The sequence below is a fragment of the Muscardinus avellanarius genome, assembly GCF_963383645.1.
Source record: "Muscardinus avellanarius genome assembly, chromosome: 6".
Lineage (NCBI taxonomy): Eukaryota > Metazoa > Chordata > Mammalia > Rodentia > Gliridae > Muscardinus > Muscardinus avellanarius.
In genome coordinates, this window is record NC_137791.1 from 82186515 (window position 1) to 82330693 (window position 144179).

Consider the following 144179-nt stretch of genomic DNA (forward strand, 5'->3'; position numbering starts at 1 on the left):
GCTCTGTCCCAGGAAATTTTCTTCTAAGAAACTTCTTAGGGGGTAGAAGGCAATTTTCTAGGTAATATTGATAATTTTATCCTTTTAGGCAAGCCATATCCAAATAATAGGCCAAAATGCCTTTAAAATAGTAAAAATAACAATAAAATTCAGCTGTATTCTAAGCAAGGCAATATAGAAATATCTACTTTACAAAATAATTTACACTATTTAATCAAGATATCAATACACCATGTTGTGAATAATTCTACAATGACATGAAAAATAAGCATGTTAGTAGTAGCATATACTGGTAGAATCACTTATACGGAACTAATAAAAAATGAAACATTTAGTGTTTAATTTGCATAAGATAAGATGGTATTTACTGAAGTGTCCTCTGTAGATCCTGCAGATTACGAACCGGTGATGGGGCATTCTAGCCCCACTCTTTATTTCTGGATGCTCCATCCCAGAGTGACAAATTCTTTCCTTCCTTCCTTCCTTCCTTGTGGTTCTGGGTATTGAACTCAGAGGCATTTTACCCCTGATCTATTTATTCCCCCAGACCTATTTTTTTTAATTTGAAAATAAGTTGCTGAGGCTGGCTTCAAACTTGCAATCCTTCTGTCTTCGCCTTCTAAGCACTGTGATTACAGGTGTGACCACCACGCTTGGCCATTCCTTACTTTTCTAAGCCTTTTCCTTAGACTTCTAGTTTGGTAATAAGCCTATCTCCCTGTCCCCTGGAATGTGTTCCTCTAACTGAGCTGTTTATCTGGTAGGGATCATGAGAAAATTAAAAATAAAAGTAGATCATCAGTGTTTACTGAGGTTTGGTTGGGCCAAGAAACATTAGCATAGAATTAAGAGAGTAGATACAAAAAGTGGGAAAGTGAGATGTAGTCTTAAGATATGAAAAAGATATAGCAGGCAAAAAAGAAATTGAAGGGGAGAAGGGGGGATGATAGAACAGAAAAGTGAAAAGAAAGAACAGATAGAACAGAAAAGTGAAAAGAAAAGAAGGCATAATGGAGGAGGTGAATATAAAGGGAAAACCAGTGATGGCTAGAGATAGCCTGCTTAGTATGTGAGAAGTGATTGAAAATGTTGAAGAAGAAATAACTAAAAATAGAATGTTAGTGAAAGGAGGAGGAGGGTAGGAAAAGAAATGATAAAGATAAAGAAAAAGGCATTAGAATAAAAAAAAATGCCAGAACAGAATATTAACTAGGAAAAACCTGACATAAACACAAGGAAAAATACACAGTACATCAGGACTAACCTGATGTATAGATGTCCATATATAAAATAGATCATTTGCCTTTCAGACAGGCAAAAATAGACAATTTTGCAAGTAGGGACCTTTGAGAGAAAAAGAGGGAATTAGTAAGTAAAATGAAACTAATCGAGATAACTGACTTCCAAGTTTCAAGGCAGAGGGGTTATGGCCTTCATGCTTTTCCTTAGATCTTCACTAGTTTGTGACAGTACTGGGTCCAGCCACCCCCAGAGGCCCAATCTCACTACTCCCCTGGGCCATTTAGTCCTACTGCAGTGATGGGGGAAAAAAATCTAAGGATCACCAAGAAGGTCTGATAATTAGTCTGGAGCAAAAAAGTTGAGGAGTCATTGGTGGAGAATATTATTTTCCTCCCCCTAAGAGTGTTTGGTTGAAGTTATCCCTAGGCCTGAAGTAGTAAGCAGTCTTGCATCTGATCCTGTAGATCGGTCCCTTCTTGAAAGGATTCAAATAGAGTGTGTTCATCTGCATTAAGTTGGTCTACATTTATATTCTTAAATGGCTCCCCAGTAGCTAACCCAGCTAATGTGTTAGGATTCTCAGTAGGCAGAGTTAGATCTCTATCAAATGGGTCTTGTCTTCTATTGCTAGATGGAGTTCCAGTGCTGGAAGAGTGAAGCTTTGCTAACTTGGAGCCAAAGCATGGCAACTTCAGGATGCGTGGTGGTCTTTGTTGCTGCTTTTCACCCTCATTTCCTTGGACATCATTTTGAATGCCTTCTGGCTTGAGGCCTTCATCAGCTGTACCAATAATAAGCCGCTCTGGGGTAAGGTCCACAGCTCTTTCATTGAGTTGGTTGTCTTCAAAAATCTGATCCAGAACATTGTTTCCATCTCCTCCAAGATCCCTTTTGAGACAAGGTATATTTTTTGGTTGAGGAGAGCTGGCTTCAGGAAAGGACATAACTCCCACTTGGCCCAGCTGCTTCCTTAAAGAACATGGTGTGTTCCTTCTCAGAGTGGACACATCATCTCTAAAAGCACTTGGGTTTGGGATTTCCCCAGTCAGTTTCTTTTCTGAACTGTTTCTTTGGCCGGGTAGGATGCTTGTCGGGGAGACAATAGGTTGTGTATGTGTGGTATGACTATTTTCTGTATACATAGGGCTGGTGTCTTGGTTGTCACCTGGTGCAAGACCATAGGTTGGAGTGTAGTCTTGTAGAGCCAGTGGATTGTCCTTGTACCCTGTGGAGGTGCCAACACAGCAGGAACCTCTCTGGTTTTCGTAAAATAAATGTGCTTCATTTTGATCTGATGGGTAACTTTGAGAAATTAAGTCTGGGAAAGCCAAGTGTTCTCTCTCTGGTGAATTTAACCTAGTAACTTGCATGTCATAGTTCAGACTCTCACCTTCATGCCATGTTGGATTTTTCTGAAGGCCAGCTGGGGAGTTACTGGAATAGGGATGGTTCACTTTTTGGTGTCGCAGATTCTCTTTGTGTGAATTTGTTGCCTGATCCCAGACATTTCTGTTAAAATATGGGTCTCTTTCTTTCTGTCCTTGGAGTTGAATCCTGTGGTCCCAGGAGTTCCATGAAGGAAAGAGGGTGTTTTCTTCTTCTCCAACAGCATTATTAGTATAATATCCCCTGCTGTCCACAGGTGGTGATATAGTGGGACCTGGATTATATGGTGGGAAAGTCTCATCTGGGCTCCAGGGATAAAATTCATTGTAAGGAAAATCTTCCCTGGGTTTTGATGGATTACCTATGGAATAGGGAAGATATTCTTTTGGTTGATTTGAGGCATATTGCTCACCATCATAGTGCCTAACTGTTGGGCTTCCTTTAAAGCTCACCTCATCCTCACCCTCACCCCATCTGTTTTGTCCTGGAAAAGATTCATCTCCAGTTGGATCAGCTGGGTCCTCCTGATTATAATGGAACATCTCTTTTGGGTCTGGAGTATTCAGGGAGTACCTCGGATTTTCTGGTTGCTGTATAGGATTGGGAGAATCAATTCTTTCATCCCACACATTGTTTCTAATGTATGGTGACTTTTCTCTGGGATAATAAGGGTTATATTCATTATAAAAAACATTGCTTCTAGAGCCATGGGAAGGATTAGGTAAATGTTCTTCCTGCCTCCCAGGATCTTCCTTAAAGGTTGAAAGGCTTTCTTGATTGTTCCAAGTAGTTCTTCCAGCAGGAAAATGTTGTCTTGTAGTAGAAGGGATTTCCTCTGGGTATATAGGCTGATGTGTACTTGCCTTTAATTCAGGTCGATTAGTTTCTGATTCAAATGGGGTTCTTCTTGGCTCTGAAGCAATTCCTTTGGGCAAATTCTGGCTTTGGGTTTGTATGTCAGAACTTGGTGCTTTTTTGGAATCTCCTCTTGGGTAATATAAATTTTCACGTTGATTAATAGAATTAAGATTTGGACTCAGCATGTTCCCCTCAGGGCGAGACACTTTGTAATTTGGTTTATTAACTCCATGATAATTTGGTTTATTAACTCCATGATAATTTGGTTTATTAACCCCTGGAGAAACTCCTGGAGAAACATGAGAGTTTCTCCAGGGGTCAGCTGTAGCCTTTGTAGGACTGACTACTCTTTCTTTTTGACCTGGTGGCTTTTCTTTTGGAGTTTGTATTTTTTCACTGCGGCCAGTAGTACTCTGTTTGGGACTCAGTGGGGCAACATTGGATCCCGGGGCAACATTGGATCCCGGGGCAACATTGGATCCCGGGGCAACACTGGATCCCGGGGCAACATTGGATCCCACGACAACATTGGATCCCACGACAACATTGGACCCCACGGGGTGTTTATTTGGCCCCTGAGGCTTTCTTCTGAAATTCGCTGGATTTCCTGCATAATTTGGGTAATTGACTCTTGAAGTAGGAGGGTAAGCTCTGCGATAAGTTGGGTTTCCTGGACGAGCTGCTGGTTTGCCTTCCGACGCATAGGTGTTCCATCGAGGACCCCTTTGAATTTGTTGATTTCGGTAGAAGGGCCCATACTGTCTCTGCCCTGTGACAGTACCAGTGGGATTCCATTGTCTTCCTGAAGGGAAATTTCGGGTGTTAGGATTTGGATACCTTTCGTAAATATTTGGCTGATTTGGTTTCCATGGGATTTGACTTCTGGATACTCCCTGACCTGAAACATTAACTGTAGGGGGTGGGAGAGCCCCATTTTGAACTGTAGGATTGCTGCTTCCAATGTTTGGCCCAGGGGGAATGTTTCCTGTTGGGCTGGTATCATTTCCACCTTGACTTCTACCAGAATTTGGCTGGGTAGAGTTAGTTTCAGTAGCCGTTGAATTAGCTGAAGGTTCCGTGGGTGTATTCTCTGCTTTAGGAGGATCTTCTTCTTTGGGTTTTTCATAGTCTTCAAACATCTCTTCTGAATAATAAGGACGGCCTCCAAAGCCATGATACCCAAAAAATCCAAAATAAGGATTCTGTAGGAAAGAAGATGGAAATTAATTATTATTCTTTGTTTTCTGCCATGGTGCTGCTTAGACTTTTTTTTTAATATACTAGGGAAACCACTTGTTTTATACTTTTATTGGTACATTGTAATTGTACAGCAGAGTGAAATTCAAAGTAATACATTCATATATGCACACATCGCTTGTTGCATAATAGGGAAATCTTATCAGCTCCATGCTTCTTTTAACACCATGGGCTATGTTTTCTTTCTTGAAATTTGATTTCTTGCTACTACCTTTTTGTTTTTCTCTTCTGGTACTCTTTCTGACCACTGGGTCTAGATCTTAAATTTGTGGTTTAATTTTTTTTTTTACTTCATCCTCTATCTTCCTCATTTTCAGTTTTCACTTTATACACATACCTTTAGCAATCTATTGCATGTCAATGCTTGCAATATGGAAACATGTTGAGAACTCCCAAAGGCATATAGCTCTGTTCCCTGACACTCTCTCCTCAGACTGAAGCAGAAAGGCTGCTTCACCAAACATATTAGGATGAACTCCAACTGAATGCTCATCACCCCCAAAACTTCCTTCCCTAAAATTCTATATCTATTCTGTATCACCACTCTCAACTCATTTTCCCAGATTTCTACTCTTTCCCTTATTTTTCCAGACAAGTTTGGACCAAGTCCTAGAAAATCTAGTTTCACTCTGGCTTTCTCTTCCTTTATTCCCATTACTCCTGAGTTGTCGCATTGGTTTTCTTATGGGCTGCTCTGTATGTAATTTTACTTTTCTCTAATCTTGCCTCTCCATTGTCATCAGAGTAATATAGGCTGGGCTTGGATATGTGGGAATTCTATCACTTTCCTTTTTTAGTATGTATTTGAAGTTCTTTTTGTCTTACAGAATGAACTCTTCAGCTTATTATAATAAGTAGCACAGTTTGGTGCTGAACAGTGGAGCTCTAGGCAGATCTGAGTTAAAAATCCCTGTTACACTAGTATAATACTATGCCTTTTGGCTAGTCTCAGTTTATTCATTTATAATATGGAGATAATAATAAATTAAACTCAATTTTATAGCTTGTCATAAAGGTCAAATAATACAACATATGTAAGGCTCTATGCCTGGAATAGGTACTTACTAATACTTGTTATACGTTATACATTATATAATAACAATACTTTCTATGATCACCTGCACCATAACTATTACATTCAGCCTTGTTTCTCTCCTTCGTACTTTATGCAGTTTCAAGTCAGAACTACTATTAGTTCTCTGAGTGCTCAATTTTCTTTATGTTTCAGTGTCATTGCACACACCTTCTTGCTTCTTTGCATCCAACCTTTTCTCGCCAACACATTTATCCTTTCTGGCACACTTGATACCGTCAGGACTCAGCTTGATGGCTACCTCTCTGTGCTGACTTCCCTGGTCGGAGTCAAGCTCTACTCCCACGTGTACACAACAATATAGACTTTTGTTAAAATGATCATCCCATTGAATTTAAGCTGTGCATCTTTCCCTCCCACTTGATTTTCCCATGGAGATTTTTCATTTAATGAATGATTCAATCATAAGCTCTCAATTTTGTAGATATTTGTGAGGTATTCAAGTCATTTACTTTTTCTCATAAAGAAATAAAATCTAAGGAAAAAGTATTTTTTTTAATCTCTAGTTGTGGGGAGAGCTGATGAAACACAGATGAAGAGGTATCTTCAACATCATGCAAGCAATCTGGCAGTGTCCTAGAGCAGTAGACTGCAGACTACATCAATTGCCTGGGTTATTCTGTCTCATATTACGTTGGTGAAAATTTGAAGTGCTAATTTCTAGGTTAGGTTGCATATAGTTATTTGAATCATTTTAATTTGAAGTTACTTTATAATGATCTATCTACCTATAATTTTTAAGCAGGGCCCCAGCCCCCCACCCCCATTTTTAATACTAGGGTGTGAACCCAGGAACATTCTACCTCCAGGCTACACCTCTAACCCTTTTCAGTTTTTATTCTGAAATAGGATCTTGCTAAATTGCTGAGGCTGTCCTTGAACCTGTAATCTTCTTGTCTTAGCCTGCCAAGTACTGGGATTATAGGCATGTACCACCATGTCTGGCCGTCGATAGTGTGTGCATGTATGTGTGTGTGTGTGTGTGTGTGTGTGTGTGTGTGTGTGTGTGTATTTTTGTGGTACTAGGGATTGAACCCAGTGGCATTCTACCTCTGAACTATACTCCTAGCCCGATTTTATTTTTTTATTTTAAAAGAGAGTCTCATTAATTTGAAGAAAGCCTTGCTAGGTTCCTGAGGCTGGCTGTGAACTTGTGATCCTTCTGTCTCAGCCTCTCAAGTACTGGGATTACAAGCATGCACCACCATACCCAGTTCCATAATGATACATTTTTAAAAACACCTTATATTATTATTGACATAGTAATCTTCTATATCATTATTTTAAGGACACTCTGGTTCCCTCTACCACTCACAAAGCTATTAGTTTCTGTATTTCACTGAGCACATATCACATATTCAGGGAATAAGAGGACATAAGTTCCAGGTGTGGGGTGGCAAGTCATAACTGCTAAAATGGCTTATTTGATGACACAGTGCTAGAATATTTTAAGACCTATCACCTTGTATCATTCAGAGTGTGTTGTAGTAAAAGTTATAAAAAGACTTAGGTTCTGTGTCTAGTTTATCCACTAACTCAGTAGGTTAAGTTGAATAGTAATTTATCATCTTTTGGCTTTAATTTATTTGTACGGTGAGGGCTTTAGATGATTTAATTCTGCTCTGAAGATAACATTGTAAGATGTTAACTTTTTTATTTATCACTGTCTAGGGTCCAGCATCAACCTTGAAAAAAACCCTTTTTAATTTTCCTAGTAAGTGTATGAGAGAGATCTTCCAATACATGTAGAGGAGAAATGATATATCACATTTTCTTTAGGTCAGTGCCTTGATTTTCTTTTCTTTTCTTTTTAAGTATTGGGAGCTTCAACTACAGAAGGTTCATATATAGGATTTTTTTTTTTTTGCGGTACTAGAGATTGAACCCAGGAGCATGCTACTTCTGATCTACGCCCCCAGTTTATTTTATTTTTTTATTATTTATTTTGAAACAGGATCTCACTAAGTTGCAAGGTGTCTCACCAAATAGCTGAGGCTGGCTGGGAACCTGTGATCCTCCGTCTCAGCCTTCCAAATACTGGGATTATAAACATGATCCACCAAGCCTGGCTTCGTATGTAGGATTTTTGACTTTATTAGATGTGGATCAAAAAGTAGAAAGTGTGGCATATACACACAATGAAATTTTCTCAGCCATAAAGAACAAAATATGCAGGAAAATGGATGGAACTTGATAACATTATGCTAAGTGATATTAGCCAGTCTGAGTGAATAGTTGTATATTTTCTATCATAAATGAGAGCTGGAGATAAATTATGTAAATAAAAAGAGACCTTAGGTAAAGGAGTAGAAACTCTAATGGAGTAACGGAGGGATTTAGGGGAGGGAGAAGGGAGGATAGAGATGTAATGAAGGTAACAATTTAAATACTGCTATAAAGGTGTATAAAATTATCAATGCCAATATCAATGACATATACAGGGAAGGGGAGAGAGCAGGATGGGATCTGGGGGGACACACCAAGTGTTGTGTGCATATATATTCCTATATTTCTATACCTTGGTATGATGTATAATTATAATGCACCAATAAAAGTATAAATAAAAAAAGGAAAGAAGGAAGGAAGAAAGGATGAGCGTGTGCATGAGAGAAGGCAAGCAACTAAAGTCGGAAAAATATAAATGCCAATGGTGAAAGTATATGTATATTGCCAAATCTCAATTTTTCTTCCCAAATATTCTTCACTAAAAGAAAGCAGGATTTCTTACAGAAATGGATGATTTCAGAGCCAGGCAAAGAAAATACAAAAGTACAAGATGAGCCCAAAGTACCATATTCTGCGTGAAAATAAATAAATGCTCCAACAATTCCAAGAATATAGCAAACAAATATTGGAGCCAACTCAAAAGAGATTTTATCAGTCAAATGTGGGACAATTTGAGCATCAAAATAAATAACGCTGACAACAAATTATAACCAGTTGAATAAAATAGTAGTTCACGAGTTTATACTGATGTGAAATAGATACATAAATAAAATGGGGAGCAGAGAAATCTCTTCCTTGGAGCATAATGCCAACTAATAAATGTGAATTTAATAATGAAATAGGCAGGACACTATTCAGAAACTATTGAAATAATAATTGATTCTAAAGAGATGTTTTTATGTTCCGCACATACACACAAAATGCTTGTTGAAAAAAAAAGGAAAGAAAGGAAGTGTAGTAGGAACACACAGGAGGCATTACTCAGCACATAATTGGAATGAACGCCCCTGTAACGGGGCCATGCTAGATTTTGTGTCACAGGCGTGCAAACGGAAGAACATTACCTGGCTTCTGTGTTATCCCAAAGAAGTGCACAGCTTGAATCTACTCAGGAGAAAACACTGGAAAGATGCATATTGGAAGCCATTCTGCAAAGTGTCTGGTCTTTGAATGTGTCAAGGACAGGAAAGTCAAGAAAAAGTGAAGAAATATTCTACATGCAGAGAATGGAGACAAGCAGTTGGAAACACGTGATCACAAGGTTTAAAGAATGACCCTGAGATGCAATCCTCTGCAATTAAGTATGGCTAGGAAATGAAAAGACTTGAAAGAGATTTACACTGGTGGTGGTAAAATGTTTTTTCCTAGTTCAGTGGCAGTGTGGGAGAGTGTCATTTGTGTGATATAAGCACTATGTAAGAGTTCCACACTGGGTCTACACCCTGACCTTGAACAACTCAGGAAATAATTATTTAACTTCTCATTGCAAAAAAAAGTAGAGGCTACTAGATTGTAATTTCTAATAGGGAATGTAGCTTTACTTGTACTTACTCCGTCTTCATTACTGAGTGCTGGACGTCCATAAGCTTGGGGCGGTACCCTCTGAAAGGTAAAAAATACAATGAACACAGGAGGAATCCATTTTATATGCTGCTATTTGTTGCTAATACTGAAGGTGTGTTAAATTAGCTCAAGTCATCTGGGCATGATGGCACATGCCTGTAATCCCAGGATTTGGGAAGCTGAGACAGGAGGATTGCAGTTTCCAGGCCAGCCTCAGCAACTTAAGATTCCCTCAGCAACTTAGTGAGACCGTGTTTCAAAAACAAAACAAAACAAACAAAACAAAACAAAACAAAACAAAAAAACAGGATGGGGATGTAGCTCAGAGATAAAATGCCCCTGGGTTCAATCACCAGTACTCAAATCATTGTCATCATCACCATCATCATCATCATCTCAAGTCAGTAATTGGGAATTAGTACTTAGAGTGGTTAGCTTCTGGGTCATTCGCTCTCATTATCTATTCAGAATTGCCCTACTCAATTGTCCCACATCTCTTAGCCATCACCCTACCCTCCTAACCCTAACGCTCATAACCTCTACCTCTTCATCACACTCTGCCATGGGAGGGGGAGAGGAAGAGAGGAGAGGAGGGAGCAGGAAGGAAGAAGGGAGGGGGGGGAGAAAGAGAGAGAGAGAGAGATTGATTCAAACCCAAACATTCATATTAGAATATCTAATGGTAGGTAAAGTTATGATATTATTTTTAGAAAGCTTGCTTCACATTTAGGGCTAATTTTCTTAATCAGTTTTGGCTTCGAATAGCAGTTTGGTTCTCATAGACTTTTAAGAAATTCTGAGTAGTTAGATCAATAGTTATTTAAGTATGAGAATCATGTTGCTGTAAAAATATTTACCTAGAACTGTTTTAGTTTCCTTAGTTCAGTATAGTCAATAAAAGGAAGGCACTTTTAAATAAAAAGAAAGTAAGTATCTTTTACTCCTTGAAATAAACTGTTCCTTATCTTTGATAAGAAGCCCTTTTGGTTATAGAGTTGCAGATAAGAAAAACTATGCCATAGCTGAACGAAGAGTCATAAAGTATTTCTTAATGTCATTTTAGTTTTTTTCTAAACACCTGAATATATACTGAATATATATATATTACTGGGAACTGAATCTAGGGGCATCCTACCTTTGAGCTACACCCCAACCCTTAAAAAAATTTTTTTTTTTCATTTTTAAACAGGGTTTTGCTAAGTTGCTGAGGTTGGGCTTGAACCTGCTATTCTCCTGTATCAGCCTTCCAAGTACTGGGATTTTAGGTGTGAGACACCATGCTGGGATAACTGGCCTTTGCTATTAATTTAACTCATATAGTTTATTTCACCATTTATATTTTAATGGCTATGCTTCATTTTAAGTATTGCTTTATTAAAATAACTCAAAATTTAAAACCTTTTTAAGATTTTTATATTATTTTGTAATATTCTTTATTATGATGTATTTGTGGCTAGAAATAAGATATGATAGAAAGATTTTAGCCTAGTTGTAACTTACCTTCTGCTTTTTTTTTTTTTTTTTTTTTTTTTTTTTTTTGCTATACTAGGGATTGAACCCAGGGAAATCCACCTCTGAGCTATACCCCGAGCCCTAATTTTTTTTTTTTTTTTTTGTGGTACTGGGGAAGGAATCCAGGGGCATTCAACCTCCAAGTTACACCTCCAGCCCTATTTTTTTTTTATTCTTTAGTTTGAAACAGGGTCTTACTGCCGGGTGTGGTGGCACAGGCTTGTAATCCCAGCATTCGGGAGGCTGAGATGGGAGGATCGCGTTTGTGGACAGCCTCAGTTACTTAGTGAGGTCTTTTGCAATTCAGTGAGACCCTGTTTCAAAATAAAGAATAAAAAATAGGGCAGGAATTGTAGCTGAGAGGTCAAATGCCCCTGGGTTCCATCCCCAGATCCGCAAAAAAAAAAAAAAAGAAAGAAACCAGGGTCTTGCTGAGTTGCAAAGGGCCTCACTGAGTAGCTGAGGCTGTCCGTGATCCGTGATCCTCCTGTCTCGGCCTCCCAAATGCTGGGATTACAAGTGTGTGCCACCATGTCCGGCTCTATTTTTTAGTCATTTTTTTGAAACAGGGTCTTACTAAGTTGCAGAGAGCCTCACTAAGTAGCTGAGGCTGGCCTTGAACCTGTGACCCTCCTGTCTCAGCCTCCAAATTATTGCAATTACAAGCATGTACCACAACACCTGGTTTTACCTTCTGCTTTTCAAACTCCATTTTGTCCCAATTTCCCCATTACATTAAGTGGGGATGATCATTGTGATATTTAATTTCATAGGGAAGGAGGAAAATAGTTTTAAAATGTTAAAACTCTCTAAAATTAATTTTTAGTTAAGTTAATAGTTGCTGTTTGGTGATTTTGGCTGTGTTTATGTCACCATTTAGTCTGAGTAAATGATTCCTTAAATTTTTTAAAATCATTTTCCTGCATGATTACTCATGGATGATTTTATTTCATATTTTCTACCTATTGTTATATGGCATCCCATTAGAGTGTGTGAACTTGTATTAATTTAAGATATACCATGATAATATTATTTTTTATTTGTAGTGTAAAGATAGAACATTCCTACCTGTGGAATTGGCCATGGTGGCTGGCCATAGGGAAAAAGTCCATTGCCATATGGTGGGAATGCCTAGAGAAAAAGAAAGAATCGAAGTCATGTGGAACTAGAACAACTGAAAAATGAAATAAATTAACTGAGTATTGTTATTTGAAGCATGGAGGCCTATTTTTTTTGTATTAAACTCTGTATATGTATGTATTCTTGTTGTATTGTTGAGATAATAACAATTGGTATTATTGAACATTTATGTTCCAAGTACTTGCTGAACATTTAATATTGTTAAGCTCCTTTAGTGCTCAGATGACCATGGAAGAGTAGCACTGTTACTAACATTCCCAACTTACTTACGAATCTAAGATTCAGAGAAGTTACGTCATTTGCCCCAAAGAATTCAAACCCATTCAATTTTGCATTCCCTATAAATATAAGTATGTGATAATAAAATGACCCAGAGTCGGTATTTTTAAAGCTCTACACAGGATGAGATCTTGAGGAACCATTGCACATCTTCTTACATCAGGACTACACTCATGACATATTGGAGTACTGTAAGCAGTGTTAATTTTAGAGCCATATTTTAGATTAAGCATAGATCTGGAAAGGACTTTGTTTACTCATGAGGAGACAGTTTACTAGAAATGTGAAGTGACTTGTTCATGATCATACAAATAAACAGAGCAGGGGTAGAACTTGAGTCTCTTTCCCTCCCTCCTCCCTCCCTTCCTTTTCTTGGAACTAGGTGCTGAACCCAGAGGCATTCTACCTTTGACCACCCCCAGCCCTATTTTTATTTTTTGAAACAGGATCTCATTAAGTTGACATTATGTTGAGATTGCTAAATTGCTGAGGCTGGCCTCAAATCTGCTATCATCCTGTCTCAGCCTCCCAAATACTAGGATTACAGGCCTGTGCCACTATGCCCAGCTGAGCTTTTGTTTCTTGACTCTTATATTAGCAGTCATTTTGTTGTACCATGTTGACTTTGTTTTTTTTTTAAAAGGTTCTCCAAAAGGTAGAAATATTTTAAATAAGACTGGAATTGGCTCATCAGGCAGTTTTGGATAAATGTCAAAACTAAATTTCATATTACTACGTAACAGAACCTGTAGTTTTGAAGGAAGTATGAAGCAGAAATGGTATGCCCCTCCAAATCCCTTTAGAGCATTTTATAACCCAGATTTGATAATTTTCTCACCGGATGAGGTGGAGCTCCCTCTTTTTCCTTAGGTGGGGCCTGTGATGGCTCCTTTAAAGGCTGCTTTTGTGTTGATTTTTGTGGCGGAGTCTGGGTGGGTTTCTGGGTCTCTTGGGTTTGATCAATCCTGCTCTGGTGTTTGGGTGCTGGGGGATTTTGCCATGCAATGGGTGGTGGCTGAGGCCACATGGGCATCTGGTACTGTGGGAACTGAGGAGGGATTTGGAAACCATTTCCATAAGGATTCATAGGTGCCATCTGAAAGAGCAGAAGGAACAGCGACAAAACATTAGGGTTGACATTCAGACTCTCTCTGTCTTCTGATGTCAGCCTCCAAAGCCCAGAGAAGGAACTAAAAAATCCTATTTAATTTGACTCAACAACGAAAGCTTCAAGATCTTTAGTAGGAACTTCTTTACACGTTGCCTTACCGAAATAAACTTCAGTCTTCTAGAAAACCACACTAACAATAAGGTAGGATTCAATGAGAAATTTTAAGAGTTTGATGATTTTCTAACTTTAAAATTCTGACTCAGCTATGTTACAAGTTAGTGTACAACGAATTTGATTTCAAATTCAAAATCCATGTGAAGCTGGTCGTGGTGGCACACACTTGTAATCTGATACTCAGTACTTGGAAGGCTGAGACAGGAGGATTACAGGTTTGGAGACAGCCTCAGCGAGTAGTATGCTTCTCATCAACCTAATGAGACCCTGTTTCAAAATAAAAATAAGATAGGGTTGGAGGTGTAGCTTGGAGGTAGAATATCCCTGGGTTTAATCCCCAGTACCACACAAAACAAAAACACAAACAAACAAACAAACAAACAAACAAACACCATGTGAGTTATTATAAGGCTGGATAAAGAGAGGAAAAAAGCAAAATTAAGATGTAGGAAGTGAGACTGTAAAGCAAAGTAGAAAAACAATAAACAAAAAACAACAAAAACAGAAAGAATAAAAGTTCTGTTTGTATAAATACCTTAATATAGTGCCTATGCTTCTTGGCTTCAGATGAATACTAATTAACTCTGTTTTTATTATTAGAATCTCCACAATTAAAAGGATGGACAGGGAAGCAAAAGTACTTATAATCTGAAAATGCTAATTTATGAATTCTTTTACATCAGTTCCTATTCAAACATTTCCTCCATGATTTAATTCCAGTCTCTATCTCCAGCCTTTATTAATTTGTATCTTACCTAGCATTGGATGATTACCCATAGTGCAGTGCAAAGATGATGAAAATTGGTGGAAGACAAAATTGTAAATCTGTGTTAAGATGCAAGATTTTATAACGAATAAGTTGGTGAAAATTTCAACTCAGGCAAAGGTGCTAAAACCAAGAATGAGGGTGTATAAAAGCTGGGCCAACAAAATGTTGAAGAAAAAGAATATTGAAAATAATGATTTTAGTTAAAGGGCTTCAAGAGAGAATGACTTAAAAGGATGGAAAGAAAATTGATGAAGTCTTTGATTCCTTCCCCTTGCAAATGGCCATAATGATTATGCCATAAAAGACAGAGGTGGCATGCTGTATTATTGGGCTTTTATATACTTTTGGTAGAAAAATGACACCAAAACATACAATTAACAATTGATTCATGTAAACTACATTGATTTCATAGAATACAAGTCCCATTTCACATTTTAATATTAACTCTCAAGATAATTCAAATAATATTTACTTTCCTGATAGTATTTACTATACTATTTTTTTTTTTTTTTTGGTGGCACTGGGGTTGCTGGAAACTCTTCTACCTCCAGGCTACACTGCCAGACCTATTTTATACTTTTTATTTGGAACAGGGTCTTCTAAACCAGCGTGGCTGGCTTCGAACCTTTGCGATCCTCCTGTCTCTGCCTCTCAAGTGCGGGGATTACAAGCGTGTGCCACCATGCCTGGCTTTACTATACTATTTTTATTGTTGTTAATTGTAAATATGTTCTGTGATCTTTTCCTAAAACCAATTTTTGATATAAAAATACTTGTAATTAATAAATTTGGAGGAAAGAATAATAATAATATTATTAAGGAGAAAATTTGACATGATGGACAAGATAAATGCTTTCTCTCTTTGTAACTTCTACAGTGATTATGTTTAAAGCATAAAGATGTATATTAGTGTCTCAATTAGCTAAGAAAATAATCTAGCTTATAATGTAGCTATCTGGATATAAATAAGAAATCCTCAGAGATAATACAAAGAATAACTTACATGTGGGGAGTTCATAAAGTTGAATTGACCAAAGCGCATCATCTGCAAGGGAAGGAATCCATTAATGTGGCAGAGTGAAAACTTTTTATTCAGTCAATTCATAAATCATAAGAAATAAGTTGAATTTTTTATTTTAAGGCACAAAAACAATAATGTATTTTACTAGTTATCCATGAATTTTAAATAAGTATTCATTAACAAAAAAATTTTAGGGTATTTTAATTTTTAAGTCAGAATTTTATTTTTGGAAGACTCAGTATAGAATAATAGAAAATAAACGTCTGGTCTACTTTAGAGTTTTTGAATGCTCTTTTCTACTCATTTGGAGTTACGGATTTGAGAACAAGATCATTCTATGATAAAATGATTCTTCTTTCTGATGTGTATTGAATTTGGATAATGACTCTAGTATGTGTTATGTAAAAGATACTTATTTGCTAACAATCCTTGATACAATAGCTTTCTTTGCTAACTAAGAAAGTTATCTAAGAAGTTATCAACTAAACATCAACTAAATAATGTAAAACCACAGCTTACCTTGAAAAGGAACATTAAAACACACAGGTAGAATCATTTTTGGGAAACTGCTACTTTGCCTTGATTTAAGAGTTTAAGGCTTTCAGCTCTCTCGCTTTGCCTCTTTATAATAAATCAGAAAATTTGCTAGTATTCTAATTTTTAAAAAATGAACTTATACAATAGGACTGTGGAAAACTCCCCTGACACTGGGCATACATACCTCTTCACTTTTACTGCTAAACCCAGGCATTCGAGGCATAGGCATCTGGAACTGAGAGAATATCCATGTCAAATACAGAACCTCACTTGAAAACAAGCCTGACAATCGTTTCCAAGACATGCAATGACAGAACACAAAGAAAAGCCCGATATTTAAAAAATACTCACTGGCATGGCAGCAGAATTGCCAAGAACACTCAGAAAGACCAAGAGAATCTTCATTTTTCCATCTGGTACCTAGGATATACAACTGAATATTATTTTTGGACTGTGAAATGACAGGGCAATCTACAGTTATTTAGGTGCTATTCTACATCTGTGAAGGAAAGTACAGAGATACAAGGAATCAATGCTGTTTTTTTATGTTAAAAACTTTTAGCTACTACCTGAGACTCTTCCAAGCTGTCTAAAGAGTCAGATTAAAAAAGTAAGATGGTGGGGGGGGGGGAGCGTTCAATGTATGAGAAGATGGTTTGTAAGACTAAAATATGTTAACTTGAAACTAGAAAATTACCTGAAAAATAGGAATATTTATGACTTTGAGTTTCTAGTTGCCAAATTGGTTTAGAAATGCACAGTAACTATGTTTACTATGTGGAATAATCCAGCTTTAATAAGTTCACACTTTAAAATCAGGACTTTGCATTATTTTCTAAGTTATAGACAGCATTCCATTATATGGAAGTTAATTCTAATTAAATAAACTGGAAAATTTCATTTTTCCCTTTTTTTTGTCTGTTGCTTTTTCTTCTGCTTCTTCTATTGTTATTATACATTTAAAAATCACCTCTGCACAAAGGCTAGTCAGGAAAAAGAAATACGCAGAAATGAAAACTTATGTCTTTATTAAATAAGTAAAATCTATAAGAAGTGTGTTTGGTATAGGTTACAATACAAGGAAACTATAAAAAAGAATGTTGGTGGAGATTTTTCTTTTTAAATGATTCTAGGATTATGTATCAAAATTTTTGGAAACTTTTTTTTATGGTACTGGAGATTGAACCCAGGGGCATTCTACCTCCAAGCTACACCCCCAGCCCATTTTTTGTTGTTTGTTTTGAAGCAGGGTCTCATTAGGTTACTGAGAGTCTTACTATATAGCTTAGGGAGTCCTTGAATTTGTGATCCTCTTGTTTCAGCCTCCCAAGTACTGGGATTACAGGTGTGTGTTACCCTGTCTGGCTCTTGGGGAACTTTTAAATTTTTAATTTCTTTCTTGCTAAATCATCAATTTCATCTCTATAGTAGCTGGAACAGTGATTCTTCATAATTTTTCACATTCATGAAGGAATATGTGGCCTTTTACATTAGTAATATAAAATGCCATTTATTTTCTCTTTTGTAAAGATAGTATATTATTATTATTATTATTATTATTATTATTATTATTATTATTAATTATTCTGCGGATGGAACTCAGGGACATTATACCTCCAAGCTATACCCCCAGCCCTGTTTTTCTTCCTTCCTTCCTTCCTTTCTTTCTTTCTTTCTTTCTTTCTTTCTTTCTTTCTTTCTTTCTTCTCTCCTCCTTTCTTCCTTTCTTCTTTCTTTCCTTTTTGTTGGTACTGGGGTTCCTGGAAACCCTTCTACTTTTGGGCTACACTCCCAGAATTCATATTTTTATTCGGAAACAGAGTCTCTTAAGCCAGCGAGGCTGGCTTCGAACCTGTGCTATCCTCCTGTCTCCGCCTCCCAAGTGCAGGGATTACAAGCGTGAGCCCCCACGCCTGGCTTTATTATTTATTTTGAAACAGGGTCTCACTGAGTTGCAAAGGGTCTTACAAAGTAGCTGAGGCTGCCTGTGAACTGTAATCCTCCTGTCTCAGTTTCCCAAATGCTGGGATTACAAGTGGGCGCCACCATGCCCGACAAGATAGTATGTTGGATTGCTTTTAATAGCCCATCTACCTTTAAAAGTACTTGATTGGATAAAAGTCTAACAATTAATTATTTTTTGAACTGAAAATAATACTCAATGATTGCTATGAAGTAAAATGACTAAGTTCTTAATTCTCCCATTTAATATGTGAGCATAGATGCTCTTTGGTTCTTCTGATATACTTAAATATATTTTATCTTCTCAATTATATTTCTGACACATGTATAGTTTGATAGAGTAGATATTGAAAACAATAAATGAAAATACTCACCAAGTTATATAGTTTAGGAAAAGAGGCTCCTTTCCTGCACTGAAGCAGCCACATCTTTCCACCAGAATTTTCATAAGCCTTTGGAAAAAATTTAAGATTTAGCATGAGAAGAAACTTAAATATAGGAGTGAAGGAAATAAATTCAATGAATAGCAAAGCTTCACCTTGAAGGTAGCACAGGCCATGCCAATGATTTTTATCTGCTGATACCCTTATTAGCAGGTCCTTAAAATCAAGTTTAATCTTCTATTGCTTTAAGATTAGGATGAAAGCTAAATCAGAGAGAGAATGACAGAGGCATTGTACTTTGAGATACCTCTAGTGCAATGTTGATAAAATTTAACTTCTTTATGAGAAAATGTACGAAGGTACAATATTAAAGAAGGTTTAAGTAGTTTGGAAGAACACCTACAAGAAAAACAAACATACCAAATAAACCAAGGAGTTTAAACCTTTAAATGATTACACAACCAGGATCAAGAAATACAATAAAGAAATCAGTCAACATCTATGAACTAAGTTCATTATTTGGTTGATAATGTCCAATACTCACCCAATGCCAGTTAGAAGCTGCAATATTTAAAAAAATAAACTTGAGCTTTGTGAGCCTGTCTTTCAAATATAGTCATAATGATCTACAGTGAAAATGACTACGGGTAGCTGAAGCCAGGGGAAGCCAAGAAGCAAGACACATTTATTTTTAATAACAAAACAAAAATTCTTCATGAAGCTGTCATGTTCAGTACCGAAAAACTTAAAATAAAGAGTCCTCCTTGTCAGAAACCTAGGCTTAGCAAGATCACATTTAAGCACTGTTGCAGACATGCACAGCCAATCAGCTTTGAGGAAAAGGGTTTTGCCATCACAAGAGTTTAAGGTAAAAAAAATCCAATGTAAATTTATAATGTGTTATTATAGGAGCTGTCAAATCAAGTCTCTTATTATGTGTAATAACAGTTCAGTGAAATGAGCTTACAGCAGTAAGATTTAGAAGATGCTTTCCTTGTGAATTTGGGTTTTGAAGTATAGAAACTTCATTTATATGAATATATTTTGGGAACAAAGGGGAATATTAACTATATGCTATTGTCATGCTATTGTCATAAATCATTGCAATCACAGAAAGACAGAACAATATACTTACTTAATATATTTAATATGTAATTAAAACGAACTACAGTGTTATATTCATGACCTACTGAATGTCTTGATTTGATTTTTATTACAGAAGACAACTAGGACATAGTTTCTGTTTAAAGTCAAATTATGGTTTAGTCCTTGGAGATTTCAAAGTTTTGAAGAGCTGGTCAAAAGTCAAAAGGATAAGTGAATCCTCAGCTTCATGATAATATGACTCCAGGAAAACAGGAATTGATAAATTTATTGAAGGAGTTATATTATGGATTTTCTTTGCAATTTGACTTTTTATAATAGAGATTTTACTTGTAAATAAATCCAACTATACTTTTCTTTTTCTTTATTTTTTTGTGGTACTAGGGATTGAACCCAGGGGAATTCTGCCTCTGAGATATACCCCCTGCCCTGCTTTTTATTCTTTATTTTGAAACAGGGTTTCACTAAGTTGTGGAGGGCCTCACCAAACTGGGGCTGGCTGTGAATTGTTATTCTCCTGTTTCAGATTCCCAAGTACTGGATTACAAGCATGTACCACTATGCCTGGCTCCAACTATACTTTTCATTGATAAGAGAAAGTTTGCTGTATTGCTGAACATGTATTCTCCTATTCTCTTATAGTGCCACAAGATAAAATATTTGTTGGGATGATATTTACTTAGTTTAAGCTGACATTTAAAAACTGAGAATGATAAAAATTAAATGCCAAAAGCTGATTTCTACTGGGTTTGATTGAGTACATGAGCTCATCCAATGGTTGTACATGTACTATTCTTCCAAAGCATGAGAAGTACTAAGTCTTTCATCTTAGGCCAAATAACACTGCATTTCTTAGCACTCTGATCCCCAAATTTAGTGCCACAAAGTATAAAACTGCTAAACTATGTTTAATCAAGCTAGAAATATTTCTTAAGTCTGTATGTATCCAAGATATGCAAAGTTATATCTTTTTTTTAAAGTGATAGTTTGTATTGAGGCCAATATGTGCTGTGCTCTGGGTAGAACCCAAGGGGCATAAGATGACTAGTTGAGACAAGCGTGTCTTTAGGTTCACTAAACATAGAAGCAAATGTCTGTCTGGATGGACTTTCTCCATCAGTTTAAATTTGGCTGAGGGTAACCCCCTAAGAATGGTTGTTTACGTATTTCATTGTCTTTTAGAAAGAAGTATAACATTTTTCTTCTTACAAAAGAAAAACTAGAAGACAAGGACAAAATTAGCCCAGACATCATATAACCAGATAATAGTTAGCACTCTAAAAGTCTCTCAGCGTGAGGTACATAAAGTAGAAATGAAGTTGCTCTGTACATACTATTTTGTATCGATCCTTTTCTAGTTTTCGGTATATAATGATTATCCTTTTCCATCAAAAATAGTTTTCTATGTCATTTCTAATGGTGATATGACAAGGTATATTTGCTTCAAGTGTCTGGCTGCCTTTGTATGATCTTGTAGAAATAAGTAGCAATTATAATATGATGTGTTTATTGAGAAGAATTTGCAAGTGTTAGGACCCTTTTTCCTGTAGTTGTATTATCATGAAGCTGAGGGTTCACTTATCCGTTTGACTTTTGACCAGCTTTTCTAATTTCTTGGGTTGATAGATTCCAGGGGGACAGTGTATTCTTGGAGGGGATGTGGAACTTGTGGTATTGGATGGTCCAGGTCTAGCTGTGCCATTCACACAGAAGCTGGGGTTTTTAATTCTGGTGTTAGCGGTCACAGGTTGTTAGGAATTGCTACTAAGCCTCACTGTTGATTGCTTTCTGTTTACTGTTGCTCCCTCTGCTATAAGGGAGGTTGGTGGTGATGAAGGGATCCACATTTATGAAATCTAGTCATGCTACTGAGTGAGTAAACTTTTAGTATTGTTGAATTGGTTTGAGAGAACAACCAACCTATTTTTTCTTTATAAATAAAAAAAGCGCATGTACGTAAAATGTTTTGAAACCAATTCATTGAGAATCTTCCCTACTTATTCCAATCATCAATTTTTATTTATTTATATATTTTTTATTTTTTGGTGGTACTGGGGTTCCTGGAAACCCTTCTATCTCCGGGCTACACTCCCAGACCTATTTTTATACTTTTTAATTTATAAACAGGGTCTCTTAAGCCAGGGCGGCTGGCTTTGAACCCGCGCGATCCTCCTGTCTCCGCCTCCCAAGCGCGGGGATTACAAGCGTTCGCCACCACGCCTGGCTCAATTTTTATTTTAAAACTATTTTTTCCTCTCCAGACAATTACAGCTGTTTGTGAACATGTTTTATTTTTCAGCTTTATATATTTGTTAAAGTGTATTTCTTTGTTGTTTTTTCTTCTATATTTATCTTATCTATAAAACAAGGCTTTTCAACCTGGAACCTATCAACCCAAAAATTTTATATAGGAATTTGTGCGTTTGTGTGTAAATGTTCATTTCTTTCCTCCCTGAAGGAGAACACACATCTTCAGCTATTAAACTTAAGTTCTGTGAATTATTATTAACAGAGCACTCTATTACTGTAGGACCACTGAATGAAGCATGGAGACAAAATAGTGTTTCAGGGCTCCATTTCTGGTGGGAAATAGTGCCTGTGCATCCATGACCTTGATTTTCCTCTGAAATCATCCATATACCACATTTCCAGGCCCTACATGTGTGAAACTCTTCTAAAAAAAAAGAAGAGGAAGGGTAGTCTAATCTCTTACACATTAAATGTTTACTAGTTGAATGACACAGTTCCTGAGTGTCTTCTTGATGCAAAGCCTTGGCTTAGGAGCCCCTCTCATCTTGCTAATTAGGATGGTAGGATAAGACATTTTCTGAGTTAGGACTCAGTAGGGCCTCCGAATCTGGCTTCCACAACTTTTTTTTTTTTTTTTTTTTGGTGGTACTGGGGTTCCTGGAAACTCTTCTACTTCTGGGCTACACTCCCAGACCTCTTTTTTATACTTTTTAAATTTGGAAACAGTGTCTCTTACCCAGCGCGGCTGGCTTCGAACCTGCGTGATCCTCCTGTCTCCGCCTACCAAGCACGGGGATTACAAGCGTGAGCCACCACGCCTGTTTTACAATTTATTTTAAAATCAATTTCCTTATATATAAAATAGGGAGGGTAATAATTGTATTACTTTTTTGGTTTTTTTTGAGAATATAATGAGATGATTCATTTATATATTTAGTACATAAAGGCAAATAAATGTTATAGGTAAATAGATAATAAATGTTTCTTATCATTAGAACTTTCTTAGGCCGGGCGTGGTGGCGCACGCTTGTAATCCCGCGCTTGGGAGGCGGAGACAGGAGGATCGCGCAGGTTGGAAGCCAGCCACGCTGGAGTAAGAGACCCTGTTTCAAAAATATAAAATAGGTCTGGGAGTGTAGCCCGGAGGTAGAAGGGTTACCAGGAACCCCAGTACCACACACACACAAAAAAAAAGCTATCATGAAGTTGATCAGATTTTATCCAGTGAGTCAGAGAGTAACTACTGGTGGGTAGCTATTTATTTGGACCACCCTCTGAGGGGACATTTACTTTAATTCTCTTACATATGTTCAAGATCAGCTTTAAGATTTTTCAGAATCAAAGAAGACTGTCTTCTCCTCACCTTGAGGAGAAAATGTTGGTTAAGAACACAGGCCTTAGCCCTCAGTTTGGAAATACTGAGTGTTTACAATAGCACTTCATTCATAGTAAGGGTTTCATCTGAGTCGGACGTTTCTTTTCTTCTTAATACTTCATATGAGCTGGTTTTGATGTCATCTCATCATAGAATATTATCTTACATTCGATCACTTTTTCCCTAACTTTATTATAGTTTATTTCCTCCTTTTCTATAAAAGCCACTGTGTGATAGTCTGTGTTCTCCCATTACTATGCTTACTAGGAAACTCAGAGCTGAATTTGATGTTTAATTAATGGTAGAGGAAAGGTATATGAGTCCTAAACTAATAAAATTAAAAAAATACAAAATTAAATAAGAAATTAAGCTTTATTTATTTATTTATTTATTTATTAATTTATGGTACTGGGGTTCCTGGAAACCCTTCTACCTCTGGGCTACACTCCCAGACACTTATTTTTCATATTTTTTTTTGGAAACAGGGTGTCTTAAGCCAGAGAGGCTGGCTTTGAACTTGTGTGATCCTCCTTTCTCTGCCTCTGAAGTGTGGGGATTACAAGCGAGCACCACCACACCCAGCTTGCTACCTTTTTTAAAGTCTGAAATTTGTTGCAATTTCTTTTCTTATCAAAAATAAATACTTAGGGCATGGCGTGGTGGTACACGCTTGTAATCCCCACGCTTGGGAGGTGGAGACAGGAGGACCTCGCAGGTTTGAAGCCAGCCATGCTGGCTTAAGAGACCCTGTTTCCAAATAAAATATAAAAATAGATCTGGGAGTAGCCTGGAGGTAAAAGCGTTTCATCCCCAGTACCACCAAAGGAAAAAAAAAAACAGCTCAATATTCTAGCTGCCCAATGTACCTCTCTAATAGCACCTGGCTTCTATGTTTCAGGCCTCATTGCACCTCTAATACCTGTGTAGTTTGAGTGCCAGCTGCCAAAGACACATTCAGATCACAATACGACCTCTGTTCCTGCACCTTTGGGTCACATGCTGAATAATTAGGTATTGAAAGTTGAGCAGGAGAGGTAGAAGTAACATTTTTTTTTTTGGTTTGTTTGTTTATTTATTTATTTTTTCAGTACTGAGAATCAAAGCTCCATCTCTAGCCTTTTTGGCCCTTTTAAAATTTTTTTTTTTAATTTTTGAGACAGGTTCTTGATAAGTTGCCTAGGCTGGCCTTGAACTTGTGATCTTCCTGCTTCAGTCTCCTGAGTATCTGGGATTGCAGGTGTGTGCCACTGAGCCCTGCACAATGTTTTAACTATATACAGAAGTTGACCAAGAATCACATAACATATTCCATTAAACCTAAACTACATGTCTTCTTATCCCAGCTTCCTAAAAAGGCTAATGGCTATTCTAATACCATATGACTTTGGGGCAGTGAGATGAAATAAATTTGTAAAATTTTAATTCCAAATACTGACATAAGTAAAGGTTTTTAAGAAGTCTAATTGCAAAGTAAAAAAAAAATTGAAAGTTTGCTTTTCTTAAAAACAGAATTCTTGGTATTGGAAATGTAGCACATGCTAGGCAGGATGAATCAACTTTTAAATAAACAGTTAGAGCAGACTAGATAATTGAGTAAGTTGACGCTTACTGAGTCTTACATCATTTCTTACCAGACACAATCTAATCACTTTCCCCAGAAGTGTTAGTACATACACTGACATGTCTATATTCAAGTGATATATACGTTTCAAGCCTTTTCCTGAGCAGGCCCGTGTTCATGGGGAGCAGCCTTCTGTAGATGGCTTGGTATCATATGGGTTCTCTTTCCTACTGGTCACAGCCCACGTTCATCCATCTATTCACAGGGAATGGCTCTCAGAAGCCTACGCTCGGGATAATGTGTCGCTAGACTCCTCTGTTTCTTACTTGAGCTATACTGCCCTTTCCTCACAACTCTGAACAGTAGGTGTATAACACCCGTGCAAACTGAGGCGTTGGATGATTAGGCACCAAACATGGAGCTCAGGATACACAGAGCAAGTGTTTGCACCAAGATCGGTCTGCCTCCACTTCCTTCTTTATCGCCAGCTCGGCAAACTCCACAAGGTGCACAGCCTGGCCAGGGCCACCAGAATTTGTAACTTAATAGTGTCACCAGCAGAGTTTCTTTGTTTCTGGCTTGAGCTCAGCTGGGCTTTTCTGCCTTCCTCTGATGATGGGATTATTCTGAGCCTGCCAGCAACTCAATCAACTGCCTTGTTTATAAGAAACACAGGACCACAGTACAATCAGCATTTAAAAGACGAGCGACTGGAAAATAATGGATTTTTAAACAATGGGCACTTTTATTTCAGTGTTTTTTTTTTTGTATTTGTATCTTTAAAAAATTTTCTTCTATTGGTGCATTGTAGTCATATGTCTTAATGGAGTACAAGATGGTGGAGACAGACATGCACACATCAGCCAATTAGCCCTTACCCAACTCTTGCCCATTTCCTCCCCCTCCCTCCTTCTCATGTTTGGCTTAGTGGTTGACTTTGATATGTATGTTACAGTACATCATGTACAAAGGATTTTGTCGTAGGCTTTCCTTTAGTGTAAAGCTTTCTGAAGAGAGAAAATAATGTAAACTATAGAATAAACTTTTAGTTTTTAAATATTCATTTCTAAATAAGCAAAAGGCTCCACCATGAAGAAAGAGAGAACTGCTGCAAGTCACAGAAACTCAGAGTCAGATGAGACCTTAAGAGTCATATAAAGAGATGTGTCTCTTTTTTGTAGTTCCTCAGACCTAAAGCTTTGGGGTCATCTTTGACCTTGGGGCCATCTCTTCTTTATTCTTAGGCAAATCCTGCCAGCCTTAGCTTCAAACAGATCCAGGAGACCACTTTACAAATCTCCATCCACTGTGCTCCAATCTTACTACCTTTTTGGCATCTCTGTCCCTCTGTAGTTTATTATCAAATCAGTAGTTAATGATACTTTACAGATACGGGTCAGACCCTCACCCTCGTCCAGTGGCTCCTTATGGAGCCTGCGATAAAGACAGTTTTCACAGTTCCCACAGGTCCTGTGTGAACTCATCCCACCTGTTTGATGTCCAGCTCTTGCAACTTTCTACCCCTCCTCTGCTCCAGGCATCTGGTTCTCATTATTTTATCTGGACCACTCCAGGCATGCCTCTGCCTCAGGACCTTTACACTGGCTGTGATTTGTATGGGATACTTTTTATCACAGTCTGCTGGCTTGGTTTCTTTGTCTTCTTTAGGTCTTCTGTCATTTGCTATCATCTTAGTGAAGCCTTACCTAATTAAAATGGCAACGTCATCATCGTGTTTTTTTCTTCTCCATTGCAAACATCACCAATTCACACATATGTCCTAGCTTAAATTTCATTTTCTGTTTTCCTCCACTACAATATAAATCCACAAAGTCAGGGGGGATTTTTCCATTACTTTATCCCTAGATCCTGGGACATAGTAGGTCTCAGGATGTATTTGTGGAACTAAATAAAATCTAGTCATTCAAGCCGAGTGTGGTGGTGCACACTTGTAATCCCAGCATTCGGGAGGCTGAGCCTGGAGGATTGAGGTTCGCGGACAGCCTCAGCTACATAGTGAGGCTCTCCGCAACTTAGTGAGACCCTGTCTCAAAATAAAGAATAAAAAATAGGGCAGGAGGTGTAGCTCGGAGGTCAAATGCCCCTGGGTTCCATCCCCAGACCCGCAAAAAAAAAAAAAAAAAAAAAATGTAGTCATTCAATTCCTTTGTTGTATAAATTAAGGGACATTAAGGTGTAGAGAGATTATTTGATTTTTCCAAGGTATCTACTACTAGTGATAAATAGTCCCAGCTGGGGGCACTGACTTTTAATTTAATATGCACAACATAATATCTTATTTTGAGCAATTCTTAATGATTAATGTCACATTTCATGTTGGAGACTCAGTGTACCAAATACCACAGCCTGACAGTGGAAGAAACAGTGAGAGCTAGAAAAGGAGAGTGAGAAGGGGAACGAGAGCCCCACAGCCATGTCACACAGTCAGGCAGATAGGATGGAGAGAAGAAAAAAGACAGACAGCCCTCAGGGGCTTCATGCCTCAACTATTCCTCTCCCATGGACAACCTCCAGTCCTTCATGTTACTGTCAGGGCGAATTTCCTCTAGTCCAGTTACGATTCTGTACCACTCTTGGGTCTCTTGAGAGGCACAGAACAAATATACACTTCTCAGCTTGGCGGGCAAAGCTTCTCTGCCTCCTCCTGTCTCCCTCAACACGACAGCACATAATTTTCCCTCACATCCTGACACTCGTGGTGTGTGTCCTCATATTCTATTCCCTTTTCCGGGTTCTCCATATTTTTCTTCCTATCTGTCGGTCTGTGATTTTCTGAGCCTAGAATTCTTTTCTCATTTCTTCTACTTGGAAAACTCCTCCACATCTTTTAAGAGCCAGCTCAAAAAAAAAAAAGTTCCCTCTTCTGTGAAACTTTTACCTTTTCTCCTGGCAGAGTCAACTTTTCTGTCCTGTCTGTTCACAGCCACTGAGTCCTTTTCTTGGTGCTTACCGCAAGGGCCACGTTTCTTACTCATTATGGCTAGCACAGTGCTGGGGCCCACCATGTTCCCAAAATGTGTTAGCTGAATGTATTAAGACCAATCACAGCAGCTTAAATGAATCTGGTCCTTAGAATAAGTGGTTATAAACAGTAAGAAAAAGATCACATACATTCAGTTGGTTGTATAAAATTAATTTTTGTGATTTGTACTTCTAATCAAGTTTTGTATTTTCTGTTTTGTGATAATACCAAGTTCTTCATTAGAGCCTTAGTCAATGTCCATTGTTAATCCTTCTTGGCAAAATTCTCAACAGTTTGTTTTTCTTTATAATGAATTATGCATTTTAAAATCAATCAGTTAACTTGGTAAATATTTATTGAGCACACATTCTGTGTCAGGTGCTATTCTAGGGCCTGGGAACACCAAGGTAAGCATGACAAGCAATATCTCTGTCACCAAAGAGCTTATGGAGTCAGGTGTGGTCATGTATGCCTATGATCTCATTTCTTGGGAAGCTGAGACAGGAGAACCACAGGTTGGAAGCCAGCCTCAGCAACTTAGCAAGGCCTTCACCAACTTTGTGAGACTTGTTTCAAAATAAAAAATAAAATAGAGCTTTAAGTGTAGCCCAGAGGTAGAATGGCCCTGAGTTCAATCCCAAATACAAAAAAAAAAAAAAAAAAGAAGGAAGGAAGAAAGAAAGAAAGATCATATGGGTTAAGTGTGGCAAATCAGCAAATTTAAAATATTACACAAATAAAAATTTGAACAATTATAACAGGTGATAATATATGTATCAGCAGTTACTTTTTATATTCTTCCAGTTATTTTATTTATTTTTTATTGGTGCATTGCAGTCATACATCTTAATGGAGTGTAAGATGGTAGAGGCATACATGCACACCTCACTCATTTAGCCCTTCCTCAGTTCTCACCCCATTCCCTTCCCCCTCCCTCCTTCTCATGTTTTGCTTAGCGACTGACTTTGATATGTTTGTGAATGTAAATCATGTACATTTGGACATTTTCCTCTTTCCTCTTCAATCACCCTCAGTTAGGTCGCCTTATTTGCTCATCTAGAGTGTCTCCTCCTTTGTCTAGAGTTCCTTCTAGGACCCTTTTTCTCCGTAGATTCCACACATTAGGGAGAGCGTCCAACTTATTATTTTTTTGTGACTGACTAATCTTAGCATAATGTTCTCCAGTTCCATCCATTTCCCTGTAAACACAGTTGTGTTCTTCTTTATGGCTGAGTAAAATTCCTTTGTGTACATATCCCATGGTTTTGTAATTCATTCATCTGTTGATGGACATCTTGGCTGGTTCCATAGTTTGGCAATTGTAAATTGTGAGGCTGTGAACATAGATATGCAATGCATCAGTAGTTCTAAAAAGCATAGCAGTACTTACTATTTGTTAAATTGTTAAATTTTATTATTTTTCATAGTCCTGAGTATTGGGATCTATTACTATTCTCTTGTTTTGGCACAGAAAAATTAAGTAACAGGGTCATAAACCAGGAGAGACTGAATTGGGATTTATTAGAAAAGAGGCTTTCTACCTCTGGGCTATACTCTCAGACCTATTTTATACTTAACTTGGAAACAGGGTCTCACTAAGTTGCTGAGAGCCTCACTCAGTAGCTGAGGCTGGCTTCGAACCTGTGCGATCCTCCTGTCTCAGCCTCCCAAGCGCGGGGATTACAAGCGTGCGCCACCATGCCCGGCCTGAATTGGTATTTAAACTACAATGCCACATTGCTGTTTAGTGTTTGTATAAGAAAGAATATTTTAAAGTTTTAATAAAATCAGGCATGGAGTCCATGTTAATTTGCTTGTTTTTTTCCCCCTCACCAGTACAGTCTCACACCATGACTAAGAAGGTTCTTCACAATGTGGTAGTATTTAGCACAAAAACTAGACTGGTAATGCTTTAGTCTGGAGAAGTCAGACTGGCTTTTAATTGAGGGTACTATATTACTCTCTGTGAAATTGTGAGTTATTTAGCTTATTCAGCATACAGCTTTTAAAAAATGTGTGTGTTTGACTAACTGTTCTCTAAGGATTTTTAATTTATGAAATCTTTGCATTCAAATATCATTTCTTCAGGGAACTCTCCCTAACCTTGCCAACCTCCCTTTTTCTCTCTTTGTTCACTCTCCTTTAGTTTTCTTCATAGAGCTGATCATAACTTGAAATTATATCATAGACTTGATGTTTTGTTTACTGCTGTTTTTCTAGTGCCTAGAACAGTGCTGAAAACATGATGTTGACTTGAATCTTTGTTGAACAAATGTGTTCTCTAGGAGAGTGAGACGGGTAACAAGTCTCTCAGAACCAGTATGGGCTCTTTGACAGAAACAGATGCTTGGCACCAACAATCCCAAAACTGCAAAAGAAAGAAAGAAAGCTCCTAGAATCTGCCATCGAAGGGAAAACTATATTTCATAAACTTGACCTGAAAGTAGATGATTTGGCACATTTGGGCACTGGGCAGATCTGAACGAAAGCTGTACAGAGCCAAAGCAGAGTCAGTCTCTACCAGGATCCCTTTCTTTCTTCCATTTTTTCCCCCTATGTGAGGATGAATCACACTAGCCTGCCACACATATAAGGGCCATAGTGTCTGCCTTTGGGGAATCTGTCCTTGTTTTATGGAAGTTGCATAGCCTAGACAATTCTATTGAAATGATGTTTAAAGTGTGCTAGACACATAACTCCAGGGTTGACCTCTTTTTAATGGCAGTTTTTTCCAAAACACATCTTTTAACACCCGTACATTTCTAGTTTGTGAATAAATTAGAATGTAAATCCTCATCCTCTCTGGAAAACCCACAGTCATTTCTTCGGTAGTGCTCACTACAGCTTATCTTTAAGTCATTATCAAACCGGTTGTTAGATGAGCCTCTGGGTAGAAAGCTGCTGAACCCTGAGGAAAGATGAAAGTTAAGGTGGAGAGCTGAAGGCATCAGCAAAAGATGTTATGACAGACGGGCTTGATAATGGTCATTTCTCAAAGCTGGAAATTTTTGTTTCTTTATGTCTGGCTTCTGTGGAGTGCGGTTGCTGCTGTTTCTACTTCCCTCCGTCTCTAATGTTTATGGGAGAAAGGAATTGTCTGAATTCCTGGCTTGTTCTCCCTCTTTGCAAGATGCAACACTGTCAGTCTGTTGTGTCATTTGACGGATGCTGTCTGCAGGACTCAACCTTTCAGTGCTGAGCAGTTGGGATGGAGGAGGAATGCACTTAGAAGATCAAAGCTTTAAGGGTTTTGAGACTTATTTTCTTGAGGAGACTATATTGAGTTCCAGTAAAATTTAGACAGTGAGTCCAGCTCATTTTGAATATTTGCCTCATCTCATATATAATGTCATACACTGGTGAGTATTTAAATAATTAGGTTAGGGCTTCTTAACCTTAGATCCAAGGAAAGACTTTATATGCCGAGTAATAATTGAAATTATAGGCATAATTTTGAGTGTTCTTTCCATTTAGTTTTTGGGAAAGATGATTCACAATTTTCATTAGATTATTTAATAGTCTTGAGTGCTGTGCATAGCCTATGAGAAAGAGGCTTGGGTTCTTCAGCCTCCAAAAGCAACTGGAACTTGGTAAAATAGATTATTTTTCTGGAAATTAGTCTTCTAACACATAAATTAGAAGATTGATTAAATCAGTGTTTCCTCCAAGATTATTTAGGTACCCAGTCATTTTTAGATTATATTTTTGTTTTTGTTTGTTTTGTTTTGGTTTGGGTTTGGTACTAGGGATTGAACCCTTGGGACATTCCACCTCTAAGCTACACCTCCAGCCCTATTAAATTTTAAAACAGGGTCTAAGTTGCTGAGTGTCTTGGTAAGTTGCTGAGGCTAGTCTTGAACCTTCTACCTTCTTGTCTCAGCCTCGTAAGTACTGAGATTGCAGGCATGCATAGACTGCATTTATTATTGTCTTATCCCATTGAGACCTGTACTATTTACTTAAAATTTTCCCTTTCATCTAAACATTTAAAGAATAAAACTTATTTTTACAAGGAACTGTAAAGAAGACTTGACCATAGTGGTGTAATGGAGATGTGAAGTTTATAAGTACAAATTTACTCTTCACGTTTTTCCACCCAAAAAGTTCAGAAATACTGCTTCCTAAGGCATTAAGAAATGAAGATCTACATAGTTTTACTTTGTAGGCCAGATATAATGAAGATTACTTCCTTGGAATTTCAGTGGGAAAAAATAAGTTTCAGGAATAATAAAGGTCAGGTGATGCCTATCTCTCATGGACTAGGAGGATACAAGGACCATAATAAGCCATTGACTGTTGCTCAGGATGTTTTATGCAGTCACTAATTGATCATAGGACTCTAGATGGATCATAGGACTCTAATTGAACATAGGACTCTAGATGGGCATCTGTTAAAGTGCTGCTTGATGTAGAAATTTTGGGTACACTGAGCCTAACTCAAATTTGCCACAGTGGTATCATAGTCTCTTATCTAGTTGCCAGACCTACAGCTCCTCAACTGAGGAAATACAAGATTCCTTCAAGGAGGGCCTCTGCAATGTGGGATACACATGCACGCACATATACACTCACACACACACTCACACACACACCCATACACACACACAAAATCATGACCTGAGCTATCTTTGCTGGAGGGATCTAAGGCAATTTACTAGGAAGACAACATTGGTGAGGTAGGGGAAAGAAAATACCCTGATTTTTTGGGGGTTATGACATACTGGTTCTGAACCTGAAACACCTTCCTAGTTTACTAGTTAATGCTTATAGAAGTCACCTGAGAGATGGAATCTTGGTTCACATTCATCTAACAGTAGAGTCCAATGTCTCTATCATGTGGTTATCTCCTAGTCCCAGTATGCATAGTAAGAATGGTTATATCTACTAATTGGTAGGATCTCACAATTATTTCTTTTTTTTTTTTTGTGGTACTGAGGGTGGAACCAGGAGGCTTTCTTCCTCCGGGCTATAATCCCAGACCTATTTTATATTTTGTTTGGAAACAGGGTCTCACTAAGTAGCTGAGGCTGGCTTTGAACCTGTGTAATCCTCCTGTATCAGCCTCCCAAGGGTGGGGATTACAAGTGTGCATCACCACGCCCGGCTTGATCCCACAACTATTTCTACATCATTGAAATGGAAGCTATGGTAGAAAGGGCCAACTGGAAGGAAACCCTAGCATTGTACTTGTTCCTCATTCCCAATAGGACGGTAAGTACTGTAAGGAAAATGGCAGAAACCAGTGTTATCGCTGAAGACTTGAGAAATACGGGGAAAGTGTCCTGACAGTTTCCCATTTAATTCACCTGTTTGGCTGGGACAAAAACTAAATGGGTATTAAAGTGAATGGTTGCAAACTCAATCAGACAGTGTGTCCATTTGCAGATATATTTCCCAATGTATTAACTTTCATGGAGCAAATCAATATAGCACATGGTGATTACTCTGTTGCTGTTTATCTGGCACATGTATGCTTTCTTTCCATTCTAATCAGTAAAAAAATCAGAACAGTTTGCTTGTAAAAACAAGAACACTACCAGCTTATAATGTTTTAGCCTACGACTATGTCAACTGCCCTGCAATCTATTATGATGTAGTTGTGAGGGTCCTTGATCATCTTTATAACCCATAGGACAGTATAGAAGACACAATACAACAGAATCTAATATGAAGTAGCAAGTCATAGAGTGAAACAGATACTGCAAACACCCACGAAACTGATGCTGTTTCTAGGAGTCTAGTAAGTAGTCCAAGGCATAGTGGGAAGGCTAAAGTCGGTGCTTTTTGCTCTAGCCTACAGAAGAAGAAATCACAATGCTTCTTGGACTTCTCTGTGTTTTGAAGACAGTATATAACATATATTGTATAACTTGGAAGGCTGACAATTTTGTTCAGGGCCTAGAATTATAAATGGGGTCCTGATATGGTGTAAGCTTTCCTATCACTTGGACATTATGACCCAGAAGACTCCTTTGTATTGGAAGTAACTGCAGCAGTGTTGTACCTATAGCTAGTGTTGACAGGAGAATACTAGCATAGAACCTTAGGAGTTTTGTGAAGAATACATTTTATATTGCTACTGGGTCTTGATAGAGAAAACGTGCCTTACTTGGGAGGTCAAATGATTATGCCAGTTCAGTTGCTCATCGTGGACTAAGTGATAGGTGAGTCACTAAACCATAAAACTGAACATAAACAACAGCAGTGGAAATAAATGATAAATTTGGAAGGTACCGGCATTTTGCAGAAGCAACTGGTTCAGACTTCCGTGTTCCTCTTTGTAATTTTGATGCCTTTTCTTCAATCCACACATTGTCATCACAGGGAGTTCATGTGACTAGAGTAATTGGATGTCTCAGTTTGTCTTGGGTAGTACCAGTTTATACCTGTTGCTTAGCATAATCATCAGTGGTGATATGCCTTTCATTGTCAAAGTGTCCCACTTTAGAGAATAAGTTATAAGGCTACAAGGTTCATGACCATCTTATGGAAAGGAAAGACTGTGTGCCTGGCTCACAGATTTTTGTATGTCATTCTGGTATCAGCTGGAAGTGGAGAGTCAATGTACTGCAACCCTGTTCAGTGGGCAGAACTTTATGTGCTGTATCTGGTTGTCTATTTCGTGTGAAAAGGGAGATAACCCGAGATACTGAATTATAACTGACTCTGAGTTATAGCCGACTCCAGATCAGTTACCAGGCTGGGGATATGGAAAGAACCAAATTGGATGATTGTTGAGAAGGAGGGTCTAGAAGAAATTTTTTTTTTTTGGGGGGGGACAGATCTCTTAAAATAAGACCTAGAATGAAAATATTTGTTTCTCATGTAAATGTCTGGTAGAGGGAAACCACAGTGGAGGAAATGATCAATAATTAAGATGTCTCCTGCTGGTGACATTCAGCCTCTTTTACTGGCCAAATTGTTGTTTGCTCAGTGTTTGAGATGACTTTGTAGCAGGGATAGAGGTTATCAAGGGCTCAGCAGCATAATATTTTTCCTCACCAAAACTGACCAAGTTATTATCACTGTTAATCACCCAGCCTATTTAAAGCAGAGGCCAACTGTCCTTGATGGGGACAACAATTACCGGCAGACGTGGTCTCACAAATACATGCTTTGAATTACAAAGAAGGACCAGAAGGGCAATGTGTAGAGTGTCAATGGAAAAGCACAAATTCATCAGATGATAGGAATACTTCCATTCTTCCATGTTTACTGCTGCTGTTTTGCTGAGTTCTCCTTATGAAATGGATCAGTTGGAAACAAAGGGCACTGCTATGCGTCAGTAATAACATTTATGTAATGTAATCTCATTTAGTTTTCACACAGAGAGATCAAGTTTCATGCCTAAAGTGTCATAGATTATGAGATAGGATGTTAAAGTTTGAACCCAGATCTGTCTGTCTGCCTTTTACCATCCTGCTTTTTAGGAGGCTATCTGGAACGCTAAGGTGCGTCTCAGTGAGTACCTGCTGGCTGCTATGAAGGTCATTCTCCCGCCCTTGCCCCTTTGCCAATCACACTGAATTTTTATTAATTTTTGCCTCTCTCAGCTCTCGATGATAGAGTGGGGGTGAGCAGAGCCTCATCTGAAGAGAGGAAAGCAGTAAGTGGCAGCAATGTGCGCCTGCTAAGGCTCCTCAAGTGTGTCTGCGATGCATTTCAGGGCTCCTTTTCCTTGACTGTATCCCTAAAATCCTCATCAGGGGATGGAGGAAAGTCTGAATTGCATGGGAAACAGGAGAAAGAGAGTAGAGTAGGAGGCAAATTTTCAGGGATGATCAGACGTGGGCTTGCAACCTCTGAACTGAAGCATTTAGTTATCCTGACTTATACATGCCCAGCCCTGCTCACAAGCAAAGGTTGTTATCTACATGGCCCTCTCCCAGGCTATATTTCATAGGGTTGAACTAGTTACTACATGACTCTTGTGTTTCTTCCTCTTGGAGGCCTCCCTCTGCAGATCTTTTGATGCTGTTTTGAGAAAACGTATAGGATCTTGCCCAGCCCCTCTAAGGCCGCATAGGTTGGATTAGGCGCCTCTCTCTGTGGTTCCAGGGCCATCTTATGCCTGGTCTTTTCATAGCAACTTTCAAGTATGCTGAAGGGTTGAGTGTATCTATTTTGCAGTATTGTTAGATAATATGTGTAAAATAAGTAAGCTTGGCTCAGAGTGGCTGTTTTTGTTAATTTTATGATTATCGGCTATCAGGCATGCCCATTACAATCTTTGAAGGAAGAGACTGTATGTCTTATACAGTGTCTGGGACTTGGGTATATTGTCAGTAAACTTTGGTTGAAAAAATGAATGAATTGAATAAATGAGTTAATGAATAGCAAAGGTAAGGGATGAGTATGCTTTTCTTAGCTATTTAAATATATATAAATAATAAGCATACAATTCCTGATATTTTTGGTGAGAAAAATTCTTTATTTGAAATAGGCTAATTGCTTTTCTTTTACTATATTAAATAAAATATTCTACAAATGAGAATTTTAAGTCCAATATATGAAACCCAGTAATACCAGTCAGAGATTCTCTACCCATCCCCATTTAATAATACTTAATATTTAATTCCTAATTGCTTAGAATTCTGAGACTATGTGCCTTTGCTTAGAGAAGAAAGTAGTGTCACATTTCCTAGATATGATAGTGTCATGCTAGTAAGAGGAGTTCTATTATATCTGAGGTGGCTAAGACACAAGATTAGCAAATGCTGAGACTCTTAAATTAGCTGTTAATAGTATTTCTAAATCACAAAGATGGTCAACATATTTTATTTCAGTAAGAGAATGAAAGCAAAAAGGGGACCTACACTATTTCTATCCACTTGTATTTATTAATACATGCTTAGTGATTTTAATGCCTTTGCTGTAGAAGAGTAGTAAGTGTTTTAGCAAGAGCATACACTATGGGGACAAAGCTGGGAGGCTTGTGCACACAGGAAGTAGTTAACATCTCCAGGTTGTCAGGGCTCTGGGAAGCGCCATGCTTTGTGCATCATCTGGGGCTGGTGGACTTTGTTTCTCGGCAGCGATGTTTGCTGAGTGTCTGGGGTCATTGTGGTATCCATGGTTGCTTCTCCCACACCCAGGGGTGTGGTAGCATCAGCTCCGTAGGTCTCATAACCCCCAGCTAAATCAGGGGTCATCAGTGGGTCAGCGGTTGCTGGGGTGACCACAAAGGGTCCCTTCTTCTGGCCTGCAGGGCCTCTTGCCAGGCTGGGAATGTCATTAGGGAAAGCAAGGAGCCCTCCGTGGGCAACAGGTGCTATGTGTGAAAGAAGAGCTTGGTTTTCTGGGTGGGCGGGGTCGTCCTCCTGCACGGGGGAGCCTTTCACACCTTTTTCACCTTCTCCTTTCTCAGGACCTTTGGTTGTAGCCACTGGGGAGTCAAATTCCAGAGTAAAATCTCCGCCCATGGCTGGATTGGGGGAGATTCTCCTTAGGCTGTGTCTCAGGCCTCCGAATCCTGGGAACATGGCTCCATAGGCCATAGGACCTCCTCGTCCACCCTGGAAAACAAACGTGCATCAGAGACACTATTGTTACATGCTATTAAGGATGGGATGAAATTGTACCTGGCCATATTCACCAAGACTCTAGAAAAAACTGATAGAGATCAGGGAGTTGGCTGATTGCTTTGGATCAACATATTTCTCATTAAATCGACTTTGATAGACAGTGAAAAGGATTGTGCACAGGTCCTGGGCAGGGGAAGGCCACTTCTGTGAAAGGTAGATAGAGACCCTTCACCATACCCGGCTGGAAGGCGAGGAGGTGGCAAGGCAGCAGGGCAGAAGCAAGACTTGAGACAAAGTTAGCTTGAACTTAATATTAAGGAAACAATGAGCAGTTGAAGTGGGTACTGCTATCATAAGACAAATAAAAACCCGAAACTCATAACTGCATTTGCTATGGTTGTTTTGAAGGATCTCATCATTGACATTTCTCAATATCTCTCAAACAAATGAAGCCCATGTAAGTCCTTCCTTCCTTCCTTCCTTCCTTCCTTCCTTCCTTCCTTTTTTTTTTAACCAAGTATAAGAAAACAATTGATAATTTGATTTGTCTGGAGGAATTAAAATATAGAATTCCCTAACTCGCCATGTTTCTTTTACCTTTGTTACCAGAAACATGGGAACCAAAAGTCTGAGGCTATGTGACTTATGTGTACTTATTTTCATTTCCTTGAAGTTTTGGCTCACTTTAAATCCTATCCTCACTTTTCTTTGTTACATATATTTTTTTTTATAAGCTATCACAAAATCTTTTGGGAATGAGGCAGGGTATGAATAATTAACATTCCAGGATGGTAATTACTGCTTAATATGAACTCATTTTCAGCCTGTTGTGTTGTGTTACCTAGATAAAAGGCTCTTTCCTTCCAGCTTCTCCTGGCTCTTCACTGAGTCTCAGCTTTCACCTCATCTCCAGAGAGTACTGTGAATTCCCGAGCTGAGCAGTCTTTCCTTTCTTCCTCTTTCTTTCTTATATTACAGTAGTTATCCTTATCCCATTAATTTGACATTATCTGCACTCCCTTCTCCCATCCATCAGACTATAAGCTCTGTGAAAACAGGAATCTTATTTATCTTATCTTTAATATCTTCCTGTGTTTATGGCTTACAGAAGGTACTCAAAACTGTTGAGATGAGAGTTTTCTTTTTGTATTAGCATGTGTGTATATTAGTTTGATAGGTTATGTAGTTGATTTATTAATTTAGTATGGCCTTTATTTTGTTTTATCTCTAGCAGAAAAGACAGGAATTTCTGAGGAAAAAGTCAGGTTGTGTGAGTTTATTGATCTCAAATCAAACTTGCAATTAAAACATGTAATATGTATATTAGAATACACTCTCATTGACTTTATGTACTTTGAAGTTTGTAATAACCAAATTTTAAACTGGGTTGTTTTTTTCCTTTTTAATCTTTTGATTTTGTGGTCTGAATTATTCTGTGAATCTGTTGAATTAGGTCATTAGGGTGCTAAATATTCTTGAAGGAATGGGACTTTTGTATTAACCACATGTGTCTTTTTTGGTTTGAAGCGTTTGCAATTCAGTGATGATGGCCTTTCAGGAGAGGTGTCTTTTCTGATCGTATACAGGGATGGGGCCAAACCCTAAGCTCAAGAACAGTTATCACTCAGAAGGGAATGATTATATAGAAACTTTTTTTTTTTTTTGTACTGGGGATTGAACTCAGGGGCATTCTATTTCTGCACTACAACTCCAGCTCTTTGGAAGCGGGTTCACTTTGTTACTTAGGATCTCTGTAAGTTTCTGAGGCTTGAACCTGAGATTCTTCTGTCTCAGCCTCTCAGGCACTGGGATTACAGGCATACACCACCATGCCCGGCTTGATGAACTCTTTTGATGTTGCTTCAGAATCAAGCTTTTGGCTTGGGGATGGGAAAATCTGCATACCGTGCTCTTTTGGCTACTTTCTTTTTTGATGTGTGCTTTTATCGGTGCATTATAGTCTCGCATCCTAATGTAAATCATGTTGACAATGAGATATATGCACAGGCTCTCGGTTTTGGCTACTTTAATGGCTAGTGTCTCTTGCAGCTTATGACTGTTTCTGGTCATTTTTTAAAAAAGAAGAGTTAGAAGATATTATTACTCACAGCCATTTCTTCTGAACTCATGAAGCCAAGTCTGGCAGGGGCATTCTGTTAAAAAAGAAATGGTGCATCATATTATGAACCAGCTGCCTCCTATTAACTTTTTATCTACTTAAGACAAGTTTAAAAGTCACTTAGTATTCCCGTAAGCCTTAGTATTAATGTTGTATACTGAGGCAGAGTAGAGCGCTGAGTCATTATGGAAAAAACATAGCCAATCTAAAACCCAGATCTAAAATCTACTTTTCCTTTAATGCTAGTGTGTGTGTGTGTGTGTGTGTGTGTGTGTGTGTGCGCGCGCGTGTGTGCGTGCACGTGGTGTGTCTGGTCAGAATTATCCAAATAGGGAAATGTGCCTCCTTACTATTTCTGTTTCTAATGTATGCATTTTTGAGAATAATTATTTGCAATGTATTTTGTAGGTCTAGATTTTTCTAATTTTAACCCTTAAGATGACACTTCAATAAAAATGATACATTTTATAGAATACAGGCTTACCAGTTGATTTGCTCCATAAGATGTATAAAACATTCCAGGATAAAACTAAACAAAATAAAATAGTTGTCACAAAATGCTTTTTCAAAGGGATAACCTTTAAGTAAATTGCAAACAGAGTAGTGGTATTAAAAAAGAAAAGACTTACTGAAGATGGTTTATTTGGTGGCATTGGTCCCCGGGAAATCAAACGGGCTATTTGGAACAACTTTAAGTGGTAGAAGACAGAATAAATAATTCACACAGGCAAATCCACACTACAGTAACTTCTCAATATTAAATGAAATACATTTCTAGATGGATTAGTATGAAAAATTAGTATTTAATATTTAAAAAACAATGGAACCCATATGATTCATACACATGGATGAATGTGATAATTTAACAAATTCAACTTTTTAAAAAAATATAGAGACATTTTCCCCCAAAAAATGTCTCATTGAGATCTGTACTTACTGTTGGGACTTGTGGACCAGCAAAATCCATTAGTAGGAGCTATATCACAGATAAAAAAATGTTACCAGTCAAAATAGACAAAATAAATGGAACACATACTTATTTATAATAAAACCATTTAGAATGTGCTTCTCTTTTACTTTCATTTAGTCTTGGGGGGGTTGACCAAAGTTTTCAATTTTCTTTTACTAACATAACTCAAATATATGGTAGAAAGATGCAGGCATGTCTATTATGGATTTGCTATACTTTGCAGAATAAAATGTAACACATTCTGGAACTGGAACATACTTGGCTGGTTTGAATTCTGTGTCTGCCACTTAGTTTATGCAATCCAGAGCAAATTCTGTAGCCTCTCAAAGTCAGTCTTCTTGTCTTTAAAAGGGATGATAATATCTATTTTTGTGGATACTATCTTTATATTGTGTATCTGTCTTTATAGAAATGTGTTGAGGGCGATGTTAAATGTTTGCAATGTATTAGTTACATTGTCATTTCCTTATTATGTTCATTTTTCCCCTCCACTTTTTACAAGATACTTTTGCATGGTGTTAATCTCTCTGCAGAGATATAATGGTTCAACATCCTACTTGTTATGCTGAGGGATCAGTCACTGCCTTCAGTCTTTACAACATGCAAAACAAACCTGTGATATTTAGCCTGACCTTCTCTGGGTTTGGCTATTTCCTATGGAAGTTTTCATCTTTTGCCATCAAGACACCAAATTTAAGAGGCACAGATCTTTTAGATTCTGTTTCTGATGGCAAAAGATAGAAATGGGTATTTATGTTTTGCTTTAAAAAAGCCCTCAAAATTAAAAACTGACCAATAACATTTCTATTTTAGTGCATTAGGCCTGAGGGCTGTGATTATTTAAACAATGCCTGCAAATTGGTTGTCTTTCCTTAGGTTGTGGGTGAACCTGATCCGACTTCAGAGAAAAAAGCGACCTCAGGGGTTGGTGGCTTCTCCGATGGCGCCACTGGCTGCTCGGTCGGCTCGGCGGCGGGCGGTTCTCCATCCTTCAAGGGCAGCTGCTCCGGGTGCGGGTGCGGGTGCATTGGAGGCTGAGGTCCTCCCTTCTGGGCGGTGGCCTGGTTGGAGGTCGCAGGAGTGGGCTGGAGGAAAGGCTTCAGTCCTGACTGTTGAGGCTGCAGGGATGGCTGTGATGGGAGAGGTGGGGGGTGCACAGGCAAAGAGTATTCATACTGTAGAGAAATTTGAAAAGCGTGTCAGGAAGGGATTATTCTTCACTGAACTCTGGTGCCTAGGATTTCCTATAGCAAAAGGTTCTTTGTACTTGGAAGGGAAATTAGAGAACTTGTCTTTTTTTTTCTTCTTCTTCTTTTTCTTCTTCTTTTTTCTGCACTTGGGGATAAAACCCAGGATCCTCCACCTACGAGCTACAATCCTAACCTTTTCTATTTTTTATTTTGAAGCAGGGTCTTGCTAGCTTAAGGAGAGTCTCTCTACATTGTTGAAACCGTCCTCCAAACCTGCGAATCTCCTATCTCAGTGGCCCTAGTACAGAGATTAGAGGCTGTGCTGCCACTGCCAGGTGGGGGAACTTGTCTTGGAGCAGAGTTTACAAGGGCAGTGATGTCATTTGAGGAAGTTTTGTGGGTGCTTGGCTCTTCTACTTCCTTTGGGACCACCATTGTTTGGAAAGATGGAAAGCTGCCTGAACTTCCAGGTGGAAAGAGTCATTTACTTCCTAATCTGCATCTACTGTGTCTACCAGTATGTATCTTAATTTTACTACACTGCATTACAATGAATTGTCATTAATCTTTGTCCCCCAGTCAACTGAGAGAGAATAACATATTTTATCTTTATAGCTCTTGTATTTAACATTAACACAGTTCCTAATAAGCTGTTCATGTTTGAGATTTATCTGTTGCTATTATTGATATCTATAACATAGACCTATATTATGGAGGCCATATCTTTCTATATGAAAATAAATGTAGAAGTGGATTGAAATTTAAAAAAAAATTTAAGCAATGACATCAGTGGGATTTGATTTATTTGGTAGTAGGATAATTTTTGGTTAATGACTGGTTCTTACTGTTAATATATAATAACTTTGAGAAGGTAAGTGGGGAAAGATTTTAAAGATTGAAGTGTCAAACATATTGATGCAATGAACTTACCTGTTGAGTTTCGTGTTCCCCTGGTCTCATCCATGGGAAGGAGGAGTGTGGTGGGAGGAGACCATGTAACCACAAAGAATTAATTGATTTTCCAAAGCCAAATCTAGAAAGCTACAGACATGGAGAAAAATAAGTAAATATGCTTATATTTCAATATTACACAAACTAAAAGTAAAAGGTAAAAATGATATTAAGGTAAAATAGGTAAACTCAACATATTTAAGTTTAATTTTTGTCAGACTATAAAATCTCACAAATTTGTTTGAGGTCTTTTTTTTTTTTTGCAGTGGGGATTGAATTCAGGGGCACTCTACCTCTGAGATACTCCCCTACCTCTTTTTATTCTTTTATTTTGAGGCAGGATCTGGCTAAATTGCTGAGGGTTTCACTAAATTGTTAAGTCTGTCCTTGAACTTGCAGTCCTCCTGTTTCAGCTTCCCAAGGCATGCGTTACAATGTCTGGCTCAGGATTTTTTTTTTTAACTAAAGAAAATTTAATTTTCTTTTAAAATTAAAATTTAATTGTTTTTTATTTTCCTATCACCTACCTTATTTTGTTTTAGGCAATCTCAGTTATTTAATCTTTCAATATTTAGGATATTGTCTATTCACAAATAATTTTTTTGTGGTACTAGAGATTGAACCCAGGGGCATTCTGCCTCTGAACTGTACCCCCAGCACTAATTTGTTCTTTATTTTGAAGCAAGGTTTTACTAAGTTGCATAGGGCCTCACTAAGTAGCTGAGGCTGGTTGCAGACCTGCTATCCTCTTGTCTCAGCCCCCCAAGTGCTGGGATTACAAACATGTGCCACCAGGACTGGCCTTCACAAATACATTTTATGAATTACAATGCTGCTGCTACTATCACCACCACCTTTAATACTTGCATATAAGAAATATTTGGAATGTGATTACCTGCGAAAGTGCGTTTAATCCCTGCAGACTTCCCAACTGTCTCATTGTCTATCAAGAGAAAAAGTGGGTTAGTGTTTTCACATATTTTTTGCCATCTTTTTGAGACTACTGATTTCTCATAACATTTAATATTACTAATATAACATTTGAATAAAACAAAATTTAAATAAAGCAACAGAAGACACAAATCATCACTGAGAGACGAAAATGTGTAGTGTGGGTCTGCTATTGTTATTGTATTCTATTAAAATGAGTTTGCTTGTATTGTAAATTAAAGGAGGAAAAAGTATCAGTTAAGTGGGTATCACACTGAAATATGGGAAAATAGCTCATCCAACTGAAAGATATGTGTAGTTGTGAGGATATTGCTTAACTCTCTGCTCCCATTCAAATTACTTTGTCTCTTACCAATTCAGTTTAAAAAGGAATTTGAAAAAAATAGACAAGCCAAACAAAACAAACCTTTTCCCAAACACAAAAGACCTCAAAATAATGAGTACAAAAAATTAGAAGAAATGATATCTGGATAGATTGGCAAGAATGCTGCCATTTAAACAAAAAGCAGTTTTACTTTTTTTAATAGGAAGATATTTAGAGTATTTTGGGTTGAATTTAACCTCCAAAGTGAGAAAAAAACGAGTGAAATTAGTTCCCATGTGAAATAAGTATGTAGCTTATATACATAATGACTGCCCTTAGATTGTCATAAGAAAAATTTGCAAGGTCTTGTTAAAAATTACTATATTTATGAACTCATAAATATCTGTCAATTTTTATTAATATGGTCAAAACTTTCTATTTTTCTGGGGCTTTCTAAACAGAATATATGTATTATTTATAAGAACTGTAAAAAAACCAGGCTGTACAAAGGTACAATAGTATGATGTGAATGCTACTTACAGAATTTCCTGTAAACAAATGAATTTTGTACAGGTAAGTTTTCTTCATGAGACCCTTATCATATAAGATATTATAACTAACAAGGCTAACTATAAATCATTTGTAAGTGAGGAATGGTGGCCAATGTTTGTAATCCCAGTACTTGGGAGGATGAGATGGGAGGACTGCAGGTTCACAGCTAGCCTCAGCAACTTAGTGTGGCCCTCCTCAACTTAGTGAGACCCTGTTTCAAAATAAGAAGCAAAATAGGGCTGGGGCGTAGCTCAGAGGTAGAATGCCCCTGGGTTCAACCTCCAGCACCAAAAACAAAATAAAACAACAAAAATCCTCCCCAAACCAAACCAAACAACAACAAAAAACCCCAAAACATTTGTGACTACAGAACAGTGTTTTAAAGTAGTAATTATATTAATGTATATATAATATATACTAAGCATTAGTTATTTATATTACTATGATTCACATACAGATGAAGTTTAAAACCTCTGCAAGTTTAAAATTACAATAGAACTATAGGATAAAGTTCTAATAAATGTCATTCACTTCTCCAGAACTTCTCAGTATGACAGCCAAAGACTACTGGCTAGGAAAATAGAGAAACAATTCATTTTATCTCCCAATGATCAAGGAAATACTAATGTAAAGATTATATGTAAAAATTCTAGCAATACATACCTCAAGGCTCAAACTAGCCATGCCTGGTGGCACGCCTGGTGCCCCAGGTTGCTGAGGAAACATCTAAGTAGAAATAAAAATAGTTTAGAATTCTCTTGGTGAAAAACTTTCTTAAATGCATAACAGGACTAGCAAGTCATCCCACTACATAAGGCCTATCTGAGAGGGCACCATATTGGTTTATTACTTAAATGACATGGGCTTTGTACAGAATAAGAACATAAGTTATTTGGGAGAATTATCATAATATTTAATAATTTTGCTCCCACATTAAACATCTACCTTTTGTGCCCATCTTAGTGCTATGTTGCTTTAAAAGAAAAATTTGATTTAAAATTAAACACAATGAGGCTGGGGTGTGGTGGTGCACACTTGTACTCCCAGTACCTGGGAGGCTGAGACAATAGGATTGCAGGTTCAAGGCCAGCCTCAGCAACTTAGAGAGGCCATCAGTAACTTGGTGAACCCAGTTTCAAAATAAAAAAAAAGGACTGGGGGTGTTGGTCAAAGGTAAAATGCCCGTAGGCTCAATCTCTAATACTAACCTTCCCAACAAACAAATAAACCTCATATTGAGAAGTAAAATAAAGCAACAAAATGGAAAACTAAGAGTACTTTATATTATTAAAAAATGATCACATAAGCCCTTTTCTGCTTCCTGGCTGTCATGAGTTTTGAGCATCTTTTCTCTGCTATACCTTTCCACCATGATGTTTCTGCCTTGGCACCAGCTGACAGTGGACTGACCCTCTGAAACCACAATTTGCACCTGGATTTTTCAAGAATGGATATGCACAGAAACAAATTTTTTCATTTAATTTAGTTTGGGACATGTATAGAAGGGAAGCCATTATGAATGTGTAGCAAACACACTGAGTAGAGAAAGAGGCTAGCTGTACAGATAAGAAGAGTGATTGTGAGTCTGAGGATGTGTGTGTGTGTGTGTGTGTGTGTGTGTGTGTGTGTGTATTAGGAAATTTTTTCCAAATCTGGGGAGACTATGAAAGTCTTCTTCCCTCCTATTGATTAGTATTCAAATAACATCTACAGGACAAAAAACACTTTGCTTTCCATCTGTTCCAAGTGTGAATTAAAGGACAATATTTAAATGAATGTAAAAAGACAGAATATACATTTTACATAAGACTTCAAAGGAGACCATCAGGGCAGTTAGTTGGTGATCATAAGCAATTATCCTGATCCTCAGAGTAGACCTAGTTGATTCAGGTGTGAAACAGGAGAGGTTCAAAGAGTATGAATGTATTAGGTTGACAGTGGATGGCTGAAACAGACTTCAGTGTCAGTATCATACAAAGGTAAATTAGGGTGGCAGCTAAATTTTTCTTTCATTTAAAATTCTCCCAGTATTTGGGAGACTGAGACAGGAGGATTACAGGCTCACAGCAAGCCTCAGCTACTCAGGCCCTTCTGCAACTTAGTGAAAGCCTATTTCAAAATAAAAAATAAAAAATAGAGCTGAGGGTATAGTTCAGAGGTAGAATGCCCCTGAGTTCAGTTCCCAGTTCAGAAAAAAATGTTTATTTAAAGAACTCATTTTGCCAGCATTCGGGAGGCTGAGACCTGAGGATCGAGGTTCTCGGACAGCCTCAGCTATTTAGTGAGGCCCTCCGCAACTCAGTGAGACCCTGTTTCAAAATAAAGAATAAAAAATTGGGCAGGGTGAGTAGCTTGGAGGTCAAATGCCTCTGGGTTCCATCCCCAGACCCGCAAAAACAAACAACAAACAAACACACAAACAAAAAAGCTCATTTTGTATTACAGAACAAAAATTGTATTTTTATCTGTGGAACTAAGGCTTTTGTCTAAATTTTATCCAATTTCTCTAAAGCATTTAATTTTAAAAGCTCAAATAGCTAATCTTTTCTCTCTTTAGAATATTTAAAACATTCTGAAGCTCATTGGAGGCCAACTATGAGCTTCTCAAAATAAGGGATCATGTCTTATCCCTTCTTGTCTCTGAAGGTGTATGTATGGCACATTCCTGGATACATAGCACCTGCTCAGTAGATATTTGGTGAATGTATATAGCAGCTGGATAAGTCTTTGTGATAACAGACTTGCATGCTTCCTGGAGTAGTTCAGTGCTCTAAGGATCGTGTTTATATGAGACTCTTACAATATATGTTAGAGTGGGTCCGGTGTGGGACTATAATATACAATTAGCCCCATTGCCATGACATGTTTTAATTTAAGAAACTTCAGCTTTCAGTCACACAATTTCACCTCTACAAGGTAAATTTGTTAATTACTAGCTTTAACTAGAATATATATATTCTATATATATGTATATATTTGGATATATATATATATATATTAAGAGACCCTGTTTCCAAATATATATATATATATTTTATATATATATATTTTTATATATTTTATATATATATATTTGGAAACAAATATATATATATTTGGAAACAGGGTCTCTTAATCTCTTAAGCCAGAGAGGCTGGCTTTGGATCTGCGCGATCCTCCCGTCTCTGCCTCCCAAGCGCAGGGATTACAAGCCTGTACCACCACGCCCGGCCTCTTATGTCCTTTTTAAAATCAAGAAATGTACTTTCCTCAGAGAATTTTTCTCTTTTCATTTCAGTTTCATAATTATAGAGCAAGGAGCTAATAATAAAATTGTGCCGTGGCATTGCAAGAGACCACTATGTGTTTGAACTTTAAATTAGCGCAACAAGATTTAGAATTCTTCTTTGGGACACTTTACATGCTATTTGGAGTAGAAAAATTATATATTTCATTTACTGCTTTTGGATAATAAGGCAGATGTCTGGGTTACTGTGCCCTTTGGTTCATTTAGAGCGTTATCATTGGGTTAAGTCTAATGAGTATGTGCATGAACTCTCAGCTAATGTCCCTTCAGTGGTGCTTGGGGTTCAGTAATCAGGAGCCTATTTAGAGCATACTTTTGAAGACAGACTTACCGGCACTGCAAAACTCACTCCCAGAAGGCACAGGATCAATATCAAGTCCTTCATTTTGAAAAGTGAAATCTAAAACACAATTGGGTTGGAGAATTAAATCAGGTGAACTTTTATATCTGAGTTGTTAAGAGACACTTTAAAAAACGAGTTTAAATCTGTTCTTCTGAAACAATCAGTTTAGAACAATAAAAACAAATGTTGTCAAACAACTAATTTGTATTAAGTAGTTCCCCAAATGAGCTAATAAGCAAGTAAAAGTATTGAAGCACTCTTTAAAAATGGAGCTAAAATGAAAATGAGCATTTAGCAACAACCTCCATTGATAACTGTTTAAATGCTGGGCTTCATTTCATAAAATGCTTTATGAATTTAAAAATACTTTCCACTAAGTGAAATTTTGGTTTATCAGGTATTATTAACAGAAGTTTATACTTTGCATAACTTCTGGGACAAATTTTGGAATGTATTTGCAATGCAATACAACCAACAATCATTTTATAACCTTTGTTTGCATATATATGTGTGTGTGTGTGTGTATATATATATATATATATATATATATATATATATATATGTTATATTATTTGATGTTTGAATTTGCTATATAATCATAATTTATTTTTAAAAATTAGAATAAACTGAACATTTCAATTTCCTTTGCTATTAATGGAAAATATGTCCCCAAATTTAATTTTCTTCTAAGATGAATGCTCTCTATACATTCCAAAAGGTTCTTTATTTTCACATGAATGAGGATCTGACTAACAAAGAGGTTTATACTTGTCCTCTGATACTTTTCTAAATTAGTCATTGCCATTAGTAAGCAAATAGTTAAAAAAGTCTGTAGATATGTATTTTTTTCTTAGCCGATGGGCATTAGTCATGTCTTCTCTGGAAAATACTAATGGATTATAATAAGCTATTATTCAACATCTGGTGACAAATGAAGATCAATTCTCTGTGGCTGCCTGGAGATAGGAAACAAAAATAATTTACAGGAAACACAGAAATAAAAAAAATCACATTTTACCTTAGATGCAGACATTCACTGTGTTCTCTGGGACTGTTGATGCCAATCAAGATAGTTCTAAGGAAAGAAGATTACAATTTTTTTCTGAACCGTGCCTGGGACTTGCTCTGTACCTCTCATTCTGGGAAGATCAGAAACCTTTATTTAAAGTACAACTCCACCAATCAAAGTGAAGCAAAATGGAGGAAAAAAAATTTCTGCTCCTGAAATTAGTCCACACCCTTTTATTGCATGCAAGGACATTGACCCTGTAGGGTCTCATTATTTTTAATTGCAACTCGGCCCCTGTATTTATTCAGAGAACTAGATTACAGGGAAGACAGTAAGGGAATAATGGACATGGGCTCGGAAGATAATCATTTTGGTGAGCTGGGGGAAATACACGTAAAATTAGTGCAAAACAAGGCATTATCTGTTTTGTGTAAGTATTTATCTGTAGATAAAGCTAGTCACCCAATGCAGCATTCTGAGTTTCACTCTCAGGGTTATTGTGGTATCTCTCCTCCAACACACACACACACACACACACACACACACACACACACACACACACACACCAAACACACTCTAGAGGAAAACACTAAATGTCTTTCTGGGCTTAAAAGAGAAGATGAACATGTAAGATGGATAATGAAAGTGTTTTGATTTTTTTCTCTTGGACTTTTCTAGGCATTTTCATATCTGAAGATAACTGATTAGAGATAGCCAAACTTTTGTAAGAAATTTCAATTGGACTGTCTGTAAGAATCACTTTGGGTAAACCTTTGGGTGCATGTTCTTCCTGGGAAAAGGGGCATGATTTAGAATATTCCCCAGGAACCAATCAAATCAATGGGTACAACTCTCACTTCACTCTTTTGATAGACTCATTTCTAGGCAGTAGGAGCAAGCTAGATTGTTAGGTAAATTTGGGTCACTTAGAAGTTAACATCAACACAGATGGGTTCTTCTCCATGAACAGATAAGAATATCATGGATAGAACATCAACTGCTTTTGTTATTTCTCTGCCCATCTTCCTCTTTCCAAAGGTGTGATTTCATACATGGCAGGGCTAAGCATTAAAGATTGGTTTCTGAAGAAGGGATGACTCAGTACTCTCTTTAGGGAAGTAGAGATCTTGCCAATTACAGGGAACATTGAGGAAGCTGGTATTTTGGGAGAAAGACATTGCCATCACCAAGTGAAGGCCAAGTAGCTTCAAATAATGCTATCTAAGAACCTGAAAAAAAAAAAAAAAACGCCTCCCAGTAATAAAATTGTTTGGGATGCATATAAATAAAGAAATATCGATGTGTTTTGTAAATTGTGTGTTATTGAAATTAAAGTAATCTCTCTCTTTATCCCAGTTTTTGGTTCTTGGTTAAGTTCCTTAATCTATAAGAAGCCCCAGTTCCTTCCTTTGTAATATAAGGCTAACTTACGACTACAAGCTTGTCTTGAAAATTCATTAATATGATGAAGATGCAACCGCTGCCAAACAGTATGTATTTAATAAGTGGAATGATTATACATTTTGTGGAAGAAACTGCTCGAAATATGGGGTACTTAGAAAAGTGCAATGATTGTCCTTTGTATGGGAAAAACTGCTTAAAATTTGGGCACCCAAGGATGCTGTAGAACACGTACACGCGTGTGCATGCATGCGCGCGTGCGTGTGTGTACATGCATGCGTGTGTGTGTGTGTGTGTGTGTGTGTGTGTGTGTTGGAGGAAGAGGCCTGCTGCAGTTAGCTCTTCTGCTCCAAGAACGGTAGAGGAGGAACAAGATGGAAAGCATTTCCTTTGTGTGTAACTCTGTGTTGAATCCATGGGATCAAACCTCCTGCTTGACTTCTAAACTAGAAAGTGATGTGTGTATGTGTATTGCTTACCATTTATGAGCATGATTATAACATGGTAATAATGATGTTTTCATAGGATTTATATGTTTTGTTTGACTCTTAAGCCAAATATCTAATATATCAGTTTTTGTTGCTGCTTCCTATTTTTAAGTGTCCTTCATACTTACTCTGGGTTGTTTTCCAAATGTTGATCTGGTATATTGTTTATCCTCCAATATCCAATATACCAATACCAAATGTTTTTCTAAAACACTGGTTTCAGCATTTCACTACCCCACTCAGAAACATTTTAAGGCTCCCTAAAGGCTATCGTGTAAAATTCATCCTCTGTAATTATTAAATTAACATTTATTTCAATTCGCCTTTCCAATTTATTTCCCATTTTATGTGAGACACTGTGCGTTGATAATAATTGAGTAATAGTGATATAATAATTAAGTACATAATATTATGCTACATATAATAATGATACAAGTAATTGAAAAATAATTGATAATTGAGGACTAATGACTTGTGATCAAGTAGGAGTTGGTTTCATCTTGATGTGTGTTATTAGGAAAGTCAGAATTCTTACAAATTCCATGAATCATCTTTTAATTATGAAGAAATTAGAAATTAGCATGAGTGTATTAATGAAATTCTGATAGGCTTTTTAAAGTGATTACCAAATCTGATGGAAATAATGTTGGTCATGAACATATTTCTATAAAGACCAACCAGAAAGCCAATAAAAAAAAAAAATAAAAAATGTTATGTTCAGAGTACAACAAAAACAGATAATGAAACAAAACCTCATGTAACACGGCACAGAAAAACTTTTAAAAATATCTAAGGCAAGGAGACCCTGCAGATGTTAGGATAGTGACTAACAACACAGCTGTTTATTTTTTTCTATGATACTCATCACATGACACCGATGCTACTTAATCTTTATATATGTAGTATTTTCATACAGTATTTCATCTGTCAAATGCTAACATAGGTGAGTATTATTTCAATTTGATTAAATATAATAATAGCAATACAGAGTGTTTAGTACAGTAATATGCAGATAATGTCCAATGATCACGAATTCTTGTTAAAATAAAGAAACATGTACGCTAAAAAGTCTGCCTTAGCCAGGCATTTTGGCACACACCTGTAATCCTAGTACTTGGGAGGCTGAGACAGGAGGATAGCAGATTTGAAGACAGCCTCAGCAATGCAGTAAGACTCTCAGCAACCTAGTGAGATGAAAGCCAACCAACCAACCAAATAAATAAATGAGTAAATAGGGCTGGGAGTATAGCTTGGAGATAGAATGTTCCTGGGTTCCATCCCCAGTATTGAAAAAAAACCTGCTTTGTACTAGACTTTTAAAAAGCATTGTTGAGATATAATTGATATTCCAAGAGTATACATATTAATGTATACTTGATGAGTTTGGACATATGCACACACTCATGATGCAATCATCACAAACAAGGTCTTAAAAATGTCTGTCACCTCCAAAGTTTACTTTTCACCCACTGAAAAATAATCTTTCGTTTCTCCCTCCTTCTAGCTTCTACTTCTATGTGTTTGACTATTTTCTTCACAATCATGCAGTAGCTGTCCTTCTGTGACTGTCTTCTTTCACTTGGTTCCATGTCTTTAGGTTCATCTTGTAGATAGTAGGTTTTCCCTCTTTTTTTTTTTTTGTGGCTTAATAATATCCCACACTAGCTGGGCGTGGTGGCGCACTCTTGTAATCCCTGCTCTTGGGAGGCTGAGACAGGAGGATCGCACAGGTTCGAAGCCAGCCTCAGCTACTTAGTGAGGCTCTCAGCAACTTAGTGAGACCCTGTTTCCAAGTAAAGTATAAAATAGGTCTGGGATTATAGCCCGGAGGTAGAAAGCCTCTGGGTTCCACCCCCAGTACCACCACCACCAAAAAAAAAAAAAAAAAAAAAAAAAAAAATCCCACTACATGTTTATACCGCATTTTTATCTACTTATCTCTCAATGGACATTTGTGTTGTTTCCTTGTCTTGGCTGTTGTGAATGCTGCTATGAATATGGCGATTCTTCCAAGAGTCTCTTCTCCCCTCCTTTTTTTTTTTTTTTTAAATTTCTACTTAAGCAGAGTGTGGTGATGCATGCTTATAATCTCAGTACTTGGGAGGCCGAGACAGGAAGATTACAGGTTCATGGCTAGCCTCAGCTACTTAGGCCATCCACAAGTTAGTGAGACCCTGTTTCAAAATAATAATAAAAAATAGGACTAAAGGTGTAGCTTGGAGGTAGAATGCCCCTGGGTTAAATCCCCAGTACCACAAAAAAATTTTCCTTAAATTTCACCTCTTCTGTGACCCATTCCTCAACCATTCTACTCCACTGTGATTTTTTTCTTCTCTGAATTACAGATATTTGTAATTATTCATATTATGTATATATATATATATCATGTATTATCATTCATATATTATGTATGAATAGATCTTTAGCATTTTATTTTGTATGTGGTCTTTTAATTTTGGGGGTATGGTTTTTAATTTTAAATTTATTTATTTTTTTGTGGAACTGGGGATGGAACCCAGAGTCTCTTCTACTCCCAGACCTATTTTATACTTTATTTGGAAACAGGGTCTCACTAAGTTGCTGAGAACCTCACTAAGTAGCTGAGGCTGGCTTCGAACAAGTGCGATCCTCCTGTCTCGGCCTCCCAAGCGCGGGGATTACAAGCGTGAGCCACCACGCCCGGCGAGTATGGTTTTTATTGATATGAAACATTCCTGTAGGGTAGCAATCACCTCGCCTCACTAACTTGGATCCTTGGTGTTCTATACATATAGTAATAGCTAATGTTTGGATAGTATTTCCTGTAAGCAGGCATTAGAGTGTTTTACATATATAAATTTAACTCTCCCCGAGCGTGGTGGCGCACGCTTATAATCCCCGCGCTTGGGAGGCGGAGACAGGAGGATCGCCCAGGTTTGAAGCCAGCCTCGCTGGCTTAAGAGACCCTGTTTCCAAACAAAAATATAAAAAATAGGTGGCTGGGAGTGTAGCCCAGAGGTAGAAGGGCTTCCAGGAACCCCAGTACCACAATAAAAATAAATAAATAAATAAATTTAACTCTCATAAGAACTTTACAAAGATGATGCTATTCTCCTTTTATTCTTTTTGGAACTGGGGATTGAACCCAGGAGCTACACCCCCCAGTCCTGTTTTCTTATTTATTTATTTTTATTTTGAAACAGAGTCTTGCTAGATTGTGAGAGCCTCACTAAGTTGCTGAGGCTAGCCTGCTACTTCTTTTTATACAAGATAACTCAGGCATCTAAGTCCAGAGTCCTTGATTTAATTTACTACATTATGATGAACTCAATTATCAACAAGTTGATTTGGACTAATTAATCATAAATATTAATATCATAAATATTTATATATGACTATAGGAATAAATATATTTTAAATTGTCTGGGTAATTCTTTTTTTTTTTTTTGTGATACTGGGGATGGAACCCAGGAGCATTGTACCTCTGAGCTACACTCCCAGCCCTATTATTTAGTCTTTTGAGTTTTTGAAACAGGGTCTCACTGAGTTGCAAATGGCCTCATTAAGTAGCTGAGGGTATCTGTGAACTGCGATCCTCAGATGTCTGCCTCCTGAATACTGTGATTACAAGCATGGGCTACTACTCCCGGCTGGCTAATTCTCTATTTTTAATACGTGCTTCTAACTTTTCACAATGACTATGTAGTAGTGATTTAAAATGTTTTTATATTTTGAATTATTTTTTGTATAATTTACTACTAGTTAAAATTATTTATATTTTGGTGATTCTTGACAAATGTTGCGGAATTGTCCAAGTTTATACATCACCACCAATTATGCACACCATTTTTACCACAGCCTTACCAGAATTTGTTCATCTAATTAATTCTCCTCCATAATTTAATAGATATAATGCACCACTTCATTGGTATTTTTGTTTATATTTCTTTGATCATTATCAATATCATAAAAATTTTCCTTACATATTTACTTACTATTTTTCTACTTTGTAAATTTTTTCATATTTTTACTTGTTAGCCAACAGAGAATTTGATATTGTTACCAGTTTGTATATATTTTATAAGTCACTGAGCTTATATTTTAAGACATTTTATAGCTGGGCATGGTGGCGCATGCTTGTAGTCCCAGTACTTGGGAGGCTGAAAAGAAGGATCACAGGTTCATGGCCAGCCTCAGCTACTTAGTAAGACCCTCCGCCACTTAGTGAGACCCTGTTTCAAAACAAAGAATAAAAAATAGGGCTGGGAATGTAGCTTGGAGGTAGAATGCCCCCTGGATTCAATCCCCAGTACTGAAAAAAAAAAAAAGACATTTTCTGTAGCATGCGTGTCAATCTTTGTCATGCTTGATATAATTTCTTTGATAGACATTTCAAAAATTTTAAGTTAAAATTCCTTCCATGAAAAGGCTTTATATTTAACTGAAGTTTCTCACATAGTATATACTTCATATGTACTTATTGGAGTCAGGTTGATCTTATTTTCTGCCCCTTTTCCCTTTTCTTAGCCTGGTGGATCCCAAAGTAAAAAAAACTCTAATGGTAAACAATTTGGTCTTGCTCCATTACAAATACGGGAGTTTGTGATGGAAATATGTGTAGTAAACACAGTATCTCTCTGTTGCTTGCCAAGTAAAGCACCCATTTGCTTTGTATGTTAAAATGGCGATTTACTTTGTTTTTTAATATATATTTATTTATTGGTGCATTGTAGTCATACATCACAATGGAATGCAAGACTTGTGAGGATGTACAAGCACACATCATCCAATTAGCCTTTATCCAATCCCCATCCCATTCCCTCCTCCCCCTTGATCCCATGCTTGATTGGTGATTAATTTGATACATTTATTTACGTCATGAGTTTTAAAGAGATTCCATCCTCCCCCATCCCATCCCCTCTGATTGGTCAAAAATGGTGATTTACTGTATCTCTCCTAGATTATCTGCTATTGATGCCCATAGTAAGGCCACTTCAGAAGGCCTTTGGAAGACTGAGAGTTGACCACAAGCTAACATGGATCAGCTTCAGCTCTTCACACGTGGACTCTGCCTAAGGGCATCAGTCAGTTTTACAGTAGAGTGGTGTTTGCTTTGTCCAGAAGTTTTTGGTATCATTGGAAAGAAAGGCCAATCACCATGTCCTGTGCTAGTCACTTTACTGCTGAGTTTGTTAAGGAACATTTGTTAAAACTCACTATGAATTGACCATCATATCAGGGTTAGTGAAAGAGAGAAACTCAGACACCTTTCCCCCTGAATGTGAATATAGTTGGAGAAACAATCTATGTCATGACACATGAACCAACTTGAGATATTTTGAAAGAAACTCAAGTAAGAACATGTGGTATGCATTACTTGATCATGAAGAATATGGAGCCGACTGCTTAGTGGGCTAGAGGTTCATGATGCTCTGGTTGTGTCTTCAACAAGTTATTTTGTTATTCTGTACTTTAGTTCCTCATCTACAAAAGGGCATAAATGCATGAATCTACATAGAAGTAAATGAACAGTACACTAAGGTGCTCAGAGAAGTGCCTGGTAAATTGTAAGTACACAATTGATGCAAATAGCTACTGATTTAGCATACATGTTGAAGGGATATATAGGTAATTAGGATGTGATAGGATTAATCACAGAAGTGTTCTTAGGAGAGTCAATTTTAAATCCTGGCTTGCAAAGGATGAAGAATATTGACTGACAGGCAAACTTCTGTGTTGAAGAAGAATGAGTGAAAAGAGATGAACTGGTGGCATAATGGTAAGAAAAAAGTGAATTCAGCTGGGCATGGTGGTGCACACTTGTAATCTCAGTACTTGGGTGGCTGAGACAGGAGTATCACAGGTTGGCAGCCAGCCTCAGCTAGTTAGTGAGGCCCTCTGCAACTTAGTGAGACCCTGTTTCAAAATAAAGAATAAAAAATAGGGCTGAAGGTACAGCTCAGAGGTAGAATGCCCATGGGTTCAATCTCCAGTACCAAAATAAATAAATAAAAAAAAGAAAGAAAACAAAAGTGAATTTGCTGAAGTTAAGTGTTACTAAAGAAACTAGTGAAAAATTACCCAACTGATAGGGTGGCATATTACCAAATGGCACACATACTAGAATCTTGGATTTCTCTTTCAGAAGATGGACGTGATAACTGCCTACAATAACACAAGACAAACTAGAATCAGCATTTCTCTCTCTCTCTCTCTCTCTCTCTCTCTCTCTCTCTCTCTCTCTCTCTTTGCATTTAATCTACTTATATCCAAAGGATGGTACTATGAAAGTTAAAACTTTTTTCTAGTTTTTGAAATTCTTTTGTTCTCCATAATATAAAAATCTGACATCTGGGGACACACACACACACACACACACACACACACACACATATATATATATATATATTTTTTTTAATTTTTATTTTTTTATTTTTAGGTGGTACTGGGGTTCCTGGAAGCCCTTCTACCTCCGGGCTACACTCCCAGACCTATTTTAGTTTTAGAAACAGGGTCTCTTAAGCCAGCACTGCTGGCTTCGAACCTGCGTGATCCTCCTGTCTCCGCCTCCCAAGCGCGGGGATTACAAGCGTGCACCACCATGCCTGGCTTGGATACATATATTTAGAAATCATACAAAAACAATGAATTGCCGGGCATGGTGGTGCACGCTTGTAATCCTCGTGCTTGGGAGGCGGAGAGGCAGGAGGATTGTGCAGGTTCAAAGCCAGCCTTGCTGGCTTTAAGGAGACCCTGTTTCCAAATTCAAAAAATATAAAAAATAGGCCTGGGCCGGGCGTGGTGGCGCACACTTGTAATCCCCACGCTTGGGAGGCAGAGACAGGAGGATCGTGCAGGTTCGAAGCCAGCCACATGCGCTGGCTTACGAGACCCTGTTTCCAAATAAAAAATGTAAAAATAGGTCTGGGAGTGTAGCCCGGAGGTAGAAGGGCTTCCAGGAACCCCAGTACCACACAAAAAAAAAATAGGTCTGGGAGTGTAGCCCTGAGGTAGAGGGCTTCCAGGAACCCCAGTACCACCAAAAAAAAAAAAAAAAAAAAAAAAAAAAAAAAAAGAAAAAAAAAGAAAAATAGGTCTGGGAGTGTAGCCTGGAGGTAAGAAGGGTTTCCAGGAACCCCAGTACCACAAAACAAAAACAAAAACAAACAAACAAAAAACAATGAATCACATGTATTAAGTCCTTCAAATATATTATGCCTTGGACATTTATTTCATTTAATATTTTTGATAATTCCATGAGGCAAGTCATATTGTTATTGTCAATAGTTTATAGGGAGAAGAAAAGTAAGTTGAGTGGGATTAAGTGAATTATCCAAAGTTACACAGCTAGTCAGAGGCAGTGTAGGTTTAACCTAGGACTGTCTGATGATAGAGACAAATTATACCAAAAAAGGTTTAAACATTTTCAATGGGAAGCTAAATATATAAAAGGAATTAGTTGGATGTTAGATTTCCATTGCAACTTAAACGAGAAGTTGAGGTACGTCACTTACTCATTCAACAACTGAGTATCTAATATGTGCAGATATTAGTCTAAGCACTAGGGGAATGAAAAAGAACAAAACAGACAAATTTAGAAAAGAAACTCCATGGATTTTACCTTATAGGGGGAAGTAGTTAATAAGAAAGATAAATATGTAAAATAAACGGTATGGTAAATACTAAGGAGAAAACCTTAAACTGCAAAGAGGCATAGGGATTATTGCTCAAATATTAGGCAGAGTGACCGCAGAAGGTCTCAGTGTGAATGGGGCAACTGGGAAAAGACTTAGAAGAAGTGAGGTGGAAAACTGGGTATCTGGAGAAGCGTGTCCCAGGAAAAGAAAACAGCCATGCATGAAGGTAATTGTTCTAGAGGCGTTTGATGAACAGAAATAGAGGCCAGTTTTGGGGTGGAGGAGAGTGAATGAAGAAGACCGGTAGGAGATGAAATCATGTAGGATTTCAGAGGTTACGGTAATGGCTTTGGCTTTTACTTTGAGAGAGGTAGAAAGCTATTGGAGGGTTTTGATCTGAATAAGGACATGATATATTTGATTGAATATTTTAATAGTTTTTCTCTGGCTGGGTTTGAAGGGAGTCAAAGGTAGAAGCAGAGACACAGGTTTGGAGAGATTACAGTTCTTCAGCTTAGAGATAATGATGGTTTTTGGCTAGAGTGGTAGCTGTGGAAGGGGTGAAACGTGGTTGAATTCTGCATCTTTTTCAAGGTAAATCTGGTGGAATTTACTGGTGGAGCAAATGCAGGGTGTGAGAGAAAGGAGCCATCTGTGGCACAGTCTTTATCAAATGGATGTATAAATCACTAATATGATTATCATTTATCTTTTAAAATATTTTTATTAGTGCACTGTAGCCTCACATCATAATGTAGTTCATAGTGGAAGTGACATACATACACACAGCACTCGGGGGGCCTTCTCCTGGCTCCCTCCCTACCCTCCTCCTTCCCTATACAGGATGTTGAGATTGACATTGGTATTTTCTCATATATGCATAATGTCAATGGAAGTGATTGCTTCACTGATTCTCCTTTCTCCTTCCTTTAGAGCACCCCCCTGGCTCCACTGGAGCCTTTTCCATTATCTGAAGTCTCTCTTATATCCTGATTATTCTCTAGCTTTCACATATGAGAGAAAACATATGCCCTTCACTTTCTGTGACTGGCTTATCTCACTTACCATGATGTTCTCCAGGTCCACCCACTTTCCTGCAAATGACATTATTTTGTTGCCCTTTATTGCTGAATAGAATTCCACTGTGTGTATATTCCATGATTTTTAATCCATTTATTTATATTTTAATGCAGTTATCTGGAACATATTTAATTCAGAAATAAGGAAAAAAGTGTCTTCAAAGCCATCCAAACCAAGAGCACATTGAAGTGAACACATTCAAACTCTTTTGGTACCTTTTTATTCTTATCTGAATTACACTTGAAAACAATGTCATCATTTTATAATTTTCAGATTATAATGTATTAGAAGTGGCAAATCAGAATGGAAAGGAAAGTATTTCCAGATTTTGAAAAATTTATAGCCACCAGAAATAATAGCCAACAACAAGCATAAGTATAAAAATAACTAAAATAAAACAAAACAAGCCAGGCGTGGTGGCACATGCTTGTAATCCCAGCATATGGGAGGCTGAGACAGAGGATCATGGTTTTCAGACAGCCTCAGCTGTCTGAAAGTAAGGCCCTTTACAAGTCAGTGAGACCCTGTTTCAAAATAAGGAATAAAAAATATGGCTGGGGGCGTAGCTTTAAGGCAGAATGCCCCTGGGTTCCACCCCTCGTATCGCGAAAACAAAAACAAAAAATACATATATACACACACACAACAGAGCTGGGTGTGGGGGCGCACCCATGTAATCTCTATGCTTGGGAGGCTGAGACAGGAGTATCACACAGGTTCAAAGCCAGCCTCAGCTATTTAGTGAGGCTCTCAGCAACCTAGTGAGACCCTGTTTCCAAATAAAATATAAAATAGGTCTGGGAGAATATCCTGGAGGTAGAAAGCAGCCCCTGAGTTCCACCTCCAGTACCACACACACACACACAAAAAAAAAAAAAGCAACAAACAAACAGAGACCAGAGGATGCTTAGTACAGGATCTAATGTTTCTCAGTGTTTTAGAGGCTCCTGTTAAAAGAGGAATGAGTGTTTGTAATAGTGACTGTGCCATTAAAATCAGGTTAGAGCATATTTTAAAATGTTTTGATCAAGGAAGCAAAGAGGTCAAATAAGGAATGTTTTGACTCTTGAAAAATTAAATGTGTTGTAATTCTTTACCTTCATCAGTTTCCAGGGTGAATGCAGACAATATCCTGGCAGATTTGCAGAGCTCTGGTCCTAAACTATGATATTCTTTCCTTTCCCAGACAACTGGTTTAACAAACAAGAAGAAAGTGTTGAAGTTCTCTTTGGAATTTGGAGAGAAATTGAAATCTAATCCCACTAACGACTCCCCCTGTGTTCTTTTTCTCTGGGATTTTTCTTGAAACATGCCAAATTCTATAGATGTACTCAAAGCTCTTCTTAATAAGCTCCAAGGATTGGTAGGCCAAATATCTCCAAAGTTTTCAGTGTTAAATCAGTAGCAATAGGCTAAAAAACCTACAAATTTTCTAATTTGAGAACCTCCAAATTCAAAACTTCTGTCTCCAAACTTCTCTAGTCTGTTCCTCTGTGCTCTATTATTTCTTCCAAAGACCATACACAAACTCTTTCAAAGTCTTTCTTCACCTAGGCAGGATGGAGAGGAGGAGAACTCTTTCTGAGTTAAACAGAGATGTAGTTACCTCTCCTAATCTCTGGTTAGTATACCGCTCTGCATTTCTTTCTTTTTTTTCTTTATCTGTAAGGAGATTGATCCCGGGGTCTTTCTACCTCGGAGCTCTCCCCCAGCCTTTTTTATTTTGTATTTTAAAATAGGGCTCAGTTGCTGAGGGCCTTGCTGTTGCTTAGGCTTGCCTCGAATCTGTAATCCTAGGTGTATTTACCAGTCTGGCTGCTCTGCATTTTTTTTTTTTTAATCTTTTTGGACTGGGGATCGAACCCAGGGTGGTGCACTTGCCAGGCAAATGCTTTGCCACTGAGCTACATCCCAGACCATGCTCTGCATTCTTAACATGACGTTACCTTTATTCCACTTCTCCATTAAAAAAAAAATTATTGGTGCATTGTAGTCATACATCGTAATGGAGTACAAGATGGTTGAGGCATACATGCATGCACACATCACTCAACTAGCCCTTACCCACTGCTCACCCCATTCCTTCCACCTTCCTCCTTCTTATGTTTCACTTAGTGATTGACTCTGATATGTGTATGAATGTACATCATGTACATTAGGGAATTTTTTTCCTTCTCCATCAGATCCCCCTCATTTAGGTCCCATCTCCATTTTCTTCTCTGCATTCTAGAGCTCCTTTCTAAGTAAGTTGGAATGATGGTTTAGAAAAGTGAGCTAACTATGGCCCTCATTCATCTGGAAAATTCACCAGTGTAGAGTAGCTCATTCTCTGATGAGCTGGCTGACTGGAACACTAGTGATTATATTCTACATACAAAATAGTAGATATTAAAAAGTGGTTATTTTTCAGATTTAATCTTATCATTTGGAAGACCTTTGAACTATTCTAGAATGACATGGATTACAATAATGATTGAGGAGTGTTTGTTATGAATCTCAGGTACCGCATTATAGTCTCACATAAAATGTTGATTAAAACATTACTTAAAAAAATTCTTGGCTATGAGAGTCCCAGATGAAAAATTTGGAGGATTTTACTTAAATTTGGATAGAGCAAGGTAATTCTTGGTTGATATAAAAATGTAGGACTCTGAACCAACTGATGTACAGATACAAGAACTACATCTCTCAGAAGGCGGTCAGGGTCTCTTACTCAGGCAACATGAAGACTCTGCTGCTTTCTTCTGTTGTCTCAGCCTTTCTGGCTGGAACACAGAAGTGCAGAGAGGTAAGAAATGCAAACAAAATAACAGAGGCAGCACAGATGATGAAGCACATGCATTTGTTCTCTACATCAGCAGGGTGTATTTATCTGACTGGTTGTGCTGTGCTTTCCAGAATATAATAAAATCTAGCATAGACTATGGGGGTGAGGTTAAAGGGAGGGGAAGGCTGTCTGTTAGGTTCTATTTTCACACTAAACCTAATACTTGTCCTGTTTTATTTTATTTATTCCTCACAAGAACAATAGGAGGCAGGTATTATGATCTCTAGAGGGAAATGAGGATCAAAGTGTTTTCACCACCTGCGTCAGGCCATGAAGGTAAGCTCTAGGATCAGGTTTTTATCCAGTATTATTGGTCCAAAGCCTATGGCTTCTCTGCTACCCACCATGTTGGGCAGAAGCTGCTGAACTTGGGGGAAATAGCTGCTTCCCACCTGCCTCCCCCAAGGCTTGCAGGAGCTCTGGAGGGAGAACTTCCACAGTTATACCATAGGTCTGCCCTGCCCAAAGCATGTTCTGACAGATACCACTAGCCTCTAGAAATGCTCCTTGAAAATAAGTCCTATGATCATACAGGCTCTGCATTTTATGTCACCAAATAAACTACTGGTTCTGGCCAGGCGTGGTGGCACATGCTTGTAATCCCAGTGCTTGGGAGGCTAAGACAGGAGGATTGCACAGGTTCAAAGCCAGCCTCAGCTACTTAGTGAGGCTCTCAGCAACTTAGTGAGACCCTGTTTCCAAATAAAGTATAAAATAGGTCCAGGACTATAGCCTGGAGGTAGAAAGCCCCTGGGTTCCACCCCTAGTACTACCAAACTAACTATTTATTTATTATTTTTTTTGGTGGTACTGGGGTTCCTGGAAGCCCTTCTACCTCCGGGCTACACTCCCATACCTATTTTTACATTTTTACTTGGAAACAGAGTCTCCTAAACCAGCGCGCGTGGCTGGCTTCGAACCTGCGCGATCCTCCTGTCTCTGCCTCCCAAGCGCGGGGATTACAAGCGTGCGCCACCACGCCCGGCCCCAAACTAACTAACTAACTAAATAAACTACTGATTCTGAAACATCCTCCCAAGTAAAGAAACTTTTCTTTCTTTCTTTTCCTTTCTTTCTTTCTTTCTTTCTTTCTTTCTTTCTTTCTTTCTTTCTTTCTTTCGAGAGTCTGGGGATGGAACCCAGAGGCATTTGACCTCCAAGCTACACCCCCTGCCCTATTTTTTATTCTTTATTTTGAAACAGGGTCTCACTGAGTCGTGGAGGGCCTCATTAAGTAGCTGAGGCTGTCCACAAACCTCGATCCTCCGGTCTCAGCCTCCCAAATGCTGGGATTACAAGTATGCGCCACCACACCCGGCAGTAAAGAAACATTAAAAGCTTCTCCTCAGACTTAATTTTCTTATAACATTTACTAACCTGATGTTCTGTGGAACATACCTTAGGAATTTCTGTTTTAGGTGAGTCTGTTATAGCCTGGGATGGGAGCTCTTCTAAAGCAGGGGAATCCTTTACTTTCAGGATCTTTAATGTCTGCCATCTAATAGGGTTCAATATTGATTACGTAAATGACAAGCAGACACAGAAATGACATCTTCACCCCATCTGCTTCAGACAGATCTTTTTGGGATGAAGGGGCAACACAGACCTGTGCTCACTCAAGGTGAGAGGGGAAAGAACCCGTTTCCTTCAGCATTGTGTTTGAGGACATTCATGTCATCTCTTTTTATCTTCTGAAATATATGTGCAACCTGATTGGCCCTCTCATTGCACTTAAGAAGATAAAATGGAATAAAAAAATTAAATATTTATTCTTGGTACTGGGAATTGAACTCAGGAACATTCTACCTCCAAGCTATTTTTTGGAAACAAGATCTTACTAAGTTGCTGAGGCTGGCCTTGAACCTGTGGTCCTCCCATCTCAGCCACTCAAGTACTGGGATAACAGGCATGCACCATGTCCAGCTGAAAGAAGCCATTTATTAAACATCTGATGATAGAATGTGGAAAGGCTGTTTTTTTTACATTTTTTACTTAAGTTTCATATTATTCATACAAGGGGTCTTGTTGTCTCAGTCTTTGGAGATGATAACACAATTTCAGAGAGGTTAAGAAACTTTCCAAAGATACATATCTGATAATCATGTCAGAATTTGAGTAGGTTATTGATCCCAAAATCCATGGATATTCTACCCTATCCTACTGCCTTTAGGCAGGAAACTGGATTTGAATGGATTATATTAATACAGCATTGAATACTTTGAGACTTTGATGTGCTTTAAATATGTTATAGGGCTGGGCGTGGTGACGCACGCTTTGTAATCCCAGCATTTGGGAGGCTGAGATGTGAGGATCCTGTTTTGAGGACAGGCTCAACTACTACTTAGTGAGGCCCTTTGGAACTCAGTGAGACCCTGTTTTAAAATAAAGAATAAAAAATAGGGCTGGGGGTGTGGCTTGGAGGTAGAATGCACCCTGGGTTCAATCCTCAGTACCACTAAATAAAAATATGTTATAGGTATTAAATCCTAGTAGTTAAAGCAAAAGGAAGCTCAAAGACTTGACTCAATGACTTTGATCTACATGATGGGCTCTTCTACAATTTTTTAAAAATTAAAACAAACAGCACAAATAAAATCAGTTGATACTGTCCTGATGCCTGGAGCTGGGAAAAATGCAAAAGTGCTCTGCATGTGTGTGTTGCATTACTGCGTAGTTGATTAAGACATAGTCTCTTTATTCATTTCTTAGTTAACTTCATTGTGTCAAACCTTCAAAGACAAGAAAACACTGATTTTTTGAGGAAGAGCTGGTCAGAACTGGCAATCTCTGATTAAAGGCTTAACCCAACTTGGAGGAAATCATATTTTGGCCCATATGTGTTTTTTGTCTGGTAGGCAATGTCTGAAGGTGTCTATGGTGGTAATTATCCAGGGAAAATATAGGTCAGAAAACCCAAGAAATGGGCAGAGTGTTGTTCCTTCAAAGCAATGAATCATTAACAGACAGTAAACCAAAAGAGTCAGCATACCTTAGATTTTAGGTTTCATGACTCAGTTAAGAGATGGTTTAGAAGCATTTTAATATTTGTAAAATAAAATGTGCTATAAGGAGTATAAAATATAAATATGCCAAGTACTTTCTCCAGATGATTTTTATGAAAATGTGACTGCTAGTGATGGTTTTAAATGATATAAATCTGATATAATCTGATATAACTAATACGAATGAGCTCTTACAATGTGCTGGGCATATATTAATCACTTGACATGCATTGTCCTATTTAACATTTTAAAGTTCTGGCTACAAGTTTGTCCTTTTGGTAACTATGAGCAAAGCTGGAGAGCAATTACTCCCTTTACCAGGGCAAATGTCATTCTTATTTACCTTATACCTGCTTGACTTTATTCATACACGTTACTCTTTTAGTCTGGGTAGACATTTTTTATACCTGCTTGAAATCTTAAAGTGCTTCTTCTTTTTTTTTTTTTTTTACCACCACAACATGCAGGATGACTGTGGCAGAATTGTCTTCATATTCAGTTAATAATAGGTGGCTAATACAATTATAAGCTTCAAGAACAAAATATGCTTTTTTTTGTGGTACAGGGGTTGAAATGTAGGGGCATTGTACCTCTGAGCTACACCCCCAGCCATATTTTTTAGTGTTTTAAAAATTTTTGAAACAGGGTCTCACTGAATTGCAGGTGGCCTCACTACGTAGCTGAGGTTGTCCATGAACCACAATCCTTTAGTCTCGGCATCTCGAACGCTGGTATTACAAGCATGCACCACCATAACAGGCTCCAAAATATGTTTTCTAATTATGAAAACAAATAGGAACAGATTTATTTTCAGGTCTCCTGGAGACAGGATGTCAGCCAAGACCCAGTACTTGCTTGTGTCTGCCTGCAGCTTCACAGCCTTGCAGGACTGTGGGTTTTTCCTTTACTGGCAGCCACCCTTATGTAGACATAATTATTTTCTATTCCTGCTTTAAATGGCCCAGCTGTTACCAATTCCTTCTCCTAAGTTTCCAGTTTGAATCTCCTAAGACAGAGAACAGGACTGATTCAAATAGTCATGGTTTTATAGAGGAGGTCAGTATTGGGTAGAGCTCCCAAGTGAGAACATCTCATAGACTATTGGCTAGGAAAAGTGTCCAACACTAGTCAAGAAACAGTTGTGGTCAGGGAGGCAGAGTGAAATTGTATGAGGCATGATTAAGAAACCTTCTAGCCAGGCTAGGTGGAACGTGACTAATTCCAGTACTTGGGAGGCTGAAACAGAAGTATCACGGGTTTGAGGACAGCCTAAGCAACATAGTGAGACCCATAGCAATCTAGCAAAACTTTTTCAATACAAAAAAATATAAAAAGGGCCTGATGTATAGCTTGGAGGTAGAATGACCCTGGGTTAACACACACACACACACACACACACACACACACACACACACACACACACAGAAACAAAAAACCCTCTACAAGGATAGCATGTGCTTGGTAGGCATTTTGAAGTACCCAGAAGCAGGTTACAACAGTCAGATACCTTTCTTGACCTGTCTAGGATAAGCCTCTTGGCACATCATTGCATTTTGAAAAAAGTTAAAATTTGTTTGCGATTTATGATGAGCATCTGAGTCAGGCTACTCATAATCTCTCTAGTATCTTCCTAAAGGAAGACAGCAAGAGTGAAATCATAATTGCATTATTCTATGAGAACACAGAAGTTATATGGCAAAAGATTAACACGCAGCTCATGTTAGGGGCATATATACCTAATGATATGGATGGATTTACTAGTGGGCCTGGACTATATGGGGTTACAGAATTACTTAGTTAGAAAATCTTGCATCTTTCACACATTAGAGATAGCTTCATACATGGTTTGGCTTACTAGAAAAGCTCCTTCAGGAGGAGGAGCCTAAGATTTGGTATCCACATACAAATTATTATCATAGTTATCAGAATTGTGATGTGACCATAGCCAGTGTCACTATTGTTACTAAAATCTTTGTTTTGGGAAGTATGTTATTTTTATATGAACAGTTTTATATAAAATTTTATGTGTATTAAGAAATTTTTTGCTATTATTTTAAAAGTTAATTAGTACATGTTAACTTTTTTTAGTTTAATTCACAAAGTTCTTTAGGGTCCTTGATAATTTTTAAGAGTTGTAAAGGGGTCCTGAGACAAAAAAATTTGAGAACCTATGCAATACATCTTTTATAAACCACTGATAAAATTTAAAAATGGGAGAAACTACTGTTTATATTATGTGATCTTAATTCTGTAGGCTACAACAGCTACATAGAAAAGCAATTGAAAAAAATACACAAAAACAGTGATAATCTTTGTTCAGATTATGACTGACCAAATTTTGATATATATTTTTCTTAAAATTTCTTAGTAAATATGAATTATTTTATTATTTAAATAAGATATTAGATGTTATTTAAACTATAGCATATGCTAATTTTGTTGTAACAAATGTGTGGTAGAGTGAATTATGATAAATTACTTTAGATATCTGAGATTATTTCCAACTCTTTGTAATTTAATCCTTGAATACGATTCCTCCCATTTTCAAACATCTTTCTAACCTCAGAATAGATATTTTTCTAACCCCAGGATGGGCTTTAATCTTTATTTTTTTTAACCTCTATTTTCTTTAAGAGACCTCTTTTTATAGAATTTCATTGTAGAGAAAATTTCTGCAGAGGATTGAAAGTTAGATATCATATCAGAACAAAATGAGTACACGAATAAGAAGGTAAAAATTTGAGAACCCCTCTTCGGAAACATCATATATTACAGTGAAATTAATTGCATTCTTTCCTATAAAATACTTTTGTGCAATCTGCAGTTACATCAGAATCTCTTTGTCATTCAAACACACTCACGGGTTGGTTCTGTTAACTGGTCCCTCTGCTCAGATGCTGTGATGACAAAAGTGAGTAATCATGGACCCTTTCCTCAGGAAGCTAACAGACTGTGAAAGAGTCAGATGTGTACAGAACTGAAGTTTGGCCTGTCAAGTGATATAGGAGAGGGATATGCCTAGAACTAAACTATCATACAAAATCTAGAAGTTGGTTTATGTACTCAACCAGAATTTACTGAGTTTTAACTTTGTGTAGAGTATAGGGATATAGAATCATGGCAAATAATTTTGCATTCTGGAAGCTTAGTCTAGTTGATAGACGATTATGCATAAACATACATAAACCAAAAACAGCTGTGGTAGTTTAAGGCCGCATGAAATTAAGTGCCAGTTACTTATAGCAAATTAAGCTCTATTTCATAAAATATTTTCATGATCTTTCAGAAAAGAGAACTTCATTGACAAGAAGAGCTTCAAAACCTAACTTCAAAGTGTCTTATATAAATCTTGAGGAGCAGATTGGACTATGGATCAGAGAAAAAGGAGATAGTACCTGAGGATGGGGGATGGTAAAATAGTGGACAGTTTTTGTTCTTTGCATATCCAAACTCTCAAAGAGGAAATAATAAATATTTCCTTTTCTGAGATTAAATTCATGGCATAATCTACCTTCACAAAAAATTTAAAACCAAAATCACCTAACATAAAATATGGTGTCCTTGTAATAAATTAAAGGAAAAAGAAATGTAATAAAGAAATATGTATTTCAATAAATAATGTGTAAGCATGACCGTACAAGTAGACAAAACAAAGTAGTTAAACGTTTGCATCTACTTGTAATGACTAAGGCAGAACCTAGAAGAAGCAAAATTAAAGGCCATGCTGCATAAGTAGAGGAAAATGAAAGAGCAGATGTACAGTGGACTCTAGAATAAAACTTTTGCTAGGGTAAATAATATCAGACTAGACCTGTCTTGTATGATAAGAGAAGGAAATGGTCTTAATTTCAGGAGGGATAACATGTCAAGACAAATTAGAAATTGTCAACGTGAGAAAATGGGGAAGTATGACATTCTTGCAAATGAACTGGACCTTATTTGTGAGTATGTGTCAAAATAATTTCCTGTATTATGTGGGATGGAGATGAGACAGAATATTCCAGAAAATCTATCTTGAAACCACGTGTTGAAGTATACATTCTTGCTTGAGTATCTGAAATGACCACAATGACCACATGTTTTGACACTTAACAGAAAACTGGACATATATGGAAAAAAGAAATATCAGTATAGGGAACAACAGAAAAATTTTGTGATAGATCTGGGGGTTATAATATTGAAAAGATAGAAAAAGTTAGATTGAAGAACAATAGACAGTTTCAGAGTTGTAATTTTTATAACAAATATCTTATGTCACAGAATAAAAACAACAGATTATTAATAAAATGTGGGGAGAAATTTGAATTTCATATATATGAATAAACACTAATGGTATCTCATTTTCACCGAAAAATATTTGCTTGGGTTTCAAATATGATGATCAAAGTATGTATTTTTTTGTGGTACTGGGGTTTGAACCCAGGGGTATTCTACCTCTGAGCTATACTCTGAGCCCCATTTTATGCTTACCCATTTTATCTATTTTATTTTGAAGCAAGGTCTCACTTAACTGCTGAGGGATTCACTAAGTTGTTGAGGCAGCCCTTTAACCTGTGATTGTCCTGTCTCAGCCTCCCAAGTTCTGGGGCTACAAGTGTGCACCACCATGCCCGGCTAAGTATGTGCTGTCACTGGCCTAAGAGCAACGAGTGGCACAGCCTTTGGGAACATCATTTTCCAAAATGGTGAGCAACTCCTGGAAAAGTGTGAATAAAAACAAAGTATAGCCTCCCCATGATGAAAAAGAACGCATAGGCTTAAAATATTTCACATATAACAAGTGTGCAAAAATACATTGTGTTATAGATTAATCATAAGAGTTAGATTTTAGGCTCAGATAAATTATTTGCCTGTATGAACATCTGATGGGAATGTGAAAGTTATGCAGGGTATGAACCAGATCTTTCTTGTTTGGCACTTCTTTACACAGTGTAGGGCATTTAACAGCCCTGGGCCCTGCAAGTACACAACAGTACCTCATTATTGGGAAAGCCAAACAAGCCCATGAAAGTCACCAAAATGCCCCTCAGAGAGAATCCCATTTCTATTATGAACTCCTAGTACTATGCTGCAATGAAAAAGTAATGGGATAAGTTAAGTTATTATGTAAAACTAAATCATTATAATGGATTTGAAAGAGAATGATAAAGCCTTCTGTTGGGTAGAGCCAGCAGGTATTAACAAACTCAAATGTAGGGCTGGGATGTAGCTCAGTGACAAAGTGCTTGCTTTGCAGGTGTACCACCTCGGGTTTGATCCTCAGTTGCAAAACAACAACAACAACAACAACAACAACAACAACAACAACAACAACAACAACAACTACAACCAACCAAATTCCAAAAAACAATTAAGCTAAAAACAACAACGAACACCTTAAAAATCTAAATGCAGATTTTTATAAAAATTATTTAGAATCTATTGGAAAGTTCTAATGTCTAACATAGTCTAAAATCCATACCTTCATAGTTTCTCATGTTTCTGTAATTTTATAGTATCATAGCTATGAAAAGATCAAACCTCTGGGATTAAAAAAATACAGTGAGTGGCACATGCCTGTAATCCCAGTACTTGGGAGGCCAAAACAGGATTGCAGGTTGGAGGCTGACATCAGCAACTGAGTGAGTCTCTTAGCAATTTAGTGTGAGGCACTATTTCAAAATTCAAAAATAAAATAGGGCTGGGGGATGTAGCTTAGGGATAGAATATCACTGGGTTTGACTGTCAGTAAAAAAAAAAAAGAAATAAAGAAAGAAAAGAAGAAAAGAAAAGAAAAAATACAGTGAGTTTGCAATGTGTACTGACTCATTACTAGGTGCTTTTTTTATGTGTATGTGATATTAGGAATGGAACCCAGGGTCAGTTTACCTTTGAGCTACATTCCCAGCTTGATTTTATTCTTTTATTTTGAAACAGTTTCTCACTAAGTCCCAGAGGGACTCACTAAATTGCTGAGGCTGGCCTCCAACCTGCAATCCTCCTGTTTCAGCTTCCCAAGTACTGGGATTACAATGTGTGCACCTCCACATCCAGCTGTAGTAGATGCTTAAACATAATTCAAATCCCAGTTATCTGCCATGGACTTTGGTGCTCATATCAATTGTAGGAAATGTTCACCTCAAGGATGATTTACCTGGAATATCCATATCAAATATATCAAATAGAAATGTACAGGACAGGTAAGAATAGAGTAGCTGTCAGTTGTGTGTGTGTGTGTGTGTGTGTGTGTGTGTGTGTGTGAAATTTTATAGTTTTCTAATGATGAGAATCTTTAAATCATGTCCTAATGATAAGACTCAAGATTATATCTAATTTTTATTTATTTTTATTTTTTATTTTTTTTTGGTGGTACTGGGGTTCCTGGAAGCCCTTCTTCCTCCGGGCTACACTCCCAGACCTATTTTATATTTTTGAAACAGGGTCTTTTACGCCAGCACGGCTGGCTTCGAACCTGCGCGATCCTCCTGTCTCCGCCTCCCAAGCGCGGGGATTACAAGCGTGCGCCACCACGCCCGGCTTTTATATCTAATTTTTAAATGAGACAATTGGCCATATTTTAATCTATCACTTCTCAAGAGTTTGGATCACTTTTCTCTTTTAGTGTTAGAATTCTTACTGTTTGCAGATTGTAGTATTTTGCTTATTTATTTGTGGTACTGAGGATTGAGCCTAGAGGAATTCTACCTCCAAGCTACACCCCCGCCCTATTTTATTTTTATTTTGAAACAGGGTCTTTCTCTGTCTCACTGCTTTCTGAGGCTGTCCTCAAATCTGGATTCTCCTGTCTTAGCCTCCCAACTGGTATTACAGGTATTTGCCATCATGCCCGGATGGAAACTTGGTTTAAACATTGCAGTAATTTCTAGGAAGTATCATATAAGAGTGTTCTGTGTGCAGCTGAGACAGGAGGATTGCACAGGTTCGAAGCCAGCCTCAGCTACTTAGCGAGGCTCTCAGCAACTTAGTGAGACCCTGTTTCCAAATAAAGTACAAAATAGGTCTGGGAGTATAGCCTGGAGGTAGAAAGCCTCTGGGTTCTACCCCCAGTACCACCATAAAAAAAGAGTGTTCCCTGTTATTCATGAAGACATAAGTTATTTTCATAGCCCAGTATGAATGCATACTTGGCACAGAATACTTCTCTTAAGTCTCAGGCACAAGATATCTGGGTATTTGGTAATTTCCTGGAGAAAAATATAGGCTGGTTTCAAGTATAGGGATTACATTTTATCACTTCTGGGTTTTCAGCATCTATCATAGTGTCTAGCATATAACAGGCATTCAATAAACATTTTTTGATTGAACAAAAGAGGGACAAATGAATGTGTAGTGGTAGGTCAATGTGTCATGATTTTTCCCAGCCTATTCTTACTGTTCAAGCATCTGCTGATGCTTCTGGCCAGTAGAGGGAGTCCAAGATCCATTTTAGGATCAGAGAATGAAATGGGGAAATTTCTACCTACGGATTTTTGCCACCTACTTCTCTGATAGAGTACTAATATTTAGAATTTACAGAGAACTCAAGAAACTCAGCACTAAAAAACCAAATAACCCAATCAAATAATGGGCAAGTGAATTAAATAGAAACGTCATGAAGGAAGAAATTCAAACAGCCAATAAATGCATGAAAAAATGCTCAAAATCATTGGCAATCAGAGATGCAAATCAAAGCTACCCTGAGATTTCACCTAAATCCAACTAGAATGGCAATAATTCAAAGCACAAACAACAACAAATGCTAGTGAGGATGTGGAGAAGTGGGAACTCTAAAACATTGTTGGCGGGACTGCAAATTAGTGCAACCACTTTGGAAAACAGTATGGAGGATCCTGAGAAAAATGGGAACAAATCTACCATTTGATCCAGCAATACCACTTCTGGGTATCTACCCAAAAGTAAAGAAACCAAACTACCAAACTAATGCATGAATATCTATGTTCATAGCTGCATAATTCACCATAGCCAAGGTATGGAACCAGCCAAGATGTCCATCAACAGATGAATGGATTACAACACTGTGGGATATGTACACAATGGCATTTTACTCAGCCATAAAGAAAAACACTATTATGTCATTTTCAGGGAAATGGATGGAACTGGAGGACATTATGCTAAGTGAGATTAGTCAGTCACAAAAAAGAAGAAATTGGATGTTTTCCCTAATATGTGAAAGCTAGGGAGAAATTGGTAACAGGAGGAATTGTAGATGAAGATGGAGATCTTATAGAGGAGGAAATATGGCAACCTAACTGAGAGGGTGAGAGGGAGGAAGAGAGAAACTCTACAGAGGACATGGTGTACTTACACATATCAAAGTCAATCACTAAACCAAGCATGGGAAGAAGGGATGGGGAAGGAATGGAGTGGGGGTAAGGTATGGGCTAATTGGGTGATGTGTGCATTTATATCTCCACAAGTTTTTATCCCATTAAGATGTATGACTTCAATGCACCAATAAAATAATTAAAAAAGAAGAAATGCAACTATCAAAAAAGAAAATAGAAGAATTTCAAATTGCCAGCAAAGCTCAATTTAAGTAATTTAATAAAAGATAACTTTTAGAGTGCTAACTGATCTTGACACCATGTGAATAATATATTAGCCATTGGGGAGATGCAAATCAAAATTACACTGAGATTACATCTAACCCCAATCAAAATGGCAATGATAAATAAATCAAATAACAATAAATGTTGACAAGGCTGTGGGGAAGTAGGCACGCTTCTAAACTGTTGGTGGGATTGCAAACCAGTCCAGCTACTATGGAGATCAGTGTGGAGAGTCCTTAGAAAACTGGGACTGGATCCACCATATGATCCGGCCATACCACTACTGGATATCTTTACAAAGGGGTTGAAAGCAGACAAATATGTTAATATATGCATACCCATGTTCATAGCAGCACAATTCACAATAGCCAAACTCTGCAACCAACCTAGGTGTCCACCAACAAATGAATGGATTACAAAATTATGGGAAATACACACAATGGAATTATACTCAGCAATAAAAACATAAATTACATAATTTGCAAGAAGATGGAAGGACCTGGAGAACATTATGTTAGGTGAGATTAACCAATCACAGAGTAAAGGATCATATGTTTTCTTTAATATATGCAAGATAGGGAGTAATTGGGATAGAATAAAGACTCCAGGTGGTGAGAAGAAACCTTAGGTGAACCAGAGAGGAGATATAAGTGTAGGGGTGGAGGAATACTTAGCTTCATTAATAGAAATACTACCATAGACTAGGTGTATACATGTGAACATATACCAATATTAATCTGGGTACTCTGTATTGGGAGAAAGGGAAATGGGGGGGTGGCACTAAGAGCGTGTGCATGTATGTCACTGCCAACATGATTTACAGATGATGTGAGACTATAATGCACCAATAAAAGCAAAAGATATTAAAAAAGACACATTTACGATCACAGTTGGTTTGAGTATTGAGTGTTGTCTCCAGTTTCAGCAGCACTGTCATTACCTGGAGAATATGAGAAATGCAGAATTTCTGGTCTTCTCTGCCTCACAAACTCAGGATCTAAGTTTTAACAAGACCTTCTGGTGATTTGAACATATGTTAAATAAGTACTGATATATCCATTTTTATTTGAACTCGTAATAGTTGTAAAAATTTCCCTCCTTATGTTTATTGTTTGCTTCTAGTTCTTATAAATTGCCCATTTCCATCTTGTTCTTCCTTACAAATTGTTCGTTTGCATGTTTTAAAATAAAAACCATTTTTTTCAGATGTACAAAGAAAAAATGGATAGGGTTTTATTTATTTATTTATTTATTTTTGTTAAATAAATTTTTATTGGTGCATTGTAGTCATACATCTTAATGGGATAAAAAACTTGTGGAGATATACATGCACACATCACCCAATTAGCCCCTAGCCGATCCCAAACCCTTCCCTCCCCCTCCCTCCTTCGCATGTTTGGTTTCCTGATTAACTTTGATATTTTTTTTCTTCCATACATGGTCAAGTTATTTTGGACAAGGTTTCCAAGAACATTTGGTGAAGGAAATAATAATCTTTTCACTAAATATTATTGAAAAATAATAACTATGCCGGGCATGGTGGCTCACACTTGTAATCCCTGTGCTTGGGAGGCTGAGACAGGAGGATCGCAAAGGTTTGAAGCCAGCCTCAGCTGGCTTAAGAGACCCTGTTCCCAAATAAAAATATAAAATATGTTTGGGAGTGTAGCCCGGAGGTAGAAGGCCCCTGGGTTCCATCCCCAGTACCACCAAAAAACAAACAACAAACAAACAAAAAAAGAAAAATAATAACTACATGAAAAAGAATAAAATTGGGCCCTTACCTAACACCATATACAAATATTAACTCAAAATAAAAGACCTAAATGTAAATCTTAAGACTATAAACTTTTAGCAGAAAACCAGGGTCATAAAACTTCACAACATTGAAATTGGCAGTGATTCTTGGATATGATTCCAAAGGCACAGGCAACAAAAGAATAAACAAACTTTATAAAAAATAGAAAAATATTGTATATCCAAAGACAATGTAAACAATTAAAAGTTACTGATAGAAGGGGTTAAATATTTCCAAATGCTATATCTGAAGGTATATTAATATTTTAAGTATAAATCCTAAAAATTAGCAACAATAAAAGCAAACAATACAATCCTCCTGTCTCCGCCTCCCAAGCGTGGGGATTACAAGCATGTGCCACCACACCCGGCTCATTGCTTTCTATTTTGAAAAACCATTTTAAATTCAGATCTCATTTTATCCTTTCAAATAGAGTAATTATTATTAGATCAGTGTTTTACAGGTGTGTGTGTGTGTGTGTGTGTGTGTGTTGTGTATGTGTGTGCGTGATTGAGGCTTGAACCCAGGGACATTATGCCTCTGAGCTATACTATTTTATTTATTTACTTATTTTTTTGTGATACTAAAGATTGAATCTAGGGGCATTGTGCCTCTGAGCTATAGCCCTGCCCCTATTTTATCTTTTATTTTGCTTTTTATACTTTTATTGGTGCATTATAGCCTCACATTATAATCTAGTTTGTAGTGATTAATATCTGATTTGTTGGGCTTTTTTTTTTTTAATGTGGATTAGACCCAGGGGCATTCTACCTCGGGACTACATCCCTTGTCCTATTTATTTTTAAAAAAATTTGGAAACAGTGTCTCGCTAAGTTGCTGAGAGCCTTACTAAGCTGCTGAGGCTGGTGTAGAACCTGCAATCCTCCTGTCTTACCTCCCAAGTACTGGAATTACAAGCATGCGCCACCATGCCTGGCTTGGGCTTTTGTTTTGAAACAGGGCTTCACAAAGTTGCTGAGGGCCTCAATAAATTGCTGAGGCTGTCTGTGAATCTGTGATCCTCCTGTCTTGGCCTCTCAAAGAACTGAGATTACAGGTGTACACCACCACACCTGGCTGTTTACAGATTTTAAAATATAGGCTCTGAGATATTAAATTATCTAAGAATACTGAGCAAATAATTAACTGATACTCTTTCCTATGTTTTTTTTTTTAATATTGGCCATTGAACCCAGGGGTGTTCTACTTTTGTCTTCGGCCCTGTTTTATTTCTTATTTTGAAACAGGGTCTCACTAAGCTCCTAAGGATGTATCTGCGTTGCTGAATCTAGCTTTCGACCTGTCATCCTCTTGTCTTAGCCTCCCAAATGCTAGGATTGCAGGCATGTGCTACCACATCTAGCTTTTCCTGTGTTTTCTGAAAATGAAAGCAAAGTCAAAGTCCCTAACCCTTGTAGGCCAGAAAACAGAGTAAAACTTATAATTCAATAAGCAACGCTAATGGCATTCAGGTTTTTTATTTCATTCTTACATTATTCTGAAGAGTTTGTAATATCTTTTCTAAATAGTGAATCTAACTTAATATTCTTTACCAGGGTGCTGAAGCAAACGTGGAGGACTGGTGTCTGACTGCAGAAGGGAAGGAGAAGAGGGAGGCATAAAGGTTTGTGATGCTTATGAGGATTTGGTGACATGGAATGTGAAATCATTAACAAAAATAGAGAGTGCAGAAATAGGAAGATGAGATGCGTGTACTTTTGACTCTGCAGTATGACCACTCTTTGACTTCTTTAAAACACTTAGAAATATTTGTAAAAATTAAAAAAGTTAAGTGAATTTACTGTTGTAGTTGTTTAAAAAGGTGCAATCTGATCAGATAGGAGGATGCAAGGTCCTAACTTTGAGCAGATTCATTCAGTAGCCACTTGCTTGGTCTCAGTGCAAGAGCTTCCCTAAGCACGTTTCTGAAAATTGCATTGGCTTACCTAGCTTCCATGAGTCCGGTGAGACATTCCTTTGAAAAGTAAATGGGACCACAATTATAGTGTGTGGAGCAGACAGGGTGTGGAGAGGGGTAAATGACTGGTAATTAGCTAGGTGAAGCTTGCTGACGCAAAGTCGGATCTGAGTAATGATAAAGAAATGTGTTTGTGCTTATTATAGCATATAGGTTTTTCTTATCTGTAACCCCACAACTACATCGTTTGAAGTGGAAGAGGGTGAGGAGAGACAGTAAATTATTCAACAGTGTTCTAGCTGCTGATCAAGCACACACAGAGAGTCCCCAGAAGGTTCGAAAGAGTCCCTTCAGACTTAGTCCTGCCTTCCACCCCTATAGAGTCCTCAGGGGCTTGGGTACAGCCACTCATCTATACTGATTACTCAGACAAGAGTTCTTCCATCTTCATGGAAAAACAACTTATATTTATATATTAATTAATTAATTGATTTACGGTACTGGGGATTGAACCCAGGAACATTCTACCTCTGAGCCACATCCCTGGCACTATTTTTATTCTTTATTTTGAAGCAGGGTCTCACTGAGTTGCAAAGGGCCTCACTAAGTAGCTGAGGCTGTATGTGAACTGTGATCCTCCTGTCTCAGCCTCCCAAATGCCAGGATTACAAGCGTGAGTCACCACGCCCAGCTACATATTACTTTATTCTTTGTAGGTGAAAAAAAAATTTATTCCATTTGTATTTAGATCTTTTCCATGGATACTAAATTCCTCCATTCTACTGCCTAATACTTTCTTGTCCCAGATTTCCAGAGCGAGTTGCCATTTCTGTCTGAACCTCACTGGCTGGGTTGATCAAAGGGGCCTCATCTTGTAGATGAAGTGCCTAGGAGCAGGTCAGATCTTTCATACTGCCAAGATGGACCATTTCTTAGCTTGTCTTGCATTTGATATTATTCTTAAAAAACTCCTTCCTTTTTCTTTCCTGTATTACCAAGTAAACTCCCCCCTAGACTTGATACTTATCATATCCCAGCAATGGAGAGGGACAAAGGAAAAATTTCACATCATTGCCCTGGTTGCACTTTTCAGGTAGAGATAAGGAGGAAAAATTTCACGCAGTGATGGGAAATTCCAACTTTCCATATGGATATATCAATACAGATAGAATATTTTTTAGAACAAAGTTTCTGAAAGAATGTTAGGGAGTTGCTGCCTAAATTATGGGAGAAAATCTTTCTAGCTACTCCTCTGATAGAGGAATAATATCTAGAATATACAAAGATCTTTAAAAATACTAAAACAGCAACAACAGCCACAACAATAACCCATTCAAAACATGAGCAACTGAACTGAATAGACACTTATCAAAAGAAGAAATACAAATGGCTAAAAGATTATGAAAAAATGTTCAACGTGCTAGCAACCAGGGAAATTCAAATCAAAAGTACACGATGATTCCATCTGACTTCAGTTAGAAAGGCGATCATTAAGGATATGGGTAACAGTGAATACTGGCAAGGATGTAGGGAAATAGGAACTCTTATGTTCTGTTGGTGGGGGTATAAATTAGTACAACCACTACTGAGATCAGTATCGCAGTTCCTCAACAGACTAGGAATAGAACCACCATTTGATCTAGCCGTATCACTCTTCAGTATCTTTCCAAGACAATTAAAGTCAGAATACTGTACTGATACATGCATATTTATAGCAGCAACTCACAATAACCAAATTATGGGACCAAGCTAGGTGTCGATCAACAGGTAAATAAATAAAGAAAATGTGGTCTATATACACAACATAATTTTACTCAGTCATAAAGAAAAACAAAAAATTTTTCAGAAAAATTGTATAACTAGAGAATATTATGCTGAGTGAGATCAGCCTGTCTCAGAAAGTCAAGGGTGGAATATTTTCTTTCACATGTGGAAGCTACAGAGAAAATAGGAAACAACAACAATAAAAAACTTTAGGTAAGTAAGAAGAGAGACCGGTGGAATGGTGGAAGGGGATTGGTGGTAGCTGGTGGGGATGGAATAAAGGAGGCTAGATGGAGACAGCTTGAATAATGCTATGTCCATGTATGAAGGTACCACTACCAAGGTCGCTAATGTGTATCGGGAGGGGATAGAGTGGGATTCAGAGGGAATCACACCAAGAGCTGGGTGCATATGTGTTTGTACCACACTGAACCTCGCTATGATGTTCTGTTATAGTGCACAATAAAAGTATATTGAAATTATGGTTAATGGATAAATTGGAACACAATTTAGTCATTAAAGTTATGTTTTATCATCTGGAAATGGTGGATCATGCTAGTAATCCTAGTACTTGGGAGGCTGAGACAGGAGGATCGCACAGGTTCCAAGCCAGCCTCAGCTACTTAGTGAGGCTCTCAGCAACCTAGTGAGACCCTGTTTCCAAATAGAGTAGAAAATAGGTCTGAGAGTATAGCCCAGAGGTAGAAGGCCCCTAGGTTCCATCCCTAGTACCACAAAAGAGTTGTTTTATCAAAACAATACATGATATATGGTTAAATGGAAAAGGCATGTTACATGACAGTATGCATTCCTGCAGTATAAACTTGGTGAAAAAATACATAGGCACAGAAAATTTAATGTCTTCTTGAGGCTATACTTTTTTTGTGTGGTACTGGGGGTAGAACCTAGGGGCTTTCTACCTCTGGGCTATAATCCCAGATCTATTTTATATTTTTATTTGGAAACAGGGTCTCACTAAGTTGCTGAGAGCCTCACTAAGTAGCTGAGGCTGGCTTCGAACCTGTGTGATTCTCCTGTCTCAGCCTCCCAAGCGCAGGGATTATAAGCGTTCACCAGCCCGGCTGAGGTTATACTTTTAAAGTAAGTTTAATTCAACCTAATTTATTCTTAATTTGACTCTGAAGTGAATAATTGTTGTAATTATTTGTCCTATGTGTTGGTCTAAAGTCTATCATACACCCACTTCATACTGGGTACCTAGTTACACATTTCACTTTTACAAATTAAAACTTCACATTATGTGAACAATTAAAGGTTCAGCTAGTGTTTTCATAGTCCTATTTAATCTCTTATTGTGGTTTCTTAAATCATAGATTACATTTCCACTGGTCAGATCTGCCTATATTTTGTTGGGAGAATGAGCCTGCATTTTACTGTGACTTTCTTCTTGGTTTCTGGGGATCTTCAGACCCAAGGGACACTTTGTTGCAGAAGTTATAAAGTTTATTTTTCTTCTTTCTGAGTCACCCTCATGGTGTTATTGGCTTCACCTACTTTTTTACTTTGCTTATCCACTCTCTAATTTCTCTTAATTGTCCTTTTAAATCATCCTGTTTCCTGAATTCCTGAGTCCTTACTTGGGTTTATTGATGGTGATGATTTGAGACTTAATTTGTTTCTAGTAATACCAGGGCTGTCTTCCCAGGCTCCCACTGTTTCACTACTCTTAGTTTTTTTCTACCTCAAGACCACTAGGGGGAGGTAATTTCTAGCAAATCATTCCAATTTGCAAATATTATGGACAAATACTTTAAAATACTAACCCTTTTTTGGTGTAATTTATTTAAAAAATTTTGGTACTGGGGATTGACTGCAGGGGCATTCTACCTGTGAGATGCAACCCCATCTCCTTTTATTTTGAAACAGTGTCCCATTAAATTTCGGAGAGTCTTGCTAAGTTGCTGAGGCTGGCCTTAACTTGGAATCTTTCTGTCTCAGCCTCCTAAGTTCTGGGATTACAGGCAGGTACCACCATATGTAGCTTGGGTGTACTTTAAAAAATGAATAGACTTAGTCAGGCATGGTGCTACGTTCTTGAATCCCAGTACTTGGCAGGTTGAGACAGGAGAATCAGAGTTCAAAGCCAGTCTCGGCAACTCAGTGAAGCACTCAACAACTTATTGAGACCCTGTTTCAAAATTAAAAATAAAATAGTGCTGGAGGTATATCTCAGAGGTAGAATTCCCCTGGATTCAATCCCCCTTACCACTACTCCCTCCAAAAAATAAACTTAATTTCTTTTTAGCAGTTATAGTTTTACAGAAACATTAAGGAGAAAGTGTATTTTCCATTTACTCTCTGTTTCTCTCTCTCAGAGTCAATTCTATTATCAACATTTTGCATTAATGTGGTGCATTTATTACAATTGATGTTCCAACATTTATGTATTTTATTAACTAAATTCCATAATTTATGTTAGGTTCACTCTTTGTGTTGTATATTCTATACATTTTAACAAATGTTTAATGACATGTATTCATCATCACAATGTCATTAAAAATAATTTTATTGCTCTAAAAAAGCCACTGTGCTCCATTTACTCATGCTACAGTCCCTCTGGAAACCACTGATAATTTTTAATTCTCTCCATATTTTTGCTCTTTTCAGAATGTCATCTAACTGGAATCATACAATATGTGGCTTTTTCAGATTAGCTTCATTCACTGACCAGTAGGTACTTAAGGATTCTTTATATCCTTTCGGGGTTTGATAGCTCATTTATTTTTTATCACTGAATAATCCTTCTATTGCCCGGATATACCACAGTTTATTTATCCATTCACCTATTTAATTATATTTTGGTTGTTTTCAAGTTTTGACAATTATGAATAAAACTGCTATTCATTATGTAGATTCTTGTGTGAACATAAGTTTTTGACTCACTTGGGTAAATACCAAGGAATTTGACTTTTGGACTGTATGGTTAAGAGTATGTTAGGTTTGCTCAGAAATTACCAAATCTTTTCCAAAAAAATGACTGTACCATTTTGCATCCCCATCAAAACATCCTTGGCATTATTTCGTGCCATCAGAGTTGTGGGCTGTAGTCATTTCAATAGATGTGTGGTGGTATTATATTATATTTTGAATTTTGAGTGAACTTTTTTTTTTTTTTTTTGGTGGGAATTGAAACCCAGGTCCTGGTTAATCCTAGGCAATTGCTTCACCACTTAGCTACATTCCCAGCCATTTTTATTTTAATTTTGAGACAAGATCTCACTAACATGCTCAGAATGGCCTCAAACTTGTGATCCTCCTGCTTCAGCCTGTGCTGACATACCACCACTTCAAGCAATAGTAAACATTTTAAATATGTTTATTTGCTGTCTATATATCTTCTTTCTTGAATGTCTATTCAGATCTTTCTGCCCATTTATCAATTGAGTTCTTTGATTTCTTATTATTGAGTTTGTTGAGGTTTTTTTGGATATCAATTTTTTATCATATATGTTTTGCAAAGATTTTCTCCTACACTATGGCTACTCCTTTTATTTTCTTAACATAGTCTTTGGTAGAATAGAAGTTTTTAATTTTAATGAGGTTCAACTTAATTGTTCTTTTCTTTTATGGAAAATGCTTTTATATTGCATCTGAAAAGTCATCACCAAACCCAAGGCCACATATAATTTCTCCTAAGAGTTTCATAGTTCACAATTTTATATTCAGGTGTATGAGGTACTTTGATTTAATTTCAGTGAAAGGTGTAACATCTATGTCTGGAGGCGAGGTTCATTTTGTTTGCTTGTTTGTTTTTGAACATGACTGTCCAGTAATTATCCTTTCTCTGTTGAATTGCTTTTCCTCCCTTGTGAAAGGTCAGTTGCCGATATTTATGTGGAACTATTTCTGGACTTTATTCTGTCCCATTGTTCTGTTTTTCTATTTTGCCAATATTACATGGTCTGGATCATTGAAGCTTCATATTCAGTAATCAATATTGTTCTGGACATTCTGAATCTTTGCCTTTCCACATGAACTCTAGATTTCATCTGCCAAGATCCTCCAGATAATTTCCTGGGGTTCTGACTGGGATGACATTAATCTGTACATCAAGTTGGGAAAAATTGACGCCTTGACAACAGAGATTCTTCCTATCTACATACACAAAATACTTCTCCGTTAATTTAGATCTTTGATTTCTTTTTTCTTTTTCTTTTTTCAGCACTGGGGATAGAAACCAGGGACATTCTATCTCCAGGCTACATTCCTAGTCCTATTTTTATTCTTTACTTTGAAACGGGATCTTACTAAGTTGCAGAAGACTTCACTAAGTAGCTGAGGCTGGCCACAAAGTTGTGATTCTCCTGTCTCAGCCTTTCAAGTACTGGAATTACAAGCTCGTGACACCATTCCCAGCTTCGGTCTTTGGCTTCTTTCATCACAATTTTATAGTTTTCTCCAAGGTGTTTGTGTTTCAAGTTATTAATGTTAACCTTGTGACCCTTCCTTAAATCCAGCCTGCGCTACCCAATAGCCACTAGCCACATGTGGCTATCTAGCACTTAAAACGTGGCTAGTTTAAATTGTGATGTAAACAGAAATACATATTAGATTTCAAGGATTTAGTAAAAATAGCAAAAAAGTAAAATGGGTCAATAATTTTTATATTGAATGTATTATAAACTTGTATTTGGGATATGTTGGGTTAAATATATTATTAAAATTAATCTCACCAACTTCTTTTTATCAATTTTAAGTGTGAAGTCTAGAAAATTTAAAGTTATGTATGAGGTTAACATGACATTTCTATTGGATAGCACTTCTCTAGACTGTGGCATCCAATTACTTTGTAAAGATTTTTATAGCCAAATGAGAGTAAATTAAGAGTCAGTTTTCAAAGGCTTTTTTTTTTTTTTTTTTTTGGTGGTGATACTGGGAGTGGAACCCAGAGTCTTTCTACCTCCAGGCTATACTCCTAGACCTATTTTATATATTTTATTTGGAAACAGGGTCTCACTAAGTAGCTGAGGCTGGCTTCGAACCTGCGCGATCCTCCTGTCTCAGCCTCCCAAGCGCGAGGATTACAAGCGTGCGCCACCACGCCCGGCTCCAAAGATATTTTAAACTTTTCTCTAAAAGGTATGTGTTATGATCTTTTTTACTTCTAATGAGGACATAAATAGGATTATTGAAAAATAAACAGAAAATAGAGAGGAGGGAAAGGCAAATAGGATGGTTTGAACTGAATAAAGGTGAGGAGGCGGAAATGGATTTATTATGGAATCTAAAACAATGAACTTGAACTTCAGGGTCCTTCACTTATACCAGCATTCTTCATGCCCCAAGAACATACTATCAACAGCATCACAGAATCCTACACTCTGTGAATTTGAAAAAGACAGCTTAGCCACAACAAGGGATGAGTGCTGTCTCTTCTCTTTCCTTCTTGTCATACTTTGTCTTGAATCAAATTGCATCGGCATGGCCGTAGGAACTTTCTGGATCCACCTAAATTGAATTGGAGACACATTTAGTTTGGATTTAAGAGAGTGGTTTAGTTATGTAGGTTGTGAATAGTTGTTTCTGGCTGTTCCATCTTAGAAATGGCTCCCAGGGATATCCCATTTGCTCCCCAGTGTTTCAAAGCACCAACGGGGACACCAGAGTGAAAGGCCAAAGTCAGTGTTACAGTATGACTTTGTCTCATGGTGCTTTGTAGCAGAAGTTTGTGGTTACTGAAAAAGAAAAAAAGGTCTATAATGCTTGAACCAAAAATTAGTCTCTGGAAAATTCTACCAATTAATTTTTATAAAGTAAAATAAAAAAATTATCATTAAGAAGTTCTCTACTTGTTATTTAATAGACACAGTTTGTGAATATAAGTGAAGTACAGAGATGAAGAGTTAAAATCTAAATTGAAAAATAAGAACTCAATAAAAAGTCCTGCTTCCTAAAAAAATCCTGGAGGTAGAGGTTTTAGTTTTCATTGATGCTTCATTCAACAGGAAGATCTCTTCTGTCAGAAATATGTTTAATATTGCAGCACATATAATTACACTTTACTATAGTTTTTTTATGAGAAAGAATAAAATTGATTTTATCAAAATTACTGTCTTCACGGAGCACGTATCTGTAGCAGTATAACAAGCAATGAGAAAGTTTGTGTGAAGCCCCATGCGCACAGTAGATCACCATGTGATTTTTAAAATACATAACCTGGAAAAGGGTAAAAGTAAGTGGATGTGACATTGCCTGAAGTTGTTCTTAAAGTTTGGTCTGAGGATCCCTAGAGGGTCTTTGAGATCCTTTGGATGGGTCATCAAAGTAAAAGTATTTTTATAATAATATGGGGATTTTATTTTCCTTTTTTATTCTTTTCTCAAGAGCATGCAGTGGCTGGGTGCAGCAGCACATACCTATAATCTCAGCTACTTGGAGGGCTGAGGTAGGAGAGTCTCATGTTTGAGGCCAGCCTGCGCAACTTATCAAGACTTTATGCCAAAGGAAAAAAATAATAAAAAGTGCTAGGAATATAGTTCAGTGGTAAAGTTACCTTGAGTTTAATTCCCAGTACAAAAAATAGTATATAATATACAGTGAAATTTTCCAGCACTGACATTTGTGCTGTTGTGACAGATACAGAACAAATGCAAAAGCAGATGTCTTTTAATCTGTCAAACATGAAAGAGATTTCAAGACTAAAACCACTATTCTCACTAAATGTTATTAATTAAATCATTTTAATTTTAGTATTAATTATTGTTTTAGTATTTATTTCTACCATCAAGATTGCTTAAAATAATCAGTCACTTGATAATTCCATTAGGTACTTATTTAATTTTGTTGCGAACTAATAACTAATAACTACCTGAGTTGTTAAAGGTTATTCTTATTATAACACCGGTATCAACATTTCAGATTCATTATTTGTTTTATGTCTTGGAATTTTCTATCTCAGAACACTTTTCCACAACAAGGTAAGTGATAGATGAGACATGGGTCTTTTTAAAGGTGGGAAAAGTTGCTATGAATGGAGAGGAGGTACTAAAACATGTTTTCAGGCAAATATATCTTAGGAAAGTATATGGGAGTTGAGAATGGAAATTTGGCCCTTAAAAACACTTGTCTGCTTATGGCCCTGGAAAGTCTTCGGGTTCCCCTAGGAGTTGCATATACAATTTGGAATATACTTGGTTTCGGGTGATCACATACCTAAACAAATAAAGTACAGTTTATTATTGCTATCATAGACATATGTTTGTAGGAGTCTAGGGAGGAAAGTGTGGGGCTTGAAAGATAACCTCAGATAGTTTGAAGGATATTGAAAATAAACAAAATTGATTGCATAGTTGTTTGGAGTTTGCAAAACATCTTCATATATCAACTACACTGACTAACTTATTAATCTTGTGAGATATCTATGATAGGGACCCTTTCTTCTACAGGTAAGAAAAAATAAAGCTCAGAGAAAATTTTTTAATGTGCTGTGTATTGAGCCCAGGGGAATTATATCTCCTAGATATCCTTCTAGCATTTTAAAATTATTTTTTTTGAATTCTGAAACAGAGTCTTATTAAGTTGCTGAGTGTGGCCTCGAACCTGCAATTTATCTGTCTGTCAAGTACTAGAAATATAGGTATGGGTCACCTCACCTGACAAGAGAAAAATTTTTTTGAAAAAGTGTTTTTAGGAAATCATTTTGTGGCACTTTTAATTAGTAGCACTGATGGCAAAATATTTTTGGAAGATTGAATCCTAGTTTATTCTCACTTGATCATAAAAAACTTGACAATTTATATATACATTATTCAGATTCTGCAAATCTGAAACAATTTGGATATAAATCTTTAACCAACTCTTTAGCCACCTTAAATACTGAACATGGTAATATTTTATGGGTACTTATTTAGTTCTGTTCCATACTAATGGGACAAAGTATATATAGGGAGAAATATTATTAACCCAATTAATCTGTTTCCTTTTTGAGGCTTTATTGTAGTTTGTATTAACCTCTCTCATTCTCATCTAATCTGAATAAACTGCAACCATCTGAGTCATGAATTTAAATTCTACCTGTAGGTGGATGAAGCAGTGGTATTAAACCATTCTGTTTTAGTGATTACTTTCATCTCTGCCGTTTCCTACTCTTGGATATTCCAAAATTAGACATTAAATGCCATAATTACTACCACTGACTGTAAAAGAGCTTGAGGACAGGCACTGACTTATTACATGTTTCCACTCTTGTGTTATGGATGATAAAAATAATTTTATTATTGAAAATTGAATTTGTGACTTGTATGGGAAAATGGATCCTGAGGTAGTTGTGAGGACACTAAAATTTGTCCTTCCATTCCTGAATATCCTCTCCATTGGCAAAAGTGCTCCTTACTTTCAAAGAAAGTCCTCAACTTCGAGTGTCATATAAATGTCCTGAGGTAATGGTGTCTGAAGACATCCACCTAACTTCCATCCCCAAAGAAGAAAAAGTCCGTTTTCAAAATATATTTTAATACATATGTTTTCCAGGTCTGAAGTGGCATAATGTTAATACTTCAAAGGCAAATTTATGGAATTATACTTTTTCAGAAGTTATTATTCTCTACATTTAATATATTTTTTGAAATTTCAGGGAAGTTTTCAGGTAAACTAAGAATTTCTTCTGAGAGCCTCCAATATGTCTCAATCTATTCCATATTGTGGTGAATGAAAAAGATTCACATATATCATCAAATTTGAGGTGGTTTAGTTGAAAAAATTTGAAACAGCTTAATGAAATCCTAGAAGAAAACAAAATACTCTTAAATGTAGGCAAAAGCATATTGAATTTAAACATTTTACTTATGATCCAATTTCTTTTCTAGAAACAGGAGTGTCTCTATCAAATCATTCTTATGTTATCTAAGGATATTTGGCTCTAGACATCCCCATACATTAATTAAACACTTATTTTTATATGTTGGTGCTGGCAAAGCTTATTTTTGCAATATTTCTTTAAGTGTTATCAGAGGGAATCCAGATGAATTGATCTACTGGGAAAACTCTAGCCTATTACCAGGAGATTCTGAGGCTTATTCCAAGCAGTGAGTTGAAAAAAGGATTATGTGAACTGAAATGTGTTTGGTGCGTGTGCGTGTGTACGTGTGTGTGTGTGTGTGTGTGTGTGTGTGTGTGTGTGTTGGAAGGAGACAGGAGAGAAAGAGGAGAGAAAGGCACACAGACCGATTCCAAATATTTTCAGCTCTGACCTAAGATAAAAAGGTTAATATGCCAGCAATTAAATGTCTTTTTTCAGGGTAAATACCATAGGGTTGATGGCCCAGTGAAATTCCTTCACACTGCTTGAATCAACTGTGCGTGAGTGAAAAGGACTCCCTGATTTTATTAAGGCCTGCAGTTGTCAAGCAAGACAGAGAACTCTTTTCTCCCATTCTGTTGCTGGTTTTCATGGCCAAGGGGCATTTTCTAAGATGGCAGAACTTACCATTTGGTGACTGTGTGGTAGTTTCTTCAGTAGTCTGCGTGCCCTTTCGGATGCCTGCAGGCGTGGTCACTGCAAAATCATCATCTGTGCCACCTGGAGTTGGGAGGTGGCCCTCTGGGGTTCCCTGGTTGGCAGGGTTTGCCCCCGATTGTCCTGCAGGAAGGACACCATCCTGAGCATCTGGATTAGCTCCCGCCTGACTGTTGGGCAGGCTGCCTCCCGTGAACAAAGGATGGATGAGGAGGCCTGTGAAGATTTGTGGGGCCAATGGCTAGAATGAGGGAAACAGAAAACAAAGTCAGTAGAAAGACATCTTAAGGCTGGTCAAAGAGATTTTTGTCTTTGTAGGGCAGCAAATTGAGATTGAAATGGCAGAATGGAGAGGGCAAAGCCAGAGAGAGAGAGAGAGAGAGAGAGAGAGAGAGAGAGAGAGAGAGAGAGAGAGAGAGAGGCAGACACAGACAGACAGACACAGACACAGACAGACAGACAGACCTGGCATTCCTTACAGGAGTTGCCTCCCTTGCCAGTCCCAAGCCCAATGCTGGTTTCACTATTGGGATTCTTTGTTATGCTCATTTCCCTAAGGACAGGAAAGTCAGAATCAAACCAGTCATGGGAAAAGAAATAAAACAGCGTGTTACTATGAGGTGCATCTGGAGGTAATACAAAGGCAGAAGATCCTCACAATGATAATGAGTTACATCTCTGTTATTTACCTTAACATTAGCCTTTCTTTTGCCCACACAATTTAAAAAGGTAACTTGAAGATTAAAAAATAATGAAAAAATTAGTTCAAGTAGATTAACCAAACATCTTCCTCCTGGATCTCATACCTGCGAGGTTCTCTCAGTGTGTTTTTCAAAGACATGGGAATATTTAGCCAGAAATATTTTTCTTGGAAATTCAGCCTCTTGAGTGTTTTGGGGGGTTACTGAAGGAGCTTCCTCTCTTGGAAGTTTTTTTTTTTTTTTTTTTTTTTTTTTTTTTACTGTTAAAGAGATTCTGGCCAGGTGTGTGTGGCATACACTTGTAATTCCACCATTTGGGAGGCTAGAACAGGAGGTTTGAGGTTCTTGGGCAGCCTCAGGTACTAAGTAGGCCCTTTGCAACTCAGTAAGACTATTTTCTTTCTTTCTTTCTCTCTCTTTCTTTCTCTTTCTTTCTTTCTTTCTTTCTTTCTTTCTTTCTTTCTTTCTTTCTTTCTTTCTTTCTTTTTCTTTCTCTTTCTTGTGGAACTGGGGTTCCTGGAAACCCTTCTACCTCCGGGCTACACTCCCAGAACTATTTTTATATTTTTATTTGGAAACAGGGTCTCTTAAGCCAGAGAGGCTGGCTACAAACCTGTGTGATCCTCCTGTCTCCGCCTCCCAAGAGCAGGAATTACAAGTGTACGCCACCACGCCCAGCTAAGACCATGTTTTCAAATAAAGAACAAAAATAGGGCTGGGGGTATGGCTGGGAGGTAGAATGCCCCTGGGTTCCATCCCCAGTACTGCAAGGGTGGGGGAGGGAGGGAAGGAGAGAGGGAGGGGGGGAGGGAGAGAAGGAGAGAGGGAGGGAGGGAGAGAAGGAGAGAGGGAGGGAGGGAGGGAGGGAGGGAGAGAAGGAGAGAGGGAGGGAGGGAGGGAGGGAGGGAGGGAGGGAGAGAGAGAGAGAGAGAGAGAGAGAGAGAGAGAGAGAGAGAGAGAGAGAGAGAGATGGTGAGTTCTGATTAAGCAGGTTTGGGGCTCGACCCAATGATCTGTATTTTAAAGTATTTCTCAAAATCATTATGAGTTGGTGAGCCAAGATTGAAGTTTGGCAAATACAGTCTTAGGTTTAAGAGATACTGAAACCTGAACTAGACTTATGCCAGGTGAAATAGGAGTATAGTACAGTATAGAATTATTAATTAATTAATTAATTAATTTTATTTTTGGTGGTACTGGGGTTCCTGGAAGCCCTTCTACTTCCGGGATACACTCCCAGACCTATTTTTACATTTTTATTTGGAAACAGGGTCTCCTAAGCCAGCGAGGCTGGCTTTGAACCTGCAAGATCCTCCTGTCTCTGCCTCCCAAGTGCGGGGATTACAAGCGTGCGCCACCACGCCCGGCATCAATATAGAAGTATTTAAACTGAGAATTATGACAATCATAATTTTTACATAAGAAAAGTGGGTGGCAACCATCATTAAAAGGATGGAATGGGCCCCGGAGTGGTGGCCACGCTTGTAATCCTTGCGCTTGGGAGGCGGAGCCAGGAGGATCGCACAGGTTTGAAGCCAGCCTTGCTGGCTTAAGAGACCCTGTTTCCAAATAAAAATATATATAAAAAAATAGGTCTGGGAGTGTAGCCTGGAGGTAGAAGGGCTTCCAGGAACTCCAGTACCACCACCAAAAAAAAAAAAAAAAAAAAAAGGACGGAATGGATAAGAGTACATTCCATATAGTAAGGGTAAGTCTTTTTTTTCTTTTCTTTGTCTTTAAACAGAAATTACTTAAACTCTCTGAGCTTTAATTTCCTTATCTGCATATCTGTGTCAAAGCTATTGATGGTTGTTTGACGAAGTTAGTTAAAGGTAATGTATATAAGAGATCTGCTAACGTGCTTATTAGGTAGAATGGCCGGTAAGTAGAGGTGGATGTTCATATATCAGTGTTGGCAAAACAAGACACTAGCCCTATTACTTGATTATTATTTGTGGGCAAAATAGCAAATTTCTACCTTTTTCAAAATAGAAATATTTTTAAAAACCTTGTTCCCAAATATTCCCTTAATTTCTTATTTCTGTTATGTTTGATATCATGTTAATTAAAGTCATTTTTTTGGGTACTGGGGATGGAACCCAGGGGCACTGTACCTCCGAGCTATACCCCCAGTTCTATTTTTTAGTCTTTTTTTAGTTTTGAAACAGGGTTTCACTGAGTTGTGAAGGGCCTCGCTAAGTAGCTGAGGTTGTCCACGAACCACGATCCTCCAGTCTCCACCTCTCGAATACTGGGTTTACAAACGTGCACCACCACACCCGGCTTCAAGTCATTTTTAAATAAATATGACTTATGACTGACTACATAAAAGTTCATAGTAAGGGTAATAAGAACTTTATTTATGCCCAACACTCACTAGTTACTCACCTGTATCACAAATAATGAATCATTAGCAGATGCTAGAAAACTACAAATTTAATCTTTCTTGAAAGAAATTTAATATTTATGTTATTCTACATCTGCATGCATTTCAAAGTTTAAAATAATATACTTTAATCCATATGGAATTAAAGTAATGTGCATTGGCTCTCTGTATTCGACTGAATCTGAGGGAAAAGTATAGAAAAACCAATGCTGAGTCTTAGTCATGGGAAAGTACCTGGAGGGGGAGGATGGAATCGCCAGCTAGGAAGGAGAACCTAACTCAAGGACATATAAAATGTTCAGTTACTGTGATGTAAAGATTCAGGGTTTTCAGTCAAAAGAGACTATGAGAGGATAGAAAACACGGCGGTGGAAGTGAATTTAAGAATTTAAGTGAAAGAATTTAAAATGAGAGTGATATATAATTTTTTCTTTACCAGTTCCTCTGAGCTTAGGATAGCAGCCTAAAAACAAAAATTTAAACATATTAGACAAGTTTTAATATATTCAAGGTAAATATATATCTAATGAAATATCTATCTATCTATCTATCTATCTATCTATCTATCTATCTATCATCTATCTCATATATAAGCCGGACGTGGTGGCGCACGCTTGTAATCCCAGCATTCGGGAGGCTGAGATAGGAGGATCGCGGTTCGTGGACAGCCTCAGCTACTTAGTGAGGCCCTTTGCAACTCAGTGAGACCCTGTTTCAAAATAAAGGATAAAAAATAGGGCTGGGGTGTAGCTCGGAGGTCGAATGCCCCTGGGTTCTATCCCCAAACCCAGAAGAAAAAAAACAACATATATAACAAAATATTACTTGAAATGCTTTTTTTTTTAGTGGTACTGGGAATTGAACCCAGGGGTGTTCTTCCTCTGGGAGATGGCCCCAGTCCTATTTTATTTGAAACAGGGTCTCACTAATTTGCTAACCTTGAACCTGTGATTGCTCCTTTCTCAGCCTCTCAAGTACTAGGATTACAGGTGTGCACCACCATGCTTAGCAAAAGCTAAAGTACTTTTAAATATCATAAGGAGATATTTAAAAATTTAAACAATACATTAAACTGTTATCTGTATCACTAAACTCACATCAATATATGATATGGAAAACATGTTAACATTTATTATATGAGTAATGTGAGATCACCAACATTTAAAAATTATGTATTTATCTATTGTTAAGTGATAAATGCACATGGAAGGAAATTTGGAGAATTAAGAATGCATTAGAGAAAAAATCTCAAAAAATACCGTTCCACCACTCAGAGTTAGTATATTTTTTCAGATATATATTAATATATTTGTTCCATATATATTTTTACATAATAGAAATTGTCATTTATATAGGTTTTTATCTTGCCTTATCTTTTACTATTCCATAACAATCACTTAACTGTATTATTGACAATTTTTAATAAATATAATTTTGAATGGCCTCATAGTATTTGCTCTTATGTTTATGTAACCTTTTTAAAATCTTTTTTGTTGTTGTTGAAGATTTAAAGGAGTTTATCAAAAAGATAGATACACAGAAGACATTATAGCCCCATGCCATTCAGGAGTGGCATGGGGAGGTGGTTCGAACAAATTCATCCTTTTTTAAATCTTAAATTTAAGGTATATCCAAAAATTTTCTCTATTGTACAGATCGTTTTGATAAATATATTGTATATAAACCTTTTCTCTGTTTCAAATTATTTTCTTGGCCTATGGTCCTAAATATGAAAGTAAGAGTTGATAGAAATTTTATATTTGATTTTTTGTTTTTAGAGGTAAAAGTTGTCACCTGATGTTGACATTTATCTTGGTCTTTGGTAACTTTATGCCCTCAAGTAATTCAATGATCTCAAGAATTACTTTCATCAAAGTCAGTAGGAAAAGAGATAATGTATTTTTGGAAAATATATAACTAAAACCAAATTTCCACAGTCATGAATCTAATAAGTAAATTCCATTACTTTATTTCTTTCTTAGCACTTCAGTTTAGAGGATTGACTGATTGCTTCATCTGATATACTATTATTCTAAAGATACAACTATAACTGAGTAACTGTCAGAATCACTACTTACTCATCTTCAAATTAGACATAAAAATAACGTCTACAAGAGGTTGTTTCTAGCATTAAATAAAAGGATACCTGTCAAGTACTTAGAATGGTGCCTAGCACATAGTGATTGCTCAGTGTTATCTTTTATTATTATCACCACTGGCCACACAATGTAGAGTAAATTAGAAATTTGGTAACTAACTGATGAATTGGAACAAGATTAATTTCTTCACATCAAAGTGATTTAAAATAAAAATCATACTAAAAATAATCTTACCTGGGCTCCAAGTTGTGCTACAATAATTGGTAACATCTGAAAAAAGGAGGAAAAAATTACTAAAAATATGTATTTATAGATAAGTTTCTAAAAATTGGTTCAAAAGAAATACTAATCAATAGAGTCATAAACTTATTTATAAGGATGTTTTCTATAGCATTTTTACAGAAGCAAAAAATTTAGAATCCTCCTTAATTTTTGCAATAGGGAATTTAGTATTCCATGGCATATTAAGAAATCATTAAATAGTATTACAAGTGAATATTTCAAGGCATGAAAACTATTCAAATGTATTTAGTAGAAAATAAGGCTATAGCAGGGCATGGTGGCACATGCTTGTAATCCCTGAGCTTGGGAGGCGGAGACAGGAGGATCGTGCAGGTTCGAAGCTAGCCGCGCCTGTTTCAAAAATATAAAATAGGTCTGGGAGTGTAGTCCGGAGGTAGAAGGGCTTCCAGGAACCCCAGTACCACCAAAAAAAAAAAAAAAAAAAAAAAAAAAAAAAAAAAAAGAAAAAAAGAAAAAAAGAAAATAAGGCTACAGAATATTAGAATAAGAACATATTTTATTTTAAAAATGCGCTCATATATATTGAATAAGTTCGGAAGGACAAATCCTAGAATGTTAGTAGTATTTATTCTGGGTGATAGGATTCTGGGTAAAATTTGTTATTTCTTTTTGCTTGCATGTATTTTCTTTTTTCTTTTTCTTTTGGTAGTACTGGGGTTCCTGGAAGCCCTTCTTCCTCCGGGCTACACTCCCAGACCTATTTTATATTTTTGAAACAGGGTCTCTTACGCCAGCGCGGCTGGCTTCGAACCTGCGCGATCCTCCTGTCTCCGCCTCCCAAGCGCGGGGATTACAAGCGTGCGCCACCACGCCCGGCTGCTTGCATGTATTTTCTAAATTCCTTATAGTTAAGTAATTTCTGTTACTTACATAATAAACAATAAAAGCTTCCACAAAAATTAGATAACAATGTGAGATAATGGGGTTGAGGTCACATTCTGGGGAGGATAAGTTATCCAAAAACAACTTAGTTTAGCCATAAGAAAATTAATGTACTTTTCAGAGCTTATTAAATTTTTGGAAGTGCAAACACTTCCAAAAAAGGTTATATCATAAGTATGCTATTTTTATTTTTATGTGAAAAGAGTTGTGAAAGTTTTTACTGAAAGCAAGTAATGATGGGAGATAAGCATCCAGAAACTGCAAAGTCCTTGGAGACTTTTGAGGTGGTATGAAAAAAAGAGCACAAAAAAGAGAAGATTGGATTTTCTGAAGGTAAAACTTTATCCATCTCTTAATTTTGGGGGGGGGGTAATTTTGGCCATCCAGAAAGTCTTCATTAGAAAGCAGAATATGATGGAAAACAACCCTGGCTCTTCTTAAGTTCTTCTTAAAATCTTCACTGTCCAATCTCCCTCAACTCTTTATGGTTTCCCATTATCAATTATAAATATATTATAGAGAGCTTATGGGGCAGCATGCTTAGTTTTCTGGACGTGTTTTCATGGGTTTCCAGCAAGAATCAAATTACCAAATGCTCTTCTATCTTCAGTAGAACATGTACTCGCAAATTATCTAGGTGCAATTTTCAAGTTTGAAAAAATTATTTCAACTCTGTAAGCTTCCACCCGTGAGAAAATGCTCTTTAATGTGAGATAAAAGCTGGCATTGACCTTACTTGAGGCTGCAGCTGCTGTTGTCCGTTCAATGCCCCCAGGGTCAACGGGAGTGTCTGGACACCAGGTGCCATTCCTGTGGCAGGGTTAAGCTGGAGGGCAATGAAGAAGATGTTTTTCATTTTAAACATTCAGGAGACTAAAATGTATTTATTAAGTAGAAGTGTAAAAATACATTTGAAGGAAAGATTTGCTATGTAAATACATCTTGTTCTACTGTATGTGTAATTAGACACAGAGGTGGAATTCAAAGATGTGTTTAGTCTGCTAGTACAATTATAACAAGGTCCATTACTAAGTTTTTTCCATATTAAATTTTTCTTTGGCTCAGTCTCTTTGAGAATTATTTAGCTAATATTTTCTTGCATCCGCTTTCTTGGCTACAGTATCAATAGCTCTTGGAAATTTTTCTTGAAGAAGTAAGTTCCTTCATTGATATCCCCATGAAAATTAAGATACATAGAATAAAAATATCTAGTCTGGGATATAATTAATATATAATTTAAATTTGAACACTGGAAAAATCCACATTAATCAGGGAAGGAACTTATTTTCCTTTTCCATATATACTAAACTCTACAGATATTCTATGAGAAGACTAAAGGTCTTTCTATCCTTTCTAGTTTTCTCTTGCTGGGATGGTAACAATCATCGCAGTGTTTATGTGGTTGTATGGATGTTGAAGGTAGCATCAAAGAAGGTATGGTGGAGGAATGGGGAGAGGAACTGGAGACGTAAAGATGAATTAGATTAGTTTCTTTGGAGACTCTTACTAAGAAGATTTTCTTTTAGGTTGAATTGAATCACAATCAGCTTCCATTGATTCTTCTCTTGTTCTTCTCTTACCTTATCTACAGTGAATAGATGTGTATGTGCACTTGTGGATACACATTTCCATATATTCTTGCCCCTCCTCCATGACAAACAGTAGGTCTTATAATTATTCAACAATGGGTATTAAATAATATTAAACACTACTTACCAGTTGCAGATCTGATCCCAATGTAAACAACTGTGTTAGTGGTATGAGACTTAAAGAAGGGAAGACCTGCAAGGTATTGAAATTGATGTATTAGATAAGAGATTATTAATTTCTACTACCCTGTCAGTGGAAAATACCATCAATTAATCTATACTCCTGTCAGAGGTGGATTTACCACCAAAGTCAATGAAGGTGAAGCTTCAGGTCCTCACCAGATCTCATTCTCCATTTTATGGTCTTGGGAGTTGCATTAATAATTTGTAAAGTTTGTGGTGTTTATCAGGTAGTTTACTCCTGTTTCTTATTTCATTATAAACATTTATGTTGATACCTAATTTAAATATCTAATTTTGTATTTTTTTTTTTTTTTGCGGGTCTGGGGATGGAACCCAGGGGGCATTTGACCTCCAAGCTACATCCCCTGCCCTATTTTTTATTCTCTGTTTTGAAACAGGGTCTCACTAAGTTGCAGAGGGCCTTACTAAATAGCTGAGGCTGTCTGGCAGCTGTGATCCTCCAGTCTCAGCCTTCCATATGCTGCGATTACAAGCGTGTGCTAACATGCCCGGCTAACTTTGTATTTTTAAATATCTAATTTCTCTAAATTATATAAGCTGCAGGATCCTAAGGAGGGAGACTGGCTGACTAGTGTGCTCTATAAAGGCCATCAAGTCAACAGAGAACTTTAGATTTTAGTGTTATCTGACTACTATTTCACAAAGTCTAGATGTAGGTCAGAGTCCTTTAGAGGAAGAGTTGGAGGAGGAGGGAGAATAATAACTAAGAAGTTATGAAGTTTACAGAAGTTTTAAATATATGTTTAAGAAACAGATTTTATAGCATCACCTCATCAACAACAATGGAACTTAAAATCATGAGGGCACCTGCAGTTATTTTTACAGAGCATCTCCTAATCTCTGCTATCTTTGCAACACGACAGAGCATGTCATTGGATTTCAAGGGCATTTTGTAAATAGGTGGTGCTGTTCCTTTCCAAAGTTTTCTAGATCAGTTGTGAAATCAAAGTATTTTTTTAGACAGAAAAAAGAATGAGAGTGCTCTGCTTTCTATATTAAAAAGTGTTTTGGCTCTCTATTTTTTCCCCTCTCAAAGCCTTTCAATCCTGGCATGAGACTCTATAAATCTTGATTTTAAATCTACCAGTTTTAACATATTTTTATTGCTGGTTTGTAAATCTTCCATATTGCAAGACAGTCACCTGATTTGGCTGCTGTTGGTTTAGCAGTGTTGTCTGATCTGAAGCTGGCTTTGTTGGAGGAGATCCCAAAGTCGGGTTCTGCGGCTTCTGTGAAAACAAATATTTGAGAAGGCAGGGATGTGTTTGAGGTTTTGTATCTGTTCAGAATTAACAGATTGTCCCAAATAAAAAATTTTAAAATCCATTTATTTGGGAGCAGTTTTAATTCATGGAACATAAAGTATGTGCTCTGCATCTTAGTTCTGCATGCATTTTCTTTTCCCTGTGCTTGTGGTACACTGTCATAAATCCTACTTTCTTTTCACGAAGCCTTCCATTTTTGCCTTGTCCCTGACAACTGTGTAATGAAAGTTCCTTTTTCTTCCTGGCCGGGATATTTTCCTAGTGTATTAACAACCATTGACTTTCAGGGCTTTTCCATACCCACGGTGTCTTGTTGAATGGTTTTGTTTTGTAGAGGAGAGAAGCTCAGGGGGACAAGGTGAGTGGCCATGCTAGGAACCTGCAGAGCTCTCAGTCTGAATAATAAATACCTTTCAGCTGCCCTTTGACTGCCTTTGTCCTGCATGTGTCTTGAAGGGCAGGGAGGGTGGCTCTCCCTCACTACACAGTCCTTGGGTCCTCTTGGGTTTACCCTGGAGCAGCCACTCGCTCTTGTTTTCACTTTGGATTTTCCCCTCTAGTTGTAAGAGAAGTGGTTGTCCTTGGGAATCCTTTTCAGTGTTGAGATTATGAAGGGATAACTTCTGTAAATAAGTCCTTTTTATCTGCTACAGTCTGTTGTTAACACAGCAACCAGAGTGACCCTGTGAAAACAGTAGTCTAATCTTGTCTTTCCTCTGCTCAATGCCTGCAATGACTGCTGATTCCACTCAGAGCAAAGGCCAGGGACCTCACAATGCCTGCAGGGCCCTCAGCTCAGAGACCCTAGTGCTTGCCGACTTTCTCCTGCCTCCTTTCCTTTTGTTCTCTGTGCTCTGGCTATTCAGGCTCTTTTCTATTTCTGGAGCAGGTACAGCCCTTTCCTGCCTTAAAATTTTACTTTCCTCTCTTCTCTCTGGCTGGAATGCTCCTACTCTAGATAGTGGCTTACTCATTTCACTTGGATTCACCTTCATGTTAAGGCCTAACCTAACCTGGCCACTCTCCTGACTATGCAACCGTGGGCAGCTCTCCTGTGGCCTGTTGTGTCTAAATCTACTTCGTGCTTTTCCATAGTGCTTACCTCCTTTTAACATGTATATAATCTATTGATTCTGGATGTTCACCACTTGTCATTTGCCTCCTTACTAAAATATAAGCTTCATAAGGGTAGAAATTCTGTGTTTTAATTAATGATAACATGTCAAGCAGATGAATTAGGGTCTGGTAGAAAGAAGGCATTCAAGAAATATTTGTTGAAAGAATGAAATCTTGGTTTCTTTGAGCACATCCACTTTTTGTGACTTTTATTTATCTTATTTTCTCTCTTTCTACTGATAGTATTTGTTCTCTGGCACCCTCAAACTTTTTTTTTTTTTTAGTGGTACTGGGGATGGACCCCAGGGGCCTTCTACCTCCCGGCTACACTCCCAGACCTATAAAATATATATATATATATATATATATATATATATATATATATATATATATTAAATCTGGAAACAGGGTCTTTTAAGCCAGTGGAGGCTGGCTTCAAACCTGCATGATCCTCCTGTCTCAGCCTCCCAAGAGCAGGATTACAAGTGTTCACCACCATGCCCGGCACCATCAAACTTTTGATATACTGAAAATAATCACTAGGCTATTGCAAGTTTCCACATTTGCAAATTGATCCATTTTATGCCTTTTTAATTCAAGAATTTATTCACATAAACTATGAAATATCTTGTGCATGTATCCTGACTTCTCATTTGACAAACATTGTCTCTATTCCTAATAGACATTTCAAAGTCACCTCTCTATCCCCTCCCCACTAGCCATCTACCTGCCCTCATGTTATTGGCTGTTAGGATCCTTCATTAGTCAGCACTCTATTCCTCAGTTCATTATTCATGGAAGCTATGATCCTGCAAAGCTTTATTCATCTAAATTTTTACAAATTATATGGCAAGATAAATATGCCAGAAAGATTTTATTTTAAAGAACCTTTTTGGCAATTTTTTTTTGTGTTACCGGGGATTGCACCCAGGGGTATTCTACCCAGGGGCTGGACTATACCTCAGCTTTTTTTGTTTTGAAACAGGGTCTCACTAAGTTGCTGAGAGTCTTGCTAAATTACTGAGGCTGTCATCAAACCCGAAATCCTTTTGTCTCAGCTTCTCAAGTACTGGGATTATAGGCATGTGTGTTCCCACATGGTTTCCTTTTGGTAAATTTATTCAGTGAAGGAAAACTTCCATTTGTTTACAAAAACATTAGCTTACTACTACACCTTGTTATAATGTTAAAGAATTCGCAACTTCTTTCAGGGGGAGCATACATATGTATATATGGAATGAAGCAAAAAGAGGTTGGACATTCATGTTTTGTCCCATCTTTCCCCCAGTTTACCCTGTTCATTTCCTTCACAAAGCTAATCACTATTTATTTATTTATTTATTTATTTATTTATTTATTTAGGTGATACTGGGGGTGGAACCCAGAGGCTTTCTACCTCTGGGCTATACTCCCAGACCTATTTTATACTTTATTTGGAAACAGGGTCTCACTAAGTTGCTGAGAGCCTCACTAAGTAGCTGAGGCTGGCTTCGAACCTGTGCGATCCTCCTGTCTCAGCCTCCCAAGTGTGTGCCACAACACCCGGCATCACTGTTATTTATAGTTTAACATTTTTGCAGTTTTTATGAACACCATAAAGGGTTATGACCTTTTTTATTACCATTATATATTTAGCAACTAGGACAATGTCTGGCATATACAATTTTCAATAATAATTTCTTAATTGTATAGATGGCCACAGGTGTCAAGTGAGTTTGAGGCCCAAATAAAAATGGTTCCTTTTTGTTCTGGTATTTCATAGCAAATAGCTTATGATTTTCCCTCCTTAATGTCCATACTCAAGAATCTCGAACAAAAAGAGATCCACTTAGAGATTCCAGCCATCTATCTCTATGTCTATAAAACAATGAAGGAAACTGGAATGAATGTAGAGCGCTAGTCCTCTTACTTTCAAAAGCCTGTTTACATGAACAAATTTGTGATGAAATGTTCTAAATAAAAAATGATCACTACTTTATAAAATGCTTTTGCTATCATACACATAATTTGGTAGCCTTTTTAAAGTTCATACAATTTGGATAATTTGTATTTTTTAATCAGACAAATAAGAGAATATAGTTTACCTCTTTAGTCAGAAGCAACCAGTTGCTAAGGAAATCTTGATTTCTTTTTGGAAAATAAAACTACCCACTTTGTGTATATGCATTGAAATGAATTCCTTGGTCCCTCATTTCTACCTCACTGCTTTGTCAAAATAATCAAAATTCTCCCACAATAGAGTGGATACATTTTAAAAATGTCAATATATTGAAATATGTCTTATTAGTTTATCATCTTTTGCCTTGGAAAATAAAAACAAGAAATGAAAAGTATTAGAGCAGAGTAGAGCAGTTTTAATAAATAGCAGGAAAGAAGAAAGTTCTGCAACAAAAGATGCTGCTGAGCCTAGTTGGTACATAAAGTAAACATATTGTACTTACTGGTAATGACTGAGTTGATCCTAGAAGACAAAACAGTAGAATCGTAGTCTTCATGTTTCAAATTGCTACCTATAAGAACAAAATAGTGTTAGTCTTTCACTCGTTTTCCTTTTGAGAGAAGATTATACTTAAAAAATGAATGTTCCACTTGAAACATGGTCAATTCATATTACCTTTGTGTTCACCAAGCAAAATTATACTGGAAATCCAGATGACTTCTCTAGTTTACTCTGGTGAAAATTTTTATGCTTTGAAGATTTGACTTTGTAGAAGGAATATAAATTCACCTTCAGGAGACCGACAGATTGAGAGACCAATCAGGATTGAGCTGCTGGTGAAATCATTTGGTTTCTTTGATTCCCCAACACTTCATTAGGTGGGTTATTAGTTACAGACATTATGTTACCCAATGTCTACCATTTGACTAGAGGGTATTTCAGGGAGACATGCCTTGTGTAATTAAAAAAAATTGCAGACAAAAAGAAATTAAAACCATTCTGTACCTTTATCTCTTTCTTAAACTATTTTCTAAAGTTACTTGTTTTATCATGTAAAAATGAATATATAGATCAAACACCAAAATATAGAGCTCTTTGTATATTTAAAAACTGGAGTCGATCATGTATATTGCTTTGCAGCTTACCTTGTTTACCTAAGAAATAATGAATAACTTTCTATGTCAGTATAAATAGATTATTTTCATTTTTATTGATTATATTACATTTTCTTTTAGTGGGCAGTTCATATAGTTGTATTTTGTAATTATAAAAGTGTTACCATTAATATCCTCATAATTTTTTGCACTTGTTTCAGTAGGTGTTATTCTTAGAAAGAATGTAACAAAGGATATATAATTTCTTTTTTTGTGTGGTACTGGGAATTGAAAAAAGGGCCATTTTATTTCCAAGCTATACTCCCATCCCTATTTTATTTCTTTATTTTGAAACAAGGTCTTTGCTAGATTGCTGAGGACCTTGCTGCATTGCTGAGGCTGTCCTAGAACTTGAGTCTCCTGTTTCAGCCGCCCAAGTATTGGAATTACAGCCATGTGCCACTACTCCTAGTGATAAATAATTTTAAATTTCAACAAATAACAACCAATTTTCTTTACAAAATTTTTTAATAGTTTTCATTTAAAATGAGGAAAATGATATTATGACCTAAGCAAATGACAAGGGATCCATTGAGATTTCTTTCACAAAAAGAATAGGTCAGTAGTACCCCTAGATTTCCGGGGTCCTGGCTTTCACAGAGGCAGGTGGAGTTTGTTCAATAATTTCAGAAATCAAATCAATGACAAATCTTTGTCATGCCAGGATTTCATATAGATGGTTATCTGAAGTTTGGTTGTCCCACCCCAATACCCCCATATGATGTTCACTAATGAAAAGTTGACTGAGATGATGAGGTGTTTTCAAAGTTTTTTTTTCAAACTATTTATTACACTATCAAACTTTGGTTACTGTCAAATACTCTTCTAGGAATGGGGAAGGCAGTGTAGGAGGGAGCACAAAGGCTTACAGTAGAAACATGTTGTAAACAATGGGATTATGCACAGGAAATCATGGCTAATTTGGTTGGGAGCAGGAGAGAGAGGCTTAATGGAGGAGGTCACCCTTGAGTGGGTTTTGAAGAATATAAATAAGTTAATTAAGAATACAACTAGAGCCGGGCATGGTGGTACACACTTGTAATCCCCGCACTTGGGAGGTGTAAACAGGAGGATTGCGCAGGTTCGAAGCCAGATGCGCTGGCTTAAGAGACCCTATTTCCAAAAATAAAAAAAGTATAAAACAGGTCTGGGAGTGTAGCCTGGAAAAGGGCTTCCAGGAATCCCAGTACCACCAAAAAAAAAAGAAAAATAGAACTAGAGCATTGAAGCAGATCAAGGGTCTTGATATGGAGTGATGCTATTGCCCCCATCACTGGAACAAAGCGGTGTTAGGGGAGCAGTGGAGAGAAGGTAGAAGAGATACCTAACTCAACCACATATGAGGCCTATTTTTGTCTCTATTATTCATTTTGGCACTGGATCAGATGTTATGCTGTGTGGTGCCTCCATTATTTCCTGGCCACTCTCCTGAACTAGATGGAGAGTTCTTGAGGCCTTCTCTTAGACTTCTTTAGAGTCTTTTATATTTATTATCTTGCAAAGCACATGATGGTCACCACATGTTGATGAATAAATGGTGTAAAGGTGTATAGTACGGGGAGTCAGATCAAAATTGAATGGAGAGAGGACTTCAAAGAAAAGATGTAATTATAGAAGACTAAACCCAAGAGGTAAATAAACTATGAAAAAATGCTCAACCCTTATTATTACTGTACATTGCAGATTTAGGCCATATAGTAACTAGATTGATTAGTATCAAGGAATCTGATAATACTAAGAGTTGGTGAAGATGTAAGATTGAGGAATATTATAAATTGATAGAGGAGATGTAAATGTGTTTAATTGCTTTGGAAAAAATTAAGAGTATCTTGTAAAGTTGAAAAGTATCTAGCAATTACAGTCCTAGTTATATATTCTTTGGGGAATTCTTGTAAATTTGTACTGGCAACATTGCTTATAATTGAAATATTATTAAAATAATCCAAGTGTTCAAAAGAAGAAGAAATGCAGATTTAGGTGGATTTGGAAATAAATATGATTAATGAGACAGGGAGTAGCATAGTAAGGTTGATACTGTTAGGGGAATGAACATAAATGCCAAAAGAAGCAATTTTATGTTCTCATGAATGTTCACAGACAAGTTTATATTTTTCATTCAGTCAATTTTCTTAACACATCATTTAAAATATCCACTCTATATTCACCAGTATTGTTTCAGCCTTTGGGGATAAAAATCTCTCCTCTCATAGAATTTATATTTTGGTGGGAAGGTCATTCAATACTCAAACAGCCTCATTATATGAGAGAGCCCGTGATATTGAGGATTCTGCTTCTCCCAGTCTATTTGAAGTGCTCCCCTAACACTGCAGGGTGAAGGTCCTCCTTGATTTATTTATTTATTTATTTTTGGTAGAGGGAGAGTTAAATTTTATGTCACTATTGATTCTGGGCTTAGGTGGGGAGACCTGTGTTTTATTTTCAGTCTAGATTATGGTTCTGGTGAGGAGCTGATTCAGATCAAATCATTGTTTGCAAATGTCTGGGCATCAGGTGATTCAGGGACCTCAATGGTTAGCATGTTACCTATTGCAGACATGCCTCCAACCCGGAGCTGGAATAGGACATGCCCTAGCCAGGAATCTGAGCAGTCAGTGGGATTAGACCAAATTAAACAAGCAGAATTAAGAAGGCTATGTAATTTCTTAGACAAGAAATTTTGAGTCTGAAAGCAGATAACTTGTAACAATGTAATTATGGAGTTGGGTGTCAAGAAATATGTACTATAAAGGGGGAAAATTCCTAAATCATTTAAAAACAAGACACATCAGCAAAACCAGTGAGATAATTTTTGTTTCTAAAATTACTTAGGATATCAAGATTCATGAAAGTGTTTTGTGAATCACAAGTGATGTCTGTTAGCCCTGTGGGTCCGGACATTTCTTGGTCCTTCTTATTGGTTTTAGTTTTAAGTTTCTTCAGGTTATGGGTACTTATAAAATTTGAATCTCTGCACCATTTCCTTAGAAAAATGCACGTATGTCTATGAATATATCAGACATCTGCAGAACTTTTGTGGTTTTACTATGAGCACAACACTGAAGACCCAGGTTAAGAATCTTTGGTTTAAAGTAATCTTGGTGGGATTCTCCAGCAATTTCTGTGATCCTTGAACTTTGACAGATGTCTTATGCCGAGAAATATATTTTATCACTGACTTAGTGCCTTACTTAATGTATGTAGGAAGATCTGAAATTACCTAGACCAAGAAACTCTGCATAAATTCCAGTCTAAAGGATCTGTTTGTCAATGAAAGGATAAAGGCAGACTTGAAATTTTCTCTATCTTCTTTCACCACTTGGTAACTCAATCGCAATATCATAAGCATGTGAGGCACGTGATTCCTATTAATTACAGTGATACCTGGATTGAACAAATTAAGCAAATTAATAATTGGAAATGACATCCACCATTTCCTGATACACTATACTTCCAATGGTATCTATTAAACTTAAACCTAAGTTGTACTGGGCCAGGCCTTAGCCTAAGTGCTAGTGTACAAAAATGAATGAGACAAAAGTCTCTGCTTATGTTCTTATGAAAAGCTCAGCAAGTATCCAATCTGCATAGAATATGGCACAGGTAAAGTGCAAGGATGCACAAGAGATTTATTTATTTATTTATTTATTATTTATTTATTTATTTATTTATTTATTGGTGGTACTGGGGTTCCTGGAAGCCCTTCTATCTCCGGGCTACACTCCCAGACCTATTTTTACATTTTTATTTGGAAACAGGGTTTCCTAAGCCAGCGCACGCGGCTGGCTTCGAACCTGCGTGATCCTCCTGTCTCTGCCTCCCAAGCGCCGGAATTACAAGCGTGCACCACCACGCCAGGTGAGATTTAAAAAAAAGGTGTTGTAATGCATTTTTATTTTGTCTTTCTGTACTCCATGGTATTCCATCTATCTGGAGTCCTTGACTTCTCTCTGGCTTCCAATATTCTACCCATTATTAAAGATCCTTTTTTTATTCTGGCACCTTCGTTAAGTCTTTGTTTCTCTAATTTGGAGTCAGTTTTTTCTTCCCCAAAAGCCTTATTAGAATTTATGACTTTTTAATTTATTTTATTCTAGTTTGGTGAATGCTATTATTTTTTGTGTTACTGTTTTGAGATATTCAACTTCAAAGAACACACACTGTGTCTTGATCAACTTTAATATTCTTTGTAGCTCCCAGTGCAGTACCTGCATGTGATAGGTCAATAAATATGCATTGAACTAAATTTTTTCATTTTTGTGCATTATAGTCTCACATCATTATGTAACTCATTTTGACAATGATATACATGCACACACTCTTGGTGGCTCCCCTCCCCATTGCCCTCCTTCCCAATACAGAGCACCCAGACTGACACTGGCATATATCCATATGTACACACATAGTCTATGGTAGTATATCTATTAATGAACCCAAGTCTTTCTCCACCCCTACACTTATATCTCCTTAATGGCTCTCCCGAGGTTTCTCCTCATCATCTGGACTCTCTCTTCTATCCCAATTCCCACCCTATCCTGCACATATAAAACATATGACCCTTCACTCTCTGGGATTATCTAATCTCACTTAACATAATGTTCTCCAGGTCCTTCCGTCTTCTTGAAAATGATGTTATTTTACTTTTCTCTATTGCAGAGTAGAATTACACTGTGTGTATTTCCCATGATTTTGTAATCCATTCCTCTATTGATGGATACCTAGGCTGATTCCATAGTTTGGCTATTGTGAATTGTGGTGCTATGAACATGGGTATGCATGTATTACTGTAATTCTCTGTTTCAAACCCTTTGGAAAGATACCCAGTAGTGGTATGGCCAGATCATATAATGGATCCATTCCCAGTTTTCTAGGGACTCACACTGATCTCCATAATATCTAGAGTAGTTTGCAATCCCACCAAGAATGTAGAAGAGTGCCTATCTCCCTACAGCATTGCCAGCATTTATTGTTACTAACTTCTTTAAGATTGCCATTCTGATTGGGGTTAGATGGAATCTCAGTGTAGTTTTGATTTTCATCTCTCTGATTTCTAATGATGTTGGAAAATCTTTCATGTATCTATTGGCTATTTGTATTTCCTATTTTGTGAAATGTCTATTCAATTCAGTTGCCCATTTCTTGATTGGGTTATTTGTTTTTCTAGCATAAAGTTTTTTAAGTTCTTTGTATATTTTAGATATTATATCTCTGTAACAGGGATAGTTGGTAAAGATCTCCCATTTCTATAGGCTTTCTCTTTAGACCCTTAATGATGTCCTGTGGTGAACAGAAACGTTTTAGTTTGATGCCATTCCACATATTAATTCTTGTTTTAATTTCCTGAGCTTTGGGGTTATTGTTGAGGAAGTTTCTACCTGTATCTATATGTTGGAGTGTTGAACCTATGCCCTCTTATAATAGTTTCATAGACCATGGTCTAATTTCCAGGTATTTGATCCATCTCAAGTTGATTTCTGTGCAGGATGAGAGGTAAAGATTTAGTTTCATTTTTCTACAAGTGGCTAGCCAGTTTTTTAAAGCACCATTTTTTGAAAAGACTATCTTTTCTCCATTTTATGTACTTGGCCCCTTTGTTGAAGGACAGTTGGCTATAAGTACATGGATTAGTTTTTGTATCTTCTATTCTGTTCCAATGATCTGTGTGCCGTTTTTGTGCTAATACCATGCTATTTTAATTACTATAGCTTTGTAGTGTAATTTGAATTCAGGAATTGTGATGCCTTCTACATGGTTCTTCTTACTGAGAATTTATTTGGCTATTCTGGGTCTTTTGTTTCTCCATATGAAGTTTATGACTGTTTTTTCTAGGTCTATGAAGAATAACATTGGTATTTTGATAGGGATTGCATTGCTTCTGTGGATCACTTTTAATAGAATGGTCATTTTGATGATATTTATTATGCCTATCCAAGAGAAAGGGAAATATTTTTATCTTCTAAGGTCTTCTTCAGTTTCTTTAATGTTTTATAATTTTCACTGGGGAGGTCTTTTATCTCTTTAGTTAGGTTTATTTCTAGGAATTTTAATGGTTTGAAGTTGCTGTAAATGGGATTGTTTTCTGTATTTCTTTCTCTGTGGATTCATGGTTGGCAAAAAAGCTACTGATTTCTTTAAGTTGATTTTGTAACCTGCTACTCTGCTGTATTGGTTAATCAGCTCTACTAGTCTTTTGGTTGAGCTTTTTTGGGGCTTCTAGATATTAGGTGATGTCATCTGCAAAGATAATTTTAATTCTTCATTTCCTTGAACTAAATTTATGATTGTTTGCCTTTCTAAATTTATACAAACATTTAAAGTACTTGACCAGTTTGCAATTTCCTAGAAGAAACTAAGTCATATGCTTGGAAGCCATCAGCAAAGCTTCTTTTCTATGAAGTGGCTTGGTAAATGACAGAAGATCAGCCATCTAATTAAGAATATCTAAAATTATACTAAATAGAAAAAATCTATATATGTTTTTTACTAATTTATATATTTTTCCCAAATGGATATAAAAATAGGTCCACATTTCTTGTTTTTGTTGAATTTTTTCATGCATTTTAAAAGTTTTTTTCTTTTTATTGGTGCATTATATTCATACAACTTAATGGAGTACAAGATGCTAGTCCACATTTCTTAAAAGAGTGAGTTGGCCCTTGGTCATAGATAATAATGCTCAACATAAAATGTCATTAGAACTGTGGGTGAGCTGAGTGTGGTGGTGCATGCTTGTAATCCCAGTACTTGGGAGGCTGAGATGGGAGGATCTCAGGTTTGTGGCCAGCCTCAACTACTTAGTGAGGCCCTCCGCAACTGAGACCCTGTTTCAAATAAAGAATAAAAAATAGGGCTGGGGGTATAGCTCAGAGGCAGAATGCCCATGGGTTCAATCCCCAGTACTGCAAAAAACAAAAACAAAAACAAAACAAAACCAAAATTGTGGGTGTGCAAAAGAATGGAAACCAAACTATCAAACTAATGAATGCATATGTATGTTCATAGCCTCACAATTCACAACTGCTAAACTATAAAACAATCCAAGATATACATCAACAGATGAATGGATTACAAAACTATGGGATATGTACACAGTGGAATTTTACTCAGCCATAAAGAAAAACACAATTACATCATTTACAGGGAAATGGATGGAACTGGAGAACATTATGTTAAGTAAGATTAGTCAGTCACAAAAAATAAAAAATTGGACGTTCTTCCTAATATGGGGAACCTAGAGAGAAAAAGGGTCCTAGGAGAAACTCTAGATGAAGGAGGAGAAACCATAGATGAGCAAATAAGGAGGCCTAACTGAGGATAATGGAGGGGGAAGAGGGAAATTTCCTAATGTACATGATGTATATTCACAAACATATCAAAATCAATCACTAAGCCAAACATGAGAAGGAGGGAGGGGAAGGGAATTGGGTGAGGGCTAAATGAGTGATGTGTGCATGTATGCCTCTACCATCTTGTACCTCATTAAGTTATATTACAATGAACCAGTAATAAAAAAAAGTTAATAGACATAGCTGGGCCTGGTGCTGCGTGCTTGTAATCCCAGTACTTGGGAGGTTGAGACAGGAGAATTATAAATTCAAGGTCAGTCTCAGCAACTCAGTGAAGTCCTCAACAACTTAGTGAGACCCTGTTACAAAGTTAAAAATAAAATAGTGCTGGAGGTATAGCTCAGAGGCAGAAGAGCCCTCCATTGTGTGACGATTAAAATTTTTTTTTTTATTGGTGCATTGTAGTCATACATCTTAATGGGGTTCAAGATGGTGGAGGCATACACATACACATCACCCAACTTGCCCTTACCTAATTCCCGCCCTGTATGACTATTTTGAATGCCCTATATAGCATGACTACAATGCACAAATAAAAAAATAAAAAAAGAACTGTGGGTGTAGTTTATCAGATTTCTACATTAAGCAGGATTAAGCTAAACAGAGTAACACTATATTCTATTTATGTATGAAAATTTCAATTTACATTAGAAGTACACTCTTACAAAAATAAACTTGGATGTGATTTTTTAAAACAGAAAAGCATGTCTTGCCAATGGGCTACAAATTAAGATGCTAAATGGAAGGATAAGAGCTGCAATCCTGGTATAAGGAGTTAGTTCACGGACAGTTATTTCTAGTTCAGCAGAAGTAATCAGGAAACTATGTGTTTTGAAGCCAAAGAGAAGGGATGAGGTTCTGTGCTGTCACAAGGAGAATCTGCTATTGCAAAGTTAGATGCAAAATCAGCGTAAAAGCCGGGCATGGTGACGCACGCGTGTAATCCCCGCGCTTGGGAGGCTGAGACAGGAAGATCGCACAGGTTCGAAGCCAGCCTCAACTACTTAGTGAGGCTCTCAGCAACTTAGTGAGACCCTGTTTCCAAATTAAATATAAAAAAGGTCTGGGAGGATAGCCCGGAGGTAGAAAGCCTCTGGGTTCCATCCCCAGTACCACCAAACCAAACCAAACAAAACAAAACAAAAAATCCAAAATCAGCGTAAAGTTTGGGGAGATGCTTTAGTGTCAGTGTTGTAGGTATCAGCTTCTGGGATGTTGTAGAAAGGAACTGTGTCTCATGGTTGGAGCAGATGTTAGTGTAGACATTGCAATGAAATCTGAAATTGCAGATGCAGTGGTAGAGGCTGCTTGTGTAGTGGTGGCAGGGCCAATTAAAGTTCTAGCAGTGGTTTGGGTTTGTGAACGAGCGAGCGAGCTTGGAGATGAGCATACTGTATCTGGATGCAGGTTTGTATAGAGAAGCATAGGAACACAAAGACTTCAGTTTTATAAATTGTATTTATCCAGGACTTTTGTTGATTTGTGGGTTTGCATGAAGTTTGGTAATAAATTTTTTAAGGTCGCTTTGGGTAAAATTGAGATTTATGAGTATTATATGAATACTAGATTTTGAAAAATGTATATTTTATGGTACTAGGGGTTGGACCTAGACACAGTCTATCTCCAGAGCTACACCACCAGCGTTTAAAAAAAATTGTTTAGAAACAGGGTCTCACTAGTTTCTGAGAGTCTCACTAAGTTGCTGAGGCTGGTCTTGAACCTGCAATCTTCCTGCCTCAGCCTCCCAAGTACTAGGATTACAGGTGTATGCCACCACACCTGGCTTGGAAAATATTTTGATAGATAAGCATTTTTTTTTAATTTTATTTTATTGGTGCACTGTATTCATACATCATAGTGGGATACAAACTTTTGTAGACATACATGCACACATTGCCCAGTCAGTCCCCACCCGATCCCCACCCCATTCTCTCCCCATCCCTCCCTCCCATGCTTGGCTTAGTGGTTGACATCTAGTATTATAGCAATATCCAAAATTAAAAATGATAATCTCACATAACAGTTTCATTTGTCTGATGCCAAGCTTTTGATGATTTAAAGATAACATTTCAATATTTCTTTTTGCTTTCTTTCTTACCAGAGTATATTTTTTCCTGTTTTTTTGGTGAAACTATCATATATTTATATATTTATTTTTCAGAAAAAAATCTATCCTAATATGGAATATGAATTCTAGATACCCAAAACGATCTTGAAGAAGAACAAAGCTAGCAGATATATATTTTCTGATTTCAAACCATATAAAGCTACAATAATTGAAACAGTATAGTACTGTTCTAAAGGCAGATATATAAACCATTGGAGTTAAATACAAGCCTAGAGCTAAATTCTTCCCTATATTGTCAAGTTATTTTTGACAAGGTTTCCACGAACATTTGGTGGTGGAAATAATATTCTTTTAACTAAATATTGTTGAAAAATAATAATTACATGGAAAAGAATAAAATTGGACCCTTACCTAATCCCACATACAAGTATTAACTCAAAATAGATAAAAGACCTAAATATAAATCTTAAGACTATAAACTTTTAGGAGAAAATCCGGGTCATAAAACCTCACAACATTGAAATTGGCAGTGATTTCTTGGATATGATTTCAATGGCACAGGCAACAGAAGAATATACAAACTCCCTAAAAAATAAAAAAAATATTGTATATCCAAAGACAATGTAAACAGAGTTAAAAGTTACTAATAGAATTGGATAAAATATTTCCAAATGCTATATCTGAAGGTATATTAATATCCCAACTAGAAATCCTAAAAATTAACAACAATAAAGGCAAACAATACAATTTAGAGATAGGTAAAAGACTAACATAAATAATGAATCTCCACAGATAACCAATCTTAGTTGTCTGTTGGATGGAAAATCTTGTTTCTCTGGTTCTGGTGAGTGTTACCTATTTCTTCTTTGTAGTTAATCTCTTTGAGTATTTTCTCTAGCGCTGGTTTTGAAGACATAAATTCCTTCAGTTTCTGTTTGTCATGGAAGCTTCTTATTTCTCCATCTAATTTGATAGAAAGTTTTGCTGGATAGGAAATTTTTGGCTGGAAGTTGTTTTCTTTCAGAGTTTGGAATATGTTACTCCAAGCCCTTCTGGCTCTCATGACTTGGTTTGGGAAGTCTGGAGTGATTCTAATTGGTTTGCCTCTGAATGTCACTTGGCCCTTTGTTTTTGTTGCCTTTAAGATTCTCTGCTTGGCTTCCACATTGGTCATTTTGACAATTATGTGGCGTGGGGATCCTCTTCTCCAATCCTGTCTAAAGGGAGTTCTATAAGTTTCCTGGACCTGTGTATCAACCTCTTGCTCTATGTTTGGAAAATTTTCTGCTATTACTTCCTTGAAGAGATTGTTGATCCCTTTGGTTTCATTTTCTTTTCCCTCCTCTATTCCAATTATTCTTAGGTTAGCTCTCTTAAGATGGGCCCATATTTCTTCAATGTCAGATTCCTGCTGTCGGATATTTTTTTCTAGATTAGAAACTATGCGTTCATGTTTGGATTGCTCATCTTCTAAGAGGGAGATTCTGTTCTCCATGTGGTCTAATCGGTTGTTTGTGCTTTGAATTGAGGCCTTTACTTCATTAATTGCATCCTTTATCTCTTTTTGGCTCTCTCTGAGTTCTTTTCGAAGCACCTCTATTATTTCTACAGTTATTTTCCTAATTTGATCTTCTAGAAATCTCTGATTTTCTGTTTTATCGGGTTCTGATGTTGTGGGGTTGTGGGCGGTATTCATTGCTCCAGTATTATTCCTCTTTCCCATGATTTCGGATGCTTGTGCCTTCTCTGGGTTCTTCCCTTGGGTCACTATGACTTCACTTAAGGTGTTCTGGATCTCAAGTCAGTAGTATCTCAGACCCCACTACTCCTTTACTGGGTTTTATCACAGAGTCTCCGACCCAGGGATTCGATAGAGGCTGCTTTAAACTATGGGGGGGTGCCAGGTTGCACGTTCTCTTATGGTGTGATATCTCTGCCACCACCACTCCCTCACTGGGTACAGTGAGGTACAGTACTGGGATTTCTCCTCTGTGGCCCGCAATTTGACTCACTGTTCTTGAGTACGCAGATGTAGCTGTACTGGATTCGGCGAATTCACTGCTGCTGCCGCCGCCGTTGGCAATATGGCGCCGCAGCCACGCCCTCGGCCATGAGGCTGGCGTATTTTTTCTTCTCTGGTTTTGATTTCCACTCTGAATCCCTGCAGCGTGTGCTGAGCTCAGCCACTGGGAGCTTTAAATCCTCTCTGCGCCGAAAGATCCTGCCTGGCTGTTCCGCAGCGGCTCACCTTGGCTTGCTGTAGCCGTCCGATGAGTTCGCCGCTGCCGCCGGCAGTATGGCGCTGCTGCCGCGTCCTCGGGCGCGTGTGTCTCCTCTGTGGCCCTGAGCTCTGTTCTCAGTCCGCTTTCTCTCTGGAGCCTGGTGGTTTTTTTGTTTTTCTGGTGATGGTGTTTTCTGGCTATGAAAGGCGCTGGTTTTGTGGTAATGGAGAATGGTTGTTAGCAGGGCTCTTAAGCCCCGCTTTTCTCGGTCGCCATCTTCCCGGAAACCCCCGATAGATAAGCATTTGACTAAGATTTTTTTTTTTTTTTTTGCGGGTCTGGGATGGAACCCAGGGACATTCTACCTCCGAGCTACAGCCCCTGTCCTATTTTTTATTCTTTATTTTGAAACCAGGTCTCACTGAGTTGCAGAGGGCCTCACTAAGTAGCTGAGGCTGTCCACGAACCGCGATCCTCTGGTCTCAGCCTCCCAAATGCTGGGATTACAAGCATGCGCCACCACGCCCGGCTGATTAAGATTTTTTATATAAGGTTTGGAGAGCAAGATCCAGACTAGAGCTTCTTTAAATGAAACTTTGGGAAGGGCATTTTTTTTTTTTCTTTCTGAATTGCTATTAGGTTACTGCATGGAAAAGCAACACCTGCTGAACCAACTGATTTAGGATGTATTTTAGATGGATTGACACTTTGCTTATTAGTTATTCTTGAGTGTTTTTTTGTAGACCCAGATCATACCTGAATGGCTCTGTTTAGACTAGCCTTCAACAAAGAAGCATCTTTCTCATAAGTTTTTGATGATTTTTTTAGAGGCAGGTGTTTTTGATGAGTTTTGGATAGTGCAATTCTTTGTGTCTTGACTTGTTTTAGTTGAGTTTGTTTAGAGGTGGTTCTCTGATGATACCCTTTTTGGCCAAGGGAATTATCTGCAGATCAGCTTGTCTGGGATGATTTTGTGTAGATCCAGTTCCTGCCCAAACAGCTGCCATTGTGTGAGCTTTGGATAAGGAAGATCTTTTCTAATAAGTTTATTTCAGATGTGTTTGTATAGAGTTGGATTTTGAAAAACAGCTTTTGAGGGATGTTTTGAAAGGGGCAGTTCTCCTTGGTTAGCTGGTCTCTACTGACTTTGTCCAGAGCCAAATCTTGGTTGAATAATTCTTTCTGGAGAGGTTAAAATGGAAGCTATTTAGCTAATTAGCTGGTTTGGAAGAAGTTGAATTTGATCAGAGTTATATCGAGATGAAGTTGTCCTGAAAATTAGGCAAATCAGACTTTGGTCTCTCCTCTTGTTCTGGCTTAGTTGTGCTGACTATCACTGAATTAATAAAAGAGAAGGGTAAATGTAAAACATCATATTGATTCTTAGAAGAAAACCAAGTTGGTAAACTGATGGTAGTGTTTTTATTTGGCTCCCCCATTTACTGGAAAAGTCTGAGGTAACTTCTCTTTTGTCTTTGTAATTTGATTATATGATTGTAGACTCCTGAATTAAGGGAAAAATACTTCAAATTAACTTCCTAATTGTAAAATCATACATTGAAGAGGTGCTTAAAGTGTCACCTTTTGGTTTCTTGATCAGTTGTCTAGGCTAAGTAGTTTATATTATTGGTTTGAGAACTGGTGCATGCTTAGTAGTAAGGAATTGCTTGTCTTGGGGCTTGCAAGTGGCTACAGTCACAATATACCCTCTTTCTCTTCCTCTTACTGTAAGCCCAATTAAGTTCTAGTCCTACAACTAATTAATCACTTATTCAATACTTAATATTTTTTCAGACTCTGTACTGGACATCAGGGACTGAACTAGTAAGTTTAAGACTGAGTCCTGAGGAAGTCCTATGCTTTGCAATGTAAATAGAGGTGGAGAAGTGAGTAGGAGAGACTGAGAAGGAGAAGCAACTGGGGAGACAAACTTCAGAGGGTGTTGTCACACAGCGCAAGGTAAGAGCTTTGCAAGAACATAATGACCAAAGTGTGGAGAGTTGCTGCAAGGTCAGGTACAATAGTAACTGGGATGTGTTCATTTAAATGAGCAGCAGGAGGCCCTGGGAGTACTGAGGGATTGGAGTCATGAGGATGAGAGTGGGATTGAGTATACTGAGTATTGAACAGGAAGTAAAGAAGTGCACACAGAGAGTACAATGTTAGTAGATCAGCCTTTCAAAAACTCCCAGTTGAATTAATCATGATTTTGGATTTAGAGCACAAATGGAGGGGCTGGGCATTGACTGGGAATTGTAACAGGAATAAAGGAGAAAGAGATTGAGACTTAGAAATTAGACTAGAGACTGTGAAGTTATTAGAGGAGGGCATAGGCTCAACACTCCAACATATAGGCACAGGCAGTAATTTTCTCCAAAGTGCAGGAAATTAAAGCAATAATTAACAAGTGGTATGGCATTAAACAAAAAAGTTTCTGCTCATTAAAGGAAACCATCAAGAACCTAAAGAGAAAGCCTATAGAATGGAAGAAGATCTTTACCAGAATATACAAAGAGCACAAAAACTCTACACTAGCAAAACAAATAACCCAATCAAGAAATGGGCAACTGAACTGAATAGACACTTCACCAAAGAAGAGATACAAATGACCAATAGATAAAGATGTTCAACATTATTAACCATCAGGGAGATGCAAATCAAAACTATGCTGTGATTCCATCTAACCCCACAGAGTGGCAAGCATAAAAAATCAAGTAACAAATGCTGGTGAGAATATGGGAAAAGAGGAACTCTTTTACACTGTTGGTGGGAGTGCAAACTAGTTCAGCCACTATGGAGATCAGTGTGGAGATTCCTTAGAAAACTGGGACTAGATGCACCATATGATCTGGCTATACCTCTCCTGGGTATTTGTACAAAAGGGTCGAAATCAGAGAACTATGATAACATACATACCCATGTTCATAGCTGCACAATTCATAATAGCCAAAATATGAAACCAACCTAGGTGTCCCTCAACAGATAAATGGATTGCAAAATTATTGGAAATACACACAATGGAATTCTACTTAGCTATAAAGAATAACAAAATTGTGTCATTCGCAAGAAGATGGAAAGACCTGGAGGACATTATGTTAAGTGAGATCAGCCAAGCACAGAAAGAGAAGGGATTTATGTTTTCTATAATGTGCTCAAATGAGGGAGTATTAGGGATACCAGAGGGACTCCAGACAATGGAGGAGAAACCTCAGCAAAACTAGAATGGAAGGATAGGAGAGGAAGAAGGCTGAGGTTGATTAATGAAGGAGCATCATCTGAATTTGTGTAAAAATATAAATATAGCATGATTGACCTGGACACTCATTGTTGGGAGGAAGGGAAGGGGAAGTGAGTGTGTGTGGGGAAAGTACCAAACATAGTCTGAATGTATGCCATTTTCAATATGTTCCACATAAAAATAAAAAAATAAATTATAAAAAATAAACGTAGTTCCACAGCTCAAAAAGGAAATAAATTACTAGTCATTCTCAAGTTTCCTTTTACTCTTTGTAATTTACCCACCCACCGCTCCCTCTACAAAAAAAAAAAAAGATTGAGAATAGATGCAGGTAAATTTATGGATATGATGGTAATTAACTGAAAGAATCAATTTGATGACTTTTTTCTCCCTGTGAAGTATTAGTATTGCTAAGGGTCTTGGGAGATGAGAAAGAAACCAAGATTTTAGACTGAAGAAAAGTATATATTTGCAATGGACAAGCTCGGCCAGGCACTGAAACCGTTGGGACGGGGTGAGCTGGTCTGTTGCATATATTCCTTTGGAGTGTAAGTGAGCCAGCTAACAAAAGGCTAGTGGTCTGGGGAAGTATTTCTAGTAATGCCCATTGTTTTGCTGCATTATCGTCTTCCGATGGTGCGGTTCAGGTGGCTGTGTTTCTCATAGAATGAGTTGGCTATTTCAGACACTGCACAAATGGTCGTTAGGACAATCACAGCTTTAGGGCTCTAGCTAAGGATTCTCATTTGGGATTTTCCTCCTCAAGTGTCTTTCTTTTTCTCACTCTTCTTGCTGATTTCCTAAGCTCCCTTATTTGAGTAAAAATTGAGAAAATAATAGCCATTATGAGAACTCTTCTTACCCTGCTTGCTCCTAGACTCAGCCTTTTCTTATTACAGTGTGAGAAAAACCCTCACTAAAGTACAGTTCCTCTGCTTCTTTCCCTATTCTATTTTGCTTTCTTAAAGACTTTTTTGAAAAGTTATCTTCTTATTTCCTTTTCTTGGGTAATTTTCACTAGCACAGCAACATGCTTTACATTTAGAAACAAAGCAAAACAAAACTGTCTTCACCCTCCACTTCTATTCAGCAGCTACCTTATTGAGGGATTCTTTTTCAAAGGGGTCGTCTGCCTTTTCTCTCTGGTTGACTCATTTATTATTTTTATTGGTGCATGGTAGTCATACATCTTAATGGGGTACAAGATTATAGAGGTGTACATGCACATGTCACTTATTAAGTCATTTCACAACAGCCCCAAACTTCACAAAAACTGCCAGGTTTCTTTTCTACCTTCACCCCCCATAACCATTTCGTTCCTTAGTTCTTTGTTGCTGATGTATGCTCTAAACATGTGTGAGTTAGGAAATTTCTGCATCACCCATCAGTGATACTGTGGACACTCTCTCTCTCTCTCTCTCTCTCTCTCTCTCTCTCTCTCTCTCTCTCTCTCTCTCTTGGTGGTACTGGGGTTCCTGGAAGCCCTTGTACCTCCGGGTTACACTCCCAGACCTATTTTATATATTTTTTAAAATTTGGAAACAGGGTCTCTTAAGCCAGCGCGGCTGGCTCCGAACCTGCACGATCCTCCTGTCTCCGCCTCCCAAGGGCGGGGATTATAAGTGTGCACCACCACGCCTGGTGATACTGTGGACTCCTGAATTCCTGGGCAGAATTACACTAGTGAATGTATACAAGTTAGCTGTGTAGGTTTATATAATCTTACTCTAGGTCCTTACCCTCCCCTCTTTCAGGCTACTAGAAGACATTTCTAAGGAAGTGTCATATATTCTTATGAATATATATTCGGATATATTAATGTGCAGAGTAATTTTGTCCTCTCGTTGCTTACAGATCTATACAGGTTAGTCCTCAAGTCTATATTTGATCAAAAGCAGTTAAATGAAAGAGCAATTCTTTCCTTATATGGAATGCTATCCTGTCCAAGGCGCAAATTGCAATCGACCAGGAAAACAAAATATATCTTTCCTTTTTACAGGTATAGTTCAGTGGAGAAAAATACTCTAAACAATCAATAATGAGTATTATTACTATTATGTGTTCAACGCTGATCTAAAGTAGAGAATAAAGAACTCAAGTGCTCTTTAAGGACAGTTTTGAAAATTATTTGGTAAAATCATGGCATTTGTCCAGAGCAAGGGCATGAGGATGTATCTCACTGTTCCTTTTTCCCAGTGTCATGCCAGGCTAAAAGATTGTTTACCCCTTATGGTTCTCTGGTGATATATTTGCCCTTAGGGGTCTGTGATTTGCTACTTACACTCTGGAAAGGAGAGCTTTGCTTCTCGGGTGACTGAACTTTGGAAACCAGGTCTGGATAATGCTTTTTTTTTTTTTTTAAGACTCTTGGTGATAACAGTATTTTTTCTGTTTCAACATTGTTCATATTCTTCTGTATTCTTTATACATGCTGATGTACATTAGCAATATAGTATGTTAAAAAAATAAAATTATCCAGACATGGTAGTGCACATCTATAATACTAGTGTTTGGTATGCTGAGACAGGAGGGTCACAGGTTCTAGACAAGCCTCAGGAACTTAATGGCATTTTGACAACCTAGAGATACCCTGTTTTAAAACAAAAAACTAAAAGAAAGGGCTGAGGTGTCGCTCAGAGGTTCAATCCCTAGAACCACCAGACTCCCCTACACCAAAATAATTTTTAAAGTATAACAAATGAAAATTTAACACAATTGGCACTTAATGTCACTTTAAAATTTCATGTTCTTATATGTTTAAAAGACGAAGTCTTTTAAAAAGACTCACCTTTCAAGTAAAATAAACCTAGCACACAAAAGCAACCAAATGGAGCAGAGTCTGCACTTTAGCGAGACTGCCACTAGAGGGTGCCGCTGTCAAAGCCATGCCACAAGGCTCACTGTGGTGTGGAGCTTTCTCTAGTCTTGTTTCCTCCGTGTCAAAGGTCAGACTTCACAATAAATGGTGACTGATTGGATTCAGTAATTCAACCCTATATTTACTGAGATCCTCCTATGTGTCAAGCACTGTGTAGCCACTGGGTATGCCCTAGGGGAGATAGAAGAGTTTGATAGGGTTCGTTTTCTTTCTGGGGATGGCACTGTAATCTCTTTTAACTTTCCTCTGTGAATCTTAGCAGTGAACAGACTTATAATTTACTAAAAATTATGAAAATATATTACTCATATAAATTTTAGGATTCTTGATTTGTTTAGAGACTTTCTACTCTAGATTGTTCTTTGCCTTGAGAGCTCAAAAGCTACAAGAACAGCCTGCTTTCCTTTTTCTTTCTTTGGTGCTGGGGATTGAACTCAGGGACATTCTAACTCAAAGCTACACCTCTAGCCCTTTTTTTTTTTTTTTTTATCTTTTCCATTTTGAAACAGTGTCTCATTAAGTTGCTAAAGATCTCACCAGGTTGCTGAGGTTTGCTTCAAATCTGTGATCCTCCTGTCTCAGCTTCCAAGTGCTGGGTTTAAGGATGCGTACCATCACACCACACAATCTTACTTTCCAGTCTCAATACAGAGCCTAAGTTCCTTGTGGGTAGAGAATAGCTTATGTGTCCACCACCGCATTAGTATATCGAAAGAGTGAAATTAATTCATCAAAATATCTTTCCTTTTTCAAGCACGAGTTACTTATACTACAGATTTTTTTTTTTTTTTTTGGTGGTACAGGGGTTCCTGGACCCTTCTACCTCTGAGCTACACTCCCAGACCTATTTTATATTTTTTATTTGGAAACAGGTCTCTTAATCCAGGGAGGCTGGTTTCAAACCTGCGCCATCCTCCTGTCTCCGCCTCCCAAGTGCAGGGATTACAAGCCTGCGCCACCACACCCGGCCAGATTTTTTTTTTTAAAGGGAATTCATAATCACTTTGGAAGAGGCTGTATGTTAAGACATCTTGGAGATTCATGTTTCTGTGCATGTTTAAGGCTCCCAGAAATCCTAGAACAAATATATGTGTTTTCTTTAATATTTCCTAAACTGGTAAATTAATTTTCATGCAACCACTCTTCTGTGGATTACATTTTGAGACACACAAGGAATATTGTCCCTTGAAATTTCATTTCTTGTACCTACAGATGTGTTTAATTTTAGACTTAAGTTAAGTTTTTAGTAGGATTTATTTTACCTTTAATTGTTTATTTTAAATGGACAAAATTATGTCTATGTATCTATGCACAAGGCATACAGTATGATGTTTTGGTATGTGTATATGTGGAATGGCTACGTCAAACTAACATATTAGTTATCACATAATTTTTTCATGGTGAAAATACTTATTTTTAATTTTATTTTTTATTGGTGCATGTAATTGTGCATGACAATGAGATTCATAGTGGCACATTCATATATCCAGATAACTGTATTTCGTCTGTGTTCTTCCCCGCCTGTACTTCCTTTGTCCTCCCCTCGTTCTCCCTGAGATCCTCTTCTATTACTCTACTGGTCTTGCCAATTTTCATCAGGTCCCTTTCCTTTTTTCTCTCTTGTTTTCACATATAAGAGAAAACGTGTGGTCCTTGATTTTCTGAGTCTAATTGATCTCACTTAGCTTGTTGTTCTACAATTCTACCTGTTTTCCTGAAAATGACATAATTTTGTTTTTTATGCCTGGATAAAACTCCATTGTGTATAAGTATCACCTTTTATTTATCAGTTCATCTGTTGATGGATACTTAGGCTGGTTGCGTAACTTGGCTCTTGTGAATTGTACTGCTATAAAAATGGATATGCATGTATATTTTGACTAAATACTGGGGAGTAGTATAGCTACGACACATGGTAGTTTCATTTCTAGTCTTTGGAGAAACTTTCATGTTTATTTCCTTAATGGTTGTACTAATTTACAATGCTACAAACAGTGATTATGTGTTTCTTTTCCCCAGCATCCTTACCAGCATTTATTATAATTTGTATTCTTGATGATTGCCATTTTATTTGGAGATAAATTCTTGGTGTAGTTTTGATTTAAACTTTCCTGATTTCTAAAGATGCTGAACTATTCTTTATAATTTTGTCATTTATATGTCTTCTTTTGAGAAATTTCAGTTTGATTTATTTGCCCATTTATTGATTGGGTTATTTGGGTGGATTTTTGAATATTTTATATATATTCTTGGTATTAATCCCCATCAGAATAATAGGTAGCAAATTTTTTCTCTCATTCTATAGGCTAGATCTTTAAAATCTTATTTATTTGCTGCAAAGAAGGTTTTTTAATTTCATGCTATTCTTTTTTTTTTTTTTTTTTGTATGGTACTTGGGGACTTTCTACCTCCAGGTTACACTCCCAGACCTATTTTATATTTTATTTGGAAACAGGGTCTCACTAAGCTTCTGAGAGCCTCACTAAGTAGCTTAGGCTGGCTTGGAACCTGCACAATCCTCCTGGTCTCAGCCTCCCAAGTACTGAGATAACAAGTGTGTGATACCACACCCGGCTCAGTTTGGGTATTATTTCCTGAGCCTTAGGCATTCTATTGGTGAAGTAATTTCCTGTGCCTCTATGTTGGAGTGTTTACCTTATGTTTTCTTCTAGCTGCTGTAAAGTTTCTGATCTAATTAGTAGGTCTTTGATCCATTTTGATTTGACTTTTGTGTAGGGTGAGAGACAGGAATTTAGTTTCATTATTCTACACGTAGATATCAATTTTTCCACATCACTTTTTTGATGAGACCTTCTTTTCTCCAATATGTTTTTGGTACTTTTGACAGGGATCAGATGACTATATCTGTTTGGGTTTTTCTCTGTGTCTTCTATTATATTCCTCTAGTTTATGTGCCTGTTTTGTTCTAGTACTATGCTGTTTTGTTACTATATTTCTGTGGTATAATTTGAAATTGGGTATTGTGAGGCCTCCATATTTTTTCTCAGAATCATTTTGGCTATTTTGGGTCTGTTATTCCTCCATATAAATGTGAGAACTTTTTTTCTAGTTCTATGGATAATGTCATTAGTATCTTGATTGCTTTAAATCGGTAGATGGCTTTGGTAATACGGTCATTTTAACAATATAAATTCTGTCTATCTATAAATAGAAGATTCTAGTGCCTTCACTTAATTTTAATTTTATTGATTTAAAGAAATTTTAAAATTTATTTTTATTTTTTAAATTTTTTATTGTTGCATTGTATTTATACATCATGATGAAGAAAAAAACTTGTGTAGACATAAATGCACACATCACCCAGCCAGCCCCCACCGAGTCCCCACCCCACTCCTTCCCCATCCCTCCCTCTCATGCCTGGCTTAGTGGTTGACTATGATATGAATTAGTACATCATGTGCTTTAAAGAGTTTCCTTCTCCCCCCTCCCCCCAGTTAGGTTGTCTTATTTGCTCCTCTATAGGATCTCTTTTTTCATCTGGAGTTCCTCCTATGACCCCATTCACCCTAGCTTTCACATCTTAGGGAAAGCATCCGATTCCTTACGTTTTGTGACTGACTAATCTCACTTAGCATAATGTCCTCAAGAGCCATCCATTTCCTTGTAAATGCTGCAATTGTGTTTTTTTTTAATGGCTGAGTAAAATTCCATTGTGTACATATCCTACAGTTTTGTAATCCATTTATCTGTTGATGGACATCTTGGCTGGTTCCATAGTTTGTCTATGGTGAATTGTGCAGCTATGAACATAGATACACATGCATTAGTTTGGTAATTTGGTTTCCTTTCTTTTGGTTAGATACCCAACAGTGGTATTGCTGGATCAAATGGTAGATTTGTTCCCATTCTTCTGAGGATTCTCCATACTCTTTTCCCAAGTGGTTGCACTAATTTGCAATCCCACCAACAATGTCTTAGAGTTCCCACTTCTCCACATCTTTGCCAGCATCTGTTGTTGTTTGTGTTTTGAATGATTGCTATTCTAGTTGGAGTTAGGTGAAATCTCAGGGTAGTTTTGATTTGCATCTCTCTAATTGCCAATGATGTTGAGCATTTTTCATGCATTTATTGGCCATTTGAATTTCTTCTTTCATGAAGTGTCAAATAGTATGAGTATATGAACTTGTTAAGGTAGTACATACTAGAGATTAAAGATAGTACCAATGTAGTAGAATTCTAGTAACCAATGTACAGTTTCTGGTATAGTGATATGAACTGGATTTAGTACAGGACTAGGGAGTGATAAAAAAAGAAAAGAAAAGATAGAAGAGAGATAGGAGAGAGTAGATTTGTACAAGGGATGAATCTTGGGAGAGAATTTGGTATGAGGGTTAAAGAAACACAAACAAACAAAGAAAAACAAAAATCATAAAAACAAAACAAAAAAAGCACAAATCCCCTCCAAAAGAAAGAAAGAAAGAAAGAACAAACAAACAAACAAACAAACAAATCAGGTATAAACACACACAAAAAGAACAAAAAAAAAATCCCCCCAAAATCCCAACAATGAATTCATACGACTCTATAAGTAAATTCAGCAGTCTCTCTCTTTGTAGATACAGAGTGCTACCGGGACCTTTCCCTCTGTGAATCTGGTTCTCTGAGTCTTCTCAGTCTATGCAGATGGTCGATATCAGTTGGGTTGGATTTAATATTGAGTGAAGGTTGCCTTCCATACATTCCACAGATTTGGAGTCTAGGTCTCTCTCTGCCTCTGTTGGTAGCATATGCCTCTGAGACCAAACTCAATGTAGGAGTCTCAGTTATACACAGCTATGACTGGGCTAGTCTGATTTCTCTCTGTTCACCTATATTGGGATGTCTGTGGTGTTCCTGGCAATCCTACTCCTTGGATTTAGAGTTAAGTGAAAGATTACCCCCACACTTTCCACTGATCTGAGCCTGAGTCTGTCTGAGCTTCTGATATGATTAATAGCAGATCCCATTCTTACCTTCTCTGGGTTCTTCTCCAGTTCACCACGAATTACTATTCTTTGGATCTCTGGGGGGTGTGGTAATCTCTGCTGCTGCCACTGCTCCTTTCCTGAGTTGTATCACAAAGTCTCAGACCCAGGTTGTTAGTCACACCTGCGCCAGACCCTGAGGGCACTGGGCTGGGGGCTTTCCTTCAAGGAACTGCGACTACAATGTAGTGATTTCTCTCACTCCTACTCCTGCACTGCATTGAACTGCTAGATCTCAAACCCAGGTAGTTTATCAAAGCTGGTTGAGTCCCTGAGGGTGCAATGCTGGGATTTCTCCTTTAGGGGCAGCAATTTCACTTGTGATTGTAGTGGTGCTGGGCTGGAGCTTTCGCTGGAGGTTTCATGGGTGTGGTGAACTCACTGCTGCTGATGGCAATATGACGTCACTGCCATGCCCTTGGCTGTGAGGCTGGTGTATCTCTGGTTTTGAGCTCCACTCTGAATCCCTGGAGATTGTGATGGGCTTGGCCGCTGAAAATTTTAGCTTGTCTTTTCGCTGAAAGAACTGCTGGATTGCATCCAACTGGATTGCAACTGGTTATTTCAGCTCCTTTGCTTTTCCTCCCTGGAGTCTGGTTCTGTGAGGCAAAATGGTGTCGGTGCTGTAGCCTTCGCTGTGGCGGACCAGTTTCTTTTCTGCTTCTTTGGTTGTTCTAGTCTTCTTTTTTCTGTCCTTTGTATTCATAGCTTTTCTCTATCGGTAGTATTTTCTGTCTCTGTATGGTGTTATTTTTGATGCTATAGAGATTGAGTGTCAGCAGTACTTGTAGAAGCTGCTTTACTCAGTTGCCATCTTCCCCTGGATCCAACCGACAGGATGATATTTTAAGAAAGAGAAAAAAGCATCTGACCCGGTTTTTCATTTCAGGGGTACCATGTTTTGTCTTTGCTCTGACTGTACTATAAAAATAGAAAAGAGAATATTACTTGTGAATAAAAGAATGATTGAAATTTAGATAATCAATCATGAATTTGAAGTACCTTTTTCATTATTTTATTTTTTGTTGTAGTACAGTAAGCATATCTAAAACATAATGCAATTTAATGAATTAGGAAGGCAAATACCTAGGTAACCACAGCACTGATTTAAGAAAAGTAGAACACTGTCTTCACCCAGAAGACCACTTTGGCTTTTCCCCTACTTTATCTTCAAACTTAACCACTATGCTAACTCTTAACACTTGGATAAACCTATTTTTGAGTGTTATGTAAGCAGAATCAAGCACTTTATATTTGTGTTTGACTTCTTTTGCTGAACATCATGTTTGTGAGATCTCCCATTCTGTTGAATGTAACTGCACTTAATTTTTTCAAGTCTCTTCTACAGTAGGTAGTCTTTTCTATAAATCTATAAATTTTCTACAAATTTATCTATTCTATATTTTTTGGACCATTAGGTTGTTTTCAGAGTATGATTATTAGAAATGCTGCCGTGAGCATCCCTTTCCATGTTTGTTGTTGTAGGTGTATATGCATTTTCTTGGGGAATATTCTGAATATACCCATACCTGATGTATCAGTAAATATATCTTCAATGTTAGTAAAGGAATCAATTTTCCAAAGTGATTTCACTAACTTGTGCTCCCAGTGAAAATTTTTATTTTTAGCCATTCTGTCTTTTTATTTTTAGCCATTCTGAGGAGAATGAGCAGTATTTCATTGTGACTTATTTTCGAATTTCCCAGATTACCAATGAGGTTTAGACTTTATTATATTATTATATATAATATAAAATATATATTACATATGGTATTATATATGTATATATGTATATGAATTTGGTCAAAATCTTAAAGATATTCTGTTATGTTCTAGACACTTTAGTGTATTGTCTTTTATTCCGAGATTTATAATTCACTAGGCTTTTTTTTGTGGAGACAAAGCAGTGTGATGATATAAATTTGAGTCTTAATTTTATTTCCAGTTGAGATATCTAATTAACTTAGTACTTTTATTAAAAAGAGTATCCCTTTCCCATTGATCTATAATGCTACCTTTGTTGTAAATTAGGTATCTGTGTATTTATGGGATTTTTTCTGGACTATTTATGTCCTTTCAGAGTTGTTCCTATTTATCTTTTTCCAAAACTATGCTTTGTAGTCACTATGTCTTTGTAGTAAGTCTTAGTCAGTAGAGCAACTTTTAATATTTCCATGAGTATCATGTGTAGTCTTAAACTTTGCATTTCTGTGGAGCCTAATGACTGGTTTGTCAGTTTCCACAAAGGTCACTGCAGGCATTTGGTTGAGGTTGTACTGAATCAATAGATCAGTTTGGGATAAATGATATTTTTATAATAATGAATCTTTCAATCCATGAACAATATATGTTCCTCTACTAAGATTTTTAATTCTTTCTGTACTAATTTATAATTTTTAGTTTGGAGACCTGGCATAGCTTTCCTTGATTTTTCCCCCCTTAGGTGCTTCTTTGTTCCTTTTTATCTATATCACTTTAATATAGCAAACTATGAACTCACCAACTCTTTAGAAATGAAAGTTTGGGTTAGCCCACCAGGAAAAGAACTGATACCAAATGAAGTCCTTTTTAAGGGAATAAAGAATATAAGTTGGGTAATTGAAACATCCATTTTCATATTTACTTCTTAGCAACTTAAGTTTTTTTTTTTGTCTTTGATTTTATGAAGTGGTTTGGTTTATTTTGTATATATTCTGTTCAATTATTAGGTACAAATTTTGTACAGGAACTCACACTGTATTTTTCCATTCAGTAAGATGCTGTCTCTGGACTAAGTTATGCATACTTTATCATATAATTTTAATATTCCTGTTTGATCATTTCTTTATGGAAAAACTTTCAAAATTATTTTTATCTGTTTGAAATGTACTGTGCTATTATTTTCTGTCATCCTGCTGTGAAGAACACACGAGAACATCTCCTCCTATCTAATGATAACTTAGAACCCAGACATTAACCTTTCCCAGGCTTCACCTCCTCCCTTTTATCTCTAAGCTTCTGGTAACCACAACTCTACTCTCAACTTCTAAGAGGTCAGCTCGTGTGTGTGTGTGTGTGTGTGTGTGTGTGTGTGTGTGTGTGTGTAATTATAAGGTGGGATAGCTTTTATTGTCTTATGAAGGAGAATCTAAAACACAATAGATTTTCTACCTTTGTGCCTTTAGAATTCTTCTGTTTTTATCGTGAAGTGCCTTAAAATTTGACCTTAAAATTTGGAGCTTCTCCTTCCCTGCTCCATTTCCCTACTATTGTCAGCCTATTCTCTTTCCTTTACTTCTTCATTTATTTATTTATTTATTTATTTATTTATGTATTTATTTATTTATTTTTTGGTGGTACTGGGGTTCCTGAAAGCCCTTCTATCTCCGGGCTACACTCCCAGACCTATTTTATACTTTTTTATTTAGAAACAGGATCTCTTAAGCCAGCGTGGCTGACTTTGAACCAGCGCGATCCTCCTTTTTTATTTATTTATTTATTTATTTTTATTTTTTTATTTTTTTTATTGGTGCATTATATTCATACAACTTATTGGGATAAAAAACTTGTGTGTACAAACATGTACTCATCGCTGATTTAACCCCTACCCAAATACCACCCCATTCCCTCCCCGTCCCTCCCTTCCTTGCTTGGCTTAGTGATTGACTTCGATATGTTTAAGTACATTGTGTGCTTTAGAGATTTTTCTCTTCCCCCTCCTTTCTCTTCCTTTAGGTTATCTTGTTTGCTCCTCTTTTCTCCCTAACTCTCACATATTAGGGAAAGCATCTGATTTCTTGTTTTTTGTGCCTGACTAATCTCACTTAGCATAATGTCCTCCAGTTCCATCCATTTCCCTGGAAATGACGTAATTGAGTTTTTTTTTGATGGCTGAGTAAAATTCCATTGTGTACATATCCCACAGTTTTGTAATCCATTCATCTATTGATGGACATCTTGGCTGGTTCCATAGTTTGGCTATGGTGAATTGTGCAGCTATGAACATAGATACACATGCATTAGTTTGGTAGTTTGGTTTCTTTTCTTTTGGGTAGATACCCAACAGTGGTATTGCTGGATCAAATGGTAGGTGTGTTCCCATTCTTCTGAGGATTCTCCATACTGTTTTCCAAAGTGGTTGCACTAATTTGCAATCCCACCAACAATGTCTTAGAGTTCCCACTTCTCCACATCTTTGCCAGCATCTGTTGTTGTTTGTGTTTTGAATGATTGCCATTCTAGTTGGAGTTAGGTGAAATCTCAGGGTAGTTTTGATTTGCATCTCTCTGATTGCCAGTGATGTTGAGCATTTTTCATGCATTTATTGGCCAGTTGAATTTCTTCTTTTGTGAAGTGTCTATTTAGTTCATTTGCCCATTTTGTTATTGGATGCTTTGTTTTCTTAGTGTTGAGTTTCTTGAGTTCTCTGTATATTCTAGATATTAGTCCTCTATCGGAGGGGTAGGTGGCAAAAATCTTCTCCCATTCTGTTGGCTCTCAATTGAGGTTCTTGAGAGTTTCCTTTGCTGAACAGAAGCTCTTCAGTTTCATGCAATCCCATGTATTGATTCTCCTTTTAATTTGTTGTGCCTTTGGGGTCTTATTGAGGAAATGTTTGTCTGTGCCTATGTGTTGTAGTGTTGGACCTATGCCCTCTTCAAGGAGCTTCAAAGTCTCTGGTTTAATTTCCAAGTCTTTGATCCATCATGAGTTGACTTTTGTACAGGGTGAAAAAGTGGGATTAACATCCAATTTTCTGCATATGGTTAACCAGTTTTGCCAACACCATTTGTTGAAGAGGCTATCTTTTTTCCAGTGTATGTTTTTGGCCCCTTTGTCAAAAATCAATTGGCTGAGAGTGTGTGGGCTTGTTTCTGGGTCTTCTATTCTGCTCCATTGGTCTATATATCTGTTCTTTTGCCAGTACCATGCTGTTTTTATTACAATGGCTTTGTAGTATAGTTTAAAGTCAGGTATTGTGATTCCTCCTGCGTGGTTTTTGTTACTGAGAACTACCTTGGCTATTCTGGGCTTTTTGTTATTCCAGATAAATTTAAGGACTGATTTTTCTATGTCTGTGAGGAATGATCTTGGTAGTTTAATGGGCATTGCATTAAATCTGTAGATCACTTTTGGGAGGATGGCCATTTTAATGATATTTATTCTGCCAATCCATGAACATGGAAGATCTTTCCATCTTCTAAGATCTTCTTCGATTTCTTTTTTCAGTGTTTTATAATTTTCTTTGTAGAGATCTTTTACCTCCTTGGTCAAATTTATTCCTAGGTATTTTATTTTTTTGTGGGAGATCCTGAGTGGAAGCGTTTTCTGAATTTCTTTTTCAGTGGATTTATGGTTGGTGTACAGGAAAGCTTCTGATTTTTTAAGATTGATTTTGTATCCAGATACTTTGCTGAATTTGTTGATCAGTTCTATAAGCCTTTTGGTTGAGTTTGTTGGGTTTTCTAAATATAGTATCATGTCATCAGCAAATAGTGAAAGCTTAAGTTCTTCTTTTCCTATTTGTACTCCTTTGATTTCCTTTTCTTGCCTTATTGCTCTGGCTAGAGTCTCTAGTACTATATTGAAGAAAAGTGGTGATAGTGGACATCCTTGTCTCGTTCCAGTTTTTAGGGGGAATTCTTGAAGTTTTTCCCCATTTAATATGATGCTGGCAGTGGGCTTGTTGTAGATTGCCTTAATAATGTTGAGATATGTTCCTTCTATTCCAATTCTCTGCAGTGTTTTTATCATAAATGGATGTTGAATTTTATCAAATGCTTTTTCAGCATCTATTGAGATGATCATGTGGTTTTTGTCTTTGATTCTGTTTATATGATGAATTACATGGATTGATTTTCGTATATTGAACCAGCCTTGCATCCCTGGGATGAACCCTACCTGGTCGTGATGAATGATTTTCTTGATGTGGTTTTGAATACGTGTTGCTAGTATTTTGTTTAATAGTTTTGCATCCAAGTTCATCAGAGATATAGGCCTGTAGTTTTCCTTCCTTGAACTGTCTTTATTCGGTTTGGGTATTAGTGTGATGTTGGCTTCATAGAATGTATTTGGGAGAGTCCCGGTTTTTTCTATTTCGTGAAATAGTTTGAGTAGTATTGGGATTAGCTCTTCTGTAAAGGTTTTATAGAATTCACTTGAAAAACCATCTGGTCCTGGGCTTTTCTTTGATGGTAAGCTCTTTATTGCTGTTTCAATCTCTTTGATTGTTATTGGTTGGTTTAAGTGTTCTATATCTTCTTGACTCAGTTTAGGAAGGTTGTATTTATCTAGGAAGTTGTCGATTTCCTCCAGATTTTCCATTTTGTTGGAGTATAGTTTTTCAAAGTAGTTTCTGATAATCCTCTGGATTTCTACACTGTCAGTAGTAATGTCTCCTTTTTCATCCCTTATCCTCATAATTTGGGTTTATTCTCTCTTTTTTTTTAGTTAGGTTGGCCAGTGGTTTATCAATCTTGTTAATCTTTTCAAGAAACCAGCTTTTGGTTTTGTTGATTTTCTGTATTGTTTTTTTATTCTCTATTTCATTAATTTCTGCTCTAATTTTAATAATTTCCCGTCTTCTGCTGGCTTTGGGGTTCAATTGTTCCTGCTTTTCAAGGGCTTTGAGGTGTGTCGTAAGGCTATTTATTTGAAGATTTTCTGTTTTTCTTATGTGAGCACTCAGTGCTATAAATTTTCCTCTTAATACTGCCTTCAAAGTGTCCCAGAGTTTTTGATATGTTGTTTCTTTATTTTCATTTGTTTCTAGAAATTTCTTGATTTCACCTCTTACATCTTCTATGACCCATTCTTCATTCAGAAGTGTGGTGTTCAGCCTCCACATGTTTATGTTGTTTCTTTGGGTCTTCTTATAGTTGATTTCTAGTTTCATTCCATTATGGTCTGAAATAACACAGGGAAGTATGTAACATTTTTTAAATTTGCTAGTGCTCATTTTGTGTCCCAGGATGTGATCTATTTTGGAGAAGGTTCCGTGAGCAGCTGAGAAAAATGTGAACTCTGCTGTAGTTGGGTGAAATATTCTATATGTGTCCAACAGGTCCATTCGGTTCATGGTGTTCTTTAGTTCTGAGACATCTTTACTGACCCTTTGTCTGGAAGATCGGTCTAGTATTGTGAGAGGTGTGTTGAAGTCTCCCAGTATTATTGTGTTGGGATTTATGTGTGACTTCATGTCACAAAGAGTTTGATTTATGAAAGTAGCTGCTCCTATGTTTGGGGCATAGATGTTGATTATTGTTATTTCCTCTTGCTGGACTATTCCTTTTACCAGTAAAATGTGACCTTCTTTGTCTCTTCTAATAAGTTTGGGTTTGAAGTCTAACTTGTCTGATATCATAGTTGCTACTCCTGCTTGTCTTCGAGTACCATTAGCATGGATAACCTTGCTCCAGCCCTTTACCTTGAGTTTGTTCCTATCTTTACTTGTAAGGTGTGTTTCTTATAAGCAGCAGATGGATGGATTCTGGCTTTTAATCCATTTTGCCACTTTATGTCTTTTTATTGGGGAGTTGAGGCCGTTTACATTCAGTGTGATTATAGAGAGATAATTTTTAATTCCCAACATGTTAAGATCTTATTTCTGTTTGAGTTACTGTTTATTCTTCTTTGCTTAGTTGTCTGCTGGATGGGAATTCTTGTTTCTTTGGTTCTGGCGTGTATTACCCATTTCCTCTTTGCAGTTAATCTCCTTGAGTACTTTCTCTAGCGCTGGTTTTGAAGACATAAATTCCTTCAGTTGCTGTTTGTCATGGAAGCTTCTTATTTCCCCATCTAATTTGATGGATAGTTTTGCTGGGTAGGAAATTTTTGGCTGGAAGTTGTTTTCTTTCAGAGTTTGGAATATGTTACTCCATGCCCTTCTGGCTTTCATAACTTGGTTTGGGAAGTCTGGAGTGATTCTAATTGGTTTGCCTCTGTATGTCACGTGGCCTTTTGTTTTTGTTGCCTTTAAGATTCTCTCCTTGGCTTCCACATTAGTCATTTTGACAATTATGTGGCGTGGGGATCCTCTTCTTTGATCCTGTCTAAAGGGAGTTCTATAAGTTTCCTGGACCTGTGTATCAACCTCTTGCTCTATGTTTGGAAAATTTTCTGCTATTACTTCCTTGAAGAGATTGTTGATCCCTTTGGTTTCACCTTCTTTTCCCTCCTCTATTCCAATTATTCTTAGGTTAGCTCTCTTCAAATGGGCCCATATTTCTTCAATGTCAGATTTCTGCTGTCGGGATTTTTTTTCTAAATTAGAAACTATGCGTTCATTTTTGGAATGGTCATCTTCAAGAAGCGAGATTCTTTTCTCCATGTGGTCTAATCTGTTGTTTATACTTTGAATTGAAGCCTTTACTTCATTAATTGCATCCTTTATCTCTTTTTGACTCTCTCTAAATTCTTTTCGAAAGTCCTCTATTATTTCTAAAGTTATTTTCCTAATTTGATCTTCTAGAGATCTTTGGATTTCTGTGTTATCAGATTCTGATGTTGTGGGGTTGTGGGCATTCACTGCTCCATTGTTATTTCTCTTTCCCATGATTTTGGAAGTTTGTGCCTTCTCTGGGTTCTTCCCTGAGTCACTACGAGTTCACTTAAGATGTTCTGGATCTCGAGTCTGTGGTATCTCAGTCACCACTACTCCTTTACTGAGTTGTATCACAAAGTCTCAGACCCAGGGAGTCAATTGAGGCTGCTTAGACCGTGGGGGGTGCCAAGTTGGGTGTTCTCTAGCGGGGAGTTGTGACTATGGTATGATATCTCTGCCACTGCCACTCCCCCACTGGGCTGCACTGCTAAAATCTCCGACCCAGGGAGACTATCTGCGCAAGTCCCTGGGAGTGCAGTACTGGGATTTCTCCCCTTGGGGCCGCAATTTGACTCACGTTTGTTGAGTGCGCTGATGGAGCTGTAGTGAACTCGGTGGATTCGCTGCTGCTGCCACTGGCAATATGGCACCACTGCCACGCCCTCGGCCGTGATGTGGCTTATTTCTTCTCTGGTTTTGAGCTCCGCTGAGTCCCTGCCAGGTGTGCTGTGCCCGGCCCTTGGGAGCTTTAGACGCTCCTTGCACCGGAGAAACTGCTGACTGCCGCCCGGCTGTTCAGCAGCGGCTTACCTTGGCTCGCTGTCCACCCCTCCTCTCAGGTGTCTGGTGGCTGGTTGTGTGGGTTGGTCTAGGGCCGTCTGGTGAATTCGCCACTGCCGCCAGCAGTAAGAGGCTGCTTCTGCATCCTAGGCCGCGAGGCCAGAGTACCTCCTCTCTGGATTTGAGCTCTGTTTTGAGTCTCCCTCCTCTCTGGAGCCTGGTGCTGCTAGGGGAGATGTAAGCTGCGCCGCTCCGGCCGTTCTGCGCTGTGGCTCTGGCTGCTCCGCACCACGGGTCTGGCTGCTCTGGCCTCTCTGGCTGCTCTGCACCGCGGATCCGGCTGCTCCGCACCGCGGGTCTGGCCACTCCGGCCACTCTGGCGGTTCCGCGAAGCGGCTCTGGCTGCTCCGGCTGTTCTGGCCGCTCCTCTCCGGCTGCTCTGGCCGCTCCTCTCTGGCTGGTCTGGCCGCTCCGCTAGGCTGCTCCGGCCGCCCCGCTTCGCGCCGCGGCTCTGACTTCTCCATGCCGCGGCGCGCGCGGCCCTTCGGGCTGGTTTTTTTCTGGTGTCTTGTTTTTCCAGCCCTTTTTCTCTGTCCCTTGTATTTACCGTTTTTATTTCTTTGCTGGTGGTGTTTTCTGGCTCTGAAAGGCGCTGGTTTTGTGGTAATAGAGTTCGATTGTTAGCGGGACTTGTAAGTGCTGCTTTCCTCGGTCGCCATCTTACCGGAAGTCCTATTTTATCAGCGCAATCCTCCTGTCTCCACCTCCCAAGTGCGGGGATTACAAGGCGTGCGCCACCACGCCCGGCCTTCTTTCCTTTACTTCTATTTTCCCTTTTTTTTTTTTCTTCAATTTAGGTACTTCTCACTATAATTTTTCATCAGTATAGGTATTCTTTTATTTCAAATACAACTTTCAAGGCGTGCGCCACCACGCCCGGCCTTCTTTCCTTTACTTCTATTTTCCCTTTTTTTTTTTTTCTTCAATTTAGGTACTTCTCACTATAATTTTTCATCAGTATAGGTATTCTTTTATTTCAAATACAACTTTCATTGAACCTAGGTTGTTCAATATTGTTAACCTTTTTTCTGATTCTCTTGGCCTCATCAACAAATTGGGGACTTTGCATGTCGTAAAGAGGCCACTTATTTTACTTCATTTCCTCCCTTTAGTTCCATTAAAGTTATTTTTTTATGAAATTGGATATTATTTATTAAAATAGAATAACCCATATACTTAGGGAATTTTGACCCAAACATTAGCTTTTAAAGCATATGGGAAACAGGTAGTGATTTGGTGAAAGAAAAAAAAATGCTTCAAATCAAATGCTTAACTGATACAGATAACTTGATGAATTCATGTCAATACTAAGACTGCAACGATCAGAAGGACTATATGTTAAGATAATTAGTGTGAATTACATGCAGTTACTAAACTACTCAGTATTATAAATTGTGGAAACCTTCTCCAGATTTGGTATAAATCAAGATAAATTATTTTGGAATTTTCATAGAGAAGATACAATCAGACTTGAAAACCAAGAAGATATCATGTGTCTAAATTATTGACCTAAACTCTTCTCTTAAATATGCAAGGAGAAAGAAAATAAAAATTGAATCCGAGCCGGGCGTGGTGGCGCACGCTTGTAATCCCTGCGCTTGGGAGGCAGAGACAGGAGGATCGCGCAGGTTCGAAGACAGCCGCGCTGGCTTAAGAGACCCTGTTTCCAAATAAAAATATAAAAATAGGTCTGGGAGTGTAGCCTGGAGGTAGAAGGGTTTCCAGGAACTCCAGTACCACCAAAAAAAAAAAAAAAGTAAAAAAGAAAATGGAATCTGAACTTGTATTTCAAAAAAGAATCACACTATGGGTTTTTTCGTTTATGGCATTTTGGCTTAATCTGAACCATTGAGAGAACCATTGTGACTTTTTGTCACCCAATATCATGCAGGTATGCATACAATATGACTCTAATAAGAGAGAAGGCATGTCATAGTGTTGAGCTGGCACCAAAAGAAGATGATTTCCTTTTAAACTTGAACATTAATAACTTTGTTCTTAAAGACAAAAAAAAAGTGTGTGTGGGACATTAGAGTTATAAAAGTTTTACTCAAACAACACTGAACTGCAGGGTGACAAATGAACAGCTCAATGTATGGGTACAATTCAATTCTGTTAAGTGGGCTGCCATAAATTCTAGCATTTTACAGTTCAGAGAACACAAAAGAGTTGAGTGTTCCGACTTTTAATTTGCAAAGATGGTCTGAATAGAATTAGAAGGTTGAAGGATTGGGATTGATAGGATTTACCAAAGAGCTCGAAGTCAGAACCCAAAGTCCAAAAATCAGGGAAAATGTTTTCATCTTTTCTTGTTATTTCCTGTAGATAGTCAGATAGTTATCCCTTTTAGGCACATTGATGTATATACATTGCCTGTGTCCAAATTATTTAACCAATATTTCATATATTTTACACTTTTATATATAACCTTCAAGTCTTCTGCATGAATGATAATCAAAGTAGTTAGAAATTTTACTTAAAGAAATGCCTCATTTTAAAATGCAGTAAAACCACCATGTAAATAGATGCACATATTACTTCTTTTAAACTATAATAAGTATTTTGGTAAATTTATGGCTATCAAACTTTAAATTTTCTTCTTCTTCTTCTTCTTCTTCTTCTTCTTCTTCTTCTTCTTCTTCTTCTTCTTCTTCTTCTTCTTCTTCTTCTTCTTCTTCTTCTTCTTCTGATGGTACTGGGGTTCCTGGAAGCCCTTCTACCTCCGGGCTACACTCCCAGACCTATTTTATACTTTTTTATTTTTGGAAACAGGGTCTCTTAAGCCAGCCTGGTTGGCTTCAAATCTAGGCGGTCTTCCTGTCTCCTCCTCCTAAGAGTGGGGATTACAAGCGTGCGCGCATTCGGGAGGCTGAGACCTGGAGGATCGTGGTTAGCGGATAGCTTCAGCTGCTTACTGAGGCCCTCTGCAACTCAGTGAGACCCGGTTTCAAAATAAATAATAAAAAAATAATAGGGCAAGGGGTGTAGCTCGGAGGTAGATTTCCCCTGGGTTCCAACCCCAGACCCGCAAAAAAAATTTTTTTCCTTTTACAGTATACTTACCATAGTTAGTCTTTATACTTGAATTAATGAAAGAAAATCTTTGCTTTGATTTTAGGTGATGCAAGAAATACTCACACTAAAATTATTGTTTATTGTCTCTTAAAAAGCTTTTCTTAGTAGGGCGTGGTGGCGCACGCTTGTAATCCCTACGCTTGGGAGGCGGAGACAGGAGGATCATGTAGGTTTGAAGCCAGCAGCGCTGGCTTAAGAGACCCTGTTTCCGAATAAAAATATAAAATAGTTCTGGGAGTGTAACCTGGAGGTAGAAGGGCTTCCAGGAACCTCAGTACCACCACCAAAAAAAAAAAAAAAAAAAAAAGCTTTTCTTATTGGCGGGGCGTGGTGGCACACACTTGTAATCTCCGCACTTGGGAGGTTGGGAGGTGGAGACAGGAGGATCTCCCAGGTTCAAAGCCAGCTGCGCTGGATTAAGTAAGATACCCTGTTTCAAAAAAAAAAAAAAAAAAAAAAGTATAAAATAGGTTTCCAGGAACCCCCAGTACAACCAAAAAAAAAAAAAAAAAAAGCTTTTCTTATTTTATAAGAATCTTACTACTTTCTAATTTAAGAAGTTCATCTCGTGTTAACGTGTTTTCATTATCCATACTTTTAATCTCCCAGAGTCACCCATCCATTCTCACCTCTGTTCATTAGACTAAATTCCTTTCACACAAATCTATTTCTTTCACTGCTTCTATATGTTCCCAGACCTATATTTTATATATTTTTTTGAAACAGGGTCTCACTAAGTTGCTGAGAGCCTCACTAAGTAGTTGAGCCTGGCTTTGAACCTGTGCGATCCTCCTGTCTCAGCCTCCCAAGTACTGGGATTACAAACATGCACCACTATGCCTGGCTCACCCAGTGAATTTTATGCAATGAGATTAAGCTATGTAAATTCTTTTGGATTGTTGAATTTCTACTACCATAAATACTAAGATGACCAATTTTTTTATGGTATTTGGGATTGAACACAGGGGCATTTTAACTCCGAGCTACATCCAGCCCTTTCATTTTTTGTTTGGTAACCAGATTTAACTAGGTTGCTGAGAGTCTATGTTGCCGAGACTGTCCTTGAACTTAAATCCTCTGGCCTCAGCCTTCCGAGTACTGGGATTACAGGCATGTGCCATCTTGCCCAACTGCCTAATTGTTTTTGATAACTTTGTGCCATAAGATTTAATTCACCTTCCATCTCAGATAGAAATGGACCTGTGTAAATATTTACTAAGTCTCTCAAAAACTCACCGGACACTAAACTGAACTTGAAAAGGAGGGAGGGAGAGGGAATGGGGTGGGAACTGGGAAAGGGCAAGTGTGTAATGTGTGCATGTGTGTCTTTACCATCCGATATTTCATAATGATGCGTGATTACAATGCACCAATAAAAAGTAAAAATTAAAAAAAGCACACTGGATAGTATAGAAAGTAAAAATGTAAAATGCTTTGGTTAGATGCTTACCAAGCCAATTTTTTTGGTTCCTGGGAACAGCTAATCTGAATTTCCCACCATATTTGTATCTAAAGGCCTTGTATCTAATTTTGTCCAATTAAACATGATCAGAAAAATATATGATACATTTCTAAGGCTGGTCTCCACCTTTGTTTTTGTGGTACTGAGGATTGAACTAGGGGCACTCTACCTCTGAGTTATACCCCTAGCACTTTTTATTTTTTATTTGAAACATGTCTTGCTATGTTGCTGAAGCTGACTTGGACTTGAGATCCTCCTATCTCGGTCTTCTAAGTACTGGAATTACAGGCATGTGCTATCATGCCCAGCTTGTGCCCCACCTTTTAAATGATCTTTGAGCAGAACAAAAAGAAAATTAAGGAATCATCCATGCAAATATATGGCTGGATAGAGTTCTAGGCAGAGAGAACAATAATGCATAGGCCTTCAGGCGAGAGAGTGCTTAGTTTGAAGAACAGGAAGGAGAAGAGAATGGAAGAGGTAGACTTTTTTTTTTTCTATTTTTACTCAGATGTCCTGTTCTCAGTGAGACCTATTTTCACATCCTAAATTTGCAGCATATTTTCCTCAGCATTTACTCAATTTTTCTTGCACTATTTGTATGTAATTATTACATAATATATATGGTAGTCAGAGTAATGACCCCCCTTGTCCAAATGTCTACATTCAGATCTTCAGAACCCATGAATATTTTATATTACATAACAAATAAGACTACAGATGGATGCAGTTGACATAACTTAAAAATAGAGGTATTATGAAGCCAGGCGTGGTGGCACACACCTGCAATCCTCGCGCTTGGGAGGTTGAGACAGGAGGATCACAAAAGTTTGCAGCCAGCCTCAGCTACTTAGTGAGGCTCTCAGCAACTTAGTGAGATCCTGTTTCCAAATAAAATATAAAATAGGTATGGGAGTATAGCCCAAAGGTAGAAAGCCCCTGGGTTCCTCCCTATTACCACCCTCCCCCAAAAAAAATGTATTATGAATTATCTGGTAGGCTTAATATAATTGCATAGTTTTTTTTTTCAGTACTGGGGATTGAACCCAGGAGTATTCTACCTCCAATTACACTCCATCCTTATTTTTTATTCTTTATTTTGAAACAGGGTCTCACTAAGTTGTTGACAGTCTCGCTAAGTAGCTGAAGCTGGCTATTAACCTGTGATCTTCCTTTCTCAGTCTCCCAAGTACTGGGTTACAAGTGTACACCACCATGCCTGTATACAGAGGCATTCTAAAAGCAGAAAAGATCTATAACAATATAGAGACTCAGAAGGAGACATGACTATGAAAAGATGCAATATTGCTGCCTTTGAAACTGGAAAAAAGCAATAAATGATCTTTCCTAGAGATCCCGAGTGGAATGGACTTCAGTCCTGACAACATTTTAATTTTAGCTACCAAACCTGGGTAAAATTTCTAGCCTACAAAACTATAGAAACTTGTTGTTTGTATATGCAAATTACATTTTAAAACCATTCATTGTTGTCACATACTTTAGGCTGGTCTCATAACTGGGCCACTGTGAATTATACTGTTACAAACATGGGGATTCATATATTGCTATAGTATACTGACTTTAATTCTTTTGGATAAATGCCAGTGAGTGCTATAACAGAAATATATGGTAATTTCATTCCTATTTTTTGAGGAAACTCTGTGCTGTTTTCCAGAGTGATTGTATTTATTTAGAATCCTACCAACAATGGTAGAAGTTCTGTTCCTTCCTCATTGATAGTGGTGCTTAGGTTTGGTCTCTCTCTTTTTATTTATTTATTTATTTATTTATTTATTTATTTATTTATTTATTTATTTATTTTGGTGGTATTGGGGTTCCTGGAAGCCCTTCTACTTCCAGGCTACACTCCCAGACCTACTTTTTATATTTTTATTTGGAAACAGGGTCTCTTAAGCCAGCGCGGCTGACTTCGAACCTGCATGATCCTCGTCTCTGCCTCCCAAGCGCGGGGGTTACAAGCATGCACCACCACGCCCAGCAGGTATGGTCTCTTAATATTGGCCTAGATTTCTTATATATTCTGGTCACTGTTTTTATTTTTTGTTATCTGGATATTTAAAGCCAGGTTCCTTCTAGTCAAGCTCTGAATTCTGCCTTCTACTTGATCTAATCTATTGCTGAGAATTTCTGCTGAACTTTTTATTTGATTTACTAATTTTTTCATTTCATAAATTTGTTACTTTTTAATATCGCTGTCTTTTTTATTAAAATGCTTTCTCATAGTCTGTATTTTCTCTCTTAATTTATTCATTTAATCTTCTTTAACTTATTAATCATATTAACAATTAACTTTTTGAATTCTTTGTCCAGGATTTCCTTTGGTTTTTGGTTATTGAAATATTAAAAACTTGTAAAGGCATATTCTTGGCCTACTTTCTTGTGTTTTATATTTATATATCTGTTGAGATAGATTCCTCTTCATTTTTTTTTTTTTTTTGGTGGTACTGGGGTTCCTGGAAACCCTTCTACCTCCGGGCTATACTCCCAGACCTATTTTTTATATTTTTTATTAGGAAACAGGTTCTCTTAAGCCAGCGAGGCTAGCTTTGAACCTGAGCGATCCTAAAATAGTGAGGAATCTAGCATAATGTTTCCTCTTATTTTTTATGAGAACTTTGTAGTTATTCAAATGGGCCGATAACTTTAATTTGGGAAGCTCTCATGTTATGTGGTCTGTGAACCCATAGTATCATCTACAGAGAGGCTTAGTTAGAGATGGGTCACTGGACTCTGCCAGTTAGGTATCACCAGTCTGCCACTGAGTTCCAAATAAATACAAGTTGATCCTGGAGTCCTTGAGATGCTGGCTTGGTGTCCAAGTCAGCAAGTAGATAGGCCTAGAGCCTGAATCCACTTTTGTAGATCTGATGTCTGACTGGGTCTTCTCATGGGCGCCTGGATCCTGGATCTCCAGGAACTGGCATGAAGCTTATGTTTTCTGGTGCCCACCTTCTGCCAAGCACTTTCAGGACCAATGATGCAGCTGTGGTGCAGATTGGAAATTGAGCCACCATGGTTATGTAAAACTTGTGGCTATTGGTACTAGCATGGAACATCTGTAAGCCTGGAGACTCAGTCTATGAATAACAAATTAGAGTCTGAGGCCAAAGGAGCTTGACTGGTACTGGATATTGCTGTGGCAAGCTTAGTATTGGGGTCAAAGGCAGAGTCTTATGTGTCCTGTCAGTAGATAGCATCTTTCTCCACATTGTGCTATGGTGGTTGTGGAAGAGGTAATGCTGGTAATATAAAACCGTTCCCCCTTACCCTCTTCAGTCTGTCTTTTTTTTTCTTCTGTGCTATACTGAGATACTGTTATTTCTAACTTGGATGCCTTGGAATATGTAAAGGTATTTTTTTGTATGGATAGTTGTTTAAATTGATGCTTCCACAAGGATAATCTCTAGAGAGTCTTCCTGTGCTATCTTGCTCTGCCCACTTTAATTTTAATTTATTATTATTATTATTATTATTATTATTATTATTATTAGGTGGTACTGGGATTGAAGCCAATGGTGTTCTACCTCTGAGCCACACTCCCATCGCTATTTTTCTTCTTTATTTTGGTGGTATGGGTTTCCTGGAAGTCCTTCTACTTCCGGGCTACACTCCCAGACCTATATTTATATACTTTTTATTTGGAAACAGGGTCTCTTAAGCCAGCGCAGCTGGCTTTGAACCTGCGTGATCCTCCTGTCTCCACCTCCCAAGTGCGGGGATTACAAACATGGGCCACCACGCCTGGCTTTCTTCTTTATTTTGAAACAGGGTGACATTAAGTTGTGAAAGGCCTCTCTAAGTAGCTGAGACTGGCTGCAAACCTGCCATCTCCTGTTTTAGCCTCCCAAGTACCGTGATTACAAGTGTGCACCACCATGTCTGCTTATGTTTTATATTTATAGGCTGTGTTTTTATACTTAAGAGAGCACTTCTGACATTTAAAAAATATTTTATTTTATGTTTATTTTGTACTTACATATGTATGTATTATTTCAATTCAAATCTTTTTTTTTTTTTTTTTTTTGCAGGTCTGGGGATGGAACCCAGGGGTATTCTACCTCCGAGCTATACCCCTTGCCCTATTTTTTATTCTTTATTTTGAAACCGGGTTTCACTGAGCTCCTTCTCTCTCTCCCTAATATGTACTGCATTTTCTGCCAGTAGTTACATCCTTGCTCAACAGTAGGTCTTTTCGGGTATTTTTTCTTCCACTGTTCCTAATCTCACTTAGGCTCTGGTATTACTATTTGTTCCCATTTCCCCATCATGCCTAGGTACCCTAAAAGCAATATTGGCTAGACCCTGAATGCCTCATTATTCCTTGTTGGTCTCTTTAATCCTGCTCATTGACTCTGTATAAAGGTCTGTGCCTTCTTTTGGAAACCTGGTTTATCAGCTTCTGGGAAGGGATACAATGTAGGGTAGCATGGTAGTCATCATGACAATAGTAGATGCATATTGTTGCTCAAATTATTTTTATTTTATTTATTTGGTATGCTGGTTAGATCAAAATTGAGTCTATCAAAATCATTGAAGTTTAATTATCCTAAGAGCTCAGAGAAATTTGAAAAATATTCCTCATGTCCTCAACCAACTAAGGACCACAATCTTTCAAAAAAATTTCTAATCCTATTTAAGATCTGGGTAGTGTTAGTAGTCTGGTTTGTTGTGGTGGTTGTTGTGGTAGGGGTGGTGGTTGTTTCAGTTGTGGTGGGTGTTGTGGTAGGAGTGGTGGTTGCTTCTGTTGTGGTAGTGGTGGGTGTTGTGGTAGGGGTGGTGGTTGCTGCTGTTGTGGTGGGTGTTGTGGTAGGGGTGGTGGTTGCTGCTGTTGTAGTGGTGGGTGTTGTGGTAGGGGTAGTGGTTGTTGCTGTTGTAGTGGTGGGTGTTGTGGTAGGGGTGGTGGTTGCTGCTGTTGTAGTGGTGGGTGTTGTGGTAGGGGTAGTGGTTGTTGCTGTTGTAGTGGTGGGTGTTGTGGTAGGGGTGGTGGTTGCTGCTGTTGTAGTGGTGGGTGTTGTGGTGGGGGTAGTGGTTGTTGCTGTTGTGGTGGGTGTTGTGGTAGGGGTGGTGGTTGCTGCTGTTGTAGTGGTGGGTGTTGTGGTAGGGGTAGTGGTTGTTGCTGTTGTAGTGGTGGGTGTTGTGGTAGGGGTGGTGGTTGTTGCTGTTGTAGTGGTGGGTGTTGTGGTAGGGGTAGTGGTTGTTGCTGT

General features: G+C 37.5%; 2 protein-coding genes across 2 annotated transcripts; both read right to left on the reverse strand.

The window, feature by feature from the left end:
• Window positions 1–1664: 1664 nt before the first annotated feature.
• On the reverse strand, window positions 1665–18558 carry ENAM (enamelin; the record flags this gene model as incomplete). The annotated part of the gene is made up of 8 exons (XM_080697224.1): window positions 1665–4688; window positions 9614–9664; window positions 12206–12268; window positions 13395–13652; window positions 15614–15655; window positions 16353–16397; window positions 16520–16588; window positions 18505–18558. The coding sequence occupies 8 exons, from the start codon at window positions 18556–18558 to the stop codon at window positions 1665–1667; spliced, it is 3606 nt and encodes a 1201-aa protein (XP_080553350.1).
• An 18197-nt stretch (window positions 18559–36755) lies between these two features.
• On the reverse strand, window positions 36756–101943 carry AMBN (ameloblastin; the record flags this gene model as incomplete). The annotated part of the gene is made up of 17 exons (XM_080697225.1): window positions 36756–37301; window positions 39419–39463; window positions 39914–39958; window positions 40059–40118; window positions 41317–41574; window positions 42520–42630; window positions 43436–43483; window positions 45011–45073; window positions 47965–48033; window positions 48995–49011; window positions 60668–60760; window positions 88874–89144; window positions 94324–94359; window positions 96011–96100; window positions 96991–97056; window positions 98210–98296; window positions 101890–101943. The coding sequence occupies 17 exons, from the start codon at window positions 101941–101943 to the stop codon at window positions 36756–36758; spliced, it is 1959 nt and encodes a 652-aa protein (XP_080553351.1).
• Between the last annotated feature and the right edge of the window lie 42236 nt (window positions 101944–144179).